At 42.6% G+C, this 143,360-nt stretch overlaps 3 protein-coding genes and 2 long non-coding RNA genes across 11 annotated transcripts, besides 6 other annotated features; 2 read left to right on the plus strand and 3 right to left on the minus strand.

Annotated features, from left to right (window-relative positions):
- Positions 1 to 29,253: 29,253 nt before the first annotated feature.
- SST (somatostatin) lies at positions 29,254 to 30,736 on the minus strand. Its single transcript, NM_001048.4, has 2 exons — positions 30,496 to 30,736; positions 29,254 to 29,619 (listed from the first exon to the last, which is right to left on the minus strand). Exons 1-2 carry the CDS (start codon positions 30,631 to 30,633, stop codon positions 29,407 to 29,409), a joined length of 351 nt encoding a protein of 116 aa, NP_001039.1. The 5' UTR covers positions 30,634 to 30,736; the 3' UTR covers positions 29,254 to 29,406.
- A 27,864-nt stretch (positions 30,737 to 58,600) lies between these two features.
- Positions 58,601 to 76,033, minus strand: RTP2 (receptor transporter protein 2). 3 transcript variants are annotated; one of them, XM_017006302.2, is made up of 5 exons: positions 75,654 to 76,033; positions 74,643 to 74,777; positions 72,011 to 72,099; positions 62,307 to 62,506; positions 58,601 to 59,353 (listed from the first exon to the last, which is right to left on the minus strand). In XM_017006302.2, the coding sequence occupies exons 4-5, from the start codon at positions 62,468 to 62,470 to the stop codon at positions 58,840 to 58,842; spliced, it is 678 nt and encodes a 225-aa protein (XP_016861791.1). In that variant the 5' UTR covers positions 62,471 to 62,506; positions 72,011 to 72,099; positions 74,643 to 74,777; positions 75,654 to 76,033; the 3' UTR covers positions 58,601 to 58,839. The 3 variants fall into 3 exon arrangements, with proteins under 3 accessions (XP_016861791.1, XP_016861790.1, NP_001004312.2); XM_017006301.2 differs by having other exon boundaries at positions 75,605 to 76,033; NM_001004312.2 differs by lacking the exons at positions 72,011 to 72,099; positions 74,643 to 74,777; positions 75,654 to 76,033 and having other exon boundaries at positions 62,307 to 62,899.
- Positions 58,815 to 58,996: a silencer, noted in NCBI's record as "fragment chr3:187416261-187416442 (GRCh37/hg19 assembly coordinates)". NCBI's record gives its function as "represses an EF-1alpha promoter that drives an FKBP-Casp9 reporter gene in an ReSE screen in phorbol 12-myristate 13-acetate-treated (for megakaryocytic differentiation) K562 erythroleukemia cells {active_cell/tissue: K562(+PMA)}" and the evidence as "EXISTENCE:reporter gene assay evidence [ECO:0000049][PMID:32094911]".
- On the plus strand, positions 62,708 to 92,757 carry LOC100131635 (hCG1645011-like). The gene is made up of 3 exons (NR_034062.1): positions 62,708 to 62,881; positions 75,964 to 76,082; positions 92,713 to 92,757. It is a non-coding gene; the product is annotated as an hCG1645011-like (long non-coding RNA).
- On the minus strand, positions 81,719 to 105,810 carry BCL6 (BCL6 transcription repressor). 5 transcript variants are annotated; one of them, XM_047448655.1, is made up of 10 exons: positions 104,245 to 105,810; positions 95,211 to 95,249; positions 93,875 to 94,045; positions 92,051 to 92,272; positions 89,392 to 90,363; positions 88,702 to 88,886; positions 87,073 to 87,240; positions 85,841 to 85,971; positions 85,283 to 85,420; positions 81,719 to 82,943 (listed from the first exon to the last, which is right to left on the minus strand). In XM_047448655.1, exons 3-10 carry the CDS (start codon positions 94,033 to 94,035, stop codon positions 82,800 to 82,802), a joined length of 2,121 nt encoding a protein of 706 aa, XP_047304611.1. In that variant the 5' UTR covers positions 94,036 to 94,045; positions 95,211 to 95,249; positions 104,245 to 105,810; the 3' UTR covers positions 81,719 to 82,799. The 5 variants fall into 5 exon arrangements, with proteins under 5 accessions (XP_047304611.1, XP_005247751.1, NP_001697.2 ...); XM_005247694.5 differs by lacking the exon at positions 104,245 to 105,810 and adding an exon at positions 97,939 to 98,247; NM_001706.5 differs by having other exon boundaries at positions 81,723 to 82,943; positions 105,752 to 105,810.
- Positions 98,459 to 99,438: an enhancer, noted in NCBI's record as "H3K27ac hESC enhancer chr3:187455905-187456884 (GRCh37/hg19 assembly coordinates)". NCBI's record gives its function as "activates a minimal SCP1, AML or CMV promoter by ChIP-STARR-seq in primed H9 embryonic stem cells {active_cell/tissue: H9 hESC(primed)}" and the evidence as "EXISTENCE:reporter gene assay evidence [ECO:0000049][PMID:30033119]".
- Positions 99,940 to 100,115: a silencer, noted in NCBI's record as "fragment chr3:187457386-187457561 (GRCh37/hg19 assembly coordinates)". NCBI's record gives its function as "represses an EF-1alpha promoter that drives an FKBP-Casp9 reporter gene in an ReSE screen in K562 erythroleukemia cells {active_cell/tissue: K562}" and the evidence as "EXISTENCE:reporter gene assay evidence [ECO:0000049][PMID:32094911]".
- Positions 101,531 to 102,032: an enhancer, noted in NCBI's record as "H3K4me1 hESC enhancer chr3:187458977-187459478 (GRCh37/hg19 assembly coordinates)". NCBI's record gives its function as "activates a minimal SCP1, AML or CMV promoter by ChIP-STARR-seq in naive H9 embryonic stem cells {active_cell/tissue: H9 hESC(naive)}" and the evidence as "EXISTENCE:reporter gene assay evidence [ECO:0000049][PMID:30033119]".
- Positions 102,033 to 102,532: an enhancer, noted in NCBI's record as "H3K4me1 hESC enhancer chr3:187459479-187459978 (GRCh37/hg19 assembly coordinates)". NCBI's record gives its function as "activates a minimal SCP1, AML or CMV promoter by ChIP-STARR-seq in naive H9 embryonic stem cells {active_cell/tissue: H9 hESC(naive)}" and the evidence as "EXISTENCE:reporter gene assay evidence [ECO:0000049][PMID:30033119]".
- On the plus strand, positions 104,011 to 106,368 carry BCL6-AS1 (BCL6 antisense RNA 1). The gene is made up of 2 exons (NR_173091.1): positions 104,011 to 104,386; positions 105,586 to 106,368. It is a non-coding gene; the product is annotated as a BCL6 antisense RNA 1 (long non-coding RNA).
- Positions 104,923 to 105,448: an enhancer, noted in NCBI's record as "H3K27ac hESC enhancer chr3:187462369-187462894 (GRCh37/hg19 assembly coordinates)". NCBI's record gives its function as "activates a minimal SCP1, AML or CMV promoter by ChIP-STARR-seq in primed H9 embryonic stem cells {active_cell/tissue: H9 hESC(primed)}" and the evidence as "EXISTENCE:reporter gene assay evidence [ECO:0000049][PMID:30033119]".

A 143,360-nucleotide genomic window follows, 5' to 3' on the forward strand; every position in this document is an offset into this window, starting at 1 on the left:
GAGGTTCAAACTGAAGCCAAGTCTTTTGTCCAGGTGCCTGCATTTTTCCTAGATATGCTCTGGGTTTGAACCACACTATGCAAAACACCATATGCACATTCTGTTTGTCACCAACACTATGCCTTTATTTTGCTATTACCTTCCCCTGGCATGCCCTCACCTTATTCTACACTCATCTAGATCTCATTCATCCTTTAAGGCTTGACCTGGGCGTGACTTCTTTCAGGAAGCCACTTTTCCTTAACTCACTGAGAATGACTTGCCCCCACACCAACTCTCTGCTTTTTGGCTTTGTGTGCCCTTTTACTTCTCAGGTGTTATTGTTACTTATATGTTTGTCTGGGTACTCTATTAGGCAGCAAGCCTTTTGAGGACAAGGATAAGTCTTATCTGTCCTCATACCTCCTAAAGTATACAGGACAGCACTGTGCACTTGCACTCCCTTATAGCGCAGTGCCAGCCAATTTCCAATCGCTCTCATGTTGATGTAGACTTTAATCTTCACAGCAGGCACAAGGGCTGCCAAGAAGGAGAAATTCCACTACCATTTTACAGATGAGGGATCTAAATCTCAGAGGGAGAGGAGATTACCAGCCGTATAGATAACTGCAGGGACAAGCTGGACAAGATGTTTCTACTGCCAGCCTCTGATCTTTCTCCTCCACCAGTGTTTGGCCCTTTACCTCTTCCATGCATGCAGTGAGTGTTTGTTGACATTTTTCAGAAGCCACATAATGTGGTACAAAGAGTTAGATAATAACAGCTAACATTTGCTGAGCTCTTAGTGTGTGCCAGGTACTGTTGTGAAAGGCAGATCATTTAGTCTAAGCAACAACCCCGTAAGGTGATAACCGTTGTTATCACTAGCTGTTAGGGAAAAACACAGCCAGACAGAAGACAGAAGTTAAGGCAGTGAAGATAGATTTTATTCCAAAGACTATTGCAATAGAGGAAGAGAGACTCCAGTGTAGAACTGGGCTCAATTCCAAATCCAATCAGAACACGTGGGAATTTATAGGCAAAGAGGAATGTGTAGTGGGGCATTGGTAGAAAAAAAATTAGTAGAGGAGACATAAAGTCTGGGGAGATTTGGGCTGAATCAACCTAACGGAATTCTTGCTGAAGGCAGGCCAGGGTGATTTGATATCACCTGGGGATAGTGGGGATAAGGAGCTTGGTCAGCTATCAAATATTGAGTGTGGGGAGATCTCCCTAAACTGACTTAACAGGATTCTTGCTCAAAGTACATGGTACAAGGAAATATTTGCAAAAGCCTTGTTGGAAAGAGGATTCAGGGTAGCCTGACTAAAGTCTGACTAAGCAAGAAACCTTTGTCACAGCCCCATTTTATTCATGAGACTAGAAATCACAGAGAGGTTTAGTAATGTTCCCAGAGTCACAGAGTCATAAGTAATGGAGCCAGGATTTGAATATAGAAAGTCTGACTCCAAGACTCCTGCATATAGACACCAGGTTCTGCTGTCTCAAAAGGCAGTAGGTCTAGATTTTGATGCCTGTGTGCTCTTGGACATGTCTGAGTCTCACAACCAATGCAGGATACCCCTTGCGAGGCCCTACATGTAGTAGGCGCTCATTAAATGTTAGCTCTGAAAGTTGCTGTGAAGCATCTACAAGAGCCCAGACTAGGCAAAAGCCTTCCATGGCAATGAAAAAGTTTGACAAATGGAAATTCATAATTAGCTATTTATTTCCAGCTCCCCTCTACCAAGTTCAGATAAAACATTAAGTGCCTCATTCCAGTCATGAGAAAGAAGTAGGCGAGAGTCAAGGTTTGACATTGGGTTTTAAAAGCTCTTAAATAATTACAGTGTTCAGAGTAAACAGGGCCTTCATGCTTCATTAGGCAATGTGTATTATGGCTCCATTAACACACTGCAGAGCTTTTCCATTTCCCATTTTTTGAAACACGCTGAGAAGGGAGCTGCAGTCATCAGTGTTAATTGATAGCTAACAGAAAGAAACTTCCTAAAAGGGAAATGATTTTTAGGTCCTAATTTGATTAATTATTAAAGCTCCTGGTACCTATCTTGATGGGGTAACAGGAAAACCAGATATTGTTAATATTTACTCATGTGAAGACACAGCCTGTTTATAGCCTCCACATGCCTGAACCTTTTAGTGTTTGTTCATGAGTCTACAAAGGTAAATAGGAAAGCAAGGAAGCTTTAGAGATAATTGAAAATAAAGTGCTGTTCTCACTTTCACTCCCCAGAAAATCCAGGACATGTCTTAGGTGAGACAATTAAAGACAAGGCCTCACTTTTGCCCCTAGACTATTATCTCTCAGCTTGCCCTAATGCTTCAGTAATCCACAATACTCACTACTTTGGTTCATAGTAAAAGAAGCAGTCTTTAAATAATTGGGATGAGTGCTCATCTGAGTAAATACCACTTATTAACACCTTTATAGCCATAGATGCATAGGTAGATGTAGATGTAGATGTAGATTGATAACAGAGGGATAGAGAGAGAGATAGAGACAGACAGACAGACATGTAGATGTAGATTGATAACAAAGGGATATAGAGAGAGAGACAGAGACAGACAGACAGACATGTAGATGTAGACTGATAACAGAGGGATAGAGAGAGAGAGATAGAGACAGACAGACAGACACAGACCGAGACATAGACATAAACCTAGACCTTGGTATAGATTTGAATGTATGGATATTCTAACAAACATATGTAGGCTATTCTGAGTCGTGATTAAGGGTTGGACTCTGGGGCCAGATTCCTTGGTTCAGATACTGGTGTAATTACATATTAGCCGGGTGCCTTTGAACAATATATACCTAAACCTTCCATGCCTCAATTTCCTCATCTGTAAAATGGAGATTATAAAAACAATAACAACATGTGATTGTTGTGAGGTTAAAAGCATGAATAAACGTAAAAATGCTTAAAACAGTTTCTGGCATTAATTAGTGCTTTGTTCATATTTTCTGTTGCTATGATCATTTTTTTATGTGTGTGCCAGGCCCTGCCATCGGGCTTGGGCCCTAATTCAAGAGATTCTTCACCATGTGCTTTAAGGCATTTATTCGAATAACTACTACAATTTAGAAAATAATAAGAGCTTTAGAGAAGAACATCAATCAGAAATGCTGGATGAAGGTTCAGAGAGAATGAGGAAACTTTGCAGGAGAGGGAAAAAGAGATGCTTTATAGAAGACATTAAGAGGACAGTCTGATCCTACAGGAAATAATGTGAACAAGTGCCTCGAGGAAGGAAGCACTGAAGGGTTTCTACCAAAAGCAGTAATACAGAGTACTACTTTATTATCCCGTAGAACTAAGCAGGGAGAGGAGCCAGTCAACTCTGGGGAGTAGGTGACGTAGTTTGAATGAGCCTACTTAAGTTTACAATGATAAATGGTGCCAGGAAGCACTCCACAAGACCACAAGGGATAAGAAAGCCATGGGCCACCAGGAGACCATCATACGATCATCAGCAGAAAGACAAAGCAGCCTGACAGCTAAAGGAAATGAGATCTTCTCCCAGCTCTTCCTTTCTCTAGTCTACGTGAAACCTTGGGCAATTCCCTATCCTTTTCTGGATTGCATTTTCCTGAACTGTAAAATGAGAGATTGGGGTTAATCTCCAATAACCCTCCCAGCTTCGGCATTCTAGGACTCTATAAAATTTTGCCAAGAGCTGGGATACCTCCTTCTCTGCCCCCCCATCACTCACTCCCACACCTTCCTTCCTTCTCCAATTCCTTATTTATATATAAGCAGATAGGATTCCAAGAAAAATTAACAAAAAATAACCCCAAAGCGAAAACATTAGTAAAGGGTTACAGGTTTAAAAAGCAGAGGTAGAGAAGGAAATCAGACTGGGCACTTCTGCAGACAGAATGGGAACAACGTTATGACAAGGCCACCCTTTCAGAGCCTTCGTGACTTGGTAGTGAAGCTATTAAGTAGCTCAAACCACTCTTTTTAAATAAAGTGGCTCATTTGGACAAACACTTCAAGCTAAGAGGCAATGTTACTGCAGCTAGAATTGGAGTGCTCTGCAAAGAATTAAGACAATTTCTCACTGTCCTTTATCCTCCGCACTTTATGCGAAGTTAAGTTATTTGAATTAGTGTTCATCCAATATCATGTTGAGTCTTTCTATTCCCCAAGTTTCTCAAGATTCTACAATGTCACTTCTATTGACATGATTAACTTCTTATTAACTTTAATGGAAGCTGTGGGCGTGAAGTCCATTTTGTTCTCAGGGACTTTTGCTTTTTGTTGGTAAATTCTGGAGCTTTATTTGACTCACCGTTATAAATATACATTAGGTAATGACTACTAAGGACACTGGTTCTTGAACAGGATGGAACTTCTGCCTCCGACTCAATAAACTAATAGATGTTCAGGATGTGAAGAATCACAAAGGTCCCTGAGTCCTGCCATCAGTTAAATCTTGAATCTCCTTTTCAACATCCTAACAAGTTCAGCCTCTGCTTGCACAGATCCAAAGGCTGGGAACTGACTTCTTTCAAGTGTTCATTGTGTGGCAAATATCCACACCCTTTTGCTTCCTCTCCTTTGAGTATTGTCCTATTTGCATTCATGAATTCTGCTTAGCCATGAACAGTGGTTTTCCCAAGGGCCCATCTTGAGATCATCATTGACCTGCGTGGACCATGCCTAGTCTCAGAGACCAGTTCCTTAGACAGTGCACCAGTAACTTAGGGAGGGACAGTATACAACCACAGACTGGCCCTTAATTGGCTCAGCAAAGTATGATAATACTAGCTGTGGTAAGCACAATAATCACCCTCTCACCAATAAAAGATATTTATATCCTAATCCATAGGTACTCCAGGTCTGGAGTACAGATTCTCTCTCCCTTAGAAAGTACTAAATAATTATAAGGCAATTTTTTTTTCTAGTTTTCCTTTGTTAATTGCTTTAGCCAGTCACAAAAATATGTTTTACCTTGTATTAATCAGGGTTACCACTCAACATATTTTCTTGATAGACAGGACTAATTAGAAGTTTCCAGACACGTATAATTATATTTGAAATAGATATCTTTGAGATATCTCAGAGGGATTTAGAGAAAGCTATTGATTGACTGGCAACATTCACAAGTCATCTTCAAGTGGGTTATTTTCTAAAAACATTTCATATATGATGAATGTCATGCATTTCTGTTAAATTCCATGCCAGAGAATATTTCCTGACATTTTCCCCAAATCCTTGAGCTACACCCTAGTTGCCTCCTGTGGACACCTTATTTTAGTACAGTTTTTAGATGTAAAAGACATCAGGGAGGAATCTCAGGGTCACCCTTGATTCATAACTCTCCTTAAGGTCTTATGTCTAATTGCCATCTAATCCTGTCATTTCTTTCCCTCCAGAATGCCTATTGATTTATTCCCTCACTAGGCCAGCCTTCCAACTCTTACATGATTGAGATCCAATAATCATACTAGCTCTCCCTGCTGCCAAGCCACCTTAAATCCAACCAATGAATGCTAGGCTGGGCTTTGGAAGTGACCTGTCTATGTGCTCTGACATTTGCCTTGTCCCAGACTAAGGCACTGACTTCTTTTTTTTTCTTTCTTTCTTTCTTTTTTTTTTTTTTTCAATATTTTAAGTTCTGGGATACATGTGCAGAACGTGCAGGTTTGTTACACAGGTATACACATGCCATGGTGGTTTGCTGCACCCATCAACCCATCATCTACATTAGATATTTCTCCTAATGCTCTCCCTCACCTAGCCCCCAACCCCCTGACAGGCCCTGGTGTGTGATGTTCCCCTTCCTGTGTCCATGTGTTCTCATTGTTCAATTCCCACTTATGAGTGAGAACATGTGGTGTTTGGTTTTCTGTTCTTGTGTTAGTTTGCTGAGAATGATGGTTTCCAGCTTCATCCATGTCCCTGCAAAGGATATTAACTCATCATTTTTTACGGCTGCATAGTATTCCATGGTGTATATGAAGGCACTGACTTCTCTATTCATGATCCTTCAAGAGTTGATACTTATTTATCCCATCAGTCCAACTTATCCAACTGGCATACAATCAGTCCCCCACCCAGCAAACTGTATTTTCCCAATTTTTTTTTTTTTTTGCTTTTTTACAGACTATATCCAACAAGACACTTTCAGTTTGCCTATGTTGGATCTCACTCCAAGATACACCCAAATCTAATAGGAAGAAATGTCAAGGGGGTATGACTCTTACCTAATGAGGAGTAGATATAGACAAGTAATTCCTTGAGGCCAAACATAGCCGATTTGAGTCCAGGCTCTGCACAATCTCCCACTAAGACTCACCTGTAAAGTACAGATAATACTAATACATATTCTACTCTCTGTTTCTATGAGTTAAATGTTTTCACACTTCACATATAAATGGAATCATGCCAATTTTAAAAATTAATATCTATTTCATAAGGTTGTTGTAAGGATTAAATGAGAGAAAATGGGTTGTTCTTGTTAAATGTTCAATATTCTTTTAACTACATCATGCAGATTCTCAAATAAAGAAAAAACCCTTAGGATTCTGAAGCTTATCAAAGCAGCTGAGCCCAAAGTACCTTATAGATTTGGGAAATACTGATTCCTTACTGATTCCCCCAGTCGTTAATATAATATCCCACTCTGCCACTAATTTGATGCTAGAATAAATAGCACAGCACCTAAGGAAAAGTGGTGATCCTGTGAACTGAATGAGAACAAAGTAGGGAAGCTACTGAGTTTTACACTAACAAATTCACAGACTACTAAAGGGTCATTCTGATAGCAAAGTAAAAATCACTTTGGTGATAGTCTCACAATATGTCATCACATCGTGTATAAGAAAGATTATCTTATACTAAAAATATGAATAGTTGGCTCTGTCACTAACTTTTGACCTCAGTTTCAAGATCTGTACATGAAGGATAGGAGACAAAGCCCTCTCATTCAGTAGGTTTTTCTATTTCAGCCTCTATTTCTATTTCTGATGCTTCAAGGAGCGTAAGAGAGAGAAAGAAAAAGAAGGAATGAAAGAGGGAGAGGAAGAGAAAAGGAGACATTGGTTAGCTTAGAGTTGAAAACTTGGTATAAAATTGAATTGAAGGCTCAAGTTTTTTTTACCTGGGAAAGTAAACTACATTCCTGATGTGTAAAACAATCTTCCTGATCATCTTAGAGCTGCTCTAAGTAAGACGTTCAACCATAATTTCTGTCCTGCATGACCATCAACCTCGAAGTACACAGAAACCATACACTCTGAGGTGGCCCCATGAGAGAAGGACTAGCTCCACAAGCCCCAAGCTCTCAGATCTGTCTAAGACATCAAGCACCAGGCAGGCTCCCTGACTCCAACCTAGGCCAGTCTGCAAAGCTGAATCTGCAACCTCCCAGGATCCCTAGCAGCAGGAGGAGAAGCCTTGTCCTCCTCTGGCTCAGAAACACTTAAAGGAAGCCCCATGACTAAGGTCTCTACTGGCAACAGCCTGAAGCTGCCAAAGATTTTTAGCCTAGTTCTGCTAGAACCATTTCCCACTTCAACCATATGGAATGTTCATGCTGAAGGCTTTCTTTCTTTCCAGACCTTGTTCTTCACTTCAATATCTACCTTCTTTTCTTGATGGCAGGATATGTCTGATGACATAGAAGCTGTGGAATCCATTCTTCAGGGTCTAAACTCAAGCCTGGTCCTTAGTTCTCCGTACTGTATTCTTCCTGACCTCCAGACCTGAGCGTCCTCCCCTTCAAAAGACAAAGCCATCCAAAGAGTCTGAGCACTCCAAGTGAGCAGCTTGAAGAGTGAGAGACATGGACAGAGGGAAGGGCAGGTCTGTGCAGCCTGTGGCCATAAACCCCACCTCTGGCCTTCTCCAGTGAAGCCACACTCAAGATTTAAGAGAACTTGTGATCAACTTGGGGTATTTGCACCCCACGAAAAGGGAGTTTGCAGGATCCCTAATATCACTGCGAGTTGCCACTTTTCCAGTCTTTTTTTGCTGTTCGCTCATATCCACAGGGAAAAAAACGAAATGAGCAGCCCAGTCCCTCAGGCCTTTTTCTTTAATGTTGCCATCAAAAATCAATAAAATGCATCAAGCTGTTTCAACTAAGTTGATCTCAAATCAAACTGGTATGGTTGTCAGGGAATATGTTGAACTATATTTAAGTGAAGAAAGATTTTGGGCTTGGTATAGACTAAGATAGAAAGAAAAAACAAGAGAATAGAACCTGTATACTGGCCGGGCGTGGTGTCTCACGCCTGTAATCCAGCACTTTGGAGGCCAAGGTGGGTGGTCACCTGAGGTCAGGAGTTCGAGACCAGCCTGGCCAACATGGTGAAACCTGTCTCTACTAAACATACAAAAATTAGCTGGGTGTGGTGGAAGGCGGAGGTTGCAGTGAGCCAAGATTATGCCACTGCACTCCAGCCTGGGTGACAGAGCAAGACTGTGTTTAAAAAAAAAAAAAAAAAAAAAAAAAATCCTGCATACCAAACTCCCAGGACTGAAAACATTTTGTTTGTTTGTATGTCCATTCCTTTGCCTAAAATAAAAACATCACATGAGGCAGGTATTCCCTCTGTTAGCTCCCTGTGCCTGCTGTAACAAATTACCAACACAGATACAGTGTTTTAAACCAATGCACATGTTGGTTTACATCTGAAAGTCAGATGTCTGAAAGTCAGAAGTCTGAAGTCTGATATCTGAAAGTCAGAAGTCTGAAGTCAGTTTCACTTGGTCAAAATGAAAGTCTCAGAAAGGCAGTGTTTCCTCCAGAGGCTCGAGAGGAGGATCTGTTTCCTTGCCTTTTCCAGCTCCTAGAGCTGCTTCTTCCACCATCTTCAAAGCCAGGGGCTCAGCATCTCGCCTCAGTGTCACTTAGTCTTTTTCATCTGTCCCCTGCCTCTCTCATATAAAGACACTTCTGATTACATTTAGGGCCCACCTTGGTCATCCAGGATAATCTTCCCACCTCAAGATTCTCAGTTTGTTTACACCTGCAAAGTCCCTATTGCCATATGTATTAGTCCGTTTTCACTCTCCTATAAAAAACTACCTGAGACTGTGTAATTTAAAAATAAAAGAGGTTTAATTGACTCACAGTTCCACATGGCTGGGGAGGCCTCAGGAAACTTACAATCCATGGCAGAAGGCAAAGGGGAAGCAAAGATCTTCTTCACAAGGTGGCAGGAGAGAGGGAGAGCAAGCGAGGGGGGGACTGCCAAACACTTTTAAACCATCAGATCTTGTGAGAACTCACTATCATGAAAACAGCATGGGGGAAACTGCCCTCATGATCCAATCACCTCCCACCAGGTCCCTCCCCTGACACTTGGGGATTACAATTTGAGATGAGATTTGGGTGGGGAAACAGAGCAAAACCATATAACCATATAGGGAAACATGCATAGGTTCCGAGAATCTGGATCTGGATCTCTTTTTTGGGGGCATTATTCAGCCTACCACAAGTGCCTTTCACCTTGTCAGATGTGGAATATGGTGTAAGATCCCAGGATTTAGGAAAGGACGATGGATGAGACATTTTCCAAAGTAAAATTGAGTTGAGGGTGTGGTAGTGGGATTTGAAATAAGGAAGAAGCAGACCCTCTTTCCCATAGCATCTCCAAAGGTTATTCCAGCAGGAGATGAGCCTCTTATGGAGATCCAGCGAGACCCATTGACACACACATTTCTCAGACTACAGCAGTGAGCAGGTGGTAGTATATTTCAGGTCTGTGCTGTGGAGCCCCCACTCTTCCCTTCTTGGAAGGCCCAGACCTGCCTTTTAAGTTATCTCCTAAACCTATTGATGATTTCTGAACTTCCTGCTTTTGAGCCTATTCTGGAAAAAGTGGATAGAAGTGATGCTGGTGCTGTCACATGCCAGCTCTTCCGCTCCTATGCTGTTTTGAGCCATCGCATTGCCCCAAGGAACACTCAAGGGAAGATGCAGTTACAATAGGGAAATTCCCATGACTCCATCGATCCAGGTGGGCATTGCCTTGATGCCAGAGTCAGGGAGATGACCTTCTGCTTCCTGTTGGAAGGTCCTGGGCTTCCCAGGATAGCATAAGACCCTGTCTTGACTAGAAGAGCCTGAGTTTTGGATGCTGTTGCCTTCAGCATACTGAGAGCCTGCTTGTTTAAGCTAGTGCAACTTCCAGTAGAGACACAAGACATCCAAGTCCACTCTGACAGTCCGACAAACCAGAAACAAAAGAAAACAAAAGAAGGAAAACCTCTAAGTCTTATCTCCCCATCTCTTATTCAAATATCCCACCCCATGGGATCCGTACATTTGAGATCTATACCTCCTCACTCATCCTGCCCAATACCCATTTTCCTTCCGAGGTTCAGGGATTCTTAAACTACCAGAGTCTATGAGTTGATGATGCCTTTCCCTCTTTACATAGAGAAAGACTCCCTGGCCACAAAGGAACTGTGGTCCCCTCCCAGCTCCTAAAGGTATTCTTTCAACCCCCTTATTCCTCACAGTTGAATTCCCTCACTCCTTAATATCCAATATTCTGGGTCCTGGGTTGCATTTAAATCAAGTTTTCTGACTCACTTATTGGGTCCAACATTTTAATTGCCTTTCTTTTATATTTTTTGATGTCTTCTTTTTATTTAATAACTTCCAAGGGCTCCTGTGGTATCCACATTATGTAAGTGTGGGGCTGGGATAAATGATGCCAGCAGCTTTACAGCCCAGAAGGAAAATGCTTGAAGTGATTTTAATTTCATTCTCCTTTCATTCTAACACCCAAAGACTAGAGAAAAAATGATGTGAAAGTTTTCTCTTTTTCTCTTTCTGCAACGAGGGGGGAATTTGAAAAAGGAAAAGCTTTTTCTAATATCAGCTTATTATTTTTTTAAAAGCACTCAGAATATGGAGTTCGCGTAGCTATTTCTTTGTTGTTCTTAATTTGAACAATCCTATGTGATTGCTTTAAATGCATCTCCTGGGTTTCAGCTATTTTTAATTAGCTGTGGCTTCTTCTTCTCTTCTTTTTCTTCTTTTTTTTTTCTTTTTTTACTGTTATCACTCTAGTTGATTTGTTTGATCTTCATGCTCCATTAGTTCTTGCATCCTCACCTAGCTCTTCTGTCTCCCCATCATATTCACCCATGGTTTTATAGAAGCTGGTAAAATTCTGAATTATCTGTGTCTATAAAGACAAAGGTCTCCAATTCTTACTCAGTGCCTCTCATTGCCTCCTCACCCTCATACTTACAAACAGAATTGAGAGTTTATGAGGATTTGTTCTGTCTGTAATAAGGAGAAAATCTATAAACTGTATCATAAAAAGAATCATAATATTAGAGGTAGGAGAGAATAAATTTTAACTTCTCAATTTTACAAAGGAGGAAACTGAGGCCCAGCCCAACAAAAACCACAGGGCTAATAGGAAGCTGACCTGGACTGCAGGCTGGCACCACACGTGAGAGGCCAGCACTATGCTCACTGCACGGCCCCCTGCTCTGGGATGACAGCTGAAGTACATGCAGGGCAGGAACAGACAACACGTAGGACCCTGCACTACAGCTCAGGCTCCCATCTCCCCTCTCCAGGACATTTTGGTGGCTTGCTCCAGTCTCTCTGCAGGCAAGTATTGTGGTGTTCCATAGAAAATAAGAGCACAGAACTGAAAGTTGAGACATCTCCATTCTAGTCTTGCCTTTGACACTAATCAACTCTGTCATTTTAAGTCTCCAAGTTTCAGTTTACTGTCCATGAAACAGATATAACAGTGCAAAGTGCTGATAAACGACTTCCCAGTCTTTTGAAATTCTCCATTTTTGGCTTCCAGGATACCCTTCTTTTCTGGTTTACTCAGCTCTGTGGTTATTCTTTTTGGTCTCCTTTGTGAGACGGTTTTCTTCCTTTTACCTCTTACTGTGGACTCATTTCAGGACTCTCTCCTTTTTCTGCTTCTCTTCTGACTTTACATGCTTTTTCTGGACAATATCACCCCTGGGCTTACACTGCCAAGCATCAGCTGATGATTCCCAGATCTCATCTGTAGCCCCCAACCTCACTCCTGAGGGAATATCCATCTTCTCACTCACCAGTTCCTCTTGGGTGGTCCCCAGCACTTTAACTCCCCATGCCCACTGCAGACCCACTATGCTCCCCCTAAACCTTGTCCTCTTCTGGTCCTTGCCTTGGGGATGGCACCACCTTCTGCTCTGCTGCTTATATCAGAAAAGTGACAATCATGTTATTTCTCTCCTCAATCCTCAGACACATTGAATAGTTCATAATATTCTGTTATTTATTTCTCCTAAATTTCTTCCTATTTTATCTCATTTTATCCATTCTCATTATCTAGTTAAGGCTCTAGCCTCTTACATGGACTACTTCAGCAACCTCTAACCTGTCTTCTCTTCTTTCAGGTTGTCCTTTTCCAGTTCATTTCCACACCACTATTATACTTAACCACCCAAATCACAATTCTGATTGTTTTATGCCCAGACTTTTTAAAGTCCCTGATTATCTTAAAAAAAAAAAAATTGAGAATCTTGCACAATGTGCTCTATGCCAGTCCTGCAATCTCATCTGTCTCTATTGACATACCTGCCCCCACCCCCCGCCCTCAACTCCACTGCACTTTAGCACTACAAAAATTCCCAATTCTTATTTGAGGTCTCCCAACAGCTTGCAGTCAATTAGCAGACATCTTTTAGAGTGTCTCTGCAGCCTTCAAGGCCCCATCTTTAAAGTTTTCATCCATAGCAGAGAGCCTGGGAAACTATGTTTGTACCCTACGATCTTCCCACTCTGATCATTATGGTACGACTGGAACAGATTCTCGAGCCAGGTTGGGCCAGGTAGTTATTCTCTATCAAGAATTTGGAATTTAGACTCAGAGCTATAAATTAGATATCTATGGTTCATTGGATTCCTTTTCAGTTCTTGGTTCAACCCCCTCATTTGGCTTGGCAGCTCTGGGCCCTCAGGATCTGTGGGATGTCATGATTTTCTATCCAGCATTCCCTTTTTGTTTAAATAAGTATGAAATGAGTCTCTTTACCTGCCACCAAATGATTCTAAGCCACTCATCAACACATCTCATACTTAGTCGTTTTCCCTCTCATTTTCCTCTGACTGAATCATCCTGCAACTATTTTCATCTTATAAATTTCCATGTATCCTCAGGAACCAGTGCAAGCATTGCCTCCTCTGCAAAGCTCTCCAATACTCCCTCTCCCACGGACAGTTTCATTTACTCCGCCTTATGAGCTGCCACTATACTTGCTATCACACTTAGTCGGAACTTTGTTTTATAGGACAGTTTTTTCCTGTAAGAACATGAGCTCCTTGAGAGAGGCCATAGGCATATTTGTATCATCAATGCTAGGAGAGATCCTCACACATAGCAAATACTTAGGACATTTATCTTGAGAACTTGAGTGAGTGAATTGATACTTGTGAAAAATATATAAAACAAACATTATCTAAGCGTCTTGTATAAAATAAAGGTCTTACACATCCAATAGATCATCCCCACGGTTCTAAAATTCTGATTAATGCTTTTTCCTGAATTTTAAACTTATCATAGGTATGACCAAGTGAGTAGCTTTCTGTAAAAATTAAGACAAACACAAGGATACTGACACAGCTCTCATTTAGGGAAATAAAGGGCTCCATGCTAATGGATCAGGCTCCAGTTGGCTCTTTTATTTGAAGCCACTTTTAGGTTGAGTTGTTGAGAAATATCTTGACAGCCTACTTCAACGTTGTGTTTTTCTTCTAGTGTTACAGAGTATAACAATAATGTCCTTTCCTTGACCTCTGCTAATGCTTTTTAGTCTCTCAAAGAAATTGGAAAATGCTCACAAGCAGTCTCAAAAGAGAACTCATACATCCTCCACTTGTTCCAGGGAAAGACTTGTTTCCCTGCATCAACCACCCCCAAAACGGATAAACAAACAGCTGCCTAAATTGTCCTTCAAGGTCCAACAGAGAATCTAGATGACAGTGACACACCTTGGAACTGACTCTCGTCATTCTGGAAACACAGCCTGTGTTTTCCTACCTGTTTTGCTACCTGTTTGACTTGGAAAAATGTTCACATGGCTCTGCCCTCTTCCCTCTATCGAAAGCCCAGTTCCTCTGATTTCCCTGAATGGGAATAAGTCTTTTCTTTTGGCTGTGTCCCCATAGCAATTGTTTTGCACTTCACATGTAGGACTTCCTACACTCAGCCATGAACACATCAGTCTCCACTCCAGATGGGACTTGTCAAGGTCAAGGGCTATGTCTCTGAATATCCACAGCACCAAGTCAGTGCATTGGCACTCAATATTCCTTGTAATTAAATTAAATATATACAAAGAAGATTTTGTTTACTAATCCTTGAGGACCATGGGACGCTGCATTTAGAACTAAACCTAGCTAGCATTAGGAACCCACTTACCCAAATTTACTAACAGAAATTGACAACATGACCTTCACAGTCTTACCTCCCCATAAGCCAAATTGTAAATTCTGCAATTAATATATGACAGACTCATACCTGCAAGTGTCTTACAAAGATAATGCAATGAGTACTGGTAAGAGAACCAGGAGAATGAGAGTTTAATCCTGAATGTAACAATGGATATGAAACTTTTCTTCCATAAGCCTCATTTTTCTCATTTATAAAAAATAAGTTCCCAGTGTTTGACAAAACGTCTTCCTATGGTTTGGTGATAGCAACAGACCTAAAAATCCAGCATATTTTAGCTCTTATTTCAACCAAGAGCTGATCAAAGCAGCCTGTGGACCATGAGACAGAGTCCATCAAAAAATAAAAATAAGTTGATGTACTTAACACTATAGTTGAAATACTTCTTTTCTAGATCTTTAGAATGATTTATAACTCTCAGAAACAAACACAAACAAAATATAGACAACACTCAATTGTGTGCAGAGATGGACGAAAGGATGGGAATACACATCACACGAAAAAAGAAAAGTAAATAACTAGGCATGGCTAGGAGGAAAAAGAGAGAACATGGGTACTGTGAGGGGCCAGGGCATGAGAGCTCTTAGCAGTGAGTACCCTACCACCAGAGGCATTTCAGCAGTGTGTAGATGACTCCTGGATAGGGGTATGTCAGAGCAGGTTTAAATATTGAATGATGAGTTAGCTCACAGTCTCAAGAATGGTTTCAAGTTCTAAATGATGGGTGAGGGCATAGCCAGGAGATGCTGATTCTCTCTTGGGTCCCAACCACACATGTCTCTGGGAAAATTCTCAGGACAGGATTTGAAGGACATTAGTGCATTCCTGGGAGATGGTAGAAGCTGTTACAGTAAAGAAATTTGCCAGATATAAACAGCTTTCCTAAAAAGGCAAACTATATAGCAGATTATAAAGCTTTGGGCTATAATGACCTGGGGTCTACACCCCAATGAATCATTGATTTTCTTTGTGGCTGGGTTCAGTGAGGCAGATCCAGCCTTCACCCTGAGGTTAGCCTCTCAAGTCAGCTCCTTCCAGATGATTTTACTTTTATAAACAAGTGTCTGATTTGTTCAGCTCTCTATCTCCCTAGAAGTACCTGTTGGGAACTTATGCTAACTGAAATCAATGGAGTTTAGAAACATCTGCTGAGATTCAGAGAGTTCTCGTTATAGACAATTTCCAAAGAAGAAATTTCAGAGAGGTCAAATCTCAATGTGATGAATAAGTACAAAGGGACAGTAAGTAGATGGACTTAATTATATAATCTTCAAATAAAGCAAATTATAACATAAAAATTGCCTGGAAGCATAAAATGCTTATGGCTAAATGAAAGGCACTGTAAGACCAGCAGAGTTATTTAGATTTTAACTTTTTTCTCTAGTAGAAAGAGATCATCCAGCTTCATAGTGTTAAAAAAGAACTAAAGACATCAACAAGCTTTGTTTTCCTTCTTTACAAATTTGAAACAACTCAGATGTTTCTCACTAGAGGAATAGATAAAGATATTGTGGTATATTTTGCAATGAAATACTATCAACAATAAAAATGACTGAAAAATTTAAATGGATAGACCTCAAAAATATAACATAAGGTAACATTCATAAAGATTGTTAAAGCACAAAGCAATGCAACATATTAGTTGTGATTTTATACACATATAGTAAAAGTTTAAAACTTTAGGTGGGAAGAATACACATTGAATTCCTGATAGTGCCTGTCCCTGCAGAAGAGAAAAAAAACCCTTCAACTTTGTATTTATTTGTTATAAGTTCTGAAAAATATAAATATTTACAAATGGCATATTATATTATAAACATAAATATTTACAAATGGCATATTAGTCACTATGGTGACTTTCCAAATATACCCAAACCTGATATTTTTTTCTCACTGTCTTAGAAAGTGGTTCTCAAAATTAGTGTGCACCAGCATCTCCCGGAGGGCTTGTTAAAACACAGATCTCTGGAGCAATCACCAACATTTTTTAGTTATTAGGTCTGGGATTGGGCCCAAGAATCTGCATTTCTCACACATTTCAAGGTGATTCTAACACTGTTGAAGAACTAATGTCTTGTATCATAGTTACTAGTAAACATGCATTTAGACTTCGAACTAAGGACAAATATTTTAACTCATTAATATTTGTAGCTTCCACCTCGCCTAGCAAATAGACCCTCAATAAGTATCCGTAAATCGAAGGAGTTCATCTTAAAAAATAAAAATAAAAATCTATACACACACTCATATACACATTCCACCATAAGTGAGCCACTTAATAACAATGCAAAATAAACAATATATGGATGAATATGAATTGGCAATTTTATAAAAGCAAACAAAATATTACCTTAAGAGGCATAGCATACACTCAAGAAAAACCTCAGTCTATGGTCAAGAGTGTCTCATACCTAGCAGGATCTAACTATCAAGTCAGAGCCCCTAAATCATTTTTATCATTGCACCCAGAGATTATGAATCTAATTTTCTTTTTTTAATTTGAGATGGGGTCTCGCTCTGTCACACAGGCTGGAGTGCAATGGCACAATGTCAGCTCACTGCAAACTCCACGTCCCAGGCTCAAGTGATCCTCCCACATCAACCTCCCTAGTAGCTTGAACCACAGACATGCACCATCATGCCCAGCTAATTTTTTTGTATTTTTGGTAGAAACAGGGTTTCACCACGTTGTGCAGGCTGGTCTTGAACTTCTGAGCTCAAGCTATCTGCCTGTCTTAGCCTCCCAAAGTGCTGAGATTACAGGAATAAACTAATGCTCCCGGCCTGATGAATCTATTAGAGGCAAACCTTATTGACAAAATTTATATACATAGTACCAGATGTATTCAGCCAATGATGAAAAATTTAAGTACCTCACAAGGGTATATGCTTCTCTAAGAAGCGCCTTCTCTTCCTGAGCATCAACCTCTGTAGGAATCCAAGGTTAACTGGTAAGTGTAGACTCAGAGCAACAAAAGTGAGTGGTGAATCACAGCAGCCAGTAGCATTGAGCTGCAATACATTGCTGTATCCATTTCCCTGTGTGGGGCCAAGCAGCCGAAAATGATTGAAGGAAAGCAGGCCCTGTATCCAAGGCAGAGCTAAAGATACTCTGCAAACCTCTTACTTCTAGATTTCTTTTTCATTTCATGCAGAGAAGCTATGTAGCACAAATGTTCTTTTCCTCAAAATATGGTGATCATTATGAAAACTAAATATTTCCCTTTCAGTCATGATTGGTGGATATACCCTGCCTTCCCTATGTGGGAGCTGGTAGTTAACCTGGTTTTTAAGGTGGCTTCATTTATGCATTCATTTATTGAGTAGTCTATGCAAAGCAATGCACCAGTTACTGGTCTATGAGGATGAACAAGATATCATCTCTGCCATCACAGAGATTGCAGTCTAGAAGGCCAATGATATCTAGATAGGTACTTACCACACAGTAAGGAAAATACTACGGAGGTGATAAATATACCCAGGGTGTAGTGAGAGCATACCAGAGGGGCATGTTCATGAATATCTGCAGAAAACAGATATCCATTGTATCTTCATAGCACTATCAGAGGACAAACTGTTTTGAAAAAAGCAAATTCTAGAAAATGAGGATTTCTGGTTTTTGCTCCAACCTATAAACATCTTGGAAGTTGTAATTCCCATTCTTACAATAAGAACAGTTATAAGGACAACTTCAAGCTGTACAAGTTTAAAAATCAACAGCTTTTCTTAGACTCATCAGAGAACAGAGGTAACAGGGCAAATTGTCACCTGAAATCTTGAGAGACAGTTGAATACAGAGAAATACAGCAACCTAGATCAGCTTACCTGAAGCAGAAGGAACACTTCCATGGCAATCTTGATAAATTTCTGGAGGCAAGGTGGGCTAATGTGACAGTAAGAAACTCCTGGAAGCCCCCAAACATTTGTGGGCTTTCCTTCCAGGAATCTCACCAGGTTTTCAAGTCAGGGCTCTGAGAAAGGTCCGTTTGTTATGTCCAAGATGGCAGGAGAAAAGTAACCATTTTGAAATATGCCCCAAGCCTTCTTGATAACAAAGGCCTACTCTCCAGGAAAAGAGATTTTGTCAGAAAATGGGCAAATGACAGAAGTGGCTCTCATAGTTTTCTTGCTTAGTTGATTGGAACCTAAACCCTAGAGTGGCCTACACTAAATAAAGTTAAAGTAACGTTTTATTGGTTTATGATAGAGGAAATTATCCTGGATTGAGGAGCTTGGAATACTGGAGTGGCTTTTTCATGTAACACTTGCTCATTCACCTCCTACCTATGTCCTGTGAGAAGGACCAGCAACACTCCTTCTACCAAGGCTGTGAATGGGAAGCCTCCCAAAAAGCTCTGCGAAGCCTCATGAAGTCTCTTCTCTGTAGGCCAGAAATAACAGTAAAAGTTGCTGCCATTAAAATGAACTCCCTGAATTCCTGGGAGTCCATTTTTTTTGAGATCCTGAGGTATCCAGAGGCCAATGATGGTGCTTAAGGCCAGAGATGAGGTGAGTGTCCTTACCACAACAAGTAGTAGAGGTAAAGTAGAAGTCAAAATGGTTTGACCTACAGAGATATTCAGTATTCTTTAATTGATCTTGGTTTCTCTGAAACTGAAGTCAATGGGCATGTATATATATGCCCATTTTATATATATATGCCCATTTTATATATATATATTATATATATAATATATATTATACATATTATATATATTTATATATATATTTTATATTATATATATTTATATATTATATATAATATATATTTTTATATATATATTTATATTTATATAAGTATATATTTATATAAATATATATTATATATTTATATATATAATATATAATAATATAAATATATATAATATATAATAATATAAATATATAATATATATGAATATAAATATATATATTTATATTTATATATAATATATTAATTTATGTATATTATATATTTATATATATATAAATATATTATATATATAAATATAAATATATTATATATATAAATATAAATATATTATATATATAAATATATAATATATATAACATATTTATATATATATATATATATATATATATACACACACCTCTAGATCTAGTGGACATCAAGATGACTTGAATTGCACAATAAAAAGCTATAACACTTCAACTAGTTCAATATTTGAGCCAGTTCATACACCGGAGCTCCTTGAATGGAGGGAAGGCTGATCTACTTGGGGAAGAACCCTGCTAAACAGCCAAAAATGTATACTTTGGATGCATTTATCAGGGTAACTGTACATTAAGAAAGAAGAAATTTCCAGAGTTTGGGGGTGATTACTGGACATTAGCTCCAAGCTCATGCTAATTCTTACAAAATCAAAACTCTACTGTTGTCCACAAGTCAGTGTAGGAGCTTATGGATATCAAGTGATCAATAAACTTTCAGTTCAGATTCATCTCCCAGTAGGCACAATGTGTCCCTGTACCCACTTTGTAGATCTTCCCAAGGTCTAAAATGCAGAGTTGTGATAGAAAATCTCCCTAACTGACAGAATTCCCAGAATGACTCCCTGATCCATGGAATAGGAGCCATTATTGTAGAAAAAGGCAAATGGAAGCCAATAGAACAGCCTCAGCCTATCAAAATAGTAGACCAAAAACAATACCACATTTCAGGAGGGACTGCAGAGGTTTGTGTCACCATCAAAGACTTAAAAAAATACAAAGATAGTAATTCCTGTAGCATTTCCACACAAGTCACCTGTATTTGATTTGTGCAAAAGACAGATTAATGTTGAAAAATGACAGTGAGGTATCATAAAACTAATAAAATAGTAACTCCAATTGCAACTGTTTCTCCAGAACAGCATATTCCCTGGCAGCTGGTATGTAGCTATTGATCTGGAGAATGTATTTTCCTCTCTATACTTGTTGATAAGATCAACAGAAATAGTTTGCTTTTAGTTGGCCAGGATAGGAATATAGCTTCATGATCCTAGCTGGGGGTACATCAACTCTCAAACTCTGTGTTATTACATAATCTACTCAGGAGGGACTTCAATCACCTCTACATTTCACGGGACATTGTGCCTGTTCATTATATGGATGTCATTGGAGACTGGAACAGATGAACAAAATAGAGCAACATCTCAAAACATCTTGGTAAGACACATGCATGCTACAAGGTGGCAAATGAATTCTAGAAAAATTCAAGGGCCTTCAACTTCAGTGAAATATCTAGGGGTCTAGTGGTCTGGGTCATATTTAGATTTTTTTTAACTTTTATTTTAGGTTCAGGGGTATATTGCAGGTTTGTTATATAGGTACATTTTGTGTCACAGGGGTTTGGTATACAGATTATTTTGTCACTCAAGTAGTAAACATAGTACCCTATAGATAGTTTTTTATTCCTCTCCCTTCTGTCACCCTTTACCCTCAAGTAGGCTCCAGTGCCTACTCTTCCCTCGTTTGTATCCATGTGTTCCTAATTTTTTTTTAAGATGGAGTCTCACTGTGTCTCCCAGGATAGAGTGCAGTGGCGTGATCTCAGCTCACTGCCAGCTCCGCCTCCCAGGTTCACACCATTCTCCTGCCTCAGCCTCCCGAGTATCTGGGACTACAGGCACCCGCCACCACACTAGCTAATTTTTTGTATTTTTAGTAGAGACGGGGTTTCACCGTGTTAGCCAGGATGCTCTTGATCTCCTGACCTTGTAATCCACCTGCCTTGGCCTCCCAAAATGCTGGAATTACAGGCATGAGCCACTGCACCCAGCCCCGTGTGTTCCTAATCTTCAACTCCTACCTATAAGTGAGAACATGTGGCATTTGGTTCTCTGTGCCTGTGTTAGTTTTCTTGGGATAATGGCCTCCAGATCCATTCATGCTGCTGCAAAAGACATGATCTCATTCTTTTTTATAGCTGTGTGGTATTCCATGATGTATACATACCACATTTTCTTTATTCATTCTGTCATTGATGGGCATTTAGGTTGATTCGATGTCTTTGCTATTGCAAATAGTGCTGCAATGAATATACATGTGTATGTGTCTTCATGGTAGAATGATTTATATTCTTACCAAGACGAAGTAAGATGCACCTATTCTCTCCTCCTAACAAAAAGAGACAAAATAGCTGGTGGGATTCTAGGATGGAAGCAGTATATACCTTTTTTGGACATACCACTAAGGCCCATTATCAAGTAATCTGAAAATCTCCCAGGTTTTAGAAAGACTTAGAAGAAAAGAAGTCTTTGAAATAGGTCTGGGCTTCTATATAAGCAGCTCTACCATTTTGACCATAATTCTCAGAAGAGCCATCCTGTTTGGATTTTATGTGGCACATAGGAGGGCTTTAGGGAACATTTGGCTAGCTCCTGTAGGTGATTCATGATGAGTCATGTTTTGGAATTAAGCTATTCTATCCTATACAGGTAACCATGCTCCTTTAAAAACAAAACCAAAAATCCACAACTTCTGGCTTCTTCCTAGACCCTAGTAGAGGTTGAATGCTTGACTGGAGTCTATCAAGTTACACTGCAGTCTGAGTTTCCAGGAATTGAGTATTGACTGATCCATCAGCCCATAAGCTTGGGTGCACACAGCAGCATTTCATTAACAAATGAGAATGATATGTATGATTTAGGGCCCATACACGTCTTGAAGGCACAAGTAAGTTGCATAAGCAAGTGGTCCCAGGTACCCACAGTCTCTACACCTAATACATTGCTTCTTCTGTGGGTAGATAAGCCATATCCACCACTTCATGAAGGGATTCCTTATAACTACTTGATTAAGAACAAAAGTTGGGACTGGTTTATAAATGGTTCTTCACAACAAGAGAGCACCCATCAAAAGTGAACAGCTATAGCACTGCAGCCCCACTCGGGGGCTACATTAATAGAAGGGAACGTCTTCTACTCTAAAAGGATGAAGCAGTTCCATTTTGGAGGGTATTAATTAGCTGTCACTTGTAATATTGCATATTGTTTTTGATATCTCCCTTTAAGAAATATAGATTAATTTAAGCAGTTCTTGGACACAGCATCCAAAGTGGTGAGGAGAATTTGAAGCTAGGCTATGCAAGAAATGTTAAAGTAACTGAAGGAATTTAATCTGGAGAAGAAAGCACTCAGGTAAGGGAAATAATAATTGGCCATACATTTTTTAAGGGTTAATTCTTCAGAAAAGCCGGTCTTAATTTTAAACTTTTCCGTGTAAGCTAGCAGTGACTTTGGGCAAGTTGTTTAAATACCTTGATCATCAGTTTCTGTATCTATAAAAAATGGAGTTATAAATTACTATTCCATTGTCTAACTTAAGAATTATAAAATGTGTGAAGATCCAGTGAGATAATAGTTGTAGAACACTTTAATAAATTGGAAAATATTTTTAAAATTGTAAGTGGTTCTTTTCTTTATTATCAAAGGCATTTGTAAAGAAGCTAGTATATGCCAGTCACATACTAGAGTTTTCAAAAGATAAAAAGTCTAGTAAAGCCTAGTCTTTTTTTCCTCAGAACTTCCATGTTGAAACGTTAAGATAAGCATCAATATATAAGTAGCTACAAATATGTAAACAAAAACATAACCATAGAAACACACATGTGTACATGCGTACACACAGCACTAATAACACAAGATAGCTCTAGGTGCATGTGGAAGTAAAGGAAAGTCTTACCCAAATGACTTTTAAAAAATAAAGAGAACTTATTGGAGCACACATACAAAAAAATACAATGGTGAGGTTTTTTTTTTTAAATTAAGGTTAATATTGTACTTTAGTAAGTACACAAAATACCCAATTTTATTACATCTCTCCACTCTGCCGTCTACAACACAGGCTTTCAAACTGCAGAGAAAATCTTAATATGATTGACAAAAGCTCTCAAGACTACCTCTTCATCCACTATGAGAACTATCAGATGTCCCAGTAATGCCCAGAGAAGTTTATGGTCATGTGACCGTAGGTGAACCAATCCCTATGTCCAGGGGATGGTATATTCTAATTGGCTTAATCCATTCTAATATCATTCCTGAACTGGAAATGGAGTCAATTTCAACCACACTGCTGAGAATACACAGAGAGGTGGTTTACTCAAAGTTTGTGTTAGAAAAGAGGAACTGGGAGAGAAAGAGGAAAAAGGAGGGGAGAATGAAAACGGAAGGCAGCAGCAACAACTTCGGAAATCAGTTTGCTGCAATAAAACAAGCAACCCATAAGTAAGTGTTTGGCATTTCCCATAAGAGAAAGAGCCTGACAGCCAAGGAGTTCCAGGAGACTTTGCAAAGACTGTAGAACTTGATTAGGGTCTTACACAGGGATCCGTCATGCTAATCCATGTATAATTACAAACAAAAATGATGATGAACAAGGGGGTGGTGAGAAGTTTAGTAAAATCATTACTTTCCCTCCTTGTTTGGGGGGCGAGTAAATGTACATGGAAAAGTGAGGGGAAAATTATGTCCTTGTTTAACTTTTGAATTTTGTCTCTTATGATGCGCATTTTGTAGCTGAACAAATTGATACCCAAGGACAGCAGTTTTAGGGGAGTTCGTCATCTGACCTTCATGAAGCATTGGAAATAAAAATGTACTTTCAGGTTTTTTATACAGGAAAGATAGGATTAAGCAGCAATTAACTACAAATGCATTATCTTTTTTAACTATTTGAACTTTACCTTAAATGTCTAAATTTCCTTGAAATAGTATTTATATTAATAGTACTATTTAATATCTGGATAACAACTTCATCATCCTAATGTACCATATTCTGAAGACATGTGAAGCTAATAGAAATAAAATGACAATTTCTATGACCTAGAATATTTATATGAGACCCTTTACTACTTACGTGACCTAGAATGTTCATATGAGACCCTGGGAGGTATATCAAATCCAATGGCATAAATGCTTACTTATATAAAAGTTAATCTCATTTATAAATTTCAAAAAAGAAATACTCAGGTCTCCAGACTTCAGCTCAGGACAACTTTTTACAGGTACATCTACAAGGTCAGAGGGTGAAAGACATGGCTACTACCCAGTCATGACGGAGGCAGATATCATGGCCTGTGCAGCAAAGACTGTGGCCAGTCAATTTGTAGTTGCTTCAAGCTAAATGTGCCCGCATCCTGAGTTGTACTAAAATCTGTGTATGAGGAATTGAATGAGAAGAGGGGTGCTTAAAACCAGAGGTCACTGATTTTATTTTTTATTTGTTTATCCATTCATTCATTTAGTAAAGTTAAAGCTATGACATTGAATATATGAGAAGAAAGGTTACAAACAATTTCTTGGAAATAATGCCCCTAATAAAGTCACAAAATTAAATCCAAATCCCAGAGCCTAAATCACTTTCTCCTCTAACAATAATAGAGTAGTAATACCCATTTGGATTATAAATTGAAGAGCTAAGTTAGATGGCCTGGAGCTGATCTATTCTTAATTTGCCCAGCAAGTTACAATTTTCCTTTAACTCTCCTCTTTTCCTTAACATACAGTAGGAAGAGCACTGGATTGGAAATCAGATGACCTGGTTTCATCTCTACCTTTAAGCAGCTGGGGACATCTTTGGCAAGTTACTTAAACTCTTTGATTCTCAGCTTCTTCATATGCAAAAGAGAAATATTAACTCATTTCAAGCTAATGTAGATTATGTTATCAAAGTGTATACTACATCATTATACCTATAACTTATTCATTTCATCCAGAATAAAACCACTTAGCCTTCTAAAACATAATTAAAAACTAATAAGAAGAATAGTTTAGTGAGAGAGACAGAGAGAGAGAGAGGAGTCATTGACAGCTTTTCCTAGCTCCTACAGGAGTCATTTCCTAGCACTCTGTACAAACCTCCATTATAGCATTTGGTTATTTTTTATGAATGTGTGTTACCTATTAGACTCAACTTCCTGAAAGCAGGGTCCTTGACATATAAACTTTGTTTCCCAGTTTCCAGCACATCCCTGACATTGAGGCACATTTTAGATAATAAAAAGCAGAACCCCTGGAATTAAAGCATTCATTCTCATTTACTAAACAGTCAGAGGTGTGATCATCAAAGTGTTTCCTTCTTAGTTTTGTGGTTGTGAACCATGACTGATTTGAAGACTACCTCTCAAGGCACTACTCTTTATTTTAAAAATTTTCTATTTTCTGGGACAGCCCCTTTTTTTCCACTCCAGGACAGAAACATCCTCTATTTCTTGGGTCTAATCTAGTGAAAGACAGTGCCTTGAGTTTCTTTTCTTCCTATTCAATGCCTTTACCACTTCTTCCTAATGTACAAGTTATTTTGTACCAATTGTCTTGTCCCCTTTCAGAAGAAAACAGATTGTTTAGTGGAGGGTAAGTAATATCCAGGAACAAAATTAGTATTCACATCAGACTAATAAAACATAGTAGTTATCCAGAATCGTAGATTCCTTGAGGGGCAGTGTAGTGGAATAATCAAAATAACCCTGAGACAGGAGAGAGAGAGTCTAGCTTTGTTCAAACTCTGTGTCAACTTACTGTTATCTTAGACAGATACCTTAGTCTCTCCAAGTCATCTTGCAGTAATATAAGTGGTGAGGACAATATCATTTCTGAGCCTCCTTTCATATTGGATACTTAGAATTAAAGGTATACGTTGTGTCACTATAAAACTGAATTGTCGGTATGTTGAGAATAGTTTCAGCCAAAGCCAAGAAAATTTGCCAGGTATTAGGGCCAAAAATGGATCTACATGATCTTGAAATAAACAAATGTGAGAAAAGGGTTAGTGAATCTAATTTTCTATAACAGTGAGCCCCATAGTTGGTGGACAGTTAAGCAGCCCTACCGAGGGCTTTGTACCATGGTTAAGGAAAATTGAACGGGTTGAAGCTTCCAAAATGACTGAGTCTGCTAACCACATGCTTCAGTGGTTATTAAAATCATAACCATGTGCTATTTCTGTCATGACACTAGCATCACATAGAATGGCCACTAATGTCGTTTTCCTATGCCAACTAAAGCAATAAGAATGTTGCCTCCTAGTAAATAGAGGTTTATTTCACTAGACACTGTAAGTTCATAGATCATTCATTCACTTTTTCAATGAGCACTGAGACACTATTATACATAAGACACTATATGAGATACTGAGTGGACCATACATATGAATCAGACAGATATCTATTCAAAGTAAGTTCACACACAAACACTCACTCACTCTCCTGCATGCATTCATACAATGATCATGAATGGTTCAAAGTGATAAGTAAGCAACATGAAAGAGACACAAATTAAGACACATATCAGAGAAGGCAGATATTCCACCTGAGGGTATAAAGCAAGAATTTTATGGGCAAGAAGTATGTAATATGGACCTTCAAGGCTAGATTAGGTTTGTCCTGTGGAAACAGCAGGAAGTAGCAAAGGCAAAGAAAGAGAGGCTGGAAAACAACCCATGTATGAGAAAAAAGTTGACATCAGTTGTAACATCTAACATTTATTTACTGTTCAGCATGTACTAAGAACTTTAAATACATGGTCTCAGTGAATCCTCATAAATGCAAGGGATTAGTTCTGCTGTATGCCTATTTTCAGGTGGGGAAAGTAAGGTCCAGGAGTAAAGAATACCTAACCCATTTTTTTCCATTAAAAGAAATACCAGGCTGCTCAGGATGGCTGAAGCACATGGTTGTGGCATGGAAGAAGGAAAATATATAGATGATTCACTCTGGATGGATAATAAACAGGCTAGAATGCTAGACTCTTTCAGTGAATCAGACTTAAAAGGAACTCAAATAAACTAAATAGGAAGTAAAAAGTAAGACCCTCTGTATATGTAAAATAAAACAAAGCAAAACAAAGCTATACTCTACATATTAATTAAAACAGCCCAAGATCAGCAATCCTTGAGCACCCTTTTCAATGTCAAAGCACAAAGTGGCAGTCCTCAGTCACAGCTGAAAGAGATGTGAGTGCCTTTTCTAATACAACCCTCTGCTTACAGAAATGGGCAAACTGAGGCTGAAAGTTGATTATGTTCAGATGTTTTACTCAATTTAAGCTTTAAATTAAAAATATGTATATATGTGAGCATATGACTACATAATTCTTGCCAATTATTTTCTTTTTTTTTCTTTTTCTTTTTTTTTTTTTTTTTTTTTTTGAGAAGGAGTCTCACTCTGTCACCCAGGCTAGAGTGCAGGGGTGCAATCTCTGCTCACTGCAAGCTCCGCCTCCCGGGTTCATACCATTCTCCTGCCTCAGCCTCCCCAGTAGCTGGGACTACAGGCACCCGCCACCACGCCAGGCTAATTTTTTTGTATTTTTTTTAGTAGAGACGGGGTTTCACCCTGTTAGCCAGGATGGTCTCGATCTCTTGACCTCGTGATGCACCCACCTTAGCTTCCCAAGCCAATTATTTTCATACTACCATTGAGAACTGACAACAAAGATGGTACTAAAAACTCGAAATCCCCTGACACTCATACACAGCCCAGAAAATCATTAAGTTGTGTTCTCATCTGTGCTGTAATTATAATATGATGCTGTTACTCCACTGAATTTTTTGGTAGCCAGTGTACATAAGGCCTTTGGCACAGACAGATCCCATAAGTGGACATGCATTAATCCCCACACCTAAATGTCTTGCAAATAAAAGGTATACCAGAACATCAAAGGATGTTCTGTTTTCACAGAGATTAGTAAAGTGGCTTGGCTTTTTTTCTTTTGTTTGATCAGCTGTTAGAAATTAACTTCCTCTAAGCCAACCACATTCAAATGTGTATTATCTAACACAAATATTTTCTATAAAATATTAAGCTCCTCTTAAATGTTTATATGATACTATCAGTTAGTTTATACTACAAGGATTTATATTGAGCATACATATTTATGTTTGGTTTTTATTCCAGTAGCTATGCAGAAATGCAGTTGATAGCTAAAACACACATCCCCCAAAGGATATCTCTTTAGGTCTCAGGAAGTTAAATTAGCAATGTTTACATTCTGTCTTGAGTGATCCCATTTAGCATGTTGTTATAAGACTATCACCTTTACTGAGTGTTTAAGAATAATTTTTGTGTTTTTATTTGACTCCCATATTGATAGAATTAAGAGAAGACTTGAGATATCTCCTTCAGCTATTTCATAATTATGATTTTGAGCTCCAATACCTGCAATATAGATAGCACTCAGTGAGGTAAGCCAATATGCATTTCTTGCAACCTATAGTACTTCCAGAAGGAATCTTATAATAAAAGTGATATTTCTCCCTGAGAAAAAATATCTTAAAAGCTTGCTTTTAAAACAGTCATTTAGCACTGTTCAATTAGAGAGGATTGTCAAAGAAGACACAAAAGCAATGGTATTTCTCTAGATAAATGTTTACAAACTAGAAACAAATTCAGAACCTCATTTTAGCTATTTAAGTCAGATTTTTTCTCAACCACCAAATGACTTTGTTCCTTCCATCTTTTCATATGTTATGTATTTTACATATCAACCTGGTAGATAGTTGGATTTTTCAGCCTAACTATTCACACACACTCATTTCAATAGTCCAACATATAATTTAGGTGTACTTAATATGTAATTAATGTTTATGTCAGCCTCTCCCAGTAATTATCATTGAATTAAAGTTTGAATGCATAGAGTTATGTGAAATTATTTCTGTTTAAAATGACTCATGTTATAATAGTTATCATTTAAAATGTAAACTTTATTGCCACCGAGAATTTTAAATAGATGTTTGTGAACATTGGAGTACCTATCTCAAATAACTTTACTGAAACCGCCACTCAAGCTTATTATGTATTATTGAACAAAAAGATTTACTCAATAGAAACCAAATTCACATTTTTCATAATTTCACCATAATTTTATTTTGTATTTACAGTTTTCAGTTTCTAATGCAAGGGTCTCGCTGAAGACTTGGAGGATTAGGGAAGAGAGATGGGGTGTGGGGGCGAGGGATCAGAGGTCTGATATGGACAATACTAGTTAAGAAAGCTAACAGGATGTGAAAGTCTTCCAGAAGAAATTCTTGCAGCCAGCTTTGCGTTCTCGGGGTGCCATAGCCGGGTTTGAGTTAGCAGATCTCTGCAGCTCAAGCCTCATTTCATCCTGCTCAGCAGCCTGGGACAGATCTTCAGGTTCCAGGGCATCATTCTCCGTCTGGTTGGGTTCAGACAGCAGCTCTGCCAAGAAGTACTTGGCCAGTTCCTGTATAGGGCAGAAGGGATAGAAAAAGAGAGAAAGAGAAGTGGGGAGGACAATGGAAAAAATTTGAAAAGCCTAAATTAAAGAACAGATTTGGTCACACACAAAATCCAGTTTTTACAGCTGCGCATTTTTTGTCACATTTAAAATCAATCAAGGATATAAAAATAAGGATAGTTGCTATAATTACCAAGTTACACAAAAAGGCTTTAAGAGCTCAAATGTTTCTGCAACCTTTCTGTCCCTGTAGACTTAACACACACACACACACACACACACGCACAAACACACACACACACACACACACACACATAAAGACCGTTCTGGTAAGATAAAGTGTGTGCCAACAGTTTAATTCAATTTTCACATCACGAGCTACAAAGTAGAATTGTTTTACCATTTTTACCAAGTAAACTGTAGGGGAACGAGACTTCTCACAATCTCAAACATACGGCGTTCGGTCTTTAGATTGCCCCTTTGCCCTAGTCCCGACGTTTGGAAGTGAGGTACGCTAAGAGGTAGCAGCTTCAGAGGTCTGCGTTTCAGCACCTGGGTCAGCGCTTCCCAGGGTCAGCACCAGGGATAGACGCCATTGTCGCTTCGTGCCCAGACAACTACCCAGATTTTGTAATTTTCTTGAATGCCAAGTAAGAACTCACCTGAACTGTGACCGACTGCGCTTATCATGGGGGAAAAAAAGAGTTAGAAGGGGATTCTAGCCTTTGATAGTTTTCTCAAGAGCTTCGGGAGCTGAGGGACCCAGAAAAGCACCAAAACTCTTTAGAAGGACTGAGCATCCCTTACGTCCAAACCAATGGGGCAGGAGCAAGGCTTAGGGAGGGCTGGAGAATCCGGGAGACGTCGAGGGAGTCTCCTTACCTGCTTCCCCGCGGCAGCAGCCAGGGACTTCTGCAGAAACTGACGGAGTCTGGGGTCCGAGGGAGCGCCGGTGACACAGCCCAGGGCCAGGACGATGGACAGCGCAGCCAGCGCGCACTGGAGGCGGCAGGACAGCATCTCGGCGCCGCGAAAGCCGAGCTGGAGAGTGGCTGGTCAAACTCTAGGCGCGGATCAGCAGGCAGCAGCGATGGCTCCGAACCTCGCTCCTAAAGCGGCTTGTGTGCTCTCAACCGTCTCCCTCTGTTTTAAACTCTCTCTCTGACGTCAGGCTAGGAGGCGCCCCCAGATCTCACCAGCCCTTTTACGCACCATTAGCCTCGCAAAATCAATCACAGAAGACAGGGGAGGTGACAAGATCTAAAGTGGCTTACTTAAAAAAAAAAAAATACTGCACACGCACAGGCACACACAATTCCACATGCCCCACGATTTATACAATCTTTTATTTTCACTCAGTGCTATGAGCATACACATTCCACAATTTCACTCCCACACATGCACACTCAATTACACACAAACAGAGGCTCAAACACTCAGCTCTTAAAGAGCAAATACACTATCACCCTTAAATGCACACAAATGTACCCAGACAACTCCATCTGTCATCATACTCTAACATTTTAGGAAGGCCCAACAAGCAACAGGGCATGTGTATGGTAGGTGGAGATCAGAATCATTCCTCTAATAACAGATTTGAGAATGAAATATGGACAGTAGAAGGACTGAGCCCTCTTTATTTCCTCCATTATCTCATAAAAAGCCTTGAAGATGTAACGGGGCTCTAAAAGAACTTCACTTTTCTCTACAATGGGGGAGAAGGTACCTCTGGCTCACCCTCCCTCCCTCTTTCTCAGCAACTGAGACTTCTGATCTACCTGCCTTTCTATTGTGACCATATATATGTATGAGTGTGTGTATATGTACGGGAGGGAAAGAGAGAGAGAGAGATTGAAATGGACTTCATTTTGGTGCTGAGAAATTTAGAGCTGGAAGGCAATCTAAGAAATTATTCAATAAACCTCAGAATTTGAATCAGTAAGGCAGAGTAATGGTCAGTAAATTGTTCTCCTTCACATACTGCACACTTTGAGCAAAACCAGACCTCCACATTCCAAAGCCAGTGTTCCTTCTACTGAGCTCTGAGTTTTCTAACAGATTCCTGGCCGGTAAGCATAGTTTTATGTCAGGAAGCCCCAGTTTAGACATATAAGGTCTAGGAACTCCCAGAACATATGTGACCACTATTGTATATCTATATGTGGAAAGGATCAAAAGATTCTTGGTTAAATTCAGCTCTGCCTGATCTCCTAGAAACAAAGAAAGTTTAAGAAAACCTGTCCTTGAATTCTGATTGAACTCTGGTTAAATGTTTACTGTTCAGGCCAGAGTTCTGACTGCTTTTATCTAAATAGTTCCTTACTGAGGAAGGACCAGCTAATTTCCTAGCATGGACGAGATGATCCCTACAGGATCTTTAAGAGCTGTTATCTTATGAGCTTCAAAAAAGCCAATATTAGCTAAAAAGATATGCTGCATCTCTGGAAACCATGCGAAGCTCATATTAGGTATTAAAATATTCTCAGTACTTAGACCCGAACCACAGTGTTGAGAGGCAGAAGGGTTTGGGAAGTATCCTGAATGGCTTGAATAATTGTCACTATTTCTTTTTGTGCTTGTAATCCAAGGCAAAGCGGAAATGCACAGCAAGAAGTGTTAAAGTTTCCAGGTCTTGACAAGGCCAGCCAAGACTAAGCACAAAGTGGGGCATTAAAAAGTCATTCACATGTGTTGGAGTAGTCTAAGAGATCAATGAATCTGGAGCTGTGGAACCCAGTCCTAGGAAATACATGTTATATTCTCTAAATCTTGCAACTCTCTCTGGCCTCTAAGGACTCAGAGTTTAGTTCTATCACTGTGACTGTCTCTAGGTACCTCCAAATGATCTCATATCTCCTGTACCCAGGATGTGGTCTTTGGCATACCCACTGAGTAGGAAACGAGGATTTTTCCAAAGCAGGAGCCAGCCGAAGAACAAATAGCAGCTCCCCATCTTCCCCTGTGCTCTAGGATCTCTTCTGTCTCCTTCCCCAGACGCTTGCTCCCCTCCTTCCACATCCTTGTGCTCTCCCTCTACACTTTCTCCTCCTTCTTATTCCTCCTTTTCCTTAACCTTTCTGCAAATTTATGTTTCAGAATTTTCCTCACTCAATCCTTCTTTTGTCTCCTCTCTTGACTCTGTATCCTCATTCCTTTGTTTTTCTTGCTCTTCTCAATCATTTTCTGACTTTGGTTTGGGTCAGCCCGGCTCTTTCCCTGCCTTCTCACCCTGCTTAGCCAGTGCCTATCCCAGTCTCTGCCTCAAGACATCTCTCCCTCTCTTTTCTCTCCTCTTTTCTTTCTTCTTCCCTCCTCAACTGCTTCTCACCAAAAACAAACAAACAAAAAACCTCATGATGTCTATCTGTTTAAGTATCTACTTATGAATAGTAAACAGTTGCTTCCCTCATACCCTGCTGAAGAGCTGAAGCTGTAAATGAGATGACTTAAGGGTTTTGCTTTTGTTGTTTTATAACTCCTGGAGAGTTATGAGTCTGAGAACCACTTATCAGAGAAGCCAGGACAAAAAGGGACATAAATTCTCCCTTAAGCCCTCCATGGCCAGTTATAGCTTAAAGGTTGGTTTAGCATGAAGCACTTCAAACTTTCCCAACCTGAGCCTTCTGTAATCAACCCCCAGGGCATCTCTCCCAAGTCTCAAAGCTGGAAGGGTAAAGTGTTTTGTGGTTGTATTGGGGACGCTATTGCCCAGACCAACCAAACTCACTAGGAATCCTTACCCAGTCCTCTGTTGCTCACAAAACACTTTCTCATCCAACACTTCAGGGCATGCTATTCCCACCTCACAGAGGAGGAAACTGAGGTCCTGAGACCTTCAGTGCCTTACAAGAGGGCACACAGGCAGGAAGTGGCATGGTCACAGGGAGAATGTTACTTCACTTGAGAAAGCTTCATGATTCCCTGACTCAGAGATGCCAGAGATTCCTGGCCGAGCAGTCTGCAGCCGGGATACATGCACCTCTAGAAGGCATCCAGGCCTCACCTCTTTCATGTGCAGCTTTTTCTGGACAGGATATGATTTCCCACCTCCCTTGTGGAACGTACATTTTGGAGTGACTACCTGCCAATATAAGGAGTAGAAACTTATTTTAATAAAAAGCAACATAATCTGTGAATAGACATAGACATTCAATGTTAAGCAATGCAAGGAAGGAGAAAGTGTCTGTACTGGGAGTCAAGAGACCTGGGCTCTAGCCTGATTCTGCCACAACCAACTGTGGGACATCTTCTCTGGGCCTTGGTTCTTTATTTGCAAAATAAAACTTGGCAGGTCATCTTTGTGGTTCCCTCCAGCTCTGATAATTAATGAGTATAAATTTGAGGAAATAAAAAGGCAAAGTAGAATATACTATTATGTTAAGATGTTATTATTCTCTCAAGATGAGAATTTTATATTGGAAAAGAACCTGGTTTTTACGTAATATCAGAAAGGAGGCTGAGTGCAGAGGACATTTCCCAGGCCTACTAGAAGATGTATTCTTGACTCTTGCTTCTGCTGCTGACCTGCCTTTCTCACTCTGGACCTCAATTTCTCCATCCTTAAAATTGATTCACTCAACCTCTTTCTACAGCTAATTCCAGAGAAAATTTGCTAGACAGATGCCAATGATATAGCAGTGAACTGGATAGACAGAGTCCTCATGAGAAAGACAAAGAATAAACATGTTAATCAACATGTATTAGGGTTAAAGCAAAGTATAGAGCATAATGGTAGGCGGAAGATACTTCTGAGGAGGAGCTCTTTGAACAGAGCTCTCTGAGGCAAGGGAGCTAGCCATGCAAATATCTGAATAAAGATATCTCCAACTCAGGTGGAAGGACGATCAATGCAAAGACCTGAGGCAGAAGTATGCTTGGTAGATGCAAAGAGCAGCAACAAGGCAAGGACTTGAACAGAGTGGTTAAAGTAGAGAGGGTTAGGAGATGAGGTCAGCAAGGCAGACCAGGAGCAGATCACAGGAAGCCTTGAAGGCTGTGGCAGGGAAACCATTTTTGAGCAAGAAAACTGACCTGATTTGGTTCTTTTAAAAAATTCTTTTAAAAAAAGCCCTCTGCTTAGTGGGGAATTAATTGTAGGAGGGCAAGAGTTCAAGAAAGGAGATAAGCTAAGAGTCTAAGAAGTGTTTAAGAGAGAAGAGGAGCCAGGGCAAAAGGAACACAGATTTTCTTTGAAATGTCTCATGGCCAACTGTGTGGATTTGCATAAAGGGACTTTGAAACTTCCCAATACAAGCCCTTTGCTCCCAACCCTCAGGGCCCATCTCAATTCCCAAGTTCCAAAGGCTGGGAGCAGGGAGGTGTTTTGTGTTTTTTTACTGGGGATCTTGTGCTCTAGACCTAGTTCTGGTGACATAAGATGATGTTTGGGGCTAAGGTGGTAGCCATGAAGAAGGTGAGGACTGGTTAGACTTAAAGTTCATTTTGAAGTATAGTAAGCAGGATACAATGATGGTTTATTTGGATATCGAGTTAAGGAAATGAGAAGAACCATCAACAATGCCTAGAGAGTCATCCAGATGCTCTCTCAAATGCCTTCAAGTTTGACAAATTCTAGAGAGGTCAGGAAGTGGGTTTATGCTAAAAACTTCTCCTGGACATTTTGCAAATAGAAAACCATTGATTTTCCAGACAGAAGAAAGTGAGGAAAAATGTCAGTGGGGAGAACAACATGGAACAGCAAAAACAGCCATGGACTGGGAGTCTGAGGCCCCGGGCTTAAGTACTCAGTTTGTATCTGCTTAAAATGGACCTGATTCTCCTCTGTTTTTCTGAAACAAGATTTGAGAACCAAGTAAGACAATGTAAGTGAAAATGCTTAGCAGTCCGTAAAATGTCACAGGTTTTATTATTGCTGCTCAGATGGAGGCAACCAGTCCTAAGCCGAAGGTGATTCCAATGAACCAGTCAATCACTTTGGGAGCTGGAGACCCTGCTGAGGCTCTGACCCAAGAAGCATGCAGGCCTTTCTCACTGGGAATGTATAGGGTGTGATTTAAAGGTCTAGGAAGATCTCACAGAAATGCAGCAGATGGGTGGGGAAATCCCTCCATTAGAAAATAGTCTCTTCTTCCTTACATATACTTACCTTGGAGATATAACACATTAAAACTTAGTAACTATTAACATTTTAATATGGATTCATTTGTTGAATTGTCTTCTAGATTTATAGCTGGCTAGTGGAAGGTTTGATTTAAGTAAGCTGGGAGAAGGAGATCAATTTGGAGCAAGAAACCATGCAGCAGAGGGCAGATTGCACGAGATGAGCCGTTGGGGATGGCGGGAGGCTATGAGCATATAGATTCTTCAAGGGTGCTTGGATGAAAATCACATAGGGACCTTTTCTTCTAAGCAACCCCACCGTCATGGAGCACAAGAATTAAAACTTGCAACCCTCCAAGGGCTTCCATTCAGCTGGAAAATTCCCAGCTCAAGCCCCTGGAACTGCTGATTGTAGAAGAGCCAGACTTCCCTGCCAAATTGACTTTCACCAACTTCCACAAAGCCTAGGCTGAAGTGATTGCTTTAGGTAATAAAGGGCAAGAGACCTGTAAGGTTACCTGTTCCTTGGAAAGGGATGGGTGGTGACATCTCAGGTTCATTTCTTGCAGCAGTCTCCTATCCTGTCACTTTCTAGCTCAAAAGCTGTAAATGAGTCCCCAGTGCGAACGTGTTCAAATGCGCACACAGCAGTCTGACAGTTGTGTTTCCTTTGTGACTTTCCTATGAGTCTCCCTCTTCATGGTTCCTTGTCTGCCAGCCCTCCTAATCCCTCTAACCACTCACTCTTCCCTGTACCCTCCCACCTCCATTTGCACATGCCGTTTCCTCTCCTGGAATATCTTTAACCTGTCTCTAACTAATAAGATAATGTAGCCTATTCTAAGATGTTTCTGAGGGCTTCTCACTTAGAATCAACGGGGCCCACTCCTGTGTCCAAAAGTGTGGCTTTTGTGCCCCTAGTAGAGACCCTGACATATTTCTGTTCCTTGGGACTCTGTATGTCTCATCTAAAAGTGTCAAGGCTCTTGGGAGGCTGAGGCGGGTGGATCACTTGAGGTCAGGAGTTCGAGACTAGCCTGGCCAACATGGTGAAACTCGTCTCTACTAAAAATTTTTAAAATACACAAAAATTAGCAAGGCATGGTGGAAGGTGCCTATAATCCCAGCTACTTGGGAGGCTGAGGCAGGAGTATCACTTGAACCCAGAGGCTGCAGTGAGTTGAGATCATGCCACTGCACTCCAGCCCAGGCAACAGAGCAAAAACTCCATCTCAAAAAATAAAAAATAAAAATAAAAGTCTCGATGCTCACTGAGGGAAGAACCCTTGTCTCAGCTATCTTTACTTCCTCCTCAGTGATTATGAAAATGTTAAGCACAGAGTATTTGTTGAAAAATGATGGTTGAGTTGAAGACAAATTTATCTGTCTTTATTTGTGGGTCTCTGTGGATTCTGTGAGTAGGACAAGCCTAATGAAAGGCAGCTAACTGAGGTCTGTATTACTTGACACACACAAACACCCATAACCCCCAACCCTAGGTAGCTGATACTTTCAGGAACACATATCTACTGATCCCTTAGTCATCTCTGAGCTTCAGAAAGAATAAAAGCTCAGTGTAAATGTTTCTATATATTAAGAACTAACTGAATTTGTCATGTGAGTATGCTAACATAGTCACTGAAAGTGTAAGAGTTTTCATATTGATTGGAAGGCCAAGGGAGGAAAGATCTATTTACCACTGAAATAGGCACATGTTCCTGGTGCCATAGAAGTGAACAACAGTGCTAACTCACTTCTGTGTACTATTTCACAACTGCTTAAGTGTGTTAATAACATAATGACCCCAATCAAGCAAGGAAATGGAGGCCTAAGTTACAAAGCTAGTGTGCAGCTGGGCTGATGTCTGAGCCCTCATTTTCGCTCCAGCGTTTCCTTTCTCAGAGGAAAGGTAAGGTATGTAAGGAAGTTTTGTTCCTAATTCTCTCAGCTTCCCTTTCTCTTTGTGGGTCCTTTGGACTCTCCAGAAGCTTCTCACTTGTTGCTCTGATTTCTGCTCAGGGCTTCCCAATTAAATAAAATCGAACAGTGTTCCACCCCACTATGCCACCCAGAGAATATCTCCCACTTTACTTGACCTATTTTCCTTCCTAAAACCAGGCATTAAAACTGAGGTTTTCCAATGAGCCTTCCCAGGGCAGTCAACAGGGGTGGTGCTATCTTGGTCAGTGCAGGGTCTGGGAAATGAGGCCAGAAATCAATGGCCCCTTCCCCTGGAACAGTGGAAAATACATGGCAAAGTTTCCTTTTAAGATGATCCAGAAACCTCTATTTTGAAAAAGTATGATAGAAGCCACATAAACACAAAAATCACCCATGGAATGAAAGTATCTCTGCAACAGTTCCAATTTTCTCACACTCAAATTTATGAGTATTACTCTAGACAGGTGGTTCCTAACCTTGGCTTCACCCCAGGATTGCCTGAGAAACATTTATAAACCACAGATGCTTGGATCCCAACTGAAGTGATTCTGATTCACAGGTCTGGGCTGGGCTCAGATATCTGTATCTTTTAAAAGCTTAATTCTAGTCTGAAACTGGATTTTTACCGTCCTAGAAAACTATTAGGTCATAAACCACTGTCCACTGTCATTCCTCTCTTATCTCACTCAGCTCTGTTCCTTCTTCCCTCTCCCTGTCATCTTTCTCTTATATTTGTCTCTATTTTCTTCCTTTTTTTTTGCTTTCCTCTTGTCCCTGTCAATCCTCTGTCTCATTTTTCTTTTTTTTTTTTTTCTGGCTCCTATTTGTCTCTTCTTACTCAACCACTACTCCCCTTTTCCTTCTTGAGAACAGCAAGGGCGATGAGGTTGGCTTTGCCTTGTTGAGGTTAAAGCACCTGCTTCATTGACTTTCCTGTTATTACCCCTAGAGTTGAGGGCAGGGGCAGGACTGAAGCCAGAAATGGATCCACCTACTGACCAGAAACTAAAAAATGATCTAGTCCCACCCCTCAGTTTACATATGGAAAAACCAAAGCCAAGAGAAGGAAAAGGGCCCTCTCGAGGCCACATAACTAGTTTCAGAGTCAGAACCTCTGTTTTTTGTTTGTTTGTTTTTGTTTTTGTTTTGTTTTTGTTTTTGTTTTTGAGATGGAGTCTTGCTCTGTCACCCAGGCTGGAGTGCAGTGGTGTAATCTTGGCTCACTGCAACCTCTGCCTCCAGGGTTCAAGCGATTCTCCTGCCTCAGCCTCCCAAGTAGCTGGGACTACAGGGGAGCGCCATCACGCCCAGCTAATTTTTGTATTTTTAGTAGAGACGGGATTTCACCACATTCACCAGGATGGTCTCAATCTCTTGACCTTGTGATCCACACGCCTCGGTCTCCCAAATTGCTGTGAGCCACAGCGCCCAGCCGAACCTCTGATTTTTAATTCTATCTTCTCTCCTTGACACAAGTACACTGTGAGGTTCCTTGAATCTCTCTGACCAAGTGGTTGAAATACTCTTGCAAGATTGGCAATTCTTGTCCTGTTCTCTATGTATCCGGCAGTCAGCCAAATCCCATTCCCTGATAAGGGTATTAATCTACAGAGAAAGCTCTGGGGGTTCGTGTGCAGAGATTTGGAGATCCCCAGGTTGGACCTTCATGCTTTGTGTCTTTATCCTTCTGGCTGTGCATTTCCTAATCTTACAAAACAACCAGACCTGTCCTTTATCGCATGCTTCTGGGATGCTTCCGCCCACCAGAGAGAATGCTGTTGTTAAGCTGAGTTCTCCTGCCCTCTGCTGGCTTGACTGATAGAAGGCGCCATCTAAAATTTTAGGGCAGGATTTCATTCATTCTTTTATTTACTCCACCAACTTTCTAAGAGTGTTCACTATTAAAAAGGGTGCTCACTATGCACTATGTTATTGGTGCTGCAGTTGCAGAGAAGCATGCAAAATAAACTCTTCCTTCAAACATTCAATTATTAAACACTTTGTGCCAGTGTCTGGGCTGGGCATTCAGAGACTTGGCTTCAAAAAGAAGTCAAGATTTGGTAGCTTTTATAGATTTTTGTTCTGAGTCATAAAATCAAAGAATCAGCACTAACAGGGACTACAGATACCTTCTAATCCAGTGTATTCATTATAGCTCCTCTAATTAGGTCTAGAGTTCTCTGCACACAGTCCTTGGAGACTGTCAACATGGGGAGGACACCTGTCACAGGGATATTATTTCATTGATTAGGATTCTGCATAAAATCTCACAGAAACAAAGGGTTTCGAGGGGAAACAATGTTCGAAAACTGCAGATTTAATACAAACCCTCCTTTTGCATGTAATCCGAAAGCTTCCCAGCCTCACAAACCTGTACTTACAATCGATGTCACATTTTTAACTGATCTCACTGTTTACTGGCCTAATCCCTTTTTTTTTTTTCACCCATATCTCACTTTCTTTGCAAGGTCACCTTCTGGCCATGAGGCGGGGAGAGCTCCAAAGGAGGTTTTGCATGAGTTGAGCGCTCCCTCTTGTGGCTGTCCAGGATATTGCTTCTGTGCCTGGCCAGAGCTCCCTTGGTCCCAGGTCAATCCCAATGTTATGCCCAGAACTGAGGACGATTCCCTGATCCACAGCCCTCTTCATGCTGCTGTAAAGTGCCAGGGTGGAGTCTCATACACCGGTGGCTTTCAAACTTTTTGATGGGAACTTATGTGGGAAAGACATTTTACATCATGACCCAGTGCACTCATGCATGCCCACACATACATTTCTCAAAACAATATTTACCTTTATTTCTTACAATAAACTATGCTATTCCAATTATTTTCTATTTTGTTTATTTTTCTGTTTAATGCAGGTTGTAACTTGGTCATTAAGTGTGTGATCCACTCCTGAGTCACCAACATGAGTTTGGAATGCACTGCCTTGAGCCATGACCCACCTGCATGCACTCGGCTGGCACTTGGACCTTCTAGGCTGCCATTCTCTCCATGGCTACTCATTCCTAAAGAGTCACATGACAACAGTCCTTGCTGCCCTGGGATGCTGGAACTCCCCTCTTCTCTTATTTCTCTCCTCTGCCTTCCATCTTTTTAGAGGGTCTCACCGCAGAGCTGCTTAGGTCCCTGGTTGTTAAGACAGTGGTGTTTACCAAGAGCAGTGGGCTGAATGGTGGCCCACAAAAGACATGTCCACATTTTAACTCCAGGAACCTGTGAATGCAACTTTATTTAGGAAGAAAACAAAAGGATCTGTGCAGATATAAGTAAGTTGAGGATCTTCAGATAAGAGCATCCTGGATTATCCAGGTAGATCCTAAATCCAAAGATAAGGATACTTACAAGAGACAGAAGAGAAGACACAGACACAGAGACGAAGGCCACGTGAAGTCAGACACAGAGTGAAGGGACACAACCACAAGCCAAGGAATGCCTGGAGCCACCAGGAGCAAGAAGACACAAGGAATAATTCTACCCTATAGGGTAAGATTGGAAAGAGTGTGGCCTTGCTGACACCTCGATTTCAGATTTCTGTCCCCCAGAACTGCAAGAGAATACATTTGCCTTGTTTTAAGCTACTCGTTTGTGGCAATTTATTACAGCAGCCACAGGAAACACATATAGCCACACCTATCATTTCCCCAAGCTCCAAGGGGATCAGACAGAGCTGGATTTGAGTCTGTTCCACACCATACCCGGGACCACTGCTCCTTTCCAAACCCCAAGCTTTTACATAGAGTCGGGCCCATTCTACCAAACACCTTCTTCTTAAATATTAGATTAGACTAAGAAACTCTAGAGTCTGCTCTTGTGATGTTGCTCCTATTGCAAGACCCCACTTCACCACCCTCCCTTCTGGAAGACATGCTTCGGTCAGCTAAACCCCAACTGTGGACACGTTGGAATTTTTTCTCCCAAAGTTTCCTCAGATGTTATGCACATCAGTTTTTAAGGCTGGAAAGCAGGTGTAGCATGTCAGTAGGGATGGTGGGTTAGGTGTGAAGATAAAAGCCCAGAAGAGTGAAATGATTTGCCCAAAGCTGCACAGTAAATATGTGGCAGGTGGATGCTTTCTCTGAATGCTAACAACATAAATATGGAGAGTTTCAGGGGTTTTTCTCCCTTCCCACTGCATTAAAGGTAAGGTAAGATCAAGCCTACCTTTCTCAGGTATATTTTGCCTCAACTCAGCTTTTGACCTGTTTATATCACCAACTGCTTTGCTTGCTTAAGGGAAATCACTGCTCTCTCCTGTTTACCTCAGCTCTGCAGTTCCTTGCCATAAAAACTTTCTGATAAATTGGTGAACCAATGCCATGCCTTAGAGGAAAATAATAATAATAAACTATTGGCATAGCCGCATTTGAAAGCAGGAGTCACAGGGAAACAGATGTCAGCCTTGGGTTCTTAACAAGAGAACTAGTTCAGCAGAAAAACTGTGTTCTTAGAACCAGGGAGAGGCAAGATAAACTCTAGTCAGAAAAGATTCCCACAATGAGCAATGAGCACAGGAGAAAACTTCCCAATCTCCTCTAGTCCTTAGATTCCATGTCTGTCTAGAGCTGTTCCTTCAGACCCTAATCCTCATTTTCTTCTTTAAGAGGCCGGGCCAGGTGCTGTGGCTTACGCCTGTAATCCCAGCACTTTGGGAGGCCGAGGTGGGCGGATCACCTGAAGTCAGGAGCTCAAGACAAGCCTGCCCCACATGGCGAAACCCCATCTCTACTAAACATACAAAAAATTAGCTGGGCGTGGTGGCCCATGCCTATAATCCGAGCTACTCAGGAGGCTGAGGCAGGAGAATTGCTTGAACCCCGGAGGTGGAGCTCGCAGTGAGCCGAGATCGTGCCACTGCACTTCAGCCTGGGTGACAAGAGCAAAACTCCATCTCAAAAAAAAAAAAAAAAAAAAAAGGCTGGACCTTTCTGCACACTTTTTACAACTTCAGAGGAGATTGATGCAAAAAACATACACCATCGTCCCAGAACCTACAACATAGGTTCCCACAACTAAATAATTCTGAAACGAGACAAGCTCCTTGTGGTTTGTTGTTGTTTGCTTGCTTATTACAGCAATTATCTTATTGTCTGTCAATAGCATGTTTGCGAGTCTGGTTCCTTGCAAAAGGCTTTGTTGTAAAAAGACTTTCCTCAACAACAAAAACTGTGCCTTCTGACCAGGAGCTGTGACTCACGCCTATAATCCCAACACTTTGTGTGGCCAAAGTGAGAGGATCATCTGAGCTCAAGAGTTTGAGACCAGCCTGGCAAACACAGTGAGTCTCCGTCTCCATACACACAAAAAATAAGTTTTAAAATTTAGTTGGGCATGTTGGCATGCACCTGTAAGTCCTAGCTACTTGGGAGGCTGAGGTGGAAGGATCACTTGAGCCAGGGAGATAGAGGCTGCAGTGACCCATGATTGCACCACTGCACTCCAGCGTGGGTGACAGAGTAAGACCCTGCCAGAAACAAAAACAAAAACAAACATCAAAAATAACTTGTCTCCTGGCACTTTGGGAGGCCGAGGCAGGTGGATCACGAGGTCAGGAGATCGAGACCATTCTGGCTAACACGGTGAAACCCCGTCTCTACTAAAAATACAAAAAATTAGCCAGGCGTGGTGGTGGGCGCCTGTAGTCCCAGCTGCTTGGGAGGCTGAAGCAGGAGAATGGCATAAACCCAGGAGGCGGAGCTTGCAGTGAGCAGAGATCGCGCCACTGCACTCCAGCCTGGGTGACAGAGTGAGACTCCGTCTCAAAAAAAAAAAAAAAAAAAAAAAGAACTTGCCTTCCTGTCATGGCTTCCCTAAAAAATTGTCTGGAAAATACCAATGCAAAATACTTGTGAGACATTGAAGGCGTGTTGACTCTAACCTCTGTTCTTACCATTGTCTGTCCTTCCTTTTTGAAGCCACATCTTACTACTCACTTCTTGTAAATTCTTCTTTAGATGTGTGTTTCTTCTTAGTCTCTCTCCATTGTCATCATAACGGACTACCACTCTAATTCAGGACCATATTAGGTCTCCTGTAAACTATTTTAAAATCTTCCTAACTAGCTTTCTCATCATCAGTCCATCCCTTCCCTCTGCTCTCATTAGCTGCCACTAACTGCTAACCTCGTCTCTTCCAATTTATTCTATACCGTACGGTCTGAGTCCAATTCCGGATACATATCTGATCATATCATTGTCTCCCTTCAAAACTTCAAATACAAATCACTGTTTCCAAAAAAATACCCACACTCCTTATGCAGGTTTTTGAAGCCCTTAAGAATGTAGTTCCAACTTCTCCTCCTTCAGTTTTATTTCCCACTGATGCTTCACCCTTCAGAAAACATATGTGCTCACCATTTTCTAAAATGTTCCACATATTTTAGTCTCAAACTGCTTGTCTTGTTCCATCTGTATGCAATACGTTCATGCCCATCTCCTTCTATCAAAGTCTACTTGCTCCTTAGGGAGCATTTCCAACTTCGTATCCTCCTGGAAGAAGTGGATACTGATATTTGGAGACCTGGAACTTATACAATTTGGTATGGAGTAGGGAGCTCTTTAGGAAAAAAAGAATACAAAATTATGAATAAAAAAACTCTTCATAGAGGAAGTTTAATAGAGATTCATAGAACAAAAATGTTTAAACATATTGAACACCAAGACTCTGAGATAAATGCACTAGAAAACAGCGAAGCAGGATGATTGTAAAGATAAGTGTAAAATGCTCCTTACCCTCAAGAAATTTATAATAAAGCAGGAGTTTTAGAGACATGATAACAGCTATCATACAGAACAGGATGAGTTCATTAAGTACAGACTCCAGAAACAGGTTGTGGCAACATGCCAGATGATGTTCCAACATGCTTAATTAATGTTGTCTCAGGGTGTCAAAGACTACTTCCTAAAGAATGGCATTTATTGTGGGACTTAAATAAAGGGAATAAGCCAACTTTTGGTGAAGATTGGGAGCCCAAGAATTGAAAGCTTGGAGATCCATGTGTCTAAGGAGAGGGAACAGTAAAAATGCTCAGTGTGTTTCAAAACAACACATAGTGCTATGTGACCAATGCCCTGTGACTGCTTCTATGTTGGACCACAGTGCCAGCGTACCAGTTGATGACCCAGGAGACGAGCCTGATATATTAGTTGTGATTAGTTTCAGCTTCAAATGACAAATAAATAACCATGGCTTTAAAAGCAGAGAAGTTTATTTCTCTCTCACATAAAATTTCAGGCGGATGGTTCAGGGCTAATAAGGCATGATGGTAGCTACCAAGGTAACTTCTATTTTGTTCCTCTCTTCTGTGTGGTCTTGAACATGATCAAAGATGGTAACATCTGTGTTGAGGCAGTAGGATAGGAAAAATAAAGAATAAAGATGAAAGTGAAACACATGGTCATCATCTATGGGAGGTGGTATTTTCCAGTGATGATTATAGTGATGTTCTTACAAAATGATTTTGACATATCTTCTATTGAAAGGTAGGGTCTTTGCCCCCAGTCTTTAAAACTAGGCAGATTTTATGACTGTTCTGATTAATAGGCTATATTAGGATTGACACTATGTGAGTTCCAAGCTAAGTCATAAAATAAAATTTTACTTCTGCTTTCCTCACTGAAATATTCATTCTTATTGCCTTCAGCCACTAGAGCAGTTTAATTGCCCCAAGGTGGCCATGCTGTGAGGAAGTCCAAGAGCCCATATGGAGAGAAGACCTGGAGAAGTCTCAAGACCACATGAAGGAAGAGAGTTACCCAGCCAGCCCTAAACGCTGGCTGCAACTGCAACCACTGTCTGACTGTAATTCCACAAAATACCCACAATCAGAACATCTTCTCATATTTCTGACTCACAGAAACCACAAGAGATAAGAAAATGAATACTGTCATTTTATGTTACTAAATTTTGGGATGGTTGGTTAAACAGCAATAGACGACCTAAACATTGTTTGTTTAAAAAGTTTTTCTAAAATTTTTCATATATAACTTCTGTGTAATTTATATTCCATTGGCCAGAATTTAGTCACATAGCCATACCCAGCTGCAAAGGAGTCTGGGAAAAGTGGTCTTTATTCTACAAGGCCATGTGCTCAGCTAAAATCTTATTACTGTGGGGAAAAGGGACTACAGATATTATGAGACAACTAGTGGTCTTCCACAGCTAGAAAAGTACCTCTTTTAAAAACCAGAAATGTATGAGTACAAAATGCTAATTTAGAAAAAAAAACAATTATTTAAATATCACCTAATATGCATCTAAATCTGTATCAGTTATTTATTTCTAATCATCTTGTTTGTTGCGGGAAGTCAGGGACCCTGAACAGAAGGACTGGCTGGAGCCAAGGCAGAAGAACATAAATTGTGAAGATTTTATGGACATTTATCAGTTCCCAAAATTAATACTTTTATAATTTCTTACGCCTCTCTTTACTGCAATCTCTGAACATAAATTGTGAAACTAATTTCTTATGCTTGTCTTTAATCTCTTAATCCTGTTGTCTTCATAAGCTGAGAATGTACGTCACCTCAGGACAATCACCTCAGGACAACTATTATACAAATTGGTCGTAGAACATGCGTGTTTGAACAATATGAAATCTGATTGTAAAACATATGTATTTGAACAATATGAAATCAGTGCACCCTGAAAAAGAACAGAATAACAGCAATTTTCAGGGAACAAGGGAAGATAACCATAAGGTCTGACTGCCTGCGGGGTCAGGCAGAATACAGCCATATTTCTCTTCTTGCAGAAAGCTTGTAGACAGATGTGTGAGTAGAAGAAATATCGTTGAATTCTTTCCCCAGCAAGGAATAACCCTGAGGAAAGAATGCATTCCTGGGGGTAGGTCTATAGATGGCCGCTCTGGAAGTGTCTGTCTTATGCGATTGAGATAAGGACTGAAATATGCCCTGGGCTCCTGCAGTACCCTCAGGCTTACTAGGATTGGGAAATTCCAGCCTGGTAAATTCTAGTCCCCGGTTCCCTGCTCTTGAACCCTCTTTCCTATTAAGATGTTTATCAAGACAATGCGTGCACAGCAGGACGTAGACCTTCATCAGTAATTCTAATTTTGCCTTTGCCTTGTGATCTGTATTGCCCTTTGAAGCATGTGATCCTCGTGACCTACTCCCTGTTCGTACACCCCCTCCCCTTTTAAAACTCCTAATAAAAACTTGCTGGTTTTGTGGCTCAGAGTCACCATCATGGTCCTACCAATATGTAATGACACCCCCAGAGGCCCAGCTGTAAAATTTCTCTCTTTGTACTCTTTCTCTTTATTTCTCAGACTGGCTGACACTTAGGGAAAATAGAAAGTACCTACATTGAAATATTGGGGGCTGGTTCCCCTGATACTTGTTTAGTTAAAATTTAAATTGGTTTAAAGGAGTAGATTTTTAAAAGGCAAATTAGAAGGAGTAACTTCAGGTTCGAGATAGGGAACTCCGCCCAAGCACCTACTATCCAAACCTCCCAAACGTTCCAAATTCTCTGTTGGTGCGATGATAAAAATGCAAAGTAGGGACAGATCTGTATTTACTGGAAGCCACAGATGCTCAATAGCAAATTTCTCAAATGTTTGGATATGTATGTACTATATAGTGGCAGTCATGATAGGATTGATTTTGGACCAATCTGTGCATCTCCATATGCAAAGGAAAAGCTCCTTATAGGAATAAAAGAAAAAGACCATTTCTTCCAACCCTAGAACAAAAGCACTAACTAATGTTTCCAAGCTGGGAGCGGCAGGGTTTGATATTGTGAAATACATGTTTGGCTTTGTCTCCATTTTCTGATATATATCTCCAAAAATCCTTGGAACCTCTGGAGTAATAAGAGTGTCTTTTGCATGCAAATGAGATGACTGATGGCTGGCAACCCCTAGGTAACTTCAGGATGGAGGTTAGTCACCAGAAAGCCCAAGGTGAGGTTAGAGAGTTGGAATTTTTAGCTCTATCCACCCAACTTCTGGGAGAGGAGAGGGGCTGAAGGTTGAGTTAATCACCAATGGCCAATAATCCAATCAATCAGGCCTACACAGTAAAGCTTCTGTTAAAACTCAAAGAAGGTTGGGCACGGTGGCTCACATCTGTAATCCCAGCACTTTGGGAGGCTGAGGTGGGTGGATCACAAGGTCAGGAGGTCGAGACCAGCTTACCCAACATGGTGAAAACCCATCTCTACTAAGAATACAAAAATTAGCCAGGCATGGTGGTGCATGCCTGTATCCCAACTACTCGGAAGGCTGAGGCAGAAGAATTGCTTGAACCCAGGAGGTGGAGGTTGCAGTGAGCCAAGATTGTGCCACTACACTCCAGCCTGGGTGACTGAGCAAGATGCTCTCTTGGAAAAAAAAATCAAAGAAACAGGATTTAGAGAGCTTCTGGATAGCTGAACATGTGGAGGTTCCTGGAGAGTGGTGTGTCTAAAGAGGGTATGGGAGCTCTGCCACCCTCCTCCATGCCTCAACCTATGCATCTCTTCATCTGTATCCTTGTAATATCCTTTGTAAGAACCTGGTAAATATAAGTGTTTCCCTGAGTTCAGTGAGCCACTCTAGCAAATTAATCAAACGCTAGGAGGGAGTCATAGAAACTCCCTTTTATAGCCAGTCACCAAAGTTGAAGGCCACAACCCGTGCTTGTAACTGACATCTGAAGTGGGGGACAGTCTTGTGGGGTTGAGCCCACAACCTGTGGGGTCTGAAGCTATCTCCTCCCAGCAGAAAGTGTCAGAATTGAACTGAGCAAGAGGACACCCAGCTGGTGCCCACTAGAGAATCAGCTGCAGATCTGCTGGAGACTTGATTGACTATTGGTGGGGAGAAATCCCCACACATTTTAGTGACCAGAAGTTGTTGTACTCAGAGGAGAAAATAGATTGTTTCCCCTTTATCATCAGACAGGATCTGGAGATGAAGACAGGTGGAAGGACAGCCGATGGGGGCAAATCTCTCTCTGCCTCTAGAACTGCACCAGGTCCCCACACTCAGAGCATCTGGTCACTGCGCTGACTTCCAGATTAAATTCTCATGTAATATAAAGACGAAGCTTCCAAAGTCAGTTCCTAATGAGAGTCTTCATGCCAGTCAGTGAGAGAAGCAGTATCCCCACAACTTGTTCTGCAGCAGAACATGAAAAGAAAATGCTTTGCCATGTTCCTATAGTCATGGAGAGAGGCTGCATCTGGGTGAAGCCCCCTCTCGACCACCCCCTTGGCCAGCCCTCTCAAAATTTGGGCAAAATTGGCATTTTCCTTCTCCCTTTGTCTGAGACCAAATAATTTGAAGACATACCACACAATCTCTAAAAGAACTCCCCCAGTTCCACATCCCCATAAAAATCAGCAGAGAAACTTCATTAAGCATATGAAAAATTATAGTTCAAATCCATAAAAACAATCTAAAGAATCAGAGGAAATGTCTCTTTCTCCTATGGACAAAGTTACTGTAAGAAACAATAAAACAAGAAAAAAACCTTACAAACTCTCCAGTTTATATTCTTCACAAGCTATGTGAAGCTATTGCACATGTTTGTGTGTGTGTGTGTGTGTGTGTGTGTATCATTACATCAGGCAATGTGGAAAAAAAAAGAACATTAGGTTGATACCAGAATTTTACTCCGCCACAATAAATTCCAGAGACGTTGAAATAGTGCCTTCTAAGTTTTGAGAGGAAAAGAAGTTAAAAGTGTGATAAAAGAATGTAATGGCTGGCCGTGCCGTTTTTTACAGGTAAGAGCTACAGAAAGCCATTCCTAGAGAAGCATACCACCTATGTACCCTCTCTGAAAATGTTACTCACCAAAGTACTTTAAGTAAAATGAAGAAAATAAGCAAAATAAAGAACTCAAAAGTAAAGTGGACTGGTATAAAAATGATGAGGACAAACCTGTAAAGTTTAAAGGTTCATTACTAAATTTCTTATCAATATTATGGAATATAATGCATTTGTCTAATATAATTTGTGAAAGAGAATGTATAAGCTGTATTCTATGAATTTAATTATAAAATAGTAGATTATTTTGACAAAATTGGAAATCCAGGTTGGCAGAGAAGAAAGTATGTTAAATTCCTTCCCATTTACCAAAAGAATTCATAGCTTATGTAAATATTTGAAATAAACATAAGAATATAGGTTAACATATACATTTGTTTTACAACTTTCTATAGGAAAATTATTTTTTAAAGTCTAACAATTCTGTAAAGTAAATTTTTAAAAGATTAAGAAACAGCAAAACAAAGTATTTTTACACGTAGGATTTTCCTTCTCCTTAATTTCTAGATCAGCCACAAATATATTTTGTTTCATTTTAATCCAAATTTTAAAACATGCTTTTAAAATTTCCAGACACTCTAATTTCATTTTATTTTAGTTTGGTTAATTTTTTTGTTTTGATTTCTCTGTTAAATATATTACAGTCAGAAACATTTTTTCTGCATAATTTTATTTCATTTAGGTTCATTGAGACATCTGAATGCCTCACAGACACTAGAAAAAGAAATATAACATCCCTTTGTCAATGTCCTTAAGCCAAAGACCACCAGGAACATACCCGTCACTGAACACAGCTGAGTTTTTTTGACTCTTTGCTACAAGTGAGGATGCCCACAAGAATCATGAAGCATTTCAGTAACAGCGTATTAAAATATACTGTGGCATTTGAGCATATGTTAGGTGGTTTGGGGAAGGTTCACCTAAGCGGGGCTTTGTTCTGAACTGGTTGCTGTCAAAAAGTGAGGATCACTCTATGATTGGGTATCTTAATGAATCTTCCCTAGAAGGTGAGAAGAAGAGCATGAGGCTAAAGCTGTGATTGGTAAAGAAATAGCCACTCATACTGGCCAAGATGCAGGGTTGTTTAGTCATATCGTGGTTTGGACAGTGTTCACGTTTCTATCTGAATTCAGACGTGACTATATAGGGGGGCCTCAGGCTTGCCTTGATCTGTCGTCATCACAGAGTGGCCTTACATGAGGTTGGTGTTCTGTGGAATTGCTCATGTACAACAGGAGAGACCTGCAGCCTGGCTGTGAGGGCCAGGCCATCCCAGGTGTCAGAGCCTGCTACTCTCTTTCCCATCTTTTATATACACACTCTGATAAGTGAGTACAAACACATATTCATATATAGTCAAAGGTTTTATATACTTTATTTTCTCTTATTAGGAACATTTAACCTTGCTTAATGAATCTACTGTATATAATGTATATGCATATATGTATATCTCTAAAGAGGTAATTCATTTTTATTGTAGAAACAAACAAAAGGAAACAAAAAAGCAAAAGGGAAGTCATCAATACTATAATTTTCTCAATTGAATTCAACATCTGTGAACAGTTGGGACCAGAAACAAATTGGTTAGACTGGTTATTAAATTAGTTAGTTGACTTTATTTTCAGCATTAAATAAGCAAAGCTTTATGTTATTTGACTAAAGTTATCAGTTTTGTGATTTGGAGCCCAGATTACCACTCCCCACAGAGCACTTAAAGAGATAATTTATTTCTGTAACTAAAGATGAGAACTGAAACGATTCTCAGCTATGTGAGTGAGAAACAAAGATGGATGGAAAAAGATCAGAATGGAGGGACTGTTGAATTCTTGCATTAATACATGCATAGTGCCTAGTACAAAATATATGGTCCTTCAAATGTTTGTAGAGGGCACAATGATAGAGTTGTTCAGCACATTATTTTTGGCTTTTAAAGTTCTAAAAATGATGATAAGAGGTCTATCAAAAATTAATGCCCACAGAATGAATTTACTCCTTTTTTTGAGCCAAGAGACCTGTCTTCACCCAACTCCAGCCTACCTTGATGTTTTGCTCTATTTCTAGCCAATGCTTCCAGACTCACAAGCCCCGACTCCATGGCTCTCGCCCTCCATCCTCCTGCCCACCTCTGGTACTCACTTGTTTATTGCTCCTTGAACATAAATAAACTCTGCCTCTAAGTCTTCCTTCTTCTCCACTTGGCCTGGGATGCACTTAGCTCCCTGTCAGACCAGGAATGACCTCCCAACCTACTCCTATTCCTCCTTCAAACTGTAACCTTTTCTGAGAAATCATTTCCTTTTTTTTTTTTTTTTTTTGAGACTGACTCTTCCTCTGTCGCCAGGCTGGACTGCAGTGGCGCAATCTCAGTTAACTGCAACCTCCACATCCTGAGTTCAAGGAATTCTCCTGCCTCAGCCTCCCAAGTAGCTAGGTTTACAGGCGCCCACCACCACACCTGGTTAATTTTTGTATTTTTGTAGAGATGGGGTTTCACCATGTTGGCCAGGATGGTCTCGATCTCCTGACCTCGTGGTCCACCTCAGCCTCCCAAAGTGCTGGGATTACAGGCACCAGCCACCGCGCCCGGCCCTGAGACACCATTTCTAACACCACATCCCCAGGTTATGATCAGGTTCACCCCTTTCCTAGCGCAGCACTGACTAGCACACATTGGATCCCACTCCAACCACTGTAGTCCCTCTAAGTCAGGGACTATGTCTGCTTATCTTTGTGGTCCTGAAACTTAGGACAAGCCAAGAATAAAATAGTCCAGAATAGATATATGTTGAACTATGAATGAAAATTAAGGAAATACAGCTGTATCTTTAGGACATACTCCCTGTCTTGTTTTTCCAAGGTTGGTAATGGGTTCGTCATCCTCATTCCACTGTCTTGTTGTACTGGTGCTCTGATTTGCAGACTACCAGCACAGCATTCTTTTGTGTATTTTACTGTCCTCTTCAGGTACTCTGCAAACGACTGCCAACCAGTAATCAGTGAAAACCATATTTTCTTACTCAACGGTGCAAAATTAGCACAAAGATTCACAAGGGGGTTATTAAGCACTGTAACACCTACAATATAGATATAGTTACATGATATAGACAGAAACAAAAATAAATAAGAAGCCACTCTTGACAGGTCACACAGGCCTCATAAGAGGTGGGGAACAAATATCTATTCCATCTTAAAGCAACAAAGGTATATTATCACTGGGTTAATTTCACACCAAATAACTACAAGAGTTCTCTTCTAAACTTTTTTTTTTTTTTGAGACAGGGTCTGGCTTTGCTGTCTAGGCTGGAGTGTAGTGGTACAATCTCAGCTCATTGCAACCTCCGCCCCTTGGGTTCAAGGGATCCTTCCCACCTCAGCCTCTCAAGTAGCTGGGAATACAGGCACACACTACCATGCCTAGCTAATTTTTGTATTTTTTTGTAGAGACAGGGTTTCACCATGTTGCCCAGGCTGGTCTCGAACTGCTGTGATCAAGTGATCTGCCCAACTTGGCTTCGCCAAGTGCTGGGATTACAGGCATAAGCCACCATGCCAAGCTTCTCCTGGACTTCTTGTCAACTATTGTAGCAAACAATGTTTGCGCATTTCTCAGAAACCTCTGTATCTAGATTGCTAGAAGTCTAACTTCCTTTTCTTGTCTTTGGATATTGGGCTTAAGTCCAGTTGTCATCCAGATATTAGTGGGTAACTCTGCCCTCCAGGCAAGGTGCCGTGGTCCTTGCCTACTGTCTGAGCTACATCTCCATACATGTTCATGTTGCTCAAATAGGTTAATTTAGGTGGGGTGCGGTGGTTCATGCCTGTAATCCCAGCACTTTGGGAGGCCAAGGTGGGCAGATTGCTCGAGCTCAGGAGTTCGAGACCAGCCTGGGCAACGTGGTGAAACCTCGTCTCTACAAAAAATACAAAAAATAGCTGGGTGTGGTGGGGGGTGCCTGTAGTCCCAGCTACTTGGGATGCTGAGGAGGGAGGGTCATTTGAGCCCAGGAGGTGGAGGTTGCAGTGAGCCGAGATTGCACCATTGCACTCTAGCCTGGGTGACAGAGCAAGACCCTGTATCAGAAAAAAGAAAAATAGATTTATTTAATTTTTTATTTCTCAGCAGTCTGGGCTCCTGTATCAAGTTTAAACTAATTAGCTCACTAGCCTTACAAAACTCGACATCTCACAAAACCTCAGTTTCCCCTCTGTAAGTGTGAATAATTATAGTGTGTATGTCATGGGTTTTTATTAAAGGGAAATTAAACATCATAGCTAGCACAGAGCCAACATTTCCTTCCCGTCCAGCTTGGGGGTATGAGGTATTGCAGTGCATGAAATATATACAACATTGTTCTTAGGGGGAGGAAGGATATAATAGGGAACATTGCATCTAACAAGACAAGAATTTGGTCAGTGAGCAATTCTGATTAAACAGTTACTCTAGGCCAGGTTCTGGGGATAGAAAGATTAAAAAAAAAAAAAAAAAACCTGACAGTGATGGGAAGATACACCTGCAAACAAGTAATGACAACACAGCATGCCAAGGGCAGTAGCAGAGGTAGCCTCAGGTGGTGAAATCCCAACACTGCCTGGGGCTGTGAAGGAAGGCTCACAGGGAAGCTAATGCTCAAACCAAGCAAGAGTGAAGGAAAAATGTTTGGAAACCAGTGGGGTAAGATGTTCCAGGGAAAGGGAACAGCAGAATTTGAAGGGCACTGGCTTAACTGCAGTAGCAGGATGGCACAGTGGTTGAGAACTCATGTTTTGGGGTCACGGCAACCCTGGATTTCAATATTAGCACCGAGACTTACTCACTAGGTCACCATGAGCCAGTTTCTTACCTTCTCTAAGCCTCAGCCGTAAAATAGAGGTAAAATAGTACCTGCCTCAAAGGGTTGTTTTCAGAATTCAGTGAGGTAATGCACATAAAAGTGCTTAGTACAGCACCTCATGCACAGTAAATAATTGCAATAGCAAATGTTTATGGGGCTCCTTCTCAACGAATGTTATTTTTTATTATTATCTGGAAATGAAGTGTGCCAGGCTAATGAGACTAAGTTTTGTCCAATGGCAGGAGGGAGCTCTGGAAGAGTCCAAGCACAGGACTGTGTGAATCATAGCTGATAATTAGAAAATCACCCTAGGATGGTGGCAGATTGGAAAGTGGATTGTAAGGGAAGAGGTTATAGGCATAAAGATTATTGAGGAGGCTACTAAGGCAAGAGACACTAAATGACTGGGTTTGGGCAGCAGTAGAGGGAAGGAAAGAAAGGAGAGCAACCCCAGAGGTACTTGGGAAGAACAATCAACAGGACATGGGACATGGTGACCAACTATTGTGGGGTGGGGTAGGGCCATGAAAGAGGATCAGGGGACAGTATCCAGATTTCTGAGAAGTAAGAGAAATGGGTTCGGATGGCAAAGGGACAAGCCCAGCTTTAGTCATGCTGCCTTTGATGGGAGCACACCGTGAACAGGTCAATTGGTCTGTGGGCCTGGAGCTCCATGGAAATGCTTAGAGAAGCCATGAAGACCAGGAATTCCTATGGGGTGAACATGATGGAAATTATGAGTGAGTATGTTACTGAGGAAACATGAGCAGAGTGAGAGGAGAATCCCAGGATGGGTGAGGGAAAAGCTCCCACAAAGAATATTACAGTGGAGAGAAAAATGAAAGAGCAGATGGAGGAGCAAGTACTGACATAGAATCTTCAAGGAGGGAGTATAAAATGCAGTGGACACATCAAGTAAGATGACTACAGACAAGTGGCCAATGGTTTGTCTCTATCTTAGAATGCCTGTGGTCATTCAGGTGTCTATCATTAGATTGTCTGAGGTCACCCAGGTGTCCCTATCATTAGAATGCCCAGTGTCAGCCAGGAGTGTCTCCCATTAGAATGCCTGTGGTAGGCCATGAGTCTCTATTTTTAGAATTCATGAGGTCGCCCTGTTGCTTCTATCATTAGAATTCCGGGGATTGCGCAGATGTCTCTATCATTAGAATGCCTGGGGTCAACCAGGAGTCTCTTTGACCACAGACAAGTGGCCAATGGTTTGGCAATGGAGTATTTAGTGACTGTTTCAGAAACATGAAAATGAGATTTCCATGGGTTCAGGAGTAAATAAAGAGATGGAGATAAATGTAATCTACTCCTTTGAGAAACTTGATTTTGAAAGAATTTTCTTTTTAATGAAATGGCAATAGTCCAAGGGGAATGTGGAATCACAGCAGTGTCATTCTAGTTAACTATAGAAAAGACACAGCTGTACTTACATACTGAGAAAATGAGCTGGTGGAGAAGGAGAAGTAGAATATGTTTATCTTTCATTTTCCCAGACCCCGTTTCTTTTCATCTGTTCTAGCCCCCTTGTCCTCACTTCCGTTTTCAGTGGCTCATCATCCCCCAACTCACAGTCCTCAACTCAGATGCCCCAGCCTTGCTGACCCTCTGAGGCATGACCTCTCCCTTGACACAATCTTGGCTGTTTAGCCCTACCCCCAGGAACCACAACTTCAGTAACAGATGCTGCTGACGCCACTTCATCCCAGTCCCGTCCCTTCGTGTTCCTTAAGATTCCCAGGGTTGGCCAAGTTCTCTGGAGATCACTTGACTCCTGGGCTCCTTGACATCCATTTTCCCAGAAACACCATGCATCCACAGCTAGGCAATGGCCCCGAGGGTCACACACCCTGCACCAGCCCTGCTGAGCACCATCTGCAGCTGATGAAAGTGAATCCAGAACCTCATGTTCCTGCTAATTTACAACCACTCCAGCCTGATGCTCTTTTTGTACTCTTTTGCTGAACCCAACCAAATAAAGGCAGAGGTTCTTCCAGATTGCCTAGTTCTTTGCTCTTGCAGGTCCACAGAGAAATCTGACAAGCCACCAGGATTTCTTTGCCAGTGCTGAGTAAAGCCAGCCTGTGGAGACAGACAGCAGGTGGGGCACAGTGCTCAAAGCTGCCCCTCTCTGAGAACACATCTAACCAAACACTCCATCCCTGAACCTCACCTTCAGCTCTCAGGCCCCACGTGGGGGCTCTGAAGGTGGGCTATAGAAAGATGTGAATGTCGGGACAATTAAGGGTGTGAATAGGAGAGTTTCTGTTTCCAATTCCAGACAGTGATCAACACAGTGTCATCTGAACCCGGCTCATGAGTCAAACTGCCCGCCTCACAGCTATGCCTGAGGGAATGGGAACAGCAAATGCATTTACCCTGAAGGGGTGGTCCCATGGACTAGCCAGAGGGGAAGGTGCTGGGGGACAGGTGCTGTCTGCCTCCACTTGCTCACACCTCCCCTTGGGCATGACCTCCCCTGAGTGGAGACACACAGCCCTGCTCTCACCTGGAAGATCCACATCTGCAGATCTGCCTCATCTGCCCCTTCTCTCACCATCGCCAGGAACTAGGATGGCTATCAAATTTGCCATAATGTATTTTCATACATAATGAAAGAGGAGCATCTCCCTGCATCATGGGTAGCTAGTGTGTCCTACCACATCTCTGCTGAGCACAGGAATGTATAAACGCACTTTAAAACATGTGTATGGGTTATGGGTGGTGGCTCACGTCTGTAATCCCAGCACTTTGGGAGGCCAAGGCGGGTGAATTGCTTGAGGTCAGGAGTTCAAGACCAGCCTGGCCAACAGGGTGAAACCCTGTTTCTACTAAAAACACAAAAAATTAGCCAGGCATGGTGGCGCACACCTGTAGTCCCAGCTACTCTGGAGACTGAGGCAGGAGAATCACTTGAACCCAGGAGGTGGAGGTTGCAGTGAGTCGAGATCTTGCCACTGCACCAAAAAAAAAAAAAAAAATGTGTGTATGATCCACCCCTTGTGAGGCTGAGGTGAGCGATCACTTGAGCCTGAGAGTTCAAAGCTGCAGTGAACTGTGATGCCGCTACTGAACTCCAGCCTGAGCAACAGAACGAGACCATGTCTTAAAAAAAAAAAAAAAAAAAAGACACAACTGTGGCATTTAAGGTCTATGAACCCTACAAAGGGGCTGTAAGCAACTGGCAATTGGCACCCCATCCCTATGGTCTACTTTCTTTCCCAGACCCAGTTGACCAGACCCACTTTCTTCCCCCACCCCCGCCGCTAAGACAGAGTCTTGCTCTGTCACCCAGGCTGGAGTGCAGTGGCACAATCTTGGCTCACCACAATCTCCGCCTCCCAGGTTCAAGCAATTCTCCTGCCTCAGTCTCCCAGGTAGCTGGGACTACAGGTGTGCACCACCACGCACAGCTAATTTCTCTATTTTTAGTAGAGATGGTGTTTCACCATGATGGCCATCATGCCCAGCTAATTTTTGTATTTTTAGTAGAGGCAGGGTTTCACCATGTTGGCCAAGATGGTCTCTATCTCCTGACCTCGTGATCTGCCTGCCTCAGCCTCCCAAAGTGCTGGGATTACAGGCGTGAGTCAACGCACCCAGCCCAGACCCACTTTCCATATCCTCTCAGGAAATAAGGTAAGACAACACTGCAGATGCTACTCAAGAGAGGCAGGAGCACAGAGATAATCTATTTACAGTGTTTATCTACCTTTAGCAAACCTCACACCACCTTTACCTGCCCCAGAAGGCTTCATGCTGCACCTTTAAACCTGCACCCACCTCTTGGTGGTATAAGTCCACATACATTTAAGTGGGAATTTCAAGTTCTGGACTGGAGTTCACCAACAGAAATTTCTGTAATGACGTTCTATATCTGTACATTGCAATATGTTAGCCACTGGCCACATAAGGGTACTGTGCACTTGATATGTGGCTGGTGTGACTGAGGAACTGAATTGTTAATGTTATTCCATTCTAATTAATTTAAATTGAAATATCCACATATGGCTAGTGGCCAACATATTGGACAGTGCAGGTCTAGACAATTCCAGCCAAGCAGACCCTAGCACCAGAGTAAAAAAACTAAGTTTCAGAACGACAGGAGCAGGCTCTCCAGGAGAGGACCAGGTACCTTGTCCCTAAGCATTGAATGGGGCCACTGCCCTCTCCAAAAGGAAGCAAGGCAGGATGGGCAGAGGCAGCTGAAGGTGAGCTTAAGGACGAGGCAGGATTAACACAGAACCTAATGGGGTCATAATGGGGGAAGATATATGGAAATGAAGCATAAGGAGAGGTAGAGATGGAGGTGGAGGAGAGAAAGGAAGCAGGTCCCTCCTGTTGACCTAGTACTAGCACCAATCCTGGCAAGCTCTAAAACCTTTATTACACCCTTTTCCCCTTCCCCCAATTATTGTCACATCCAGTGAAAGAATCATTGCCTATCTTCTAATGCAATCCTCTCATTCCGCAGATGCATTAACTGAGGCCCAGAGAGGTGACCGGATTGTCCAGTCATATGTTGAATCTGTAGCAGGATCAAGTCCAGACTGTGTCCTCCCCACTCTCAAGCCCATGTGCCCTCTCCCACCCTTAACCAGCTCCACTAAAAGAAGGCAGGACTGAGGAAGGAGAACTGCAGGTAAACAACGAGCAGGCAGAGAGAGGCCCAGAAGAGGCACCAGCGAAGAGACAAGAAGTTGTAGCCGGATCCCGCCTGGGCCCTCGGCTTGGAGGCTTCAGAGGTGTAGGTGGTCACCTCCTCCTCCAGCAGCTTCTCGCTGGGCTTCCAGTGAACGATGCCCTCCTGGCAGGCCTCACAGAACTCTGCACGATGCGGCCCGCTGTCCGGGCGGCTGGCCACGTGGATGCGGTACTGGCCACCATCCTCCTCGTAGCACTGCTCGCGCAGGCTGGTGATGAGGTTGTCCACCAGGCCCTCGATGTTCTCCTCCAGCATGCTGGACTCGTCCAGCCGCGCCGTGCCGCACTCATAGCACAGCTGCTTGAAGACGCGCATGCGCACCGAGCCCGCCCGCTGGGCGCGGTCCAGGAACATGTGGAAGAGGATGACCACATGGGCAGACTGCCAGGTGTGCCAGCACCAGGAGCAGTGGAACCTGCCGGGAGGAGAAGGAGGGGTGGAGAAGGTGGGCATCCCAGAGAAGCCTGCCCTGAGAAGCTCTGAGAGGGAAAAAAAAGCCTGTGTGCCCGTGCTTGGAGATGGAGGCAGTGTTTACTGCCCTGTGGATTCATTAGCACTCCAAGGCCGGCCTGCTCTCGCCTCCTCCTGGTGAGCACCCCTGGGACCCGAGCAGCATCCTCAGGAGCCAGTGCCGGAGCCATCTGGCATCCAGCAGTGCTCTAGAGCGTGCCTCCTGCGGTCTCAGCTGCCCCCCAGCCCGATGCACTCAAGGTTGCACCTGGGCGCTGTGCAGGGTCATCCCCCCCTCTCTGGGCTTCATTTCTCATTTGTGAAATGTAGTGTGTTGGCGTCCAGTAAGGGTCCTTCCTCTGTGACCTCCTGCGACTCTAATAAGAAGGATGACATACACCATCTAACTCATGCATCTTGCTTACTTTGGGGAGAAGAGACGCCTCTAACTGTGCCAAGCACAGACCCTGGCACACTGTAGGTCCTCAGTAAACCACTGAGAATGATGGGATGGACAGACCGGTAGATGGGTAGGATCAACTGGCTTTTAGGAGGAACTACCAAGTTTAGTTACTACATCTTCACAAAGAACACTCCCCAGTCTCTTGACAAGTCTTCTCTAGATCCCACTCTAGCCCTGCAGTGGGGACTGGAAAAGAGGGTATTCATTCCCATTGCCACTCCACACACACACACACACACACACACACACACACACACACACACACACACACACATATATTTTCTCTCTCTCTCTTACATGCACAGAGGCCACTTGGCGTAACCTGGGCTTTCTAGAGTCCCAGTCTCAGGAAGTGTTGTGGGTGGTAGCCTGGGGCTCATCTAGGCAAGCCCCACTCACTCCGCCCCCACCACTGCCTGCACACTTTCAGTGATGCAGCACTCCTGACCTCCAGGGCAGTTCTTTCCTTCCCTGAGATGAGCCTCTTCCAGGCCTCTGTTATAGAGGCTTCACAGGCAGTCAGATGTCCACTGGGCTGTCCCTGTCCTCATCACTGGCCCTTTCTGGATCCATTGTATGATGGCCTTGAAGGACTTCTGATTAGGAACTCAATTCAATCCAACAGACACCATTCAACACCTCCCATATGCCAAGCACCACTCAACCCAGGCTATGGGATAGAGGTGAGGCCAAGCCTGGCTCTGACCCCTGAAAGCCTGATCACATGAGCATAGAACAGTACCCAGAATGGCCCAAGGTGGGGTTGGCAGGTCAGAGGAACCTAGCTGGTACTGAACCAGGAGAGGTTCCCCGCCCCCAGTGCTGGGTGAGAGCTGCAGGGCATCTGCCTGTTTAGAGACAGAGTGAGCCTGTGCACAAATAAGCTCATGGGCAGCAGTTCTTCAGCTCTTCCTGAGGCCAGCTGGGAGCCACAAGTCACCAGCCAGGAGTAAGAGGAGCTGACCTCTGAAGCAAGAGGAGACATGAGCTTGCTGAGCTCAGCCCCGAAACTCTGGATCCTGGGCACTCAAGTTTCCAGGCATCTGCACCTCTTCCACCAGGCAGTTCAAATGCTTTATGTTTTCAGTCTCCTTCTACACCTTTTTACATCAAACCAACCCAGAATTGCTTCACCTACATCAAGTTAGGCCTCACATCTTAAATTCAAAAATATCAGATCTGGGGGCAGGCGAGCTTAAGAAGCATCTAGTCAGCCCTTTATTTCACTGAGAAGAGACAGAAGCCCAGATAGTAAGAGAGGCATCCATGTACACACAGCTAGTTAGAGGCAGAGCCAGTGCTCAGCACATAACAGGTACCCAATAGATGCTTCTTGAGTTGATGGAACTGACATGAATCAGCCAACCTCTGGTTTTCTGTCTTTTTTTCACAAGGCAGGTTTACTCCAATAATTCCAGGTCTTGGGACAAGAGTACAAACGTAAGCTCCCTACCCACATCTTGCCTCCTCTGTTCCCACCCTCAGCACCATTCTGCACCATGAGAAGCTTCACACACATACACGTGAACAACCCAGCCTTTGTGTCCATGTTCTGGCTACATCTCCAGAGCACAGCCACTTACTGGCCTCTCTTGAATCCAAGGACACAGGAAAAAGGCCTGCACAGACACTACAGATGGACTTGAGGTAGTCTGGGGAGGAATTTCTGTAGTCCCAGTCCCCAATCATGATCTAAAAGGAGGAAAGGCATGTGGACTTTAGACGGCCTCGTCCCCTTGGCCTCAAGGACTCTTTGCCCTGTGGTAGATGTGCAGCTCCTATAAAGAGTGGGACCCTGGGCTCTAAGTTCCTAAAGAAAGTTTTGCTCAAAGCTAAATCTTTTTATCACAGGTGCATAGATAATAGAGCTAGAGTGGATTGGATCTATTATCTAAGACCAACCCCCTCATTTTGTAAATATAAAAACTGAGAGCCAGAAAGGGAAACAGACTTGCCAAGTTTACAAGGCTACTTAGCTATATAGAGCCAGTTCGTAGCACACAGCAGGTGGTCAATAAATGTTTATGTATTCAGATCAAATTGGATTAATTCACTAAACATATCTAGGAACAGAGCATAGCTGTACCCCCTGCATTCCCCCAACTCCTAGATTAAAACTTTCCCCAATGGACCTCATGGCCTCCTTCCTTCAGTTCCAACTCACTCTAAATGTCAGAGATTGCAGGGACATAGATGATATTACAGCTCTTCATTTAATGTGGACAACTAAGACCCAAAGATGGAACATAACTTTCTCAGGGTCACCCAGGGAGTTAGTGGTATTGCTAGGATTAAAAGCAAGAACTCTCTGACCCAGCCGGCTGTCTTTGTCTTTTTCCCCATCTGAGCTGACACCAGAATAAGCCCGCGACTGGGCTCTGTCTCTCCTTGGAAAGTACCCCACAGCTGTGACCCAGGGGCTGTCTGCAAGGTCCCTCCCCACTGAACCTCTCACCTGCCTGAGGCGTGCTGCTCCAGGTACTGCTTCCAGCCAGGGGCCAGCTCACTGGGCTTGAGGTTGGGGTCTATGATGAGCTCCCAGCTGTCCGCTGGCTTTGCCACCTCCATCTTCTCATAGAAGACTTTCTTCCACTCACAAGTGGTCAAGCTGGTACACATGGTCCTGCTGGCAGAGGTGGCAGTTCGAGCTCAGCCCTGGTGAGAACACAGAAAGAGCACGGATAGGTACGGGACAATTCAGTGTCTACGGTCAGAATCCTCATCGGCAGGACTGGGAGTAAACAGGACCCAGCTCCCTCCTCTGTTACCCTGGAACCTGTTACCATGGTAGCCAGGCAGGGCACCAAGAGTGAGGGCTGGGGAGAAGGGAAGCCCCAAGGGGGAGTTTCAGGGCCCTGAGTTAGGCTTCAGAGGCAGCGCTGGGTAGGCCTGAGAGGAGCAAGCACAGTGGGAGGCCCAACCTCAGACCACACTCATCTGGATTTCCAGAGGTCTCCAGGAGGCAAGGACTATTTGGTGGCCCTGCTTCACCCAACTGCTCTTCTAGCATTCTCCACATCATGTGCTATGGTAAGTACGACACCCTAGGAAGTCAAGGAGAAATGAGGGACAGGGAAAGGCAGAGCCTGCTGCTTCCACACCCCCTGATATGCTGTGACCATCACTTACCATGTGCCTAGCACAAACCGCTTGACCTGTGTGCTGGCCAAAGCAGATCAGATCAGGAAACTGAAGTTTATGCAACCCCTAAGTGGCTCATCCAAGATTCAGATCTAGGCCTTCTGAAACCGAGCTCATTTGTTTATTTATTTTAGTACTATTGTGCTCCTAACAGGGAATTGAGTGAGAAGTAACATCTCTTTGCCCAGGGCAATCTTAGACCAGTTGGTGAGCTAGAATGTAATTTCATATGCCATGCAAAGCACAGTAATAACATTTCAGATTCATAGCGTCATAGAACTGTTAGAGCCCATATTCAGTTCCTGGTCCCAAGCCAGGCTAAGGTGGCTGCTGGGGTAATGAGTTTGTTCTGTGCTGCAGGCTCCTGCTGCCTCCATTACTGCTGAGCTGGAGCAAGAGAGCATCCGTAGCTCTGTGATGCCCAATTCAAATTCTTTAGAAACCAGAGGGGAATCTGACTTCAAATTTGGTAATCCAAGTGAAGACACGGTTACCTGAAGGGAGGCTGCCTTGAGCATGGAAAAGACCAGGCATATGGCTGCTTACCCTAGCTTTGGTCCAACTTCCAACTGTAATCATCTTACGATTCTTTAACCCGGAAGTCTGGATCCCTAGACACGCAGAGTTCCAACAGTAAAGAGCTTCAAGAAGTGAAACAGGTTGCTAAGAACCGGAAGCTCTTGGTGTTGAGTTGCCAAGTGGTTTTCAGGAAGTGTGAAGTCAGGGACAATGTCACTGGATTCTCTCTTGAAATGAAAAGTGTTACTCTAGCGGCTTTGTGCTAAAGACCTCAGAAAGGACACAATTGTCTTTGAACCATTGACTGACAGCTCTAGAAGAGCTCTTTTATTTTTAAAAATCTGGTTTATTTCTTGAACTCTTCATTTCTTAACCAAAATTTATTGACATTGAATTAAAACAACTGAGGCCTGGAAATGGAAAATTACTGGCCCAGGCTCTCAGGACTGGGTAGCTCAAACCTCACTGGGGATTCCCTTAGAAGCCAGTTACCAGACCAGGTGAGACAGAGGGATCCATGAATGGCCAGGAACTGAACGAAGCTGAGATGAGCTTATGGCCTGGCCTAGACCCTCGTGCCAGGAAAGAACCTCTGAGAAATAGTATACCCTTGTTCCCAGAACAAATGGCAATAAAGGAAAAACAGAAAGAGGATGAGAATTGTCAGGGTTTACCTGTATTTTCTTTTTTCCTCAAATAATGCAATCCCCTTAGGCCTAGTATCAGGTTTAATTTAGCATAGCAGCTTCTAAGCAGAGACCAATAGAATTCATCTTTCTGTGTAACAGCACTGTTTTCACTTTTCATACAATCAGTGAGCACAATTACTACTTCAATTTTCCGCGAATGACACTATCTTATTCCAGAACCCACGATTTAAGAGCTCACAAATGTATATTGTGTACAGCTGTGGCCACATCACACTCTGGCAGCTTCATTATACATATTTTGTCTAGGCAATACTTTTTCAAATAAAGAAATTGTTATTTCTTTATAAAATAAAATACTGAGCACCTGTATTCTGCAAACAAATCAGCAAGGGGGAGGGGATGGATAAAAGAATCACTTTTCCCCTTCAATTTGGAATGCAAGTTAATGAAGAGCTTTGTAAAATATTTATTATTCAATTTTACTTATTAGAGTAATGTAAGAAATGCCAGTGTGGAGCTTAAAATGACAAAGTAATGAAGAGTTGAAAAGGTGTGTACATCAAAATCACCTGGAGAGTTCTGAAAACTGTATACACCTCTGCTTCAGAGATTTCAATACATGTTCTTGAGGAGACAAATTTGCTCTCCACCTACTCCAGTCCTGGGAAGAATCCCTTCTATTGCCAGCCATTGTTACTGATGGGATATGTTGTCCCACAGGCTACTGGAGGCCAAAAATGAAAAACAAAAAAAGAAGATTGAGTAAAATGAGCTAGTGGTTTATAATATTTCTTTACCAGGAAATAGATCCAGGACAAATGCAAGGTGTGTCCTATCTTCTCCTGTGTCTCCGCAATTCAAAGAACCGTAGACGATGCTATAGGGCGAATCCAAGATCCCCTGGGGAGTATTTTCAAGAGATATTAGGAAGGCCTCTCCATCCCCAGGATGTAGCACTTAGCGACAGCATGGTCCAAGCTCCCACTCTTTGGGTGGGAGCTGACCTCTGAATCTCAGGGGAGGCCACACAGAGCAGTCCATGGCTCTCTAATAGTGGCACATAGTGGAATCTTCCCAGGAAGATTTTACGCTGCCCTTTTATTAATTGGCAGCAACCAGAGCAACTGCAGGCAAGTGACATTCTGTTTCTGCTGGTGTCCAAGGGCCCAAATTCTGTGCACCATGCTTCCCAGCACCCCAAAGGCTCTGGAATCTGTATTAAGAGTGACTATATCTACTTATCCTTTTTTCCGGGTCTTATTATCCTAGATAGAGATTTGGTGACGAATCTATTATGGGATGTAAATACATAAAAAGACAGATAGAAATAGGGTGTGCTCCATGCAAGGGAGAAAAAAAAAAGATAGGGGTTGAGTTAGGAAGGAAGAATATAGAGGGTCTGGGGACACTTTCAGCAGGTACAGCCTATGCTGCTTCTGTCCAAGAGGCTGAGGGCCTTCATCAGAGTTCCTTAGCTATACTCAGAGAACCTGCTAGTTTCTGTTGAGCTGAGGCTCAACACACACAAAAATAGCCATGACTCATCTCTGGGACACTCCTAGCCATCAAGGCAGGGTGAAAAGGGAGCATGGGATAGATTGTGCTGGCTTTTAAAGCATCCATTCTAAAAATGACAAGGCTGGGGTCAATATCCTGGGCAGACTTTTAAAAATATATATCTTTCCTTTTAAACACACATTTACCCAGTAGAACATTTGTAGTTCCAGGGCTTTCCAGGAGACACCAATTCACATAAGGAAAGGACCCATTAAAGCTGAGTCCATTCCTGAGGCAAGTCTCTCACGATAAATAGAACGAATTTTACCTTGAGTATCTATCTTTAGGAAACAGGTCACCTTCCAAAGACTGATGGGGATTCCTTGATGAGCAGTCAGAAAGGCTGTTTGGCCCCAACACTTAGCTCAGTTAACTTCCTTGGAGACTTTACATTCCCAGAATTGACTATGTACTTCAATTTACATGGGAGTGAGAAGGGAAAGGACTAATACACTCATTAGTATTGTATTTACCCTTAAGGCTGGATACTGACTTTACCCTTTTTCTTATCCAAAAATCAAGATAAAATTGTTCAAGTGCATAAAATTGGACAAACATTACATAGATATTGCATAAACAGGCAGTTAAAAGCCCCCAGTAAAGATTTAAACAGACCACTTAGCTCTGACATTGGAACCAGAAGATACACAGTCAATAGGAGTCACAGGCCCAAAATGATCAGGCTTTGCTTAGAGTTAAGTTAAATATGCTAGAAACACTTCAATTTATTTCCCCAGTTGTCAAACAATTGGAAAGAGCATAACTACACACTATAAAAATGCTTTCTTACTCCCAAGGATAAGGCAGGTAGGTTTTATAGTAAAACAAAGCATATGAGACGCAGATCTTACATGAGATGTAAAACAAATATGTTAAACGAAGATGTTTTACATGAGATGTAAAACAAAGCATATGAGATGCAGATCTTTATATTTCTCAGTAAATTTGAGCTTTCTTGATATATGCTTATAGACACTATAGTTAAAAAGCTACATTTCTTGCAAAGTCCCAAGGTAAATATAAGTAAAGCTTGGGAAGAGAGAATTCTACAAGAAAACCCACTGACCAGAATAAAAAGAATTTTAAAACAGAAAGATCCCTTGATTAGTGAAACAAGAAAATGGCCACAACTACAAGCCAGAACAATTATAGTTAAATTTGGATATAGAGTGGGAGCACATGAAGAACCAATGCATGCCTCACTTCATCTCACGCAGAGTGAATATTTCTTTTCTTTTTTTTTCTTGGGACAGTCTCACTACGTCAAGCAAGTTGGAGTGCAATGGCGTGATCTCGGCTCACTGCAGCCTCTGCCTCCTGAGTTCAAGCGATTCTCCTGCCTCAGCCTCCTGAGTAGCTGGGATCACAGACGTGCACCAGCACACCTGGCTGATTTTTGTATTTTTAGTAGAGATGGGGTTTCACCATGTTGGCCAGGCTGGTCTCGAACTCCTGACGTCGTGATCCACCCACGTCGGCCTCCCCAAGTGCTGGGATTACAGGCATGAGCCACTGTGCCTGGCCAGAGTGAACATTTCTTTAAACATGACCCACCCCAGTAGCAATGAGCACACCTACCACACACATCTGGGTTCCTAATACCATTCTCCAGTTAAAATAACAACAACAAACTAGGTCTTCTTGGAAAAATTATATGAAGGCTCATTCATTCCTATGTCTGGAGGTTGATGCTGCCTGTGAGATGGGACCACAGCTAGGTCTATGGGCCAAAACATCTACACATGGCCTTTCTATGGAGCCTGGGCTTCCTCACAGGATGCTGGCTGAGTTCCAAGGGCTGGTGTCACAAGAGAATCAGGCAGAAGCTGTGCTTCCTTTTATGAGCTACCCTCAAAAGTCACAAGGCAACACTTTCACCATTGCCCAGATTCAAGGTAAAGGAGCATAGACCCCACATTTGGATAGGAGGAAAGTCAAAGCTATGTTGTAAGAAGATGCAAGTCGGGAGATACCAATGTGATCGTCTTTGGAAAACATGCATTGTCACAGCAGGTAGGGAAGTCAATAAGGCTTCCACAGAAGGAGTGGTATGTGAATAAACCCTTACAGGATGACCAATTGGCAGTTAAATAAAAAAAATGTTAAAGGGGTGCTTTTCCCTAAGGAGGGGAAAGCATGGGCAAAGACTTAGAAAATGAAATGACATAGAATCATTCTTGAGACTCCATATCATTTAGGACATCTGGATCACACAGAAGAGTGATGGAAGTTGAGGCCTGAAAGATACATGGGACCTGGATTATGGAGTTTTTAACACCCTGGCAAAGTTGAGATTTTGCCTTAGAGGGGACGTGAAATTACTAAATCGTTTTAGGCCTGAACTACATGATCCTATTTGCATATCAACAATGTGCTATTTAAACGCATTGCTCTCTCTTCCTTTTCCCCATAAATTGGCTGATGTCTAAAAATGCTGTTTCCATGACACACTTGCCGTGAATTCTAATCTGCTTAGCTCCTTGCAAATCTAGATCCCTCTGTAGGAGGTGTGAAAAGGACCTTCACTCCATTAACCAAAAGTGTTCTCTAGGGAGAACACTCCATTGAGTATTCTTTTGTACACTCCCAATTGAAACCTACTGGATTAAGTGTGATGAGAAGATGGAGAAATAGTTTACAATGTTTTATATTGAAAAGTTATTAATAGAGTTGGAATATTAAATTTTTAATGAGTTTTTATTGTCCGTAAAACTTCTATGGACTATTTTCCCTAATGAAGGTACATGTGAACGAGAAATAGATACATTGATGCTTATAAGTCTCCAGTAGTACATCAGCATGTGACAAATGAACACAGACACCCACGGGCTATATCTACCAAATTGCCTTAAATCTCCTACCTAGATTTTTCATGCTATAGGAAGATAGAAAAATCTTAATGTGGATTTATGCTGGTAAGCAGGGGGAAAGAAGGAGTTTGAAAACAATTTACAGTGAAGAGTAAACTCTGTGATGATAAAGTAGAAACTGCTGGTGCCGGTGCCATAACAGTTACTTAATCTGTGTCATGACCTGAAAGGCAATTAAATGAAGTCTGAGTGGGTGAAGAAACTCTTAAGATTCAGTCCAAAATGGTTTCCATGTCCAAGGGGACCCATTGATGGAAGCTGGTCAGGGGACAACACCAAACTCATTCTATCCAGAGAATTTGTATGATGCAAGAAATAGCAAAAGCTTCAAGCTGATTCTCGAGGCATCAGAAGCTGGGCAAAGAAATAGCAGACTAGTTCCTCATCTTAAATACTAGTTGCAGGAGCTGACCTTAATTTAATATACTTTAATTATAATAAAAGGTAATAGTGATAAAGTCCTCACTATGCACTATGAGTTTTTCTAAGTACTTTACATATATTAATTCATTTAAGCACACACAAGAACCCTATGAGGTGGATACTATAATTATTTTCCCCATTTGACATAAGAGGAAACTGGGACTCAGAAAGGTTGAGTGATTTACTGGAGGTCCTATAGTTAATAAGTGACAGTTCTGGGATTTGGACTCATACAATCTGGCTTACTGACTATGCATATTTGTCCACTAAGCTATTCCCTAGGCCCAGTTTTTTTTTTCCTTTTTTTTTTTTTCTGTCTTCCCTGGAGTAGAACCTAGGCACAGTTTTTAAAGTAATAATCTCATTGTAAAATTTCAAAAGATACAAAAATATATTAACTATTAAATGAAAGCTCCATATCCTCTTTGTCCCACTCTCCCTGCCCTTCATTTTTTCCAAGTTACTATTGTTAAACATTTAGAATTTATTTGATTAAAGAATGTATTTGATTTTTTAAAACATTGCAGTGTTTTATAGTATCTCTAATGTTTAAAAAAAGTTATATGGCATTGACATCTTCCAAGTTTGGTGCACAATGGCTTGTGAGACACAGATTCGGAGCTTGTTTGTGAGCCTCTATTAGCTCATGAGTGCCCCTATCTGAAACCTGCATCAGCACCTCACCGTGGCTTGCATGTTCCACTGCACAGGCAGTACCTTGGGAATTTATTAAAATACTGTCTCTGGCGGGCATGCCTGTAATCCCAGCACTTTTGGAGGCCGAGGTGGGCAGATCATGAAGTTAGGATTTCCAGACCAGTCTGGTCAACATAGTGAAACCCCATCTCTACTAAAAATACAAAAAATTGGCCAGGCATGGTGGTATGCCCTTGTAATCCCAGCTACTCAGGAAGCTGAAGCAGGAGAATCGTGTGAACCCAGGAGGCAGAGGTTGCAGTGAGCCAAGATCACACCATTGCACTCCAGCCTGGGTGACAGTGTGAGATTCTGTTTCAAAATAAATAAATAAATAAAATACTGTTTCTGTGTGAAATGTTTATCTAAAGAGGGAGGAAACATCATTAAAATTTGAAAAAAATGTTAACATGATGTGAGGACATGCATTGGCAACATATGTAGGATGAATAATTTCATATGTCAACTTCGCTTGACCAAGGGGTGCTCAAATATCTGCTTGGATACGATTTCTGGATGTGTCTGTGAGAGGACATGCATTGGCAACACATGTATGATGAATAATTTTATATGTCAACTTCGCTTGACCAAGAGGTGCTCAAATATCTGCTTGGACACCATTTCTGGATGTGTCTGTGAGGGTGTTTTTGGAAGAGATCAGCTATTTGAACTGGTGAATTGAGGAAAGCAGATGGCCCTCCCAACGTGGATGGGCATCATCCAATCCATTAAGGGCCTGAATAGAACAAAAAGACAATGCAGGAAGGTTGAATTCACTCTCTGCCTGACTTTTGAGCTGAGACATTGATCTCCTCCTGCCCTCAACTCCTGATTCTCAGGCCTTGAGACTCAGGCTGGAATCTACAAGATCAGCTCTCTGGCTCTCAGGCCTTCAAACTGTACCACTGGCTTTCCTGAGTCTTCAGCTTGTAGTTGGCAAGACTGTGAGACTTTTCAACCTCTGCAATCACATGAGCGAATTCCTCATAATAAATGTCTTCCTAAATATCCATATATATATATATATATATATATCATATATTATATGTATGTGTATATCCTATACAAGCACACACACATAAATATCTATCTTATTGGTTCTGTTTCTCTGAAGAACCTGGGAACCATATGATATGTATGGTTCTCCATATATTTAGGTGTGTGTATATGTGCATATATATATATATATGTGTGTGTATATGATATACATATGTGTATATGTGTGTATATATTACCTAAATATATGGAGAACCATACAAATACACATACACACACACAAACACATATACACACCCCACATATAGTACTTATCAATTCCATTTCTCTGGACAACCCGGATTAATACACCATAATTCTCTCTAAATGGGATTTCAGTAAAAGCCTGAAAACCTTTGCAAACATTTCTGGGTTTTCGACTTGAGGATTCCTGAAAGTGTAGGCAAAAATTCTCTGGCGATGTCAAGGGTCCACTCTGTTGGCACAAAGCTCTTTATGGGGAGTCAGGAGACCTAGATTCTTATCTCAAACTTGTAATAACCCTAGGTAAATCAGTTTAGTACCCTGAGCATCAATTTTCTAGGTGCCGAATTAGAAATTTCAAAGGTGCTGACCTCTGAAGCCCCATTCTCTGCTGAGATTTTGGATGTCTAAAGGCACCATGTAAAGCAAAGTGCTCTCACTGATCCTAATATGCATAGCCACCCCTTCTGCTGTTTCTATGCATCTCTGTCTTGGTTTCAGTGTGCTTTTGATTCCAATGGCTCAAAGAGTCTTCCAGCTTTGTTGGCGCTTTAGGATCTAAGGGAATATGGGTGGTGTCCAGGGGTGTCTATTTTTAAATGCATTCAGTAAGCATTTATTAACACCTTGTCAGGTGAGGCTCTGAGGCTGTCGGCATGACTGAAACATGGTCCCTGCCCTCATGGATTCAGTCTGGGGCAGAGATAGTCTTACCTTTATTTGTTTTCAGCCTTGAAGAAATCAACACCTGCACCATGCACTATGCCATTAGGGAACCCACTGCTCTCCGGTTAGAAGTAAACTCTCAGCTTTCCTTGTTTGACCCATGAGTTGTTTTGAAGGAATTTTTTAAAAATATATAAACAAGTGGAATTTTTCCAGTTCCCTTTTTATTGTTGATTTCTAACTTAATTGTACTGTTCTTAGAGAATGTGGTCTGTATGGCACCAATCCATTGAAGTTTTCTAAGGCTACTGTTGATCTTTCTTAATTATGCTTTTCTGTATTTAATTCTTAAACATTTATGCTGACTCAATTTAGAGAGATAATATGATAATTACAACTTCAGAGTCTAGAGCCAGATCTTGATTTTCCTCTCAGCTCTGCCAGTGACTTGCTGCATAAAATTGGGTAATAATCTCAGTTTCCACATCTGTAAAGTAAGAATAATAAAAGAGATGATTACAGTGGGTTCCGAAGAGGATCAAATAAGCTTATACTTGCACAGAACCAAAAACAGTTCTTGGCACATAGTGAGTGCTCAGTAAATGTTATTTAATATTATTTTTCTACTTATATATTCCATTTATAGAACATTCTCAAAAAGACAAAATTATAGAGGTGGAGAACAGATCAGCGGTTGCCAGAGGTTAGAGATGAAGGGAGGGAAACAGGATGACGATAAAAGGGTAGCACAAATGGTCTTCGAGATGATGGAACTGCTGTATATCTTGGTTGTGGTGGTGGCCATGTGAATCTACACATACAACAAAATTGCATAGAAACACACACACACACATACGCACATACACATACACACGAGTGCATGTAAAACGATGTAAGTCTGAATAAGGTCTGTGGATTATACCCACTGAGTCAACTTCCTGGCTTGGATATTGTGCTATCGTTAGGTAAGACCTTACCATTGAGGGAAACTTGCAGAAGGGTACACAGGACCTCTCTGCACTATTTTTTGTAACTTTTTGTGAGTCCATAATTATTTAAAAATTTAAAAAACTTTTAAATGCTCCTAGTATATGGTGAATGTCTAATAAATGTTATTTATTATGTTTTGTCATAGCTGTTTTTCAAGTTTTTATGTATATTTAACATATTTTAACTTTGAAATTAAATTCAGAACAATAGATACTATTTTTAAAAAGACAAAGTGTGTCTCAGCAAAGTTCCATATTGTTACATGTAGAGGAACTTTGAGCCCCTTGTGAGCTGAAAAATGGCTTAGAATTTCTGATAACTAGTGTCTTTTTGTTAGCCCCTTTTGAATTGTGAAAATATCAGGAGGCATGAATAAGAAAACTCTAAGTCCTGAGTCCATGCATGTTCGTCTCCTGGATGCAGGAAAACTTGGGAACAATAGATGAGAAAGGGCTGGACCCGAGGAATTAGAACTCTGCGGTCTCAACGAATGGTTTATATTCCCAGAACACCCCTAGTGAGAGCAATCTCCTACCTCCATCACTCAGTTACTTTGACCAGAAAAGTCCTTGTCACTGTTTCCAAAAGGGGTCCTGAAGATTATCCTATACAGTCTTTGCATTTGCAATCAGAAGCTGGGGCTGAGGGACGGTAAGTTTCCTGACCAAGGCCAGTAGCTGGTCAACAGCAGAGCCTGGTCTTCAATCAAGGCGAAAGCTGTTTGCTCTGGGTCTCACTGTGGCAGGGCCCAGGACAGCAGGGATTTGATGCTGTCTCCCACCCAAAACCACCCAGAGTCATTGAGTGTAATCAGGAGACCAGTGCTTAAGGGGCACCTCCTCAGGCCCTCAGCACTGAAGGGGAGCAGGGAGGAGATTGAGATGTACCCAGCCCACAGCCTAGGCACCAGCCGTCCAGGGACACGGGCCTACACTGTGATGCAGGTGGTGGGCGCCATGGCATGTCCCAGTGGCTTCCTCTCTGTCTACTCCCAGAATTTACAATTTTGACCCTAAGAGAATACCAACCCTAAAAGCCTAAATTTTCTCCTTACACTGTTGTGAGTTGAAAAAGCTGTGCTCAAGGGTACACAAATGTTACCAGTGGAAGGTGTCCAGGTTCTTGGCATTTTGAACAAAGAATTGGACAAAATGCACAAACAAAGCTATGAAAGAATAAAGCAAAGAGAGCATAGATTTATTGAAACGAAAGTATACTCCACAGACTGGCAGTGGGCTTGAGCAAGCACCCCAAGAACGCTGGTTACAGAATCTTCTGGGCTTTAGATACCCTCTAGAGGCTTCCCATTGATTACTTGGTTCACACCCTATGTAAATGAAGTAGTGGCTCACAACCAATCTGATTGGACATGGAAGGTGACCAATCAGAGGCTAACATGAAGTTACAAAGTTACACCCTATGCAAGTGAAGACTAGGCCTACAATCAGTCTGATTGGTTGCAGGAGGGGACCAATCAGAGGTACTTTCATTTTTAATTTGCAAGGCAGAAAAGCAGGAGGGGTGGGGGGAGCAAGTTGCAAAGGGAGTAGCCTCGGATCCTTTTGTTACTTGGGTGTGGAGAGATGGGGTTTTCCTTTTTATTCAGTTCTAGGAAACCAGTGCAAATTGGCCTTAGGTTCTCTGTCTCCAGACCCTATTCTCCTGCCTCACAAAGATAGGTGTACCTTTTTGTTAATTCAACCACTGACACACAAAGTTACTGCCTGTGCTAGCTGAGTGTCTGACAGCAAGTCAGAAGGCAAATGGTCTGTTCTCGGCCCTCACCCGCTAGCCAGGTGTTCTTAGGCTCTCCTCTCCGAACCTCAGTTTTGTCACTTGCCAAATGGGATATCTTGCTTCCTTAACTGGCGAGATTGTGGTGAGGATTAAGTGAACCCTTGGAGATGAAAGGCTTTTGTGATTTGTAAAGTTTGTTATACTAGACACTAGATTAGTGTCATATCATAAACCCCTGCCTCTCTCCACAGTTCTACTAGGAATTGGCCTCTTTTGCCCAAGAATTGAGATATAACCCCTTACCTTTTCGAGAAGAGCTGGAAATTCCTGATCCCCAAAGGAATGATTCAGAGTGGAACTTTACACACATTCAAGTAGATCTCCGAAAGAAAGATTTGGGGGCCAGAGCCCCTCAGTCAGTTCTGTTAAATGGCTCTGCTGAGATGACGAAGAGGATTTAGAAAGAGAATAGGTACAAAGCCATAGGAGACCAACTCAAAAAATAGCACTGGCCCCATTTATACCTTCCTGCTTCCCTGGAGCCAGAAAAAGTGGCACCTACAGCCTTCACTGCTTGGTCTACCCTGCCACCTTGTGGCTATTTGCTAGAATGCACCAGTAGAACAGCCTCAGAGAAAGCAGGGACCAGTAGGAACCCTTAATCATGCACTCACTCCTTTGCTCCGTCACTCAACAAACCTGTACAGACGCTCACAGTTGTTCAGGCTGAAGAAATTCACAGGCTGGAAGAAGAGAGGGACTGAAGGGAGGGTAAATGGAGAAAAGAGACTTGCTAGGCAGGGGTCTTGGTGTTTGCAAAGACACTGAAGCCTCACAGGTTTGGGAAATGGTGAGCTTCTCCATGTGACTGAAGAATAGGGTGCACCAGGTAGAAATGATGGGAGATAGATTATAGCCTCACTATTAGAAAATGATATGTATGAAACTGTAAGCCTCTGTACGTTAGGAAAAAAAAAACACAAACAAACAAAAAACAAAGAAAGACACAACTTGGTCCCTGGAGTGCAGGGCAATTCAGGTTACAGGTTACAGGTTACAGGTTACAACCCTCCGCAAATGGCCCCCAGACTTCCATGGCCCTGCTGTCCTGAGACTCCTAGGAGGAAACACTTACTCTGAATCCCTCGCCATGATTAAAATCAGTTTCTAAATGGGGTAGGATCTTGTGTAATCTCAAGTTTGAAAGGGACCTTAGAGTCATTTAATCCAACCCTCCCTGCAAGCCAAGATTGCTGCCAACTCACCACACATCTTAAGCTTAAATCACCTTCAGTGATGAGTTCAGATGCTCACCCAAAGCCCGTTCCATCTTTAGACACAGGAAATCCTTTATTCTATCAAGCTGAGTTCTTCCTCTTTATAATTCCTGTTCATTGATATAAGGTTCCCCCCGCCAGGGTTCTGTCAAAGAAGTAATCAGATACATGAATGTATATGAAGAAGGTAACCATTTAGTGGCAGCACTGAGGTTTCTGGAAATAGGAAATCATGGTAGTATTATTTCCGAGGAACTAATACTGGCATAGGCCTTGGGGGAGCTGTGTCCTAGTCCTTATAGAATTTCTTTGCTTAATGTCACTTGGCTTCCTTTCCTTTATGATAGAGTTGGATTCGATCAGAATTCTCACCACTGGTTCTAAGTCAGAATCATCTGGAGAGCAAGAAGCAGAATGTCTGAAATCTTCCTATGGTACAGAACTGCTGGATGAGACCATCAGTGGGGTAAGCTCAAATACTCCATGATAATTCAAGACATGATTAACTATAATAGTCTCCAGTTCTTGTTGAGGTTTTTGTCAAGCCCATGATGGCCTGGTATGTAAGTTCTTGGTGATTCCTATTTCTTAAAGACCTACCTAGATCTACAGCTTTCTCCCATCTGCATGATCAAAGTGTGTCGTTCACAGAGCACAATTATTTTGTCCTGTCGTGCTCTTTTGGACAGAGACCCACCAGTGACATAAAAGACAAAACTAGCTAGAGAAGAAAAAAGAGACGTATTGCCTGATCTTAGCTGAGTGCCATGACCTTCTTGTTCCCCATTCACCTCATCTGTAAAGAGGGAAGACAAACCCACTTCAGTGAGTTGTCGTGAGGGTAATTGAGACCGTGAGTGTAAAGCCTACTGGCAATGAGAAGGCTCTCCAAATCTCAATTCCCTGAGTCTTTGACAGCGAGAAGAAAGTGAAAACGAGAAGCTAGGGTGGTGCCTTTTCTGAGAGCATTTTTCTTCATCTTTCTTCCCATGAACAGCCTCTGTTGAATTGTATCATGTCCCCACAAAATTCATACGTTGAAGTCCTAACTTCTAGTACCTTAGAATGTGACCTTATTTGGAAATAGGGTCGTTGCAGATATAATTAGTTAAGTTGAGATCATTAGAGTGGGCCTTAATCTAACACAAGTGATGACCTCATAAAAAGGGAAGAACTTTGGATACAGAGACACAAACACAGAAACACCATGTGAAGATGAAAAGATTGAGGTGATGCTTCTACCAGCCAAAGAGTGCCAGATTGCCAGGAAATGACCAGAAGGTAGGAGAGAAGGCTGGAACAGATTCTTCCTTACAGCCCTCAAAAGAAACCAACAGTGCCAACACCTTGATCTCGGACTTCCAGCCTTCAGAACCATGAGGCAATAACATTCTATGGTTTAAGCCATTTCAGCTGGTGGTACTTTGTTTCAGCAGCCTTGGCAAACTAATTACACCGCTAGAGGTGACTCCTACTGGTGACATCAAAGGACAGCTCTGTCCAGATGGAAGGAGGCACTGAAGTTCCACAGAACAAATGGGAGACACACGAGAACCCTGAGAGAGCCTCTCCATGGGCCACCAGCTCAACATGGCTGTCCACCTTGTACTGCCGTGAATGGACAATTTGCCATTCTGAACATGCCCCTTCTCAAGATATGCAGAATCCATAGGAACATCAGTTTTTTAGTATACTTTAAGTTCTGGGATACATATGCAGAATGAGCAGCTTTGTTATATGGGTATACATGTGCCATGGTGGTTTGCTGCACCCACCAACCTATCATCTACATTAGGTATTTCTCCTAATGCTATCCCTCCCCTAGCCCCCAGCTCCCGACAGGCCCCAGTGTGTGATGTTTCCCTCCCTGTGCCTATATGTTTTCATTGAGGAACATAATTTATTAGCCATAGTTTTATATATTTTGGTGTTTCCTTGTAATTTTCCTTCCATATATGTCCATGTTTTGTTTTGTGATTTTGACTACGAACCTTTGAGGGCTGGAACCACGTTACAAACCTCACTGGGAGTCAGGTGATGTTTGATAAGAATTCTTGGTGTGACCTTAAGCATGTCACCTTTCTTTTCAGGCCTGGTTTCCTTGCCTATGGAAGAATTATTATCACTAAGCTCTCTCCAGTTACAATATTCTGTGATCCCAACTCCATATGTATTTACATAACCAACCTGCCTTCTTGGGGTCCTAAAGGGAAAGAAAGACCCAGGAAACTCATCTTTTAGATATGTTGAGCAGCTGTCATCTGGGGTTAAATGAGTCAGCCTCATTTAATAAGGGGCTAGACCCCAAACGTTTGGGAGCAATGTAGTACCCAGGGGCTGTAAACCCCACTAGGTCTCCTTCCTAGACTCCAAAGTCCTCCTGCCTGGGCATCTGTCTTTCTAGAAGGCCACTTTTTTGTGTTAATCTTTTTTCTTTTTTTCTCCCATGAGTCATAGGGAATGAGAGAAGGCCACTTTCTTAGTGAGTGCTGAAGCTTTCTCTTCTTTGGAGGCAGGCCCTGGATGCTATATTTCATGTAATGGGCAGCCTTCCCATGGTAGGGCTGGGCTTCTGTGTACTGTTTTGAAGCTTCCTATCTCTGCTCTGGGATGGGAGGAACATTCACTTTCCAACTGGGTACAGTATTTTGGGTAAATAACATTTTGTTTCTTACCTTGGAGGGATTACAGCATGCCTTGGCCTCCACTATAGAGAAGCTTGGGCCTAGTCAAAGAAGTGTAAGGGTCCTTCTAATGGCAAACTCCCCAGAAGCGTGGCTATCTGTGAAGCGTAAGGGTCCTTCTAATGGCAGACTCCCCAGAAGCATGGCTATCTGTGAAGCGTAAGGGTCCTTCTAATGGCAGACTCCCCAGAAGCATGGCTATCTGTGTGTAAATTATGCTCCTTTGGTTCCAGGAAATAGACTCATACAGGCCAGTCCAAGTAACGGCAGTGGTGTAGAAATGAAGGCAGTGACCCCATTATACAGTGGTTATAAGAGGGATGGATTATCCTAGAAATCTAAGACTAGAAACCCCCACACAATTATAAGCTTCATAGAACTAGATCCTGAAAGGTCACCCTAGTTCTGCAGACCTCATTCTGGAGCTTTGCCGTTAATGTGGCCCAGCTACTCTTCAGGGGTCAGCTTTTCTCTGCTCCTATTCCTCATTCTAATTCTCTTAGTGCTTACCAATGCATGTCTCTGATAGAACACAGGACAACTTATTATTATTATTAATTTTTTTTTTGAAACAGAGTCTCACTCTGTTGCCCAGGCTAGAGTGCAGTGGCACGATCTTGGCTCATTGTAACCTCCACCCCCTGGGTTCAAGCAATTCTCCTGCCTCAGCCTCCCTAGTAGCTGGGATTACAGGCATGCGCTACCACGCCTGACTAATTTTTGTATTTTTAGTAGAGACGGGGTTTCGCCATGTTGGCCAGGCTGGTCTCGAACTCCTGACCTCAAGTCATCCATCTGCCTCGGCCTCCCAAAGTGCTGGGATTACAGGGGTGAGCCACCGTGACCAGCCTTATTATTAATTATTACTATGAGTGAGACAGAGAGAGAAAATGGAAACCCAGATTTCAAAGGGAATAGCTCATTTCTCCAAGAAGCCTGAGGCCTAACAATTGAATTGAACTGATTAAAGTTCTAATGACAACCACTGTGCGAACTCAGCCTACCCGGACACCTTTAGCTGCGGGACCTTGGACTAGTTCCTCCTTCCATTTCCCCATGTCTAAAACGGAACATTTGTAACCAGGCATGGTGGTGGCCCCTGTAGTCCCAGCTACTCTGGAGGCTGAGGCAAGAGGATTGCTTGAGCTCAGGAGTTCAAGTGAGCTATGATGGTGCCATTGCCGCACCCCAGCCTGAGTGACAGAGCAAGACTCCATCTCTAAGAAAAATAAAATAATAAATAAATAAATAAATAAATATTAAAAATTAAAATGGAACATTTGCCTCTGGTTTTCCTTCCCTTAGGGTTGTGTAAAGAGCAGGAGCCTGTTCTCCACTCTCCACCCCAGGCTCTGGGCGGCAGTAGGAAAGTGCCTTCAGCCCTCCTGCCTCAATCCTTTCATGGGTCAGGTGCAAGATTTGAGCTAGGTGATCTTACCACCCCATCCCTTCCAACTACTAAATAGCTCTGCATAATTCTAACCACCCCTTCCCTTCCAACTACTAAATAGCTCTGCATAATTCTAACCACCCCGCTTCTCTGGGATTACCCCTTACACATCCTCATCACACTGATCCTCAGAAACCTATCCTCTAAAAATCCCACAATGTAGAACACCACGCATGTTCCATGTATGGGTGAAAAGCTGCATTTACATCTTGCTTTTTAGTAAACATTTTATATTCCCTTTGCCCTGGCTTATCTGCTTAGAGACTTTTCTTTTTAGTTATTATTGATTGTCAATTGGCTGCAGTTACTCACTCTTTGATCTTCCCTTTTGTTTAAATGGCCACCCACACTATCTGCCCTCGCCCCTCCATCTCTCTATTAAACAGTAATGAAATGCAAACAAACTTGGAGGTACTCTGGGAGCAAAGGGACCCTGGGGCCAGCTTCCCTTAGGCCTGTGAATTGTCATTCCTGAAGCTGTCTGTTTTGTAAGTTCTCCTGCCAAGTTTCTATGGGAGCAGAGGGATCATTTTCTCCCTTTTCAAAGAGCAGGGTGAGTTGAGGCCTCGAGCTGGCAAGTCCTTTAAAGTCATTTTCAAAGGAAACCTGAGCTGAAAGGCCATGCAGCTGGCAGAGGGTGCTGTGCCTTTCTGAGGCTCTCTGTGGGGTGCTGGGTGGTCAGCTCCCATGGCTTCCCAGCACGTGCTCGGAGCCTGCTGCAAAGGCACTGCCAAGGGACACGGCTGCCCAACAAGTGGGCCCATGGCCCTGGGGACAGGCTCAACTCCACATGCTCTCCCCACTGCCACCCAGGAACAGGAAGGGGGGTGTGCAGGCTTCTCCTCTGGGCCAGTGACCAGAACCACACTTGTCCTCACTGTTCTCAGGTCAAACTTGATCCTTGGCGTTTTTTGAGGTAAAATAAAACTAGGTGCAAAGCAAGCTAGGGTGAACTTACATCTGAATCAGGGAATCATAAATGGTGTAGTTCACTCTCATGGACAGGTTGGAAAGGGGACCCAGAGGGAAAGTGCTTGTCCCAAGTCACACTGGAGGAGGTGGCTGAGTTCTGCCGCAGGGCTCTTGGGACAGAGCACCTCTGCAGGGATGGAGGTTTGCTTGGCCACTAACCATTCATAAAGCTTCTGAGTCTGCAGATGTCTGCCAATCACCCAGCAGACACCAAAAAGCCCCAGATGCACTCAGGCTGAGAAATATATGTCTGGGGCCACATGCCTTCATACTGCCCCATGAGCCGAGGAGAGAGAAATTGTTCGTGAAGCCAGAAAGCAAGATGGGCCTTCTCACTTCCAAAACTGGGCAAACTGAGGTTCAGAGGAAGAAGAGATGCCTATCTATGTGTCAGCAGAGCTAGGAGGGAAGTCATTAAATGCTTAGCCTAGGCCGGGCATAGTGGCTCACACCTGTAATCCAAACACTTTGAGAGGCTGAGGCAGGCAGATCACCTGAGGTCAGGAGTTCGAGACCAGCCTGGCCCACATGGCAAAACCCCTTCTCTATTAAAAGTACAAAAAATTAGCTGGGCATGGTGGCGTGCACCTGTAATGCCAGCTACTTGGGAGGCTGAGGCAGGAGAATCACTGGAACCCAGGAGGCGGAGGTTGCAGTAAGCTGAGATCCGAGTCTCTGTCTCAAAAAACAACAAAACAAAACAAAACAAAACAAAAGTGCTTAGCCTAGAGCTGAGTGGGAGGTCCTTCCAAAATCTCCCACCTGAGCTCTTCAGAAAGGGCCTGGAGTCCGCAGTCCCTCCTGGTGCTGGGATCCAAATGTGCGTTCATGCCAAGGTACCAGGAACCTAGCCTCATCTCAAAAGACGCTCGTTTTTGAGAATGCAGCAGCCAGCAGCCCCTTCCCTCCAAGAGCTTTTTCCACTAGGTTAGGAGCTGAGGGAGTCAGACGCAGGCCAGGCCCCATTCCAACGCAAGAAAAGCCCTCCAGACCAAGCCAGTTTGACTTTTCAACATTTTATTCTTATATTTGTACAGCTATATTTTACAACGCGGTAATGCAGTTTAGACACAGCCAAACCCTGTCTCCGGAGTAGTTATAACACAAGCATGACGCAGAATGGGATGAGACAAACATTCCCAAAGAGAGTTTAGTTAGTAACAACTTCAAGTCCCTGTGTCTGCCTACACTTCAAAAAGGGATGGTGCACGCTCGCCCATCATTGAAAACTTCCGTGAAAAAAGGCACCGTGAGGACACGTTGTACGGGTATATACAAACTGAAAACTAGAACAAAATTACACATTTTTCCTTCTGCAGATTTTTTTGTTCTTTTTGTTTTTTTTAATACACACTTTGTAAATTGTAAACCTTCACTTGCAAAAAAATACAAATACACTGAGGCATTTTAGACAAAATATTTTCTTACTTATACAGATGCAATACTTAAAATATTCTCTTAAGTGCTCTTTCTCAATAAAGATTCTCAGATCCGTGTCTGCCTGCAGATACAAAATCGAGCCTTTAACGCAGTTTTATATTTTTAATATATCTTTTTTAGGTTTATATATATTTATTTTATATATATATATATTTATATATTTACAACTCTGCCATATATTCCTTCACCTTTGGTTAAAAAAATTAAAGCCCTCTCTTTGACAACATACTGAAGTCTTGTCTTTTAAAAGAATGCACATTTACATACAAAAGAAACATCTGTTCCCACAAAACATATACATTCCTCATTTTGCAGACTAAAGTCAAGTCAGAACTTTTGCATACTCCCCTGCTTTGACATATAAAATGATTTTGCTTTTTGCTGACATGGTTCACCTTACACATAGGAGAAGAAGCAATATGATTTTCTTAATGTTTTATGGCAGTGGGGGAGGGGGAGCTGCTGCGGCTCCCAGTCCCCCAGGCCCCGACCCCCACCACCCCCAACCCCCAGCTATGATTTGCACTAGTGGATGAAAGAGGCACTACATCATGGGATGAACATTGTAAAGTGTTACAGTATCCTTTGGGTAGATTCTGAGAAGGGGCTGGAGACGAAAGCATCAACACTCCATGCTTCAGCAGGCTTTGGGGAGCTCCGGAGGCAGGTCAGTGGCTGACACGCGGTATTGCACCTTGGTGTTGGTGATGGCGCCATGCTTCTGGCGCAAGTGAAGTCGCAGCTGGCTTTTGTGACGGAAATGCAGGTTACACTTCTCACACTGCAGGGATATCAGAGGCAAACTGTTAGCTGTCATCAACCCAAGAAAGATGTCATTGCTCAAAGACCCAGAGAGGAAGATTCTCCCTACGAGGGACTGGGGCAGCTCTTGCCTCTCCAAGGCCAGGTGAAGAACCCATATGCATCCGGGCTTCTGCCGACAGATAAGCTAGCGTTGTGCAAATGTCCGTTCCCTGCTTTCCCAAGTGTTGCTTCTGCCTCTCCCTTGCTAGAGACGTCCTTCCCTGCCTTAACTCCACAAGTTTGAGTCTTATCCAAAAGTGCAGTTAGATGCAAACTCTTCTAATGATTAAGGCATTTCTGAATCTCTCAAGGATGAAAATAATCCTTGTTTTCCTTTGAGCCTCTGTAAGATTTCTACCTTTACCACACAGCCCTCCGTGTGCATGGATCCTTCTTCAGTGGGTAACACTTTGAGGGCAGTGGCTATTTTTTTCCTAAACTTTATAATCTTCCTAGGACCTCACAGAATATACCTCTTATTCAAATTATGCAATTAATCTGAACACATCTGGACAAATGGACTAGATCAGTCTGAATTCACGGAAATTCTGGAGTCTAGGGTAAATTTTTTTAAATGCAGTTATATTCTTTCCTAGGGTATATATCCTAGATAAGCTAACTAAACATTAGCAAGTGGAGCCGTTTCTTGATTTAATTCAATGAATGGGTAATAAGCGCTTTAGTTTAGATAAAAGTTACTTAAAAGTAAAATGGATGACTAAATGTAATGGGGTAATCTAGATGAGATCTTGAATGAGAAAGGACATTCTTAGATAAAAACAAAGAAAATGTAAGTAAAGTACGAACTTTAGCTTATAATTATATTATCAGTATTGGTTCATTAGTTGTGACAAATGTATGGAACTAACGTAAGATGTTAACAATAGGATAAAATGGGTGCGGGTAGGAGCCCTCAGTACAATCTTTGCAACTTTTCTATAAATCTAAAACTATCCTAAAACAAAAAGGGTAATAAAATATGTTCAGATAGAGTATATGTTTTCAAGTGAAAATGGAAATAGATGAAGACAAATAAAAAATGAGCAGGGCCATGTGTAAACTCTCTGGTCTTGGGAGACATAGAGAATCTACTGTATCTATGCCATTCACCGCTGTGTGTCCCCAGCATGTCATTTCACTCTCCGGGCCTTGGATCTCCCTTCTGAATGGCCTGGGTCAATACAGGCTGAAAGTCATTCTCAACTCTGATATCCTAGGCATCTAAAATTCTAGCAAATCATGATAGCAGATATTTATTTTACTATTACTATGTGCATGTGCTATCCTCAACACTTTAATCATTAGTTAATACTACAACTCCATGAAGTAGATACTATTTTCAAACTCACTTTACAGATTAGGAAATTAAGGTACTAAGAGGATAACGAATTTGCCCAAACAGCAAGTAAGAAGATATTCACTCACAGCTTGATCAACAAGTGAACAAAAATAACCATGTTTTGCAGGTTAACCTCCGGTATGTAGGTTAACCATTCATTGATTACTTCTTGTCCCCATCACCACCTAGAAGAATGTCATCAACTCCTCAAAGCAACCATAGGCAAAACGTACACAGATGAGCGTGGCTGTGTTCCAATAACCTTTTACTTAGGGACAATGAAATTTAAATTTCATATAATTTGCATATGGCACAAAATATTCTTTTACTTTTTAACTGTAAAAACCATTCCTAGTTCATGGAATGTTCAAACATTGGCACACAGGCTATAGCTGCCGAGACCCCGCCCTAGAACATTCCAATCCCAGTGAACCTATCCACAGTGTCGTGCTGCATGGCTGGCCGCCTCCTCTTTCTTAAAATGACCTTCTTTATGTTTTTTTTTAATTTTTTCCTGTAACATCATTAATTCTTATAACATTCTTTTTGTTCTCCTCCTCCTAAGACTGTTCCTTCTCAAACACCTTAGCTCCTCTTAAATGTGCATCTAGCCCAGTATGGGGTGTCCAGGAGGCAATCAATAAGTATTTGTGAAATGAATGAATCTAGGTGGAGTGAATCAAGTCTATGTATCCACAGTCTAGACTCCTCTCCTAAGGCCCAGATCACCTAGTCCCATACCCTCATTTTAAAGATGAGTCCCCTAATGCTTGGGCCAAGGTCAAGCAGGGTGTCTGGCCATTGGGCCCAGATCTAGGTCTTCCAACCATTAGCGTAGTGGTTGCCCCACTGTGTGCTTGAGATGGGAGCAAACAGTTCCACTGCCTCCCTGCTCCACCTCCTTCCCTGCGCTCCACCTCCTTCCCTGCCCTCCACATCCCCGCAGGTCAGAGAGCGGCCTCAAGAGGCTTACGTACATGGTAAGGTTTCTCTCCTGTGTGGATTCGCAGGTGGCTCTTCAGAGTCTGAAGGTGCCGGAAACGGGTGCCACAGATTTCACAGGGATAGGGCTTCTCACCAGTGTGGATAAGCACATGGGCACGGAGGTGGGCCACCTGAACGAAGAAGAAGGCATGAGAGGTCTTCTGGGGTGGGCTGCAGGCCTCTGGGCAGCCCCTCATTAGCACACAGCCAGTGAGTGGGCCTTTCTCCAGGCCACTCTGCTCACCTGCACACAGGGACTGAGTGGGCCTTTCTGCTGCCCACTCTGCTCACCTGCCCACTCCTCTGCTCACCTGCCCACTCTGCTCACCTACCCGCTCTGCTCACCTGCCCGCTCTGCTCACCTGCCCGCTCTGCTCACCTGCACACGGGGACTGAGTGGGACTTTCTCCTGCCCGCTCTGCTCACCTGCCCGCTCCGCTTGCCTGCCCGCTCCACTTGCCTGCCCACTCCTCCGCTTGCCTGCCCACTCCTCCGCTCGCCTGCCCGCTCCGCTCGCCTGCCCGCTCCGCTCGCCTGCCCACTCTGCTCACCTGTACAAATCTGGCTCCGCAGGTTTCGCATTTGTAGGGCTTCTCTCCAGAGTGAATTCGAGTGTGGGTTTTCAGGTTGGCTGGCCGGTTGAACTGGGCCCCACAGATGTTGCAACGATAGGGTTTCTCACCTATTACCAAGAAAAAGGGAAAAAGAAAAGCCATATTCAATAAGGAAGGTCTCTGCAGTCCGTGGCTCCTGGATTTCTAAGCAGCCTGCTCCTCCCTGAGGCCACTTGTGTTTTCCTTTCCCTTAGGGAATGTGAGAGAGAGAATCCAGGGGCCTGCCCCCACATCTGTCAGCCCTCTCTCACACACGCACCTGCATACCTCGCAGGGGACCAGGGCCAAGAAACAAGTGGTGGCACGGAGTAGCAACAATGCCAGGTGTGGGATAGGAGAGGGGGAGATTCCAGGAAGCCTGGGCTTTAGAACCAGCTTTGTCATTAGGATTATCTGCCTGCGGAACCTGGACAAGTCACTCTCCTTCTCTGGGCCTCAGTTTCCCTCTCTGGAACCTGAGGGGCTACTTCAGATTACCTGGGAAGGTTCTTCTAGCTTTTCCCTTGGATAAGACAGATTCACTCATCAACTCATTCACCAGGGAGACACAATCAGGCTGCTCTAGTTTCTCTCTTTTAGAACAAACAGATTTTTCCGCTTGTGGCAACTACAGCTGGATTCCATTTGCAAGAGGGGTGGGGCTTGGGCCTGAGTAGATGCTCAGCAGAGGAAACCAATAGAATGGCTGAACCTTCCTTCATGGAAAGTTTTTGGGATAATAGGGCCATTTACGGTACTAAGAGAGTAGATTTTAAACAACAAGCAGGTCATGAGAAGCTACCTGGTAAAGGAATGTGAGTTGATAAGGAACAAGTCATTGAAACAAATCAACAGGCTTTTTTTTCTGGCTTTACAAAAATTGAATCTATTTGTCTTTCCCAGACTTAGTCTCTTCACCTGTACAGTGGGATTAACACTTCTGACCCCAGCAAAGGCAGAAAAGCAGGATAGAGCATCTCAGAGGAAAGACAAAGGATACAGGGAGTAGATGAGTCGAGTCACTAAGCAAAGACAAGACAGGGTTAGACCCCTCGTTCAGGCCAGGATGGGGCCTGCCTCCTGCCTTGCCCCACCAGGTCTCCAGGCCCCACACAGCTTTCTCTAGGATCCTCTCCCTGTCCTGCCCCAATAATTGTGGAGAGTTCGGGTCGTGTGGGGCAGGGCCATACCGGTATGGACGGTCTTGTGGCTGGCGAGGTTGCCCTTGTAGCGGAAGGAGGCCTGGCAGCGGTCACACTTGTAGGGTTTGTCACTGTGGGTCTGCAGCGTGTGCCTCTTGAGTGAGGCCTCCTCAGAGAAGCGGCAGTCACACTCATTGCAGAAGAAGGCCCCGTTCTCTGTTGGAGGGTGGTAGGGGGACACCAAAGTCAGCACGAGGAAGGGAGGTAGGGCTCTAAGGCCGCTCTCCTCTGTAGCTACCCCTTGTGCCAAACTGAACTCTCAGTCCCTCACTCACCCACCCGACATTCATGGGAGCTCGGAGCAAAGGATCTGTGGGGACTTTATTTTTCTTATCATTCAGAGTCTTAGCCATAGAGAAGGGAGAAAGGAGATGGACTGAATTAAGGTACAGAAGGGAAGCTCAAACCAACAGGTGCTCAGAGGGCCTGCGCCAGTTTGAGGAAAGCTCAACAGAGATTTTCTTTCCCCAAGAGCTCTGAGAATTGATTTTTAAAAATAAGTTTACAGTTTTATTTACATTTATACACAGAAGCCCTAGGGCAAGACCCTTTACCTCTGAGCCTCTCTCTGTATCTCTGTCTTCAAAGTCAGATAATAAATCCCTGTCCTGCCTACCTCACAGGAGGATATTATATTACACAAAATAAAACACAAAGCATTCCAGGAATGTAAGATATAGGTCAAATTCAATTCTACTTTGAGGTCACTGAAGGAGGAATCAATGACGAACACTCTGTGGTCACCCTTGCACCTATTTGGATTTCATGTCTCCAAATCCTCCTGTGAGACTGGGAGACCGAAGCTGATGGTGGAAGTGGGAACAGAGGCCCAGAGAAAAAGAACTGGAGTGCAGAGCAAAGGCAAACTAGCCAGGGTGCAGGAGGGGACAGTCCCCGCTCTCCCATCTATGGGTCCATGACCCTGTGCCAAATCTCTTGGTGTAAGCAGCTGATTTATTTTTTCATTTGTTGTAACAATTTGAAAATGAGAAGTCACGGTGATTTTACCCTGATTAGGTACTACTGGGCTCTATTACTGTAGCCAGAGCTGGGCGAAGATTTAGACTTTTTTGTCTGGTAAAAACTGGGAATGCCAACCACCAACTATCCAGAAACTGCAATTTAATAATTCTCTTCAACTCTTTTAACTCGACTAATATTACTGAGTTCCTACCCCATGCTAGGGACTTACTACTACCTATGGGGGATGTGAGAATGAATAAGGTCAGATGCTTCTCCTTACAGAATGTACAGCCTGGCAGAGAATAACATGCACACAGGTCAGTCCTAGTCATTTTGGTATAGAGGAATGGAGAAAGCTCTGGGAGTTACAGCCAGCCCCACAAGCTACTTTTGCTGGCATGAAGCTAAAATGACTGTATGGTAAGTCTTGATTACCCCAGATCAACTCTAAAACCCCATCCCTTGCTTTGGTTAACCCAGTTCCCCAAGAAGCGAAGCGTGGGATGAACGGCTGGTGACTTGGAGTGCCAGTGGACTTCCAATTGAGGACTGCTCCAATCAGAGACAACAGCATAAGTAAAATGGAGCACAAAACCTATGGAGCAGAGGGGCCTTCCTTCTCCCTGACAAGAGGAGGGAGGGAAAAGGACTCACCACAGCTAGAATCTGAGTACTCAGACTGGGTCTCTCCCATCTCCTCAGGGAACGTGGGGCCAGCGGTGTGGAGGCACATCTCTGCATGCTGTGGGGACTGAGAGCCGCAGGACGTGCACTTCGGGGGGTGCATGTAGAGTGGTGAGTGGCTCTCGCTGCTGCTGCGGGGAGAGCCCGTCATGGACCTATGGACAGGAGTAAAAACAGCCTCAGCACCTGGGGCAGGGCCTCAAGACCACCCTCTCCTCCCTGTGTGTAGGCAAGCCCAGAGGCCAGAGCTGGGCTGCCCACTCAAGCTCTGAGACCCCAGAGTTGTCCTCAAGTTTATCTCCAAACAGTATCTGCAGAAAGATCACTGACCAGGGTCAAACTGAGCCAGAGCTTCCCCGCAGCCCACAATCTCTCTCAGTCCAAGGGTAGTAGGATGGTCCCCTGCTACATCAAGACCACAGGAAGTGCCTGTGGGATTTACAGAATGCTATTCTGCCCCAGAAGGGAATTATCTCTCTTGCTATGAAAAAATATACACTACTTAAGTGTAAAATACTTCCTTACTCAGACTAACTCAATCTATAGGCACTGATTCCACACCTCTAATAGGCTCAGCAATTCAGGCAAGAAAAGAAGAAACGACATGGAACCCTGCCCAGGTAACCCCTGACCTCAGACCCAGACAGTCTCTGAAATCACCTGTTAACGATGTTATTGAGCCGGCTGGCTTGTGGGATGGTGGAGTCCTCCCCGCTGGCACTCAGCTTGGTTGGGGACTGGAGGTCAAGGTTCTCAGGCTCCATGGGTGGCTGGCAGGCAGGTGGGGCCGTGTAGGCTCGTGGGGAAAGGCGGCCCAGCTCAGCCTGCTCAGGCCCCTCTGGTTTGGCATTCTGGTTGAGGCTGTTGAGCACGATGAACTTGTATTTCTTCCAGTTGCAGGCTTTGGGGTCAGTGGGGCTCTTGGCTGGAGGGGAGCCAGAAGCCTGGAGGATGCAGGCATTCTTACTGCTGCAGGACTCTGTGGGCGAGTTGGGCTGGCAGTCAGATTTCTGGGGGCTCTGTGGACTAACCAGACCCTTCCGGTTCAGGGGTGCATTGGGGGGCTCGAAATGCAGGGCAATCTCATCTTCCGAGGAGGGTCTCTCTTCTTCTTTGCTGGCCTTGTCACAAGGGAAGTAGGGGGCATTTCGGGCTGAGGGGGCAGCAGGTTTGAGGCCCTCAGCCACACTGTAGTGCATATCACTTCGTGCCTCTTCTGGGATTGTTTCCTTGGGTGAATAGATATTGCTGTGGCACACATTGGGGGACACCTCCAAAGTCGGCCGGCTGTACTCACCAGGGACTGGCCTGGCACTATCACATGGGAGTGCCCGCTCCTTGGGGAAGGGGTTGGCCACAGGCATCCGGACATCCCGAAACTCCTCATCGGAGAAGAGGAGGCTGCTGACAGGGAGGTGGCTGTACATGGAATAAGAGGCTGGCGGTGTGGACAGGCCACTGTACAGGCTGGGGGCAAAGGCTCTGCTCTCACACCCAGGGGCGCTCCTCAGTGGCAGGTTGTTCTCCACCACCTCACGACCCCGATAGGCCATGATGTCTTGGGGCATCAGCATCCGGCTGTTGAGGAACTCTTCACGAGGAGGCTTGATGGCAGAAACCATCTCTGCTTCACTGTGAAAGAAAAAAAGAGGAAAGACACCGGCCCCAAATCAGAACTGTTAAATAGATGACCTTCCAGTGACACTTATATAACCACATCTGTGTTTGAATTAGCTAGACATAGGTGACGTGGCTCTGGAGCAGGGAACCACAATTACAACGCATTTATGCTAGAAGCCTGGAAATCCAGCCTGAAATTGGGAAGACTGAGTCCCAGAGAAGGGAAGTGAGTTTCCGGCATGATCTATGCCTGATTAGACATAATCTTGTATGTTTAAGGCACATATCTATGCATGTGTGTGAATCTATAGCTCTTCTGATGTTATGAAATTTTATAGCTCACATAAAACTTTCAAAGCCCTTATCTCACTTCACCCATGCAAAATCCTGAAAGGAAGGAAAGGTGGTTATTATTATCTCCATTTTACACATAGGGAAACAGGAAAAGAATTTATACAATGTTGGTATGACACTTTTGGAGGATCATACACAAACGAGTAGCCTACTGAAGAAAGAACTTGTCCCAGATGCTGATGAAAGTTTACATAAAGAACAGGCAGCAAATGCCAATGTATGAATCCCTGGTCTAGAGCAGCCAGACCTGGTTTGCAAACCTAGCTGTGCCACTTAGCAGCTGGTGACATGGAGCCAGTTACTCAGCCATTCTAAGCACAAGGCCTGAGCCACTGAAAGTACTTGTAAATGACAGCAATGATGATCTTGCCACCGTCATCACTCACAGGAGACAAAGAACTCTAGCTGTATATACCTGAAGGAACATCATGTGGGTGAAATAAATAGGCAAGCTCACCATGATCACAGTTAACGGAGCTAGAACCCATAAGAAGGTTAAAGAGAAGCCAAAAAGAGAAGCTTTCTAACTGTCCAAGGTATGCTGTGTGGTTCTGGGAACACTGAGTTCCTGGCTCCTGGAGGTTTTCAAACACAGCCTGGAAAACCCTTCTGTTTGAGCGAGGATGCAATCACCCTAGCATGGCTGGATCAAAAGGTTCTAAAGAAGTTAAGCTCTGAGTCTCTGTTGCACTTAGTGAAGCTCTTCACTTCTTTGGATCTCAAGTTCCTCATCTTTAAATGAAGGTCATGTCTTATCACCCCTCAGGTAGGAGATTAAACTCAGTGAACTCCATTCAATTCAATAAATGTCCTGCCTAGTAGGAGCAGCGTGACATAAAAGGTGAGTAAGATAGCCCCTATAACCTTGAGTAGCTCACAGTCTGGTCGGGAACTAAGGCACATATGTAAATAGTTATAATAGAAGTCTAAAGGAGAACTAAAATACATATGCAAATATTAAAATAGAAGGAAAGTTTAAAGCACCAGCAAAATGCTTCACAACACAGAGGAAGAGCTGAGGGAGGAAAAGTGTTAATCAGAAACACTTCCATGGAAGAGCTGGCATCCAAGATTAGCCTTGCAGGATGGGTGGGAGGAGAGGGTATATTAAGTGAATGGAAGAAAGCAAGATGCGGTAATGCATAGGACATACCTGTATAGCCACAGGAGTTAAGTCTGCCTGGGGCACAAGAGTTAAGAAGAGCAGAAGTGTGCAACAAGAGTGGAAATGTGGGTTGCAGCATATCATAGAGGAGTATTTTTTCTGTATGCATGAATTATCAAAGGTTTCTGATCGGGGACTATCTCTTCCATCTCCGACGCTTCCACCCGGGTAGCAACTCACCTGGCCTTAATAAACTTCCGGCAAGTGTCCACAACATGCTCCATCTGCAGGTACATAGCCGTGGCCATCACAGCCATGATGTTGCCCTCCCGCAAATTGAGCCGAGATGTGTACATGAAGTCCAGGAGGATGCAGAATCCCTCAGGGTTGATCTCAGGATCTAGATTGATCACACTAAGGTTGCATTTCAACTGGTCTGTAAAGATGCTATAGAACAGGCCACTGTAAAACAAACAAATGTCCCACTATAGTAGACATATCGAATCTGTGATCCCTTACAGTCAGCACTGATACTCAGCCCCTTTCCCCTGGGCCTACCTCCAGAACTTCTACGGTAATTAATAATAGCTGCTATTTATGGAGAGCTTACCAAATGTCAGGAGTCATTAAGCACCTTACATACATTATCGTTTGCTCCTTACAACGCTGCAAGGTAGGTACTATCACTCTCTGCCTTTACAAATAGGGGAACTAAGATCAGGGGGGTTAAGTGAATATTCTTAAAGTCACAGGGCCTGTTTTCCTTTTAGTCTTAACTGTACAGATTACCAGAGTTAAATTTAGCCCCTTTGCAGTAACTATTCTTAGTCTACCTTTGTCATAAGCATTCCTTCTTGTTCCATTGCATTTACACTTATTTTTAAAATTCTATCTCTTTTTAGAATTTGGCTATGAATGACAAATAAATAAAAATATGCCTACATCTATACTCTACTGCTTTTATCAAAGTCCATAGATTAACAGAGGGTCTGTTATTCCTTGAAGACCCAACTCAAACCCCAAGCAATGCCTCCAGGTGCCATGCTGTCTGGTGGTGGAAAGAGTACTCAATTGTAAAGAAGAATTCTGAGCTATCATCTTGATTCTTGATTCTACTTTTTCTGAGTGGGTTGCCAGAAGTGAGCCAGACTTCCACCAAGTAGCTATGCAACTTTGGGTAAGATATTTAGCTTCTCTGCATCTTGCTTTACTCATCTTCAAAGTAGGAGGAACAATCATGTCTACCTTATAGTGTTGTGGCAAGAATAAAAATGTAAAGGATATAGAATGATGCCTGGCATATAGTAAGCATTCACTAAACATTATCTATTATTTTTATATCTCCATAAGCCTCTGTTATTTCCACTATTAAAAATCAGGTGCTTAGAGTAGATGTTGGATAAGTTTTCAAATAGCAATAGAGATCCCTGATTCTGTATCATTTAACCTCCCTGTGCTTTCCTTTTACCATCTATAAAATGAAGGCAATAGTGTAATGCATAACACTGAAGACTACTAAAAAGATCCAGGAAGATGATATCATGTAATATAAAATTGCTCTGAAAACTCGAAATACTTGATAAACATGAAGAATCAGCTAGTTCACTCTCACTAACTCTTGCATATACTCTGAACACCCATGGAAATTCAGTTGTAGCAAAAAATAAATACATTTATAGCATAAAAGAGCAAAACATTTCAAATTAACTTGCTTAAGCTACTTAAAGACAAAGAAAGTTCATTTGAAATCTTTTCTCATTTTTTCACTGGTTAACTGAAGTTATTCTCCATGTCTGCCCCAAACACATCCTTTCTTGGGGCAGTATATAATTTTTCTCCCTCTATGCCCACAGAACGTGGCTCTTTCTTTTCTAAAAGTGCATTCATCCATTCATTCATTCATTCACTTGGGAGCCTACTGTGCCACGCCATGGTGCTGAGATCTGGAGACAAAGCGAGACGTCATCCCAGATGCAGTAAAAGGCCCACATGTTCTGCCTTGCTTGGCTGCCAGCACCATCACCCCACTTTGACTTACCCACCCTTTCCTTTCAGATCCCTCACCTGCAGGCCATGAGGACCGTTTTATGGGCTCTAAACTGCTCACGGCTCACAACAATGACAACATCAGTCAAGATGTCTCGACTCCGGAGACGATTAAGGTTGAGAAGAACATCACTGGCATGGCGGGTGAACTGGATACAGCTGTCAGCCGGCGAGGCCATTTTGTCTTCACTTGAAAAAAGAGGCCAAAATCCTGTTAGTCCTCCAGAACCTGTTTCCTGCTTGCCACAGGTATCAGAGCAGGTGGCTTAGCCTGCTAAGGTACAGAATGCAACTCAGGTCCCTTGTATTTGATCTTTGAACAATTCATAGTCCAACTCTGGCCATTATTCTTCATAGTTTTAAAATGGGGAGAATAACTTTTATCCAACAAGTTGGGATAGAAAGCCCTTTAGGGGAAAAGCAAAGGGAATGAATATTTGTTGAGTGTTTTTCCCACATACCAAATACTCTGCCAAGCACTGACAGGTAGTGAGTATGTTGCAATGGAGAGACACCGTGTTTTTTGTTTTTGTTTTTGTTTTTTGAGATGGAGTCTCACACTGTCACCCAGGCTGAAGTGCAATAGTGCAATCTCAGCTCACTGCAAGTCCGCCTTCCCAGGTTCAAGTGATTCTCCTGCCTCGGTCTCCCGAGTAGCTGGGATTACAGGTGCCTGCCACCATGCCCAGCTAATTTTTTTGTATTTTTAGTAGAGATAGTGTTTCACTATGTTGGCCAGGCTGGGTCTCAAACTCCTGACCTCGTGATCTGCCCAACTTGGCCTCCCAAAGTGCTGGGATTACAGGCATGAGCCACCGCGCCCAGTCAAGACACTGTGTTTTAAGATTATCAGGCTAGACTTGCCTTTTGCTAGCTGTGGGACTTTAAGCAGGTTGTTTACTGGTTTGGGGCTTTGGTTTCCCCAAATGGAAGTAGTAATACCTATGTGGTTATAAAAGTTAGAAATACATTCCTCGTTCATAGGAGGCTCTCAAAACTCATAGCTATTCTCATAGGTATCTTATTTCATCATCTCAGTCACCATTGGTCTCTCTCTACTGTTAGGCTTTAGAGTTGCTTGACTTTTGTACCTCGAGGAGCTAGCATATTGTTGGTGAACATTAGCTGGCTAAATTAGTTTGTACAAAGAAAGAGTAACAATGATTGACCATGCAAGTGGTAAGACAGTCTAATACAGAGGTGAAGGATGAGGACTAGGAGTGATGTAGAGGGAACTGGTTATCCTTGTCTCATATAATGAACAGTGGCAAAGTTCACAGAGACACATGTATTGGCAAATTCAAAAGAAACAGTTTGTCCCAACATTTTAAAGCATATAATTTTATTTACTTACCCAATGCCTTGCTTCACAGTCCAAAATTTTGCTCAAAACCTACAGAGAAGAGAAGAAAGCAAACAGAAATTGATTTAACGAATGTAAGATTGTCCACTATAGTCTTATTTTAGGACATACACATTTAGTTTTGCTTTGATAGTTGCAGCTTGCCAGCTGGTGTGGTTTTACCACAAGCTAACAAACATTTTCCAGCTCTGCTCTTACGGAAACAACAGGCACCCGAAGCTATGAGATAATAATGTTTTTATCCAGAGTACTGGGAGTACAATTGCATACATTAATTAGTTATACATACATACATACATATATTTCCTTCTTCAAAGAAAAAATTTATACTATCCAAAGGCCACTAGAGTTTATGGGAAAGAAAAAATAAGAAAAATGGTTCTGTCAACATTAACAATAACGATTCGTCCGTGGCCTAAAACCACTGGACGTCATTCAAAACCTGCTAAAATATTATCTTTCAAGCCTTAGAATGATTCCGCAAGGACGATAGGGCCAATATCTTTATCCTTATTTCACTGGCGATGAAACTGAGACTTAGGGGTTCAAGTGGCTTGCTCAAGACAAACAGCTAGGCAGTATTTCCTGCCCATCTGAAACATTAAGACTGAATATAGACTCTGCAGAACACAGCCTGAGATGTCATGTCTACGTATTCCTTGAAAACCTTTGTCTTCTTTTTCAAAGTGTTCTCTCCCTTCCCTACTGGGTCTAAGACCAGACAGAATGCCATTGCTTCTAAGTTTGTGCTTCTCCCTGCTGGTAAAAGACTTAACTATGTGATTTAGCTGAGAACTGGCCAGGGAGCACTAAACCTTGAAGAGATTTAATGAAATATGTACCTCCTTCCAAACCGGCTTCTCTAAAACAAAATCATTAAAAGCACAGGTGTAAGACCCTCATTTATGATCAAATGTGGGCTGCAAAATAAAACAATATTTGAACTGTCTTCCCCCCTTTAAAAAAAAAAAAGCAGAACCTTTTAGAGCTATTTTCTGGGTAAAGAGGCCTGAGGCCAACAAGGTCATGTTGGGCCATGTACATGGTTGGTGACCCGGCCCTAGGTCTTCTGGCTCAAATTCCTGTCCCCTTTCCAAATCAGCCTACGTGCTGTAGAACATGCAAGACAGCACCCTGATGTGGGTGAATCTCATTTTTAAGTTCCTTCCCCCACACAAACACTTTGCCCCATTCCAGGCTGCTGAGTCTTACCAAATGAGCACTCTAAAATGAGAGGTTTCCTTGAGTCTGTAACCAAACACTCTGACATTTCTCTGTGGTCCCAAGTGCCAGTCACTCAATCCCATCGGCTCCAAGGTTAGTGTGTGCATGTGAGTGAGTGGGGACTGGAGGGAAGGAAGTGGGGAAGGGAGAAGACAGAAAAAGACAAAAGAACCTATCTCCTCCTCTCCCCAGCCCAACTCGAGATAGGCAAAGAGAGATAGACTAACTCGGTCTTTACCAAACTTCAAGGATTTTCTCCTTTGCAAAAGAAAGCTGAAGACACATGGGAGTGGGAGGTTTACTTAAAAACTTTCCTCTCTTCCTTCATGGAAGGGATCCTCAAACACTTCTGGAATACCTAGGCTGTTCTTTAACCAGCTTCAACCACCAGCTCGCTTGTGGATTTCCAGTCGCAGGCTTCTGGAACCACAGGAAGCCCAGATTTGCCATTTCACCATGACAAGTGGCAATGACTCACTCCAGATGCGGATTGAAACAAACAAACAAATTCCCCTGTGTCCACTGTCAGCTGGGCCTTGGGCTTTTCACCGTAAGCCTCTGCCTGGCCAAAAACAAATGTACATACACGAGGCGCAGGTCCTTCTCAAGTTCACTCCTTTGCAAGCCAACTCGTCTTAAGAACCAGCCCCCCCCAACTCCTGAGTGTGTGGGTTGAGTGTGGGCAATGTTGTCACCACCCCCACCCCAAATGCCGCAGGTGTGGAAGCACCACCAGCATTTGGTTTGTATTTTTACAGAGCTCTTAGTCCTTTCCCACCCCCTCAAGATTGCATCTTATCCTTATAACAGCCCTGCTTTATTAGGGAGGGAACTGAGGCTCCGGGTGAGAGGCCTTGCCCAAAATCTCAAAACCAATTTCCAGCAAGTTCTGGACACGCCGCGTCTCCTAGATTCAGCCATTCCACCAATGCCACACACAAGACTACCCACAAAAACAATCTCCAAGGAGCAGGGCTGTCAATGAGAAACTGACAACTGCTGGCTGCCCCCAGACCTGGACTTCCCATCCCAATCTCCCCGCACCCACGCTGGGTCAGTAACCACCATGGGAGAGTTAAATGTTTTCTCTTCCCTTCCTCCCTTTAGCTCTTTTGGCGCTTTCCTTGTGCATAGCCAACTAGGCTCCTTGAGAAGACAGATCCTTTAAAAGAGCTTTCCATTGAAGAAGAAAACAGGAACCAAAAAAAAAAAAAAGCAAAGAGAGAGAGAAGACAGCAGAAACGACAGAGAGAGAGAGAGAGAGAGAGAGAGAGAGAGAGAGAGAGAGAGAGAGAAAATGAGAGAAGAGGGAGAGGCGAGGTTAAGAGCCAGAGAGCAAGCCAATACAAAAGACCCCATCCTTTTCCTCCCTCCTCCCCTGGGCTGGCACCAGAAAGCCCCATTTTCTCGCTCACACATAAGAGCACAAACACCAGCCCTGCGCGCCGGGGCAAGCCTAGGCAGACTTCGCTACCCCACCCCGACCACTCCGTACCTGTCTTCCAGGGACTGCCCGCCCCTGGGCGATCCACCTCGAAGCCCCCCGCAAGGCGCGACGGAGGCTTTGTGGTATGACCGTGGCGGCCCTTAATTTAGTTACATTCAAATAAAACTTTTGGTGCACCTCGGTAGCTAACATTGTGTGTATGCCTTTTTTTTTTTTTTTTTTTTTTTCCTGTTACGCCGTCAATGCAGCAGGCAATGAGGGGAATGACACAGCCCTCTCATTCCCGGAACGTAGTCAATCTCGGCTCTGCGGATTTCACAGAACACACTTTGCCTATTGCCGGCTCCAACAAGAAGTAACTTTCCAGGAAGCTGCCGGCCCCGGCAGCCGCCAGGATCGCTGCCTGCGCTGCGCTGGCCGCCGGGGATTCACCCAGGGAGGCGGGGCCGCTGGGGAAGGCTCGCGGGGAATACAGCACACTTTCCCCTAAATCCCTCGTCCGCGCCGAGTGCAGGGCTCTCAGAGTTCACCTAGTCCCACCTCTCACCCACAACAGTTTATAAATGGGGAAGGTCAGACAAGTTAGTAGCAGAGCTGGGTCTAGAACCCAGGAGTTCGAATACAATCCGAGGCTCATATCGAGACTTTAAGTTGTCCGATTCCGAAGTTTATTTGCTTTTTTCCCTCTTTTTGCCTTCCATTCTCCCTCACCCCCGTTCTTTTAGGGGAATGTTTGAGCGAGACTTCAAGGTCAAAAGATGGAGTCCCTAGGGGCTGAGGGTCTCCATCATAGGCGCCCCAGGCAAGGTTGGAGAAAAACTAAACAGAAAGCCCCTTCCGCCTACGTTGGCAAGAACGGGAACCCAGCTCCACTTGGTTTCCGCCCAAAGTCTTTAGAACAGGAGCTGCCAAGCCGTAAGGATTTCCGAATCCGATTTCCCCGAAACCGTAGAGACACAGCTTGGACTCGGCAAAGGCCGGGGCCCCGACCCCTGCGCGCGCACTGGCACTCTCCAAAGTTGCCTCGCCTTCCTGTGGCCCTCCCGGGAATTATAACCCCCGGGTGCCATGTCCTAATTGGTCTCGGTAGCAGGCTCCGGGGTGCGCTTTCGGGGGCTAGGGGACAGCGAAAGACTCAGCCACAAAGGCCGCAGTCTGGTCCTAAAACTAGCCAGTGGCGTCACACTGCGCCGCTCATCCCTTCTGCGGCAAGCGGAAGGGTCAGAGTCGGTCTGCAAAGAACGAGCCTTTGGCCTCAAAATCCTACATTGAGGCTTTCTCACCCCTTCGCCCGGTGGGATAAAGGTGAAAGAGACGGTTGGGATTTAATAAGGGGTAGGGATGAGAATCTGGGAAGTTAAAATGAAGTAAGTGCATTTATTGGAAATTAGGAGTCCCGTGGTTCCGGGAGCTCAAACCGAATGGTGTTTTTACCGCTGCCTAACGCTAGAGAGAGCCCTCCATCAAGGTTTGAAACCGTCAACCCCTTTCTCGCCCCTCCCCTCCTTCCCATTGACCTAGTTTGGCCAGAGCCTCCCGATTTGGAGAATGCCTTCCGCCCTTCCCCCCTCCTCTCCAGCCAGAGAGGCTACAGAGGCTGTTGGATTATTGGTAATCTAATAACTCCAATAACCCGCTGAAAAATCCAAAGGGAAATCTGAAAGTGTAAAGCACTGTTTAGGGACAAGGACAAGGAATTTTAATAAGGCTGCAACTGCCGTAGTGAACCCCGCATCAGGGGCCCTGCCGTGGGGCTCCCGGTCTCAGCAGTGTTTCAGCCAACTAGCTGCACGGCTGCAGACACCACCGTGGTCCGGCGGCAGGGGGTGAGGTCAAATCGCGGAGCTGTTTTTATTCTTGGGGGAAAACACTCTTCGCCCTCTTGGCTGGGGAACGGGAGGGTGCAGGAGACGACAGTAAATAAAAGCGAATTTGATAACGCGATGGCCTCGACAGCCGCTTTGGATAACCGAGGTGTTCGGGGACATTGTGTCCTGACTTTCATTTCTATCACGTTTCCTGCCAACAGTGCTCTTGCAAGCCTGCAAGCTTCTAGGAAATGCAATAAAACAGAGGGATGTGTTTTATCATCAAGATCTGAAGAGGAGTTGCAGAAGGGACGTTCCCCATACGCTCAGCGCGAGACAGCCTTCCAGAAGGGCCCGAAGACAATGCCAGCAAATCGCGTCCCGGAGCAGAGATCCCTCGGCCGTCCTGGCTGGACTGGGCTCAGCCTTTGCAAAAAGGCTGGCGGGGGAGGGGAGAAGCATGATCTCCTCAAGCAAACAATGCCTTTAAAAATCCGATCTGGAAAGAAGTCAGCCAAGGTCCTTATTCACGTTAATGAAGATGGAAGGCACTAACTGTCCTTGGAAAGCGATGAGTCAAACTTGACCGCGCTTCAAACTCGTTCCCAGATTCGTTTCCAGTCCGAACAGAGGCGCGTTTCTCCGACGCGGCCTCCGACGGCTCCCGCAGTGGGAGGGGCCGAACTCGATCCCCGCCGACCCGGGCGGGGGCGACGGCGCTGTCTCCCCCTGCAGAGCGCGCCTGCTGCCGCTAGGGGCCGCCAGCATGCGGACGCGCGTTTGCCATCTTAAGTCACGAGCTCGGAGAAAGAAAACTTTACGGAGGAACTGTTGTGGCACAAATTCTGGCCTATCCACATGACCCCCACCCCCTCACACACACACACCCGGTTTCTCGCCAGGCTACTATGCAGAGGATGTTAGGAAGGGGAAGAGAGCGATTTCAGAATCGAGGCTCGCCCTGCAAGTCTTTGGTCCAGGCCTTAACCCCCCTCTTAACACGCAAACCCCCGAGCTCCGAGACCCACACCCTTCAGCACCATCTGGGCTTTTCGTGTCATTACCGAAAATCTTAGGCCATATTTTCTTTAAAAAAAATCCTCCAAGACTGCTGGGGAGCGGTTTCCAATGAACACTGGCAACAAAGGTGACCTAAGAGGTTAAACTCATGGTTCTGGCAGCCGCTCCTTTCTCATAAATACTTCTAAGGAGCTGAGATAAACCCGCCTTTGGCTTTCAGTCACTGACATGAAATTCAGAAGCTTAAAATCTGGTCCTGGTTAAGTCACTAACTCACCACTAACAAGCCTCCTCGTCGGGCCTGTTTCCTCAACTGCAAAACAGAGTTGTACGTCCCAAAGCCCCTGAGCTCCTAGGTGGCATCCTTCCACTACCGACTTCCCCTAAGAGGGGCCACAGGGACAGGAAGATGGTGTGTTCGAAGCGGGTTATTTGTGGTTTTTCTTAGTGCAAATAGATGCTCATCGCTGAGTGATGGGCAAGCAGCGAGGCCTTTCTGATTTTCATCCCTCTTGCCAAAACTTTGGAGGTTGTATGCCATCCCCATTGGAGGGTGCCCTCCTTCTGTCAGTCCTAGCATCTGGTCAGGGTACCGCCGCCCGGGAGGTGGAACGGCGAGCCCACCGCCCATGGCCGCGAACTCGATCTCAGCCCACCGCTAGGTGGCAGGCCAGCCCGTCCGAGAATCGCCGCGCGGCCGCAGCTTCCACACCGATCCCTACCCGCCCCTCTTTATTTTCTGTCTGGTGGGGGCGAGGGTTGGGGGTGTGATTGCCTCTAAAAGCAAAGCTAGAAAACATTTAATTTAGTGTATGTAATTCCGTTCCTCCCGATGCTCCCGCCTCTAGCAACCACAACGCGGTATCTGGAGCTGGTTTCATGTATCATAAGTTGATTTCTCCCCCAGCCTCCGAAAAGCTTTATGTACTGGGAAGGGAAAGAAGGTGCACTTGTCTTCAAAAGGCAGAATGGCACTCGACAGTATTGGCAGAGATTCTTGCCAAACACTGGTCATCCAGCAAAGAAAGTCGGGAATAAACTCCTGATCTTCTCGGAGGAAAGGGGCGCTGGGGGCCGAGTGCTGGATCCCACTCAGGCTCACTGCGCCTGGCAAAGCGGGGGAGTGGGGAGTCGGGTATGGTCTTTTGGTGAAGTTGTGGGTCTCGGAGTGGACATCGGGAGGGTTGGGAGGGGCCGTTCCTGGTTTCCACTGGGGCAAAGAGAAACCAGCCAGTTCTGCCACCACGCTGCACCCTCGCTGTGCTCGCGGCGGCAGCGGCGGTCCCACTTGTTGCGCAGTGCTGGAAACCGGCACGCGCCATTCGATGTTGATTCACAGAGGGCTACAGACCAGCCTACCATTGCTCCACGCCATCCACAAACCTCCTCAACACACCCCCTACACATACGTCCTGCCACCGCCGGCAAAACTACAGCATTTCCAGCCACTATGGTGTTTTACACCAAAACATCCCTCACTATCTCGGTATCAGACAGGCAGCAGAATTAAGATGCCCTGAGAAGTCAATCCAAGGGGAAGGCCGGGCTACCTCCGCCTGGAGAACTCTTCTACTTAAAATCAACCAGGCACCCTCCCCCCACCAAAAAAAAAAACCTTAGAACCACGTTGCCTATTATAACACCATCCTAGTTGGAAAGCAACATTTTTCTTCCCTACTTGATAAACTTCAAAGTCCTTTTTATCCGTTAGTTTTATCTCCCCTATTTTTTTTAAATCTCTGGGGGAAAAATGTTTCATAAGTTCACTTCCCAATATTTTTCAAAAATTGACTTTTGCCAATAGTTTCACCCACCGAGGGGTGGCGCTGCTGCACCGCCTCCTCTATATCTCTTAAGTTTTTCACAACAAAGTGGGTTGTGAGTGTCATTACCCTGTAGGGGATAGAGGGAAGGAAGGGTTTTGACATCTAGCCGTGGCTACCATTTACTCAACCAATAACTGGAACTCTTCAAGGGCTCAGCAAACGACAACTTAAGCATTTAGAGTCCCATCCCTATCCACCAAACCCAGAATAAGTTAGTCTTTTCAAGAAAGCATTGGTATAAAACCCTTCAAAACTGAAAAGAAGAAAGGGGCAATTGGAGAATTCCCACTTTTTCTGGCTGTCTCCTTCAAGTCGCCCAGTTTTTATGAACAGCATCTAGCCTTACTGTCACTATCAACAACCCTTAAAACTAGCCAATGCTTCGGCCTCTAGTATTGGAAAGTCTTCCAAATAGGATACTGGAAACTTCTATTTATAAGCTTGGGGTGGCGGGCGGGGCGGGGAGGTGGAGAGAGAGTTGCCATCTACAGGTTTCTATTTTGGCCTGAAGACTCAACTGCAGTCATTAGAGTAAGGGAATGCCCATCTCCTGGTACTTGTTCGCCATTTCCTCCTCCCCCAGAGACAAATATCTTTTCGTCTTTTTTAAAAAAGTATATATTTTAAAGCAAGAATGTGATTTCATCTCTCTTCTTTGAGCTCATGTTTGCTACCTCCAGGAATAGCGTGTGGACTAGGGCCAGATGAACTTCAACTTGGGCTGCAGATTTACGAGGTTCTGTTCTAGTGCCAAAGGCTCTTGGTAGTAAATAGTGAGCAAAATAGATACCTGTCTCCTGATGGATCTTGCCGCCCCCTCTTTTTTTTTTTAAGTTATTTATTAAAACCACACACACCTTGCAAAGAAAAAGGGAAACTGGCAGTCTCTGTAGAGGAAGCCGGTGGCATCGCTCAGAGCCACAAACTGTATTTCTAAACAGCCCTTTCCCTGGTTCCCTCTCTCCTGCCCCACTTTTTTTAAAATCCAGACTGTAAAAAACACATCTACTGACACTCACTTTACTTTAAAAAAAGAAGAGAAAAAGTAAAGCGTTACAAGACTTTCCTCCTGGAAACTATAAACTGAAAAAAAAATCCATAAAAGATTAAATCCTGGCGGGTTGTGGGGTGGCGGGGGCCGGCGGGGAGGGGGCGCGGAGTGGAGATTGGCTCTCTGAGGTGGTCAGGGGCCCTGTGACAGCTTGGGACTTTCAGCACCTGGTTTGGGGTCATTTATCTGCTCAACTGTCAGGACCCCCCACCCCCAAACCCCAGCCACCAACACAACCATCGTAGAAGGGAACACAACACAGAGGGTCTTTTTTCATTTTTTTAAAAAATCGGTTTGGTTGTGTTTTTGTTTTCCATGGGGGAGCTTTAAAACTCATTATTGCAACACTAGTTCCATTTTTCGCCAGGGTTCCAATAACACGGCATCATAAAGGCAACGCAACCCACAGTTCTCAAGACATTTACCACGGTCACTACATCCGGCAGCGGGGTGGCCCCTAGCTCCTGCTGCCCCCCCGCCCTTTCTCCCCGCCCGCCCCCGGAGCTCAGCCGATTTCTGAGGCTCCAACTCTACCCACTCCCTCCCCGGGCCGCCGCCGCCGCGCCTTCCCCCATTCTTACTCCCTCGAGGAGAGCCACAGGTTGCAAATCCAACCAACCTCGCAATCTATTTTTGCAAAATCACTCACAAAGATCTCCCTTTCGCGCCCGCGCCCGCTCCTCCCGCGCCGGGTCCCCTCAGCCACGGCCACAAAGTGCCCTTCTCTCCTCCTGAGTCTTGCACATAAGGAACGCGGGCTGGGGCTCTGTTCGTCTTTCTCCTCGCCCAAGGTAAGGACCTCGGGAATCTGAAGCCTGGCGTCCACTACGCTCAGGCCCGCAGTTCCCTTTTTACAGAGCTTGCACCATGGGAAAAAATAAAATAAAATTTAGGAAAGGGAGGCAACAGCCATTGGGAGCCAACACAGAGTCACGCAGCGCCCAAAATACAAACACCGCAGCGGCCAGAAATCCCGCCACCTTTCTCGTTCTCCCAGGCTGTCCTGTCGAGGTTCCCTGAGTCCCCCCGCACACTGAAAGGCATCGCAGGTGCAGTGCGCACCCCTTTCCCACCCACCCCAAGAAGCCCTGTCCCGCCATCAGTCTCTCTCCTCGGGATGAGCAGGGAGAGCGCGCGGAGGTTCCCGACTCCCTCGACTACAACCAAGAAAGAATAATTTTCAAAGTGTTCAACATCCCCGCCCCCAAGCTCCCCAAAACACAGGGGCAGGGAACACCAAAACACTCGGCTCTCATTAGGAAGATCACGGCTCTGAAAGGAAATAGTAGACACGATACTTCATCTCATCTGGATTTATGACCAAAAAAACAAAAACAAAAACCCAAAGAGTTCGCTTGCATTTTTTCCTTCCAAATCTCGGTTCGGCTCGAAGGCAGGGAATCTAAAAGACCGAGGCCGATGGAAGAGAGCCAGCGGGGCGAGCGAGCGGGCAGCCTCCCTTTTTGCCTCCCGGAGTTACCCAGAAGGACAGGGGAAGGGAAGGAAGAAGAGGCGAGGAAAAAGAGGAGGGAGGGAAGCGGAGGCCAGGAGCGACGGAGCAAGGAAAGCAGTTTGCAAGCGAGAAAAGAGGGAAAAAACACAGCCGCACGAATCCAGAGAGATCACAAGCCGTACGCAAGCAGCAGCAGAAAGAGCGAGAGCGCGAGCGCGCGTCCTCTCCGCGGTCTGGGGCCAGACAGCCCCCAGACTAGCCCGAATCACCCCCCAAGCACTGTCTCGTCCTCTCTGCTCCGGCCGCCCCCTAATTCCCCTCCTTCCTCTCCTCCACCTCCTTTCCAAAAACCAAAACAACACAAGGGAGGGTGGCAAAAGCCTCCCCAAACCGGCCGATTCACTCAAAGACAACAATAATAATAATAAATACATAACAATCTATATCCTATGGTGGGAGAGACGTGGGACTAATCTTCGGCATTTATTTTAACACCTGACAGCTAGAATAAATAAATATATACATTTATATCAATAGATACACATAGAAAACTTGGAGCCAAAGCATTTGGCAAGAGCGGAAAAAAAAAGAATTAAAAGGTAAAATAATGATCATGAGCAGCGGCGGCGGCAGCGGCACCAGCGGCAACAGCGGCGGCGGCGGCAGTAGCAGCAGCAGCGGCGGCAGCAACAGCAATAATCACCTGGTGTCCGGCCTTTCCTAGAAACTTCTTGCATCACCACTTCTAAGAACCCCAGTTCTAAGAATCAACAGAGCTCAATTCTCGGAATTTGAGCTTCGGACTTTACCACTGCTACGTGGCAGGGGAGGACTTGGTGTCAGCTCTCCGAGATTTTTACTGCCCCTGGCCAACCAAAAGCCCTCAAAGCCACAAGATTTTTTCACTGGCCGGCATATTTCGAGGTCCTCATAAGCAGAGCGTCTCGGATTTGGAGGTTCCGGTTCGAGGCTCGAGGGGCCTGAAGGTGGCTCTCCCTCCCCGGGCCCAAGACGATGGTATGGCCTGCTCCGCCACCATCACGTGGGCTCCTCCTCTGTGACGTCGGCGCCTTCGCTGTAGCAAAGCTCGGCCTCTGGAATTCTGAGAACTAATTTGCTATTCGGTGACATAAGAGGGGGAGTGCGCTTTGCTTTCCCGGGGTCTGGGGCTAATTCCTTCTTTCTTACCCATAAACTCAGCAGATCGAGCTAAATGCACAAAAGGGAGCGAGAGGTTTGAACCACTGGGAAAAGTATGTTATATATATAGTAGGGTTAGAGAGGCGAGTAAGAGAAAAATAAAATAAAATAAACATCACAGCTCTTTCCAACTAGAATATTAGGCACCACGAGAAAAATATTTGCCAAGCAGTTTTCGGTGGGTTCATTTGCTTTATTTTTATTTAGGACAGGGGTTTTTGCTGTTGTTCTGGGTTTTTTTCTTTCTGGTGTGGTGGCTTGGGATTTTTGGTTTCTGTATTTTGATGGTTTATGGATTTTTGCTTCTGATTTTTTGCCTTTTGCAAGTTTGTGGTGTTACGTAAATCACAGGATCGGCATCGGTTGGATTTTTTTGTACGTGCCTTTTCTTTCCCTATCTAATCCCTCAAGCGTTTTAAAGATGTATTATTTCAATACTAATACTATTGAAAGAAGCTTAAATTTTTGGCCATATGTAACAATCCCAGCCCCCACTTTTTTTTTTTTTTTTTCCTTTGGTGCAATTTTCTTTTTCCCCCTTGGACTTTTGCTGAAGTGTGTCTCTCCTGCACTTCAGAGAAATGTTCAAAGGATTTGTTTTGGTTTGGTTTGTTTCTTTCCAGGACAGCAAGTGGTGGGTTTAATCTGTTATTGTTGACTCTTGGGAAATTTCTTGTTGCAAGAAACGTGTGTGTGGGGGGGAGGGTGGGGGTGGCGGGGTGGTATGTGTGTGTTTTCTACAAAATTCTGTGAGCCAAATACCTGTTTGTGTTTTGTTTTCTCTTAAGGTCTTGAGATTTTTGTTTTCGAGGCTCGTTTCAAGGTCGTTGTAAAAAAATCTCTTCAGTCTGTGTTTAAGAGATCAGCCGGAGGGAATTCTAAAGGCCTGCCGTGCCAGTATCACAGATACTGCCTGTATTTAGAACAGACTGCCACAACTACAATGCACTACACGCAGCACAGTCTTCTTAGCTTTGAAGCTGAGTTGGGGGGTGGGGTGGGGGGGGGGTAGAGAAGAAGGAGAAATTCTTTCCTTCTCTTTTTCTCTATTACTTTCTTTTTAAAGGCAATTGCAGTGCAGAATCATTTCATTGTGGGTCCTAGTTTGTTTGTTCAGAGCTGCTAGTTTCCTTATTTAAATGTTGGTTCGGGTTTTTTCCCCTCCTACTCATCCCTGAATAAGGGAGACTCTTGTTTCTTTTATGTCTCTCTCTTAAAAGAAGGGTGTGAGGGGAAAATAATATTTCAGATTCCTCAAGAATTAGCCCAAAATGTTTGGACCAGAAGCAGCTTTCAAAGGTCAGGCTGTTCTGAGCCTTGGCTATGAGAGTCCTTCAAGCGACTTATTAAATTACAGATGAATTCTTAAAGCTTCCACAAAATCTCGTCACTTGTTAATTTCTAATAAAGATATGTCTAAAATAATCTACCTATCTCAACCCAAAATTTGGGTTTATAATGGAGGAGTGATCAGAGCTGTGAAAGATTGCTGTTTGCTGGGATATTTGGAAAATCTCTTTCATTGACAGTCCCGTAAGAAGTTCCATCTATCACCGAAAATGTTGTTGGCAATGCACCCCCCTACCCCACAACACACACACATTTTTAAAGGCTGTATTTTAGGTTTTAAAACCCAGAAAGGTGCAAAGAGGTTGATTATTTTCCACAAGGGCTGGAGCTTAGGAAATATGCGTTAAAGTGTCTGTCCCTGTGAAATCTGAATATTTTAATACTTATTGACAGATGGATTACTGCAGCCTCTGCAGAAAAGCCTGTCTTGTGAACGGTTTTTGAAAAATATACATAGGCCTAATCCTGTCACTGTTGTTGAAATGTACGTTTTACCCCCAAAGACACATGATATTGTCAAGTTCAGATTTATTCTGCCAGAAGGCAGACTATCTGCTTTTTCATTTGAGTCCCCTTCCTTCTCATTTTCAAAGAAATTAAAATGAATCCCGCTGGATGCAAAATGACACCCCGATTTTGTGGAAGGGATTTTCTTTGTGTGTTTATATGTGTAATTTTTTCTTTTATGAGCAATTAGCACTTTAGGATTTCTCAGACGTATCTATATGGTTTGGAATGTGAATTGTATGGCTCTGCCTTACTATTGGGCCCTCAAAAGATTATTTTTATGATTTTTGGTCACTTTTTTCTTTGTCAAAACTGCCATTCAGCCTCATCCACCGCCCCCCTCAACCTGAAACACAGCTTGTCCCTCCTGTGTTCCCTTTGCCACTCCACTCTTAGCCCCATGGGGGCGCTGCAGAGCAAAGGGAAATCTGCTCTCTAAGGCAGTAGTAGAACCAGCCAGAGTGGGGGCTGGGAAGGAATTCACCCTTCTCATACCTCAGCCCTCTTTAATTCTCTGCAGTGAGCCCCTAGAGGGAGAACCCACCAGGGCTGGTTCATATATAATTAACCTCATCACCAGGGACCTCAAATCTTCCCAGCATATTATTTCTGGGACCAAGTGCCAGAGTGCCACATTTTCCTACTGCTTTTTGCCAAATCAATGTGTTTACACTGAAAGAAATTGACCAGAACAGAAGACCAGTTAGAAAGAAAGAGAAAATCATTATTGAAAATTTTCTAAAGATAGGCACTTACTTTTCGGTGAGTCTCTTTTACTTTGAACTGAATGAATGGTGAGGAAAATTGTGCACCCGCCTCTCAATCTCTTTTCAATTCCTAGGAAAGTAACTTTGTCAAATATTATACCAGTTGAATTTCTTCCAGAATGTCATTTCTTCTTTCATTCTTGACCTCTCCTCAGTATCCAGTTGGCATCACTATGTGGGCCTCCCTCACTCCCGCAGTGCCGTGTTACAGGATTAAAGAAAGGGCTGACTTGAACGTATTCTGATTCTTTTAAATCATCCTTAAGAAGCTCTAAAGAGTGATTCCATGTCTGGGGTCGTATGAATAATTCCTGCAGACTTCGGGGCACTACATTTCAACTAGTCCCATGATTTAATGGTTACTGGCTGCTAATACTCAGTAGAGGACCAGGCCAACCTCTTTGCCTCATGGACTGGGCATAAGAATAGGTCCCTGATCATTGCTGCTGGGTAAATATAAGCTTTATTACAAAATAAAATAGCCTGGTCCTAATATTACATCTATTTGAGGAAAAGAACAGACTTCACATCCAATTCCCCCTTGCAAAACCTTCCCCACAATTCAGTCATAGCTGAAAAAGAACCTATCCTTGGAATAAACACGGTTCTGTCCTCTTTCTAAGGGGGCTCACAAGAGGAAGTTGGTTTCACCTGTCAGGAACCTCTGGCACCTTGGTAGGTCTTTAAGATACCACATCATAGGACTAAAGATTTTAAAACTGGGAAGACTTTTTCAAATCAATCACCTTCTCTAGGCTTTCTTCTTTCAGGATTATAGGCTGGGTCTTCACTAGGAGCATGTGTGACCCCAGGAACACAACTGAAAATGGGTCTGCATGATTTGCTGGCCCTCTGTCATTTTAGAGGATCAGTGTAATCTGACAACTTGAGTCTGTAGGTGTATATCTTGTGTCCTTGTAGAACTGAGGGAAGCAAGGCTGCCATGGTCTCTTTGTAAACTGCAAAACTCAGAGCGAACTCCAAGTCATGATGAGTTTTGATGGTCATTTGGGTTTATTTATGCCTCTCAGCTACATTGAAGTACTTGGCACTGCTTTTGATAGATTTGGGAGACACTATCTATCAGACTTGTTAAATTTTACCTGTTCGTTTTATTTCAAATCCTTCATTTAGAACTGTTGTAAACAAGCTTTTTGTAGTATCCTTGGAGAAAGAAAGGCGTTTTTAACATAGCAAGATGAGCAGAAAGTTTTGAGACATTAAAAAAGTGTATAATTTCCAGCTACTGCCTTCTGAAAAGGAAGTATCAGTGTTTAATTTTCATCCATATGCTGCCTGCTTTTAGCCTTTATTGTTCTGAGATTTTTTTTTCCTTTAGAAACCTTTTCAGCCTGGCTCAGAGTTTACCCCCAAACACTAATTTTCCACACTTTTCTCACTTATTTAAAATGGGAATAAATATCAGAAGCTTAAAATAGAGAAGTGATGGGGGTTAGGGGGTGTGTAATGATTTGTTTATTGCGTTCGATCGCTGTTTTGAATAGCAGAGTTTTCACTTCCTATGAAACCTTAGCATGAAGGAAAGCAGCAGCTGGACTCTGAGAGGGATGAGGGAAGGAAAGCACTTGAGTGTTTGTAAACTCAGGGTGGCTGGTCCACCCGCTGCCGTTGCCGGGCTGCTGGCTGCTGTACTTAGCTGTCTCTACTACCTAAGGCTAGAAGTGGAAAAACTTGATTTGCGTGTTGTGCCTGCATTTTTTTTTTCTTCTCCCCACCGCCCTCTTGTACACCTGACCATGCAGAAGCCTATCTGAAGCCAGCTCGATGGCAGGGAGAGCTGGAGAGCGGAAGAATGTGCGGAGGGAGGGAGGGCTCGGTACTTTTCCATTCACATCTCCACAGTGGCTTTTCTTGTTTATTTCAACCTCCACCGGCAGAAACCTTTCAGCTGCCTGAAATTCAAGTCATTATACTGTTACCTGAGGTCAGAAGACAGACACTTTGGTGCACGTTTCCTACATGTCAGTGTCTGTGTAACTTATGTACGTACAGAGACACAGACACACAAATGTGACTCCACGGGGGCACAGTGTAGGGAGAAAAAAAAAAACACTGTATTTGTTGCAAACACACACACACACACACACACACACACGCGCGCACACACACACAAACCCTTGGTTTCTAATTACAGCTGTGCCTGAAACTCTTTATGGGACATTGAGCAAAGCCACTTGTGAGGACTCCGTTTCCTCAGCTGTGTGAAGGAATAGCCCCGATGATTTGAGGGATGCCGGTCTGCGCTTAGTTCTGTACCTTTACATTTCAAAACATATTTACAGAACTGTGCGAGAGGAGTGGAAAGGAGCTGTGTGTATATGTGTACCTGGGGCTAGGGAAGGAGTTAAAATGTAAACTTCTAAGTAAAGAAGGCAGTCCCAGAATCCTCACTCTATCAATTTTTAACCAATTGTAGACCAAAGTCTGGGATTTTGCTGAGTGGGTTCAAAAGCCAATTGAAGATTTTAAACGTTAAGAGGTGGAGGAAGTAGGTTCTAAGACCTTGCACCTTTGATCTCCAGCATTCATAATCAAATGTGACAGTTCCCAAGTGTCTTTTCTGCCCTATATTTCCTTTTTTATTTTCCTTCTATTTGTTTTTGCAAATTGTCCCCATCAATGATAGGAAGGAGATGACATTTGTACACTGGGTAGTATATGGATGTAAAAAACACATCATAACATTCAAGGGAAGGAAGGGAGGGAGGGAGAGCATAAGAGAGGGAGGCAGAGAGGAGAGAAGGAAGGAAGAGAAAAAGAAAAAAATAAAAACCTAGAGAGAGATTCCTGGTAAGAAACTTAGAGGTGGCTCAGCCATCACTGCATTAAAGGTAATTATTTGAAGTCAGAGGAAAAAGCAGATGAGGAGTTTTCCCTTACTAAAGGAAAAAAAAAAAAAAGAGGAAGAAGTCTTGATCTATCAGAACATGAAACCAATGAAAGAGATACTTTCCATCAATATTTTTTATACTTTTTTGATCTTCATTCTTTAAAAAGAAAGGTCTAAAGTTTCTCAGGCCCGATTGTCTAGACTATCTAAAGCCTTTAACAGGTCTTGGCATTCCCAAAAAATAATAAAATGACTCTGATTTATTAGCCGCGACCTCCGCACCCCCATGCCTCCACTGGTTTAGACTTTCTGGAATATTAGGCCTGTATACAAAGACTAGTGGAGCCAATTGTATTCCCCCAGTGTAAGTCTGTTGAAAATTATAGTGTGCTAGAACTGGGAGGGCCTTTAGCCATTATCCAATCTGATGTTCCTGATTTTGTATCATTGGAAATTGAGGCCCAGACACAATCCACTTGCTATATATGCTATAACACTAACACAGCTGGATTCAGAACTTTCATGCCCTATTTCTAAATCCAGTATGCTTTTCTTATGGCATATTATGGAAAGAGTGTAAGGGGTTGGCAGCCTTGCAAGAGCCATTTATTGTGGCCACACATCCAAAGAAGGCCTCAAATTTGGACTTTTGGGCCAGACACAATGACTCACAACTGTAGTCCCAATACTTTGTGAGGCTGAGGTGGGAAGATCACTTGAGACCAGGGATTCAAGACCAGCTTGGGCAACGTAGACCCTGTCTCTAAAAAAACGGAAGAAAAAAAAAATAGCCAGGCATGATGGCACATACTTGTAGTGCTAGCCACTTGGGAGGCTGAGGCAGGAGGATTTCTTGAACCCAGGAATTTGAGGCTGCAGTGAGCTATGATGGCACCACTCCAGCCTGGGCCACAGAGTAAGACCCTGTCTCAAAATAAAGAAAGAAATAAATAAATAAAATTAGACTTTTGATATTATCTCCACTGAGGCTATACATCTCTCTTTCAATCCTAACAGGACTGAAAGAAGATGACCATCATATGCAAGTTTTGTGTGTGGGATCCAGTGTAGGACCACAGGCTCCTATGACACCATGATTGAATGTTGTTAATAATCTATAATTGTTTTATGAATAGTGCAATTGTATTGTAGTTGTGTGGGTGCTGGTGTTAAAAATATAAGGTTTGAAATATATTTGTCGTAGCAACAAGCACACCTGGTGCTCAGAGCTCAGTTTTGTTTTGTTTTTGTGTTTGTTTTTGTTTTTGACACAGAGTCTCACTCTGTTGCCCAGGCTGGAGTGCAGTGGCGCGATCTCAGCCGACTGTAACCTCCGCCTCCCGGGTTCAAGCGATTCTCTTGCCTCAGCCTCCCGAGTAGCTGGGATTACAGCCCTGCACCACCACGCCCGGCTAGTTTTTGTATTTTCAGTAGAGACAGGGTTTCACCATGTTGGCCAGGCTGGTCTCAGTTTTAATGCCATTTCTCAGCAGCTGGAACCAAGGCTTCTTGGAGAAATTGTTGAGTTCTAAAACTGGGGCAGGAAATACACAAATGAGAATGAAAGATCTTGTAGCACCTTAAAGTAAGGAATTATTCAAAAACAAAACTACATTGGTGAGGGATATTTCAAAAAGACACAGGAGCCACTTGAAGAGCTCCCAGTGGCCAAAGCTGCAACAATTTGAGCAACAAAATAGAATAGTGTTTTACATTATAACCCAAAGTATAAAATAAATATTAATGAGTCCAGGGCTGGGTGCAGTGGCTTACACCTGTAATCCCAGCACTTTGGGAGGCCGAGGTGGGCAGATCACTTGAGGTCAGGAGTTCAAGACCAGCCTGGCCAACATGGTGAAACCCTGTCTCTACTAAAAATACAGAAATTAGCTGGGCATGGTGTCGTATGCCTGTAATCCCAGCTACTCGGGAGGCTGAGACAGGAGAATCCATTGAACCCGGGAGGCGGAGGTTCAGTGAGCCAAGATTGTGCCACTGCACTCCAGCCTGGGCAACAGAGTGAGGCTCCTTCTCAAAAAAAAAAAAAAAAAAAAAGTAATGAGTCCATACTATTATAAATAAATTATTAAGTAAATTAATAAACCAGAGAGAAAAGACAAACATCCCGTAATTCCAAATTTATTTATATAGATGTGCACAGGGATTCCAAATAATTTATAGACATGTGCCGGCCTTAAGGAGGAGAAACAGAAACCCACACTCTTTAATTGTGGGCTATAGATAGTAACTTCTTCCCGGGGAGTATATTCCGTATGGAAAGGTAGTCAGGGGAAAATAGCTTAGGAGAAGCCTGACAAACACTCTCTTAGCCAGGGGATTAAGACCAACATCAACAATGATAAATCATCTTGATAGTATATACTCTTGATAGGATGTGGTGAAAATTGTTCTTTCTCTCTGTGGTCCTGCTCTCATAATACTAGTCTAATCATAAGAAAAACATCAGACAAATTCTAGTAGAGGGGCGTCCTACAAAAAACCAGTAATCCTCAAGCCCATCAAGGTCATCAGAAACAAGGAAAGTCTGAGAAATTGTCACAGGCAAGGATTAGCCTAAGGAGACATGACAACTTAATATAATGTCGAATCTTAGATGGAATAATTGGCCACAAAAAGACATAAGATCAACCTAGACAAATCTGAATCAATGATGAACTTTAGTGAATAATAATGTACCGATATTGTTTCACTGTTACACGTGTACCATATAATGTATTATGTTAATCATAGGGGAAACTGGGCACAGGGTTATTCTCTGTACCATCTGCTCAATTTTTCTGTGAATTGAAACATGTTCTTAAAAATTAAGTCTATTACCTGGAGGAGATATCTATATCTCTATATATCATATAGAGATATAGATAGATATCTATAGATATCTATAGAGGTATAGATAGATACGTATATCATATAGAGATGTTATATATATATATATATATATATATATATATATATATATATATACAGCTGGAGGATATATATATATAATTTTCAATACCAGAAACCTCCAAAAAGTGACCCAGATCTCTCCTGAAATCTGGGAGATCCTGCTTCTCACTCATTTTCCTAGAATAGAGTCAGAGAAATGGGGCACCTCATTTATTCTTTTAGTTTACTAATTTACTCCATTTCTGTATGCCACCATCTGCATAACCATCAGGAGAATACTAGAGAGGCACCAAAGGCCAAATGTTGTTGTTGGGGTAGATGGCTCAAGCCACTTCGTGGACCCCCATATTCAAAATTTCTCTGTGGAAACCCACTAAGGAAACAGTGCTCTCAAAGATCTTGTCATCAGTTTATATGGGGCATGCAGAACTTAGAGATTCATTCATGAAGTTGGGGGAGCCCCAAGAGATTCCAAGAGTGTCTGCTATTTCATTGCACAACTCCAATAGAACTGTGGATCTCATCAGAGTTATGAGTCTCGGTGTCTACAGAGGAGAAGCTCCTATCAGACCCCTTAACCCTATGAGTTTGTCTGCATTATCTGAGTACAACCCAATTCTCTAAATTCTGAAAGCATCTATCTTCATCTTTCGGCTTACCAGTTCTACAGTTGAGAAAGGTCCAGAGAGGAAAGCAATTTGCAAACACCACTTAGCAAATTGGTGGCAGAGCTGATTCCCATCACCAGTTCACCCCGAATCATTTATTTTGTTGCAGTATCCACTTTGGTAAACTGAGGCCTGTTATTGTATTGATGTACATTATGACTTCAAAGATGCTTTTTTAATTTCTAACCAATTGTCAGTTATCAATGGCTTTTACTTCTAATGCTGCACTTGAGTTTTAAGTGTCTCTTCTCTTCTTCCCTTCATGTTTTCTGACATCTATTGGCCTCTCTGCCAAGTAGTTATAAGATCTTTGAACTAACACTTATATTCACTGTGAAAGCCAACATTTAAATAACTCTTGGTGAAGTGCAGTGAGACTAGGTCCTACTGTGTTGATTAGTATGACTTTTTCAGATATATTGGCCACATATACCAAGAATCATAAATATAAGCAGACCCTTTGACCCAGAGATTCCACTTCTAGGAATCTATCTTTAATGCATAATTCAACATACAGGAAAAATCAGTGAATGAGTATATGCATCCTAGCGCTGTATTCTAACAACAAAAAATTTGAACAACCTACATGTCCTATCATGACTAGGCTGGAAGAAAGAATGTTGGATGAAGAATGATTAAGTAAATTACAATACAACTAATTTCGAAAAATTAGAATTGAAAGATACTTATGGTAATATGTAAAGTGGAAAGAAGTAGAATATGTATATAGAGATATATGCATATTATATATCTATATAATATTTGTATACAGTATATTCACAGCAATTTTTAAAAATATATTCTTTGTAGAAAATAGACTGGATGTAAATAATAGTACACAATTGACAAAAATATTTACAGTAGCTCTCTTACAGTAGTAGGATTATGAACGCTTTTCTCGGCTTTATTCTTTTTTTATCTTCCAAAATGCTTAATATCTATTATCTATCTATCGATCTGTCTATCTATCTATCTATCTATCTATCTATCCCACAAACACACACTCAAGAAATAAAAAGCCGTAATTGAAGCCTTTTAAATGCAAACAATTAGTCCCGTTATTCACAGGTTTGAATATCTGACTTAAAGTTGAAGCCACCTACATGTTTAGGGACTACAGCAAAAGTCGAAAGTATCCACACACGCTTGGAGAAGACCTTTCACTTTAGGAGACATTTGTCTCCATGCCAACAAAATGTCACTCTTTCTGAACACATTGACCATAATGAGATGCAGTAGACTCTGTAGGTCTTGCACCCTTTATCATACTGTGATTATCTTGTTTTTTGGTGTTTCATGGCATTTGCAAATGTTAAAGGTTTTCCTGGTTATTATATGAGGCCACTCATGAGCTCTCCTTGTAGATAGAACTTTTTGGGGTCTATAAGTGACTTTTTAACATTTTTATAATGTTTGGTCAGTGAATGCTGAGGAAAAAAATTTCAAGTGAACTATCTCAATGTTTTTTTCATCAGAGAATCAATCACAGAGCTGATAAGAAGACCCATTCATTGGGTCTCTGGTCTTAAAGAAGGGCATAAAGGTAGGCATCAGAATCTAAAGGCTATGGTAAAAGAAAAGTGTGAGCAAAAAAAAGAAAAAGAAAGAAAAGAAAGGAAAAGAAAAGAAGAGGAGAGGGGAGGAGAGAAGAGAGAAGGGGAGGGGAAGAGAGGAGAGGAGAAGAGAGGAGAGGAGAGGAGAGGGCAAAAGAATCTAAGGGCGAGGGTAAGAAGCATATGGGCCTGATAAGGCCCTTCTCCCTTCAACTGCTGATGGGATTCTGCATGCTCAGGTCACTGTCTTCACTCTCACATTCACTCGTTCAAACAACATGCATTTCACTGACTGCTGCTTGTGAGGTAGACACTGTGCTAGATGCTAGTGAAACAAATACGAATAAAATACGGGCCCCTGACTCCACAGGGCACATAGTCTACTGAGGAAACAACAGCCCAGAAAGGTTCTGAAACTTGCTTTAGGTTTTGCAAAAGATAGTCCTTGAGCCATGATTGGCCTCCAAATGTCCGGACTCTGCTCCCAGTAAAACTCTATAGCCCCTTCTCAGAGGCTGTTCCCTGACCCCAATCCCCCATCAGGGTGAGGCATTGAGTCCTTCCCTGTGCAGTTTCAGCCACTTTGAGTGGTTCATCTAGTATTTATTGGAATGACGGATAACCCAGCCACGTCAACATACCATTGATTGGCAACCAACACCTAATGCAGGAAGATCTGCAAACAGGAAGACACAACAGAACCTCAGCTTTCTCTACACCATCATCACCATGTTGTCTCAGCCTTTGGACCGGAGCCTTACTGCAAGAATGCTCATTCCCCCAGTGAGACTAGAGCCCTGTATTGGACTGCAGGCCTCTACTCCTGCTTAACTTTTGTCAGCCCTCTCATTGGAGAGCCTGGATCCTGATTTTGATAGCTTCTTGTGTTTGGTACCCATCAGGTTCTCCCATGAGCAGACAGATCACCCAGCATTATGCTATTCCAAAGCACACAACCTCAATTAATGTCCACAGTCTGGACTCCAGAACCAAACACTACCCCTAGCAGGGACTTGACATATAGTAGATCCTGATGCCTACTCAACTAAGACCAAGTTCACCTCAGCTCTCTGGGCATTCCAGACCTTTGGGTGATAGACTGACAACAGGTAATATCTCCAGGTGCCAGGTCTGCACCCAGACCAATTTCCACAGCATCCTATTTTCCATGGCCCATCCTGCCTCAGGGTTGGGTCTGTCTGCCAGAAGTTGTAACCACTTATTTTCTGTGGCCAGGCAAGGGCAAGATGACATAATGGCACATGCATAATGCCACCAGACAAGATTTAAGCAATGTTACAATTAGCTGAAGTCCAGCAGCTTTCAATATCTAAACATCAAGTTGTTCAGACCAACCTTGCCCTTTGGAGGCACTGGCACTAAAATGCCAGCAAATTGCTCAGTAGAAAATGGGACAGAAAAAAATATTAGTAATGATGCTACTGAAGGCCACAATTTGGGAAGGCATATAAAGAAGACTTGATGATTTGATGATGAATCAATCAATCAAGCCCTTCAGGTCCTCTCACTTCTTTCCAGTCTTATCTTCTACCACAATTTTCTACACCAGATTCCTCAGCATTTTCCAAGGATCCATGCACTTTCTTCCTCTCCAACCCAAGCCTTGCTCTCTGCCTTTCTTTGCTAAACTATAAGCTTCTCAAGGACATAGGTACTTTGTTTTCGTTTTCTTAGAATTGTGTTCATTACATGGTGCTCACTTAGAAAATGTTGATTCAATTAAAGTAGGTAAAACTGAAATAGAATTCAATGTGGGATCTGAGAATCTGGGTTTCAGTTAAATCTCCACAACTGACTAACTCCTGTGGGTCTCAGTTTCTTGTTCTCTAAAATGGTACTTTCTGTAAAGGGAGTACATTGTAGGATTTTCATGGGAATCAAGCACAATGGAGGAGAAAATACTTTGAAAATCATAATTCACAGTTCTAAGTGACTGATGAATGAATGAACGGACTAATGAGTGAACTATTGCAGTTAAGTAAAGCCATCAGGTTATTAAGTAACAGAGTCTGAGGCTTGGATTGTATCTGGAGAACAATGTATTTAAAGTGTCCTGTCTTGACTTTGTAACCATCCTCAAATACAATTATTTCACTTCCCAAAATCTTTTAACCCTTTAAGTATAGGAAGACATATGTTGCTACTAAGGATTCATACTGATCCAAAGAGGATTAAAAAAAAAACCACCAGAAAGCCTTCTTGTTCTTGAAATGCAGAATTGGAAATGAACCATTTCCCAGTAGTGGGAACTGAAATCCAGTATTAGATCCTCCTTTTTGGTACCTTCTTCCTCTTTCTTCCCCCTCTTTTTACCTTAGCTCCTCCCCATCCCTCTCCTCTACCCAAATGGAAAAAAAATCAGTTGTTTTGAGCTCTCTTCAGTCTTAGATAAAGGTATAAGCAAAAGCCAAATTTATTAGGGCTGTTTTATAAGATCAACAAGGTGGTTATTTATAAATTGTTTAAGCAATTGAGTTGATGAGTGAGTTATCAAAACAAAGAGGTAATTTCTTATCAAAAGCCTAAAAGACAGGAAATGCCCTGGTCCTGCTAAGAGAATTCCTAAATCTATCCTTCCAACCTCTGCAACAAATGCAGAGTGGATCCCATGAATGTCAAGGTGAATATAAGAAGGGATTAGGAGCAAGTTGGTTTTGATAGGAATGAAAGAAAATACGAGCACAAGCCAGAAAACGGTGGCTCATGCCTGTAGTTCCAGTGACTCGGGAGGCTGAGATGGGAGGATCTCTTGAGGCCTGAAGTTCAAGGCTGCCGTGAGCTATGATCATGCCACTGCACTTCAGCCTGAATGACAGAATGAAACCCTGTCTTCAAACAATGACAGCAAACCCAAAATGATGAGTATAGGGACTGGAGAGAAGCAGTAAGGACTTTTCATTCCAGTAACGGAATCAGGCAACCAACAGGCAGATGAAGCAACAGACATTTATTAGTGTTTTAAGAAAAAAATAAAGAGAGAAAAACTACTCAAAAACCCATTTCCTACTTTCTGTAGTCTGTAACAGTAGGTAACTAAATGGAATAAGAAGTCCAGTAGACTCAACAGGAATAGGTACATGACAGCTTCCACAGAGACCAGGCATGGAGGTGGTCGTAGCACAGGAAAACTCCTGGAATCAGGAGCTGTCTGCTCATACTTGTTAGTTTTGCCAGCACCAAGCCCATGCTTATTTATTTTTGGATTCCTAGAGGTGGGAGGGAGAGAATGCTGATGTATATGGCATAAAAACTGCAATCTTAAAGATTAAAATAAATTAATGAAAACCTTTTTAAATAAACATAAAAATTCCAAAGTGGATGAGCTGGGACAAAATCAGGAATCCTGGGCAACATTCATGCTGAGTGAGGCTAGGCACCTCCTCCACATAGTTTCTTTCTTTCTTTTCTTTTCTTTTTTTTTTTTTTTTTTCCGTTTTTCCACCCATTCTGTTCCCAACACCTCTCACCCAAACATACCTGTGGAAGCCACATTCCTTCACAAAGCTAAATATAGCTGGGGGGAGCAAAGCACAGGGGACATCATACCAAACTTCTCTACTCAACCCTGAAAACCTGGAAGGTTCAGTAAGAGAATGGAGGAGTGCTACAAGATACTAGGAGTTAAGAACTGAAAAAATTAGAGAAATGGGACATAGTCAACTCTATTTCCTCATTCATTGCCCACTTGATTGCACTTTTTCAGCATGGAATAAACATGTATTCATATCATTAGATCTTACTAATATGCATACACAAAGGTTATAAACTTAACCACCAATCATGAATTGAGCACCTACTCTATGCTAAGCACTGGGATAGACTTTGCAGATGCAAAGAACAATGCAGACCCATTCCTAGGGCAGCTCAGAATATAGTTGAGTAGACAAGCATTACACAAGCAAATCCACAGATGAGTATTTTATTATGAAGTATGATAACTGAGATACAGGAAATCAGGTGCTATAAGATGAGGGAAGGGCCGGGCATAGTGTCTCACACCCATAATCCCAGCACTTTGGGAGGCTGAGGCAGGCGGATCACCTGAGGTCAGGAAATCAAGACCATACTGGCCAACATGGTGAAACCTTGTCTCTACTAAAAATACAAAAATTAGCTGGTTCTGATGGTGCACACCTGTAATCTCAGCTACTCAGGACGCTGAGGTAGGAGAATCGCTTGAACCTGGGAGGCGGAGGTTGCAGTGAGCAGGGATCACGCCACTGCACTCCAGCCTGGGTGATACAGCAAGATTCCGTCTCAAAAAACAAAACAAAACAAAAGACAGGGGAAGGAGATAAGTTACCTACATGTACAGAGCTCTCTAGTAAACTTTAAACTGGGATTTGAAAAAGGAAGATGGGTTAGTCAGGCCAAGAGTGAGGGGAAAGTGTGCCAGGCAGAGGAAACAGAGACCAGACAACACTAAAGTGGGTAAAATTGTGACATGTTCAGAGACCTGAAAGAGGCCAGCATGGTGGAAGATAAAGTTGGAGGGAGAATCAAGATCATTTAGGCCTTCATAGACCATGGTCAGGAATTTATAGTTTAAGTGTATCAAGAAGCCATTTAAGGGTTTTATGCAGGATGGTGACATGATTGACATGATCTGTTTTACATTTTAAGAAAAGGATCAGTCTGGGTGAGGTGGTTCACACCTGTAATCCCAGCACTTTGGGAGGCCGAGGCGGGCAGATCACCTGAGGTCAGGGGTTTGAAACCAGGCTGACCAACGTGGAGAAACCCCCATCTCTAGTAAAAATACAAAATTAGCTGGGCGTGGTAGCACATGCCTATAATACCAGCTACTCGGGAGGCTGAGTTCGGAGAACCGCTTGAACCCGGGAGGCAGAGGTTGTGGTGAGCCGAGATCGCACTATTGCACTCCAGCCTGGGCAACAAGAGAGAAACTCCCTCTCAATAAATAAATAAATAAGAAAGAAAACGATCCCAGCTGTTGTGTAGAAGACGAATTAGAAATGGACAAGAGGCAATTTTCTAAGTGACTATTGTAGGAGTCCTAGTGAAAGATGAAGGTAGCTTGGACTACACACCTTTGACATATAGGTGGTGAGGTGTAGAAATATTTGAGAGTTGCTTTGAAGTTAGAATTGGCAACATTTAACAATGAATCAGATTAAGCCAGAGTGTGTGGTAAAAGAAAGAGAGGTATCAAGAATGAATCCCAAGTTTCTGAATTGGGCAGCTGGGCGAATGTGTTTCCACTTACTGAGTTAAAAAACAAACAAACAAACAAACAAACAAGCAAAAAACACTGTAAAATGAAAATCTTTTGGAGGTGGAGAAATTGTTGAAAACTCTGGTTTGAACAACTGAGGTAGATGGCAAAGTAGGCAAGGTGATATTCAAGACTTGGATTCAAAAGAGATGTCTGGCTTTGAGATATGCATTTGCGATTCATCAAAATAGAGGTAGTATTTGAAGCTAGAAGAAAGAGTTGGCTTTCATATCAGATCAGGTGTTAAAAAATAGAACCAAAAAGCAGTGAAAGTGGAATGGTCCTTAGAAATACTCAAGTTCAAACTCATTTCTCGATTGATAGTGAAATCGGGGCTTTAGGGAGGAAAGTCACTGGTGGAAATGGGGTTGGTAAGAAACTAGGTCTCCCTTCTACTGGACCAGGATAGTTTTTGTTGTTTCACAATATTTTCTCCACATTTGACATCAAAATGGTTGAGACTGAGAAGCACTTTCTATGAGATATGTTCTAGAGACGTGGCTTATGGTCTTACCTCCTCATTTTATATTCTCACCTGCTGTATTGCGAACTACCACACTCTTATAACTGACCTGTTCCCCTCTGCCTTTAGTCAACTTGGAATCTTTTCCCCTGGTTCCTTACTTATTGAAAAAGAAGGTACAATCATCCCAAATGAACATACCTGGGCAATCTGATGTTGAGAAGGTCCAAATCTTAGAGAGATGACTGAGCTGCTGAACACACATCGCTGTGCTATTTCATCCTACTCAGCTTAGCACTTATGACCCCCTGTGACTATTTAGTAATTGCACTGTCTCTCCTCTTGAATGTGAGTGCCTGGAGGTCAGTAGCTATTTGTTTCTTCTCCTTGGTATCTTAATCCTCTCCTGGTGCCTAAGATAAGCAACTTACCCATCTCGCACATGTTTTGAAGGAAGAGGACCCAATAGACTGAGACTTTTACTGGAGTTTATGCACCTTTATTTATCTTCTCATATTTTCAAGTAAATACATTTAGTTAGCACATACTATGTGTCAGGGAGAGTGCAAAAGGTTGTAATTTTGTTCAGTCTGAAAATGTAGTTATTATGTAGAGGGTGTTATTAGCTGTTATACAATAAATTTAGGTTTATTCATGTGTATACATTTGCTTTGCATACCTTCCATCCAATTCAACAAATATTTAATGTACACTGACCATGTGTACGGAGGTAAAAGAGCAAACCTCTGTCACTTAGGGCCCCAAAGCTGGTGGGGGAGGGAGATATAAACAAACACACAAGCAATGACCAGAGCTACAACTGAGCTACAATCAATATACTTTGGTTGACTTCGAGAACATGATTGCTTCAGAGATATAAGAAAGTTTCTTGGAGGGGTGGGGTTTGAACATAATAATAAAATAATGCAAAATGATAAACATATTCTTGAAATAATAGACATCAAAACAATAAGCATAGCCTTGAAATAATTATGGCTAGCATTTTATATAGTATGGAGTATATACTGTTCTAAGTACTTAACACTTGTTAATTTAGTCCTTACAACAATCTTATGAAATGGGTATTTTTTTTTTATCCCCATTTTACAGACTGGAAACTGAAGCACAGCAAGGTGAAGTAGCTTGCCCAAAGTCAAGCAACTAATAAAAAACAGTGCTGGGATTTGAACCCTAGCAATCTGAAGACTTTAATCTTAGCTATTAATGTTTTACTGCCTTATGAATGAAGGATAGAACTTCAACACGCAGGTTAAAGAGAGGAAGTATGGGGAGGGAAGGCTTTTCGTACAAAAAGAAGGGCTGAAACCATGGCACAGGGATTAGACATATACCTAATAATGCTTTATTTTGTTTGAGCCATCTAGTTTTCAAAGGACTTTCTCAGCCATTCTTTGTTTCTCATCATGACTCTGTGAAGTATGTGGCAATTAGTACTCTCATTAGAAGATAAGAGAATCTGGACCCAGAACGGGAAAGGCACTGGGCTAGTGAGCAGCAGAATGAGGTTCAAAACCTGGTCCTTTTACTTCAAACAAGAGTCCCAACAACTAATACATTTGCTCAATGCTCTGAGCAAAGCTCTGTGCTAACCTTTTCCTGTATCTTCTAATTTCATCCTCATGATAGCCCTGAGAAGTAGATGTTATTGCATTTCAAAAGGGGAAACAGTTCAATTCTGCCTCTACTAGGAACCCTGAGAATGGAGTATTACCTGTGCATTAGCACATGCAGCTTCTCTGAGAATGGAAAATCCCAATTAATATCTTTGCCAAAATCTTCCAGTCACTCCTGCATGTGGCCAACTTTCCTGCATGGTGAAAGTCAACATTCAAATATGAAACTCGGCTTCAGTTTCCAAGAACTGATTGCATTATTAAGAATTAGTTTCTGAAAGTGGGCTTTGTGAATCTATGTGGGAAGGGCTACGAATCAGACTGGCTGATAATTTGGTGCAATTGCTAAAATACTTGATGCAATTCTGGACTGCATTGGCGGCAATACCATCTCCAGCTCAGTGAGCACCCATTGTGTAGGGCATAGTTCTAGGCCCCCAAGGGAGAATATAAATCAATGTCTTGAGAGAGTGGCTCTATCATGGATCCAGCAGCAAGCATGTCAAATGCTAAAAAAAGACAGTCAGGTAGGAGCTGGGTAAAAATTCACAGCCAGCCCCACAGCCTCAGGCAACAAGGGCTGAATTCCCAGCCATCGGCTTTGTTTATGCATGTTCAGTCTGGGAACCAGGTACGGAAGGCTCTGCGTTCAGTCCTGTTGTCTTCCAAATTTGATTACGGTTCTTAGGAGACAGAGTCATGACCTCAGCCTGGAATGGCAACATTTAAAAGAGACAACAAAAAAGAAAGATAAGATGACTAAAGCTCTTAGTTTAAGAGGGGGTAGAAGGGACAGAGTGAATTTGGGAAGTTTACACTTGATTTTTAAGGCCAAGGGTATCATGAAGAGCCTTGTGTTTGAATGCTGTTGTCAAGCCTTTAAAAGTCTTCCCTGCATGCTGATTGACAGCCAGAGGTATGGGATTATTTCCTCTATGCCTGTTGCCTTGGCTTGCTCATTTGTAAAAGGTGAAAGCAACTACTGCTCTGCAGGTATTAAGGATTAAATGTGGCAAAGCATAGTAAATGTCTTGTAAACATAAATGTGTACAAAGTAGACTGTTTTATATACTGTCCAGCTATCCCAGCTTTCTGGTAAAAAATGGGACTAGACAGTTAGACTCATTGAATGGAATCTTAGATATTGTCTGATCCAACACCTGAATGTAGCAGATGAGGAGGGGAGGAAGCAGTCTGTGCCTGGCCCAAGGGTACCCAGGACGTTAGAGACAAAGGGAGAATTTGTGGGTATGAGGAAGAATGAAATACTGAGAAACAGTGTGAGGTGGTACTCAGTCTGCTGAGCCCCTTCCAATGTAATCTCATTTCATCCCGACAGGAGACATGCAGTCAGGTATCTTCATTTCATAAGTCAGGAGCCAGAGGTTCAAAACGCAAATAGACTCCCTGAGATGAAGAGCCAGTAACCAGATGAAGGAGGTTCAAACCCAGGTTGAAATAAATCCAAAGCGCACGCAATTGACTTTATACCGTCCTACCAAATTTTCCGCATCTTTGCAAATACCTATTTCTGAGGATATCCATAGCACCTACAGAAAACAGTGGCAGCTAGAGAGGGAGTTTTTTATTTCTATTTTTTTTTTAAACATCTGCCTATGAATCACTGTGTAACTTTCCTTTATGCAGTTCAATCTTCAATCTAAAATGGCTAAATGCACCAGATGACCCAGGCCTCCTGCACCCCTCACATCCTGTGATTGTTGAGTCACACTAAAGGGAAAACAGTCCTCTTTTGCCTCCAAATTCAAGCAATTCTAAACTATACAAATGATTTATTTAAAATTGTATATATGCCTTTTGTGGTTATCTGAGGCAAGTGCAAAGAGATATGCCTTCTATTTCCTTTCATCAGCACCCAGTAGGTACCCTGTAAATTTTCTGGTGCATTCACTTTCAAAGTAAGCATTCTGTCAGCTTCCTATACATGATTACAGGCTATTTTGGGAGACATTTCTCTGACATCTGGGCCCTGTATCCATCCATCTGTACATTCATCATCTATACAAATGAACTTACATACATAATTATCAAAACAATACTGTTACTATACATGCTATATATATACATATAGATGTATGCATATATTCAGTGAACATTTATTTATTTATTTATTTATTTATTTTTTGAGACGGAGTCTCGGTCTGTCGCCCAGGCCGGACTGCGGACTGCAGTGGCGCAATCTCGGCTCACTGCAAGCTCCGCTTCCCGGATTCACGCCATTCTCCTGCCTCAGCCTCCCGAGTAGCTGGGACTACAGGCGCCCGCCACCGCGCCCGGCTAATTTTTTGTATTTTTAGTAGAGACGGGGTTTCACCTTGTTAGCCAGGATGGTCTCGATCTCCTGACCTCATGATCCACCCGCCTCGGCCTCCCAAAGTGCTGGGATTACAGGCGTGAGCCACCGCGCCCGGCCAGTGAACATTTATTAAGCCCCGTTATGTGACAGGCAGCAGGTAACTTGCTGCAAAAGTGTTGCTAGTTAAAATCTAGACTAGGTTTACTAATTATTCAAAATAATCATATTTCTTATACCACTGCTTTTTTTTTTTTTTTTTGACAGATTCTCACTCTGTTGCCCAGGCTGCTGGAGTGCAATGGCGTGATCTCTGCTCACTGCAAGCTCCGCCTCCCATGTTCAAGTGATTCTCTGCCTCAGCCTCCCGAGCAGTTGAGATGACAGGTGCCCGCCACCACCCCCAGCTAATTTTTGTATTTTTGATAGAGATGGAGTTTCACCATGTTGGTCAGACTGGTCTCAAACTCCTGACCTCAAATGATCCACCCGCCTCAGCCTCCCAAAGTGCTGGAATTACAGGTGTGAGCCACCATGCCCGGCCTTTATACCACTGCTTTAAAAAAAAAAAAAAAAAAAAAAGATTCTGATGCTTAGAAAGACCACTGGACATTGATCCAACTTTATTATTCTTACGCTCTTACTAAAACTTTAACTCAAAATCTTGGTTTCTTCTAAATTGTTACCAGGCACTGCTGAAAGGAAGCATTCATAGCACAAGGCAGTGACCTAGACAAGGATTAGGATTCATGGGTTTAGAGGCACACTGACCTTCCTTCTCACTTTCAGAATTGTGTTTAATAGCTCAGTCTGTTATCCGCCTGGGCTCCCCAATGTTAGACTTACGTATTATTCACTTGCCCAAATTTAGGTAACTGGGATAGTGCTGCTGCTGCTGCTTAATTATTTGCACCAAGGTGTCTGAAAAGGTAGCCTACTGAAAGAGCAAGGCTCTTGAGACAAAATGGTTTCTTCTGACTCTGACACCAAATAGTTGTATGACAATGAGCAAGTTACTTAACCTTTCTGAGCATTGGTTTTCCTACCTCTAAAGAATGAGATACTAATATTTAACTCATAAATTTTTTATAAGGGTGAAAGGAGAAGAATGAATCACTAGAACCTGGTACACGAGGGATAAATCGCTCCTCATTTGCACACTGACACATCCCCAGGAAGGTACATCTTCCAATTCCTCCTCCCATGTAGCTCCCATATATGAAAGCTGAATGATGAAGGATTTCTGAACTAGTCACCAATTGGAATCCTCTAGCCCTTTCCATACCACTATGGTGAATAATCTGGACATGACTCTGAGTAATTATTTCAGCCATACACAGATGCGTTTTACTAATCCCCACTATAATCATCCAACTTTCACTGTGAGAAGCATTTTTCCATTTGTTGCCTCATTTGATCTTCACAACAGCCCCAAGAGAAACACAAGCCAGTGTTGTTATCCTTCTTTGACAGATGGGCAAGCAGAGGGTTAGAGAGGTAAAGTGGCTTGTGACACTTCTAGATTCAGGTATATGACTCTGAATTCCATCCATGAGCTTTCTATTATACCAAGAAGCCACAGGATTGTTACCACATCCTAAAAGACACTAGATATTCTGGAAGAAAGAAAACCAGGAAGGTGAAGGCTGATGGAAAACAGATGAGTTAGTCCAGCCCTAGCCATCCCCACTGGGCTCCCACCCAGGCCTTTGCTCAGTGTCCCTCTCTCCCAAGCACTTCTTTCTCAGCCTATTTGTTTGCTCAGATCCTCTCTGTGGCCAGTAACATAGCTCAAACCCAGGCTCCTCCATGAAGCTGTTGACCAACCATCCAACCCAGTTCTTCAATTAATATTTACTGAATGCCCTCCACTGCGCTCCACTGCCCATGTGGAGTTTTGTTCTAGTGGAAGGAAATAATCAATAAATTCAATAGTAAATATGTATGGTTTTGTTTTGTTTTGTTTTGTTTTGTTTCTGAGAATGGGGTCTCACTCTGTCACCCAGACTGGAGTGCAGTGGCACAATCACTGCTCACTGCAGCCTCGCCCTCCCAGGCTCAAGTGATCCTCCCACCACAGCCTCCCAAGTAGCTGGGACTACAGGTGTGTGCCACCATGCCCTGCTAATTTTCTTGATTTTATTTTTTGTAAAATGGAGTCTCCTATGTTGGTTGGTCTTGAACTCCTGAGCTCAAGCATGAGACCAACCTGGACAACATAGGAGACCAAAGTGTTGGGACTACAGTCAGGAGCCACCATGCCTGGCTTGTATATTTTTGATGGTAATAAATGTTGAAAAGGAAAAAAAAAAAAAACAGGGAAAGGGGGATAGGACATATATGAAGGGACAAATGCAATCTGAGATAAGATGGCTAGGAAAGGCTTCACTGAGCATCAGACATTGGATTAAAGACTGAGAAGAGGTGAAGGCAAGAACCATTTGGACATCGAGGTAAGAACATCAGGCAGAGGGAAGTGCAAGGGCACAGGCCCAGGGCCAGATTATACCTGGAGTGTTCAGAAAGGCTGGTTTGGTGGGGGCAGTGAGAAAGGGCAGAGCAGGGGGAGATGAAGATGGAGAGAAAAAAAAAGACACCTCATATGGCTTTGGAAGCCCTATCAATTTGGATGAGGTGGAAGGCCACCGAAGGTTTAGACAGCGTTTAAATTTTACTTTCACAGAATCCCTCTGGGTGCTCTGTTGAGAAGGACAAGGTGGAAGCATAGAGGCTGTTTAGGAAGAAATTATCATAATCCTGGAGAGAGACAATGGTGGCTTGGACTGGGAGGTAGTGAGAAATGTTTGAATTCCTGCACATATTTTCAAGTCAGAGACAATAGTATTACTGATAGATTTGAAGTGGGTTATGGAGAAACAGGAGTCAAAGATGGCTCCAAGTACTTGCACCTGAGCAACTGTAACAAATGGGCTTGTTATTTACTAACATAGGAAAGACTTTAGGTTGAGCAGGTTTGAAGGAGTTAGAAGCATATCAGGAACTCCCATTTGTGTATGTTCAGTTAGAGAGGACTAATAGACATTCAAAGGCAGATAACTCAGCAGGCAGATGGATTTCTGAATCTAGAGTTCTGGAGAGAAATCTAGCTGGAGATAGAAATTTAGGAGTTCTCAGGGTCTAAGATTTTATTAAACCTGTGAAACTGAATAAAATCTCCAAGGAAGTGAGCACAGAACAAGAAGAGGTTCAATGGCTAAGCCCTGGGCCACTCCTTGTTCAGAAGTTTGGGAGAGGAGAAGGCACTAGCACAGGAGAATGAGAAATAGCCAGGGAGATAGGAGAAAATCTTCAGCATCCTTTCTGGAAAATCTGACCAAAATTTGCACCTCCTCTTCAACTGTTGGTTTATATTTCCTTAAAGGAGGCAGATTAGAGAGAGGTATCTTTAGAGGGAGAATCATGCCCCTTCTCTATGCTGTATAGTGCTTAGTGTCCAAGAGCTCTTCAGTTACATTCAATTAATGTGTTAATTTACAGCTGAATCACAAAATAATAGAGTATAAGGGACCCAATAAATCATCTGTATTTGTGATTTCCGAACTGAATTCTTTGGAGCAAGTCAAAGGACTTATTTTCTATCTGCATTGGGAAACCTATAAAGCTGTGACCTTCCTTTCCTAGAAGAGCTAATAAAAGCAACAGCATCCAGGCAGTCAAAGATACAGGCCTCACCCCTTCCTTCTAAGAAACGGTTGTGATTTTCATCAGACCTCAAACCTTTCAGAAAGTTCCAGGGGCTTGGATCTAGTCAAGAATATCTACAGGGCAGAGGGGCCAAGGGAGAAACACACTGTACTCGAGAATTTGGCCTCATTTCAGGCTGATGTGAGAAGGGAAAATACCATCTGCCACATTCCTTCCTCTTAATACCAACTAAAAGCCTAGAATCCTAGGCAGGATGGTAGCCATCATCTAGTTTAATCACCTCCTAAGAAGATGAGGAACTTGAGCCTAGAAAGGCCCTATATCTTATTCAAAATCACATATCAAGTGTGCTCCATCCGAGATTAAAAAACCAGGTCTCAACTTAAAATTTTCTGCTCAGATTCAGAATCAATTAAACTCCACTAGCATTTACTATATGCCTGGAAACATGCCAGGTGCTTTTACATGTTATTCTCTATCCTCACCACAATCTGCACCTGTAAGACTGATATGATTATCTCTCTATTACAGATGAAAGCATTGATGCTGAGACAAGAAAGTGATGGGAAAATCCCATGTCTGTTTGATTTCATGTCTAGTGCTTATTCCAGCACACCTGCTACCTTCCTCACCAGGACTCATTTCACAAGCTCATGCACTCTCACAGTGCAAGCAACTAACAAATACCCTGCCATCCCACCAATAGATTAGGCCTCTCCAGCCTGGTACGTCAGTGAATGACTTACCTTGAAGACAGAGTGTGGACTTCATAAACAAACTGCCTAGGTTTGAATCATGACCTTGCCACTTATTAGCTGTGCAACTTTGGCTCATCCCTGAACCCCAGTTTCTTTATTCGTAACTAGGAATGATATACTTACCCGCAGGGAGTTAGGATTAAGTAATATAATACATGTACTAATAAATCATTTAGCACAGGTCTGACATGTACAGTATATGTTCAATAAATGTTAAATGTAATAGAAAACGGCTGATTCTTTTAAACCCTGTAGCTGTTTTGGAACACACTGTTCAGTGCTTCAAAATCCTTTCTTGGAAAATGTCTAGGTGGAGAACCCAATACCAAAACCCAGATGTGACAAGGCTTAGGAGTTTCAACCACTCTTTGTACCAGCAGGGTTCAATCAGGAAAGCAGAACCAAAAATAATACAGAATAATGGATTTATTATAGGAATTAGATCTTATACAATTGATATGAGGCCAAAGGTATATAGTGAGAGTAAGTCCTAAAAAATCTTTTGAAATCTCAATGAAAAATATTTTTATATATACTTATGGTATAAGAAGAACCAATCAGAGTAAAATTTGGACTGTCTCTGGGAAAGAGGAGTCTCAAACTGGAGAACAAAAAAATTCGGCTCCTTGTGACATGGTTTGAATCCTGGATCAAGTCTTACCTGGTCTGTTTACTTACATAAGACAACAAATTCTCTTTTTTTGATTTAAAAAAAAAGAAAAATATTTTTATATATAAAATAGATACACATAGATATATGTGTATATCTATATATAAAATGTATGTGTATGTGTGTGTATATATGTGTATATATATATGTATATATGTGTATATATATACATATATATATATGTGTATATATATATGTATATATATACAGAGACACTGGAAGAAAACTTACCAAAATCTTTATAGTGGACATCTCTGATTGATGGGATAATGGAGAGGTTTTATTTTCATTTTCATTTACTTGCTTTCTAATTTTGTACACTAAACAAGTATTCAGGCCGGGTGCAATGGCTCATGCCTGTAATCCCAAAACTTTGGGGACCTAGGCGGGTGAATCGCCTTAGGTCAGGAGTTCAAGACCAGCCTGGCCAACATGGTGAAATCCTATCTCTACTAAAAATACAAAAATTAGCCAAGTGTGGTGTCGCACACCTGTAATCCCGGCTACTCAGGAGGCTGAGGCAGGAGAATTGCTTGAACCCAGGAGATGGAGGTTGCAGTGAGCCAAGATAGTGCCACTGCACTCCAGCCTGGGTGACAAGAGTGAAACTCTGTCTCAAATAAATAAATAAATAAATATAAAAGAAGACAAATATTCAAACTAGAAATTATTTGTTAATACTTATTGTTAATTTACTTCTTAATCTGCCTTGCATTTTTTTTTTCTCTGTAGAAAACTCAAAATAATGTATTATAGGCACTTGTAATTATAAAGTTAATTATGGGAGAGAGACAAGGTAGATAGGAATTGGAGAATATCAGGCCTGGAAGTGTCAAAGGCAGTATCGTCCAACTCATCATTTAATAAATGGGAACATTAAAGAGCACAAAGTCAAATTGTTGTCCAAGACCACAAAGAGCCTGGAGAGAACCAGGACTCCACGCCCCTTGGCTGAGTGTTCCTTCTTCGCCGTACTTCCATCTCTCTAGAGTCACACCTATGGTTGATTTTATGATGCTGATAATGATCAAGAGGAGGAAAGAGGAGAGAAATGGTCCCATAATTTTGGCCTTATTTGCAGGAATTGGAAAATTTCTCCCACAGCCAGACACACTCAATTGGTTAGTTTTCTTCAAAACCCTGCCCACAGCAGCATTCTGATCAACATCCATCACTTTCCTTCCCAGGATTCCAGAGGAGATCCAGGTGGTGATCAAAGAGGAGACCCTGTTGGCAAAGCTCCCTTCTGGCACTGATGAACTGGATGTAAGGTCTATCTCTTGTCCCTCTGAATGATAACAAAAATATGCTTACCTAAAGTTGCTCCCTGGATCTCAACAGAAACTTCATAACTGGTCATTGCTTCCAGAAAACCTTCCTACCATTCAGGCTTACACATAGCTGGCCACTCAGCTAAGACAAGTAATGGGCTGAGAAAAATCAAATAAAAGTGTGTGGTTTTGATATATGCATTTTATTACTGGCATTAGTCAAGTAATCATGGGCCAGTGAATTTTCAAAGCAGCCTTTTAATACTCAAGCACAGTGCAGAGTAAGAAGGATGAGAATATGACCTTTTCAAAGCCCCATTTTTCTTAGGCCTTTTAGTAACTCCATGGCCCCAACTCTGGAATCTGAAGACTTAATCTTAAAAGATTATGTGGGAAGAGGCAGCAAGGTGTAGATAAAAACATGCTGAGCCTAAAGTCGAAAAACTGGAGACTATATTTTGATGGTAAATATCAGATGTATGACCCTGGCAAGGCATTTGACTTTCTGGCCCTGGTTTCCTCCATGAAAAACTGGGATAATATTCATATTTGTCATTTGTAACTACTACTGTGTTGTTCAAAGATAAACAGAAAGGGTATAAGATATTCGAATATTATTATTTTCATTAATTATAATTATAGTATTAGTGCTCAATTGCATTAGGCTTCTCCTTAAAACAAAATTGCTTGTATGTCTGAATGGATCAGGAAAAGAAGATGGGAGGGGCAAAAAAAGGAAAGTCACTCTTTTCCTGGAAAGCGTTGTTGTTTAATTCTTTTCTTGGAGTAAAAAATCCCAGCCACGCCGTAGGGAACAGAACATAGGCTTCTCTTTGATGTCACCCCTCACCCAATAGTATCACTTCCCTTTTTTCACCAACCGCTTCAAAGATCTTACGTCTGGGCTTCTGTAGTGACCACGCCAAACATTTAAATCCCCCACTTAAACAAGTACCAGAGACGAAACAACCAAAAGAAAGACAAAGCAAGAGGAGAGAGGGTAGAAAGAGAACAATACAATCGTGTTCTTTGAAAGGATGATGGTTAATAAGACTTACTTTAGTTTAGAGCCAAATAGTTTTCTTCCAACAGAGACGGTCATAGCAAACCCAGACAGGAGCGGGCAGGAGCAGAGACGTGAGCCCTGCTCTCTAACTAGTGGTATTATCACCCATTTGTGGCTCCTGAGAGAGAACAGCGGGGCAAGCCAGGCCTTAGCACTGTGCCTTGCATTAATTAACAAGCACGGACCTGGCCTTTCAGGTACACCAGGGATGGGCCTCTCTCCCTCGTCTTAGGTTCTGCCGGAAGCCAGGGTGAGTCCTGTACAGATTCTGAACCCTTCTTTATGTGCACAGACCCAACTCTCACGCCTACCGATGTTGGTCTGTGCTACTCCTTCATCCAGGCAGCAAATCAGCACGGACCCAGGGTAAGTCATAGAAATCAGGAAAATGAGGTAGTTACAGAGCCTGCTAAGGAGCCCAAGAAGTGAGAGTTAGGGCAGAAAGCCTCTTCAGTCACTCCTTCACCAGGCCATTCTTTTATTCCTGAGTCACCCTCCACACCCCAGCGTTCAAACTGAGACCCATCACTCTTACCAGGTATGGACAGATGCTGCAAATGCTGCCTTTTGTACGACTATGGCAATTTGACACGATGTTCTTCCTGTTGTGTTTGAAATCTCCCCATGCACTTCCTTTCAAGTGGTTATTTCTTAGCTGGATCGAGGAAAGACCAGCCTTGCATAAGACAAAGCCAGTGATCATTAGCCAGCATGGAGCCGTGAGCAGTGCATGCGTAGTTATACTAATTGGTTGATTGATGCAGGTTCTGTTGGAAAATACTGCATTTTAAGGAAGTGCAACCTTTTAACTTCTGACATGGAGTAGGCAGCATGCCAAGAGAAGGACTGGACTAGTCATAGAACAATCCGTTGAGCCGTGGGCACTGAATTGAGCACAAAATAAGCAGGGTTCACAGATTCGCAGAGGACCCAAGGAGAAGAGAGCCAGCAGGTAATTGTCAGGTACCACAGCAAATACCAGTAAGGTGATCTTGGCCCCTCCTGTTTGCCAGGTCCAGGTTTGGGCATGTCAGTTACCTCTATTACACATTTTTTTCCCCAGTGCTGCCATCTATATTTAATTAAATTGCATTATGCAGAACCCCATGGCTCAGAATCCTGGAATATTAGTGTCTTTAGTATTAAAAGACTCAATTAGCCCATGTGCACAGCGGGCTTCTCTCTCTTCCCCAAAAGGGTAGGACAACTTGTTGTTTTTGTTGTTTTTTAATATATCCAAAAATAAAACTCATTACTCACATTCCCAGAGTGGGCCTGGTAAGAGTAAATGGAACCAAAGAATCATAAAATTTTTGGATTACTCCATATCTGAATCTCCAACATATAATGCCCCTACCAAAGTGTCTATCCAGATTTTTCTTAGGTATCTCAGGGCAAGGAACTCTCCACCTTCCAAGGTGGCTCATACCATGGTTGATCACATTTAGAAGTTGAAGAGTTTAAATTTGGACTTATTTATTTGTTCAATTATAGGAAGAAATTTACCACAGCAAATTAGCACTTACCAATGATATCTGGGGGCTATGGGCATGGCTACTGACCTCAATGGATGCAAATAGGATCTATGACCACAGAATATACCCCCACTCTCAACTTATATGTAAGTCTTTGGTCAGCAAAATGGATAGACAAAATTATATGCCGCACACAGTACACATCTATTGACAGGACTAGAGGAATATTTATAAATCATAGATTTAGGTATTGATGATAAAGGCTTATATGGGAATCTTCCCTTGGTCACAGAGAAGGGAGCTAGATCTGGTCTACTTTGATTTTGGCTTCTAGGGGATCATGTGAAAACCAGGTCAATATCACATTCTTGGAAATGAGATGGACAGTTATTATGTCCTAGCTCCTTAGTCATTTTTACAGGTTTTTCCTCTTCTCTTTTGTCTTGAACCCATGCCCTAGGTCAGAAAATCATAGAATTAAATTCCTAATACAGTTTTGGAACTGAAATTTTCCCAGAAGAAATCTTATCTGATTTTCTTATCCCGAAACTAGAAAATTGAGGCCTGGAAAAAGTAGGCAGCTAGCCCAAGTTCACAGAGCTCTTTTGAGATGAAGCCAGAACTAAAATAAGTCTCCCAGCACCTAGTGGAGTGCTTTACTCTTTATTATCAATGATAATATGTTGAGTATGTACAGGGTGTGATGGTTTCTCTAATGTGCTTTGGAGCAGGAACTATAGAAAGTTTTGTGGAACAGAGAAATGAGCCAACCCTGTAGTCTCCCCAGGTGGCAACCTTGTGGAGTGAGGATTGCTAATAGGCCTTTTAAATGATCAAAACACAACAAATAAACAATGCAAACACTGTCTGATTGTATCTGCATGCAAATAAATCAAAATGATCCCCCGATAAGATGCTAGTTATTAAGCATCTACTGTGATCTAGCCACTTTACGTACATTATAGCACTCATCTTCCCAATGACTCTGTAAGATTGGTGTTATTATGCTTGTTTTTCAGGTGAGTAAACTGAGGCTCAGAAGACCGATAGCCAATGTAGCAGAGATAAGATTTAGAGGCCAGTCTTCTGGCCTCAAAATCTGTGCTGTTTTTCACCATGTCTACCATCTTCTCCAGATTTCTCAAACCCATTCTGTGTCCCATCCACCAACAAAGCCCACACATTTTATATGGCTGGTGCTGGTATGGAAAAAACTTGAGACTTTTTAAAAATTCCATGGCTATTAGTTTAATTATCTCATCAGTCAGTTAAGGAAGTATCTCCTTTATTTATTGGTGTGTTTCTCATATTTAATGCATGTTATTAATGTATTAAATTAATAATAGTAATGCAAATTAAAACTGTAGCATCTGGTGTTAAGCGGCAATGCTTGATATACAAACTTAAATAAATAAATAACATTCTGAAATATTTATTTACCAGTCATAATTTTAAAAATTGTTTATACTAAAACATGTTTATAGTAAAGACTATCTGCAAAATTGAAAATCAGAACTTGTGGGATTTTTTTGCAGTAATGCTAAGTCCAGCATTTGGTTATAAATTCTTTGCATACATTTTTTTCTTTAATGTATGCATTTTTAAAATATATATTTTGATGTTTTAAATAGAAAACATGGATTAAATAAATATTTGCCTTAATAAAGAAAGAGCTACTTTCCAGGTTAGAGTAATATTTATATACGAACAATAGATCATGGGTTCTAATAGTTCCAATGGTCCGAAAGTAAAAGAAAATGAAACATAAGATTTTAGCAGAATCCTTCCATTGCTGCTGTTAAAGTCTTGGGTGAAAGTCCATAAACATAAAACATAATGGTCTATGGGGAGTTCTACTGCAGAGGACAATTATGTGGCAGTTTAGAGAAGCCAGTCCTTGGGCTGATGAAAGAAGATCATCTTGTGAATAAAGTTGTTATGAGATGTAAGATGTATGATTTATACTCTTGTTTCATACCCAAGTGATATGTAAGCATCTTCTCTTCCTTCTAAAACTCACTGAGAATTCTTCAGTTCAAATATACAAACAATTAGAGTCAGCAATAGAAGCACAATAAAAATAGCTAACCTCCAGTGAATGCTTAGTACAAGCCAGGCACTGTTCTATACACTTACAGCTATTAACTCTCAGTCTTCATAATAAGTCGGTGCATAAGGAACTGTTATTATATCTACTTTTACAAATGCCCAAGTTTGTACAGCTGCTACATGAGGGAGTCTTTGTTCAGAGCGAGGCAGCGGCTCCAGGGCCTGGGGTCTTTTTAACACAGTGCTTCACTGCCTCTATCAAGTCCTGGTCAGTGGACAGGTCTTCCACTCCAGAGACAGTAGCCCAAGTAGCAAGAGTGAAGTCTGCTATGTGGTAAGTGTTTGAGGAGGATCTTTGTGGTTTCTGCCACCTCAATGCCACCATCTTCCTTACCAGAGAGAACTTCCTATTTTGATGGGTGAGTCATCTAGTTATTCTTCGTGATCTTCAGTTCAATTTCCTCTTTAAGGAGAAGCTTATTCATGCTCAGAATTAGACTTGTCTTACCGGTTACCTCTGAATATTCTGTTGATCATTCTCTGAGGTTGAATAATCTTTTCTCTGCCAACATCTACCCTTCCCTAAACTTGAAAAATACCAGTCAATGCTCATCTTCCTAAAATGTAAGCCCCCAAAAAACAGGACTCACGTCTGTTGAAAAATGACTCACCTCTGCGGCCTTCTTGTCTCAGCAGTCCCCTAGACATCTGCCCTAGTATAGATCCTTTCAGTCATTGAACTCAGCAAACATTCATTGTGCAGTCACTATGGAAAGAGGATGTGAGGTCCTGCACATGGAGTGAGAACATTCATACTAGAAGATTCACACTTTCTTCATTCATGTATTTATTCATTCACTCAATTAAGAAGCATTTATTAAGCACTTCCTGTGCCAAACACCTACAATAAATGGAGGCATGGATGTTAAGAATTAAGGATTTACACTGGAAATCCCTGGTTTCCAATTTGACTTCACCTAATACCTGTGAACTCTGGCAACTTTCTTAACCTCTCTGGGCCCCTGTTACTTCATTTCCAAAATGAAAACTACCAGTATCAACAGCCTTATTTAGCTGTGATGGTTAAAAGAGATCACACATGTTAAGTGTTTGATAAATGTCATCCATTAGGTAACGGGCATAATCCTTGTTCTCAAGGAAACAACAAACTCAGGAGAAGACAAATTATTAGAATGTGAAGTACAAATAAAAATGATAAGGGGCTGGGCACAGTAACTCACACCTGTAATCTCAACTTTGGGAGACTGAGGTGGGAGGATTGCTTGAGACCAAGAGTTCAAAACCAGCCTGAGAAACACAGTGAGACCCTATCTCTAAAATATATATATATATACACATATATATATATACATACATATATATATATATATATATATATATATTAGCCAGGTGTGATGGCACATGTCTATAGTCTCACCTGCTCAGGAGTCTGAGATGGGAGGATCACTTGAGACCAGGAGTTTGAGGCTGCAGTGAACCGTGATCATGCCACTGCACTCCAGCCTGGGTGACAGGGTGAGACCCTGTTTCTGAAATAGATAAATAAATGAATAAATAAATAAATAATTTTTTAGAATGATAAGTGGCGCTCAGATTAAGGTTGAGATGACTTACAACAGAGAAAATCAACGAAGACTTCCTTTTAGAAGGAGGCTGCATTTGAGCAGGTCTGCACACACAGACATGCAGAGGACAGGCATTCCAGGAGGTGGAGATGCCCCAACAAACAAGTGGAGGTATTAAAGAGTAAGTTCATGTTCTGAACTCCTGAGTCACTGGGTGATTAATTTGACAAAAGTATAGGAGACATAAAGGGGATAGGCTGTGCCAATCCTAGAGAAAAGAGTTGGAAATATCTTGGTGAGCACCATGAAAACTAGTTGAGCAATTTGGGTTCCATACAAAATGGGCCAGGCATGTAGCTGTACATTTATGTGCATTATTCACTAGTTTCTTTTTTGTTTTCAACTGTGGATGGGTGTGACATCTGTATTCTCACCTTTAGATTTTAAGTAATCTATTCCTTCATGTTTGGGGAATTTGATCACCTCCCAATGTGTTTAACCATCCATCATGTCACTTGAGCGATTAGTTGCCCTATGAAGAAGGCTCATGGTGGAGATGAGCCCATTTTACCAATGAAGAAACTCACATGGAGAGGTGGGATAACCCGTCTGTTCCAACAGCTGTTACTTGAATGGGTTGGGGTGGGAATTTCATGGCTCCTGATTCTAAGACCCTTTCTGATTTCTGAGGTGGAGGGATGCAAGCCCACTGCGACAGGGAAGCTGAGGCCATGTTTCCTTAGTGCCAAGAAGAGAAATTTTGACAACAGGGCCCTGCAGCTTGGGGTTGCTTCTGCCACCACTGGCTACTCTCTTTTGCTGCACTTTGCAGCAATGAGTGCTATGCAAAATGAAATTAGCTATAGATATTTCCTTCCTCTCCTGGTTGGCCTACTGGGTACTTTTCCTCTGGCCACACCCCAGGTTTCTTAAAGGCCTTTGAAAGAAATTGTTATTGACTAAACTTTGGAGTTACCTATGATGAAAATCCAGTCTCTCATTTCTTTTGTCCTCCATGGATGAGTTGGGCTCTTAACGTGAACCTTGGGAAATCAGAGGTCCAGTTTGCTTTATTTAGATTTCAGGACACTAGACTTTTTTGTGTGTGAAGAGCTCAAAGTTCTACTGAAGGTAAAAGTATCCTATGTCCCAGTGTCTCGACCCATTTAAGTAATTCATCTTCCTCTGCTCCAACTCCTAATTTCATATCCCCTGAGGCTGGACATTCTCCTTATTCCTTTCCTTAAGCAGTTACATAAAAGAGCAGTTCGGATACGAACCAGTTTTTAAGCATACCCCCACAGGCAAGTTGTTCGAGTGTAAATTATTTACATAAAATAATTTAAGTATATAGGTAATTATCTAACAATTTATCTGGAAATTTGTGAGGTCTAAAAAGGAGGCTCTGTGACTATGTGTTCTGTGTTGTCTAAAGTGTGAACAGTAGTCCTTGCACATATTAAGCTACCAATCATTTTTGTTAAATGAATCAGTTAATAATTGTGCATGTGTTTCTCTATATGAAGTGTAGAGCTACAGGCTGTGATCCCTTACAATGGTTTTCTTTAGCTTAAATTTTCTTATGCATTCCTGCCTGTTCCCCTCCAACCTTCTGCCCCCTACACACACACAAACACACAGACACACATATACACACATCCACTCATTAGCTTTCACATTTTGCCTGTGTTGTATTGTGCCGAATACCTTGATTGAAGGCCATTTAAGACCTTTTGAGAGTTTTATTTTTACAGAGGTGCTATAAAATAGCAGGAACATCACACATACTAAAAACTTGTCTTTTTCACTTAACAGTTATGAGATCTTAGTCAAGTTTCTCAGATGCTTTGGGCTTTAGTTTCCTCATCTCTAAAATGGAGATAATAATGAAGAATTAACGTGAGATCATGAGAAATAAAATACTTATCCAGTCTCTGGCAAGTGCTCAGTAAATGTTTGTTAAGATGACAATAGTGATTCTTTTTTGACTAGATGAAAGAAATGATATGATAATATTATAAGCTGTAAATTAACTTCCTCTCTTGTGGTAAGAGATTAGATATAAAAATCCAATAAAATATTTTAATTATTCAGGCATTTATTGTACACATAGATTATTTATTTAACTAAAGTATTTGAGAAGGCTTACAATAAAATAGTATAAACAATATTATAGTCAACATTTGGATTAGTAAAAACATAAGCCAATTATGGAAACTTAATATTTATATAGTCATTTACAGACTACCTGAGGTATTTCCAAACACTATCTATTTTAATTCTTAATTTCCACAACAACTACGTTAGGGAGGTATTATCATTTATCCTATCTGAGAGGGAATGAAGTGACTTGTCCTACTTCTCACTGTTTATATGTGGTTAAGGGATGCAGAAATGTTCAGGAGCCCAGGGTCACAGTGTTATTTCTCTCAAATAAAAGAGCTAAGACTCAATTACCCCTTGGTGTTTACTTAAACCACTGAGTTCTCTTTTCTAAGGTCAAGGCTATGCTGAAGAGGGAATAAGGCAATCACCAGCTCTGGCACTAGATAGGTCTGATTTAAATCCTAGCCCTACTGCTGTCCAGGTGTTATGACCTGAGGCAAGTCACACACAGTTCTCTGAGTTTTAGCTGACTAGTCTATACGATAGAACAATGACACCTTACTGATTATTGTGAAGTTTAAATAAGACAGTGCTTACTATGGGGACAGACATGTAGCGCACTGGGCACTTGTGTATGTTGGGCTATTTACAAGTCCGACTGTGGCTTTGATGGCCCTGGGGCTAAAGAGTCTTGACTGTCAGAAGGTACAATGCAGAAAGAAGGTATGTGTTTGGGAGAGAGGGATGTTTGAAAGGAGGAAAACCAAGGTAAACAGAAAGAAGGAGAGCTTATGGAAGGAATCGGAGTCTGTGGCTTCCCAGCCCATTGGACCTGGAAAGTAGACAGCAGAGTATGGGAGAAGAATAGAATGGGAATCAGGAGATATGAGTTCTAGATATAGTGTTGCTAATTTAATCATGTGACAGCAGATTCCTCTGCTTTCTGAGCCTCAGTTTATTGTCCAAAGAAAAGGTGGGGGCATCAGAGAATCTGACCTCTAAAGTTTCTTTCAGGCTTTATTTTCTATCACAGGTTCCCAGAAACAAAGGTTTGGCTAGGGACATAAAAGCGCTGAACCCAGAAGTTGTGGGTGTGCCTATTTTGGCTCATAAATGCTAACTGATTTGAAATATTAAATACTTTAATTTTGTGTCTAAACAAATTTTCCCTTAGTTACATGCAAACCCTAAGAAAATAAAGGTTATTATTCACCTTGATTCCATTCTATATCTTATGTATAGCAACAAACTGGAAAAAACGTCATCTAAATCAGGCAAGAGTTGGATTTACCAGCAACTCTCAGCCTTCCTGTGCCATAATAAGGGAACAAGTTGGATCAAAAGATTTCCAGCTGTGCTGTCACTTTAATGATCAGACTAGATCAGCTAATTATGATAATGCCTCAGTGATAGACAGCAGGGCTCCTATCAAAACAAAGAGCGAAAAGGAAGAGAAGGAGCAAGAAGGAAAAGAGAGGAGGGGGTGAAGGAAGAAAAAGTAGACAGAAAAAAGGAAGAAGGAATTGACATGGATGGCAATTCATGATTTACAAAGCACCTAAGCGAAATAATATATCCCATCTTAATCCTCGTAAACACCTCATAATTATTACATGATTGCAGAAGAGGAAACAAAAGCCCAGAGAACTGAAGTGATTGCCATAGGCTAAATGAATTGACTCATTTTCTTTTCACATATCACCTTCTGTATTGTAAAAGAGTTCATATGCATGGTCTCTGAGGATAAGACCTGGGTTACATTCAGGCCTCTTCTCTCTGCAGAATCTGAGGTTCAAAATCTTGCACACAGTAGGTGCTCAGTAGATGTGTTTTGGACAAATGAGCATATCTGCAGAAATAGATTTTTTTTTTTAAGATAAAGTTTCACTCTGTCACCCAGGCTGGAGTACAGTGGTGCGATCTCAGCTCACTGCAACCTCCACCTTCTGGGTTCAAGCGATTATTTTGCCTCAGCCTCCCAAGTAGCTGGGATCACACGCATGCGCCACCACGCCTGGCTAATTTTTTGTATTTTTAGTAGAGACGGGGTTTCTCCATGTTGACCAGGCTGGTCTTGAACTCCTGACCTCAGGTGATCCACCTGCCTCGGCCTCCCAAAGTGCTGGGATTACAGGTGTGAGCCACCGTGTCTGGTCCCAGAGTATATCTTAAAGTAAGATGTTGTAGAGCT

The sequence above is a fragment of the Homo sapiens genome, chromosome 3, assembly GCF_000001405.40.
Source record: "Homo sapiens chromosome 3, GRCh38.p14 Primary Assembly".
In the NCBI taxonomy this organism is placed as follows: Eukaryota; Metazoa; Chordata; class Mammalia; order Primates; family Hominidae; genus Homo; species Homo sapiens.

What these genes read in the sequence shown, in the direction of transcription:
- SST (NM_001048.4), bottom strand. Translation starts at nt 30,633, where the DNA reads ATGCTGTCCTGCCGCCTCCAGTGCGCGCTGGCTGCGCTGTCCATCGTC. An exon ending in CTGCTGCCGCGGGGAAGCAG is followed by an intron (nt 29,620 to 30,495) that starts GTAAGGAGACTC and finishes TGCCCTATACAG; the next exon opens with GAACTGGCCAAGTACTTCTT.
- RTP2 (XM_017006302.2), bottom strand. Translation starts at nt 62,470, where the DNA reads ATGTGTACCAGCTTGACCACTTGTGAGTGGAAGAAAGTCTTCTATGAG. An exon ending in GAGCAGCACGCCTCAGGCAG is followed by an intron (nt 59,354 to 62,306) that starts GTGAGAGGTTCA and finishes TCCTCCCGGCAG; the next exon opens with GTTCCACTGCTCCTGGTGCT.
- BCL6 (XM_047448655.1), bottom strand. Translation starts at nt 94,035, where the DNA reads ATGGCCTCGCCGGCTGACAGCTGTATCCAGTTCACCCGCCATGCCAGT. An exon ending in CTCAATAACATCGTTAACAG is followed by an intron (nt 88,887 to 89,391) that starts GTGATTTCAGAG and finishes TCCTGTCCATAG; the next exon opens with GTCCATGACGGGCTCTCCCC. An exon ending in CAGGAGAGAAACCTTACCAT is followed by an intron (nt 82,944 to 85,282) that starts GTACGTAAGCCT and finishes ATATCCCTGCAG; the next exon opens with TGTGAGAAGTGTAACCTGCA.